Source organism: Macrotis lagotis, chromosome 4 (genome assembly GCF_037893015.1).
Source record: "Macrotis lagotis isolate mMagLag1 chromosome 4, bilby.v1.9.chrom.fasta, whole genome shotgun sequence".
Classification (NCBI taxonomy): domain Eukaryota; kingdom Metazoa; phylum Chordata; class Mammalia; order Peramelemorphia; family Peramelidae; genus Macrotis; species Macrotis lagotis.
Window position 1 is genome coordinate 155,574,364 of NC_133661.1, and position 144,179 is coordinate 155,718,542.

The following is a 144,179-nucleotide window of genomic DNA, read 5'->3' on the forward strand; positions in this document are numbered from 1 at the left end:
TAGCCTCTTGCTAATAAATGGTATTTTAAAAAACAAGAAAATGGACTTCAATAAGGTGAGAATATAGGGAGATGAACTTTAGCTCCAAAACAAAGGATTTGGGTAAGACATCAGGGAAGAGATTAGAGAGTGTAGCTAAGCATTGGGATCTGATGGTGGTATGTCAGATGAAATTCTGATAAAGTTATCACTAGAAGTAAGGAGATGGACTCTGTGATCTCCAAAGGCTCTCTCTGACTTGAGTTCTCTGAGATATATTTATTTATAACCATAATTCAGCCTCCTTATTAGACTTGAAGTTTCTCAAGGACAGGCACTGTGGCAGTTATATTTGGACAGAGAAAGTGCTTTTCAGTTAATAAATGTTTATTGAACATTGAGTTTGTTGAGAAGCAGAGCTAAGTGACCTGGGTAGATATCATCCATAGTAGAAAGCCTCTGAGAATAGAAAACCAGGTTCATCCTGGAGGTCATTACTATACCGACCAAGGAGGTTAGGCTTCAAGGTATCGAAACTTCCCTTAGGAAAATCTACCTCATTTCTAGCCCTGCCATCTTGGATATATAATGTGAGTATCTTGCAGGGTGGGGGGAGGAGAGGAAGGACTGTTTTTTTTTTTGTGTTTTTATCCCTGAACCTCAATCTATGTCTTTGCCCAAGGGCACTTAAGACATTTTTATTGGATCAGATGCCCTAATTCTGCCTGGGTTTTTTTTCCCATCCTCAATCTTCTCCCTTCCTATTTTTGTGGTCTCTCTTAACTAGTTGCCTTCCTATTTCCAGGGCTCATCTCTTCAAATAATATGCTATGTTCCCAACTCCATCCCCCTCCTGACAGGTTATTACATTTAATTCATTATCATTTTTTAAGTCTGTATAATTTTCCCTTACTTATGATGACTTATGACCTAAAAGAGCATCAATCCCAAAGAAGGCTATCATGATTATTCCCTGATGAATGTAATTAAATCATTATTATTATGGAATAATAGACTGCTAGAGTGAGCAGGGATCTTAGACATTATCAAGTCTAATTCCTTTATTTTAACAAATTGGTTTGTAAAGTTCCACTCAATTCCTTCAATAATTCACACTTCACAGGTAGTCAGTGATTTCTCCAGATTGAGGGAACTCCATAGAGATGCATTCCAAAGGATTATCTCTTGAGTCCTGACTAGTGTTTTACTTATATTCTAATCATCTAGAAGACACAATGACCTCAAGACAAAGGGATTTACTAAAATGGCATAATAAGAACAGTAGGAATATATCTTCTTTATAAACCTGAAGTGCACTTTCCCATATGTATATACATGATATCAGTGAGAAGAGTGGATCCACATGGAGTTCATTAAGAGACATACATGTAGGAATACTTGAGGCCAAGGCAGCTCATACCTCTGGCTCTACCCCTGGTCTTTTTGGGTTGTTCTTGCTTCCTTTTGCAGGATAACACATCTGTGATTCTTGATTATAATCTGTTGTCTCTACTGTTTCCAGCTCTAGACATTGCTGAAAATCTTCACTGAGTGTATTGCTATGCTCTTTTGGAAGGAATTAGAGACCATCCCTTAGAACATACAGGGGGTTTGGTTCTACGTTTGCTATGTGCCTAATCATAAAGATATGACAAATTTTTTCATTCCAGGCACCAGATTCTAGGATCTTCTTACTAACCACTACCCTGAAACACATTCTCTAAGTACCTACCTACCTTGGTTCTGCAGACCTTGACCCATGATTTTTGAATAGGAAGACCCTAGTCTCAAGTCTAAGGCCCCAGACAGCAGAGTCCTAAGTGCTGGGGATCGGGACTCGACCATTTTTCCAGTTGTGTCTGTGCCTTGCTCTCAACATTCCCTTCCCAGCTAATAGTGTCCCCCATTCCAAAACTACTTTGTATTCATTTTGCACATTTTTATCATATACTTAGAGTAGTTCATGGTGTCTCCCCCATTAGAATTTGCGCTCCTTAAAGACAGAGGCTGTTTCTCTTTTCTCTTTGGAATCCCATACTCACTGCCTGGCACATGGTAAGTGTTTAATAAATGTTTACTGATTGATTTGATTAATTTTGTGAAGATTAGTTTATCTGAATATTCACTCTTACCATAAATTCACTTAGCTTGAGATACATAGAAATCCATTGAAAGTGAAGGAATGATGAAAAAATCAGAACTAAATAGAAAATCTGATCTTTAAATACAAGACTCAAGTGAAGCATAAAAAGGTAAACAGGAAAGGCAAATCATAAGGGACTTAATGATGTTGAACTGTTTATATTCCTACAAGGGAATATGATACTGATAACTCATATGAATTTTCTCATTATCAGGGTAGTTAGAAAGAATATATATATATATATATATATATATATATATATATATATAGAGAGAGAGAGAGAGAGAGAGAGAGAGAGAAGAGAGAGAGGGGGGGGGGTCCAGGTGGGAGTTGAACATGAAGGAATGATCTTGAAAAATTAAAATTAAGGGATAGGAGAGGAATGTATTGGGAGAAAGGGAAGGGGAAGGCAGAACAGGGTAAATTATCTTAAAAGAGCCAAGAAAAAGCTTCTACAGTGGTATGGAAGAAGGGAGAGGTAAGGGGGAATAAGTGAACCTTACTCTCAACAGAATTGGCTCAAAGAGGGAATAATAAATATACTCAATTGAGTCAGGAAATCTATTTTAGGAGGAAAATAAGAGGGGAAAGGGACTAAGAAAAAGAGGGTGGGTTTTATGGAAAAGTGGGAAGATTGGGGGAGGGGCTAGTCAAAAGCAAAACAGTTTTGAGGAGGATCAGGATGAAAGGAGAGAGAAATAAAAGGGGATGGGAAATGGGGTAGATGGAAAATACAGTTAGGAATTATAACTATGAAAAAATTTTGAAGCAAGTTTTTGATTAAGGATTTATTTTTCAAATATAGAGAACTAAGACAAATTCATAAAAATGAGAACCATTCCCCCAATTGACAAATGACCAAAAGATATGACAAATTTTCAGGTGAGGTTATCACTGTTATCTATAGCCATATTTTTAAAAAAATGTTCTAACTCATTATAGTTTGGAGAAATGCAAATTAAAGCAATTCCAAGGTACCTTATACTTCTTAAATTGACTAATAGAACAGAAAATTAAAATATAAAATATTGGAAAGGATGTTGGGAAAAGGAGACATTAATACACTGTTGGTAGAGTTGTGAACTGATTTGACAATTCTGTAGAGCAATTTGGAACTATGCCCAAAGGGCTATAAAACTGTGTCTAACCATTGATGTAGCAATGCCACTACTAATCTGTATTCCAAAATAGAAGAAAAATAAAAAGTAAAAGGACTTGTATGTAGAAGGCTATTTATAGCAGCTCTTTTCTGGTGGCAAGAAATTGGAAATTGAGGGGTTGACCATCAATTGGGGAATGAATGAAAAAGTTGTAGAATGTGATTATGATGGAATAATATTCTTCTATAAGAAATGATGAGCAGTTTTCTGCTTTGTTCCTCAAGCTGGTTAAGTACCAATTTCCATACTGGTGAATGGTGCTATTTAGTAGTGGAAAAGTATAGCCATAGTGACAATTTATTAATCATAAAATAACAATAAATCTCTGGCTTTTATACTTAAAAAACAAAGAAAAAGAAATGATGAGCAATATGCTCTCAGAAAAACCTGGAAAGGTTTATATGAACTGATGCAAAGTGAAATGTACTGTATACAAAGTGATATTAATATTGCAGGATCATCAGCTGTGAATGACATAGCTTTTCTCCATATTACTATGCCCCAAGACAACTGTGAAGGACTTATGATAAAGAATGCTAACTATCCCCAGAGAAAGAGTTGGTGGTGTCTGAATACAGATTGAAGCATACTATTTATTTTACCTGTTTTTCTTGAGGTTTTTTTATGTGGGGGAGGGGGCTATGTTTCCTTTTATAACATGACTGTTATGGAAAGGTTTTGCATGACTATACTTCTATAACCTCTATCAAATTGTTTTCTCAGTGGGGTTGGGGTGGGGTGGGAGAAAATTTGGAGCTCAAAGTTATAAAAATGAATGTAAAAATTATTTTTACATGTAGATGGGGAAAATAAAGTACCAAATAAATATTATTTTTTTAAAAAAGAGAGTGAATGAATGAAATCCAACCTTAGTCTCTTGCCACTTATTAGTTGTTTGATGCTGGGCAAGTCACTTTACCTCAATTGCCTCCAAAAAAGAAAAATAGAAAGTGAATTAATACATGAGGGTGCTATTATCAACACTTCCAAGTTTTGGAACTCTGATTCTTCCCTCAGGACATCCTGTGTACCATATAACTCTCTGACATATGGTTTGAGGGCACCACTGTCAATCTGTATATTAAATGGACTAGTAAGATTAATTTTTTAGATTGGGGTAGGGATAGGGATAGGACCTGTGATTTTATTAGTATAGAGAACTCTAAGGTAGCCAAAATACTTCTACCAGTGTTTTTGACACTTTCCCTGAAACTTAAAGTCTCAGAAATTTTTGAGAAATTAAGTGATTTGCCCAGGGTCACCCAATATGTATCAGAGGCAGAATTTAAACCCAAGTCTTTCCCAGCTTCAAGACCAATTCACTATCTTCTATTCCATATTACTTCATAATAATACTGTTGTGATAAAAGATTTTAAAACTCCAATAGAAATAGCAACATTTTTTCTCTCATTCCAATGGATCATCTTATATACTTTCTGAGGGGTTATGCTTTATTTAGAACATCATCAATTTAGAACATGCATCAATCACAGCAGGCCTTTGATAAATATTTGTTGACTGATTTTAAATGACCTTTTTCCACGTAGCAGCACTGCCTTATTTGTATGTTCAAATAACTCTAGTTATTCAAACATTTTTTAATATCTACTAGATGTTCAATCCTATGCTTAGCCTTATGGTTAACAGCAAAAAAAATAATAATAACACACAGTCCATAAATCTTTAGAACAAAAGTCATTCCCTTCCCAGCTCTCCTGACATTGTGGACTTTGATATCATGCTTTGGTTGCTTCTCAACACCTGGGCTTTTCTCAGCACCTCAGGCTTCCTCATCCTAGAACTGCTCTCCTTTCTTTCATTAGTGAGTCCCTCCCACATCCATTTTGGAAAGGGGCCCAGGCTGACCAGACTTTATTCCCCTCTTGATTCTGCTTGTGACTTTTTAGTCTTTGCCACTGTGTCTCATCCTGGAATATCCATCAGCCTGTCCACCATATTCATCCCCTTCTTCTGTGAATGAGTTCACCCCCCACCCCCACCCAGGGCCTCTATTTTGGGTAGAGGCCAAGTCAGCCAACATTCTTATTCTTCCTGATACTGCTTCCTAACTTTACTTTTCTACCCTACCCCCCAACCTTGAACCCAACCCTCCTTTTCAGCTCCCCTTTGTGTCCTTCTTTCCTCATTAAAATATGTGCAAGCTCCTCAGACTCAGAATAAATTGATATATGAACTGACATAAAGTGAAGCAAAGAGAGCCTGGAGAATAATTTATACAAGAACATAATATTGTAAAGACAATACACTTTGAAAAAGTTTCTAAGTTTTTTAATTTATTTCCAAATTAATTAACACAATTCCAAAAACCTAGGATGAAATATGCTATCTGCCTTCAGATAAAGAACTGATGAACTAAAAAAGGAAGACTGAAGCATCTTTCATTTCCTTTCCTCTTCTCCTCCTCTCTTCTCCTTCCCTTCCCCTTCTTCCCCTTCCCCTTCCCTTCCTTTCATTCCTCCTTCCCTACCTTCTTTCTTTCCTTTCTCCTCTTGTTCCCTCCCTTGTTCCCTCTTTTCTTCCCTTGCTTTCTTTTTTCTCTTTCATTCTTTTACTTCTTTATTTGTTTGTTAGTTTCTTTCTCATAGTGAATTTGAAAATTTTTTTGCATGACAGATTTTACTTTTCTTGCTTTCTCAATGGGTGGGGTAGAGGAAGAAGAAAGAAAAGGAATTTGAAATAGAAAATAAAACTGAATAAGAAAATAAACAAAAACAATAAACTAAAATGTAATTTAAATGTCTCAGTGATGAGAGCACTAAGCCTAGGATCAGGAAGACTCCTATTCTTGAGTTCAAATCTGACCTCTGACACTTATTAGCTGTGTGGCCCTGGGCAAGTCACTTAACCCTGTCTGCCTCATTTTCCTCATCTGTAAAATAAGCTGGAGAAGGAAATGTCAAACCAAGCCAGTATCTTTGCCCCCAAATCAAGATAAGTCAGATACAACTGAACAATAAGTTTTTTGAGAGCAGGGACTATCTTTTTGCTTGTTTTTTGTTTTCCCAGCTTAGCTTGGTGCCTTTCACTTAATAAATGCGTCTTGCCTTGCCTAGAGAGAATTAAATTTCACATCATGATTACTTTTCTTTGAATGTTCTTCAGTTTATCAATGCCCTTTTTGAAAAATGGTGCCCATGGTTTGTACATATCCTTCTAAAATCTAATTTGGCAACTCTGCTGAACATCCTTGTCAGTTTCTTTAGAAAGAATCTATTTTTCCTCATCAGAATTGTTTCCTTTTTTGTCTTTAGAACTTCATTTTTGAGTTTTTTCATCTCTCCTTAGAAGACTTCCTCTATAGAATTTCAATTCACAAGATTGTTCCTATCCTTCTTCTGAAATCCTTGAAATCTGCTCTCTGGGGTTCCTTGTCAGACTATGCCTATATTTCATCCCCTTCTATCCCAAAAGGGGTTCCACATCTGATGTAATATACTAGTCAGAGCCTGAGGGTTCAGATAAACAATTACTTTTCTAAGCAGAGGTACAAATGACAAAAGCTTCCCTCCCATCTTCCAAATGTATCCCCATCCAAAAATAAATTCAATGACCCCCCAGGCAAAAGCAACTCCCAGGGTGGGCAAAAACTGGAAAATAATTCCATGGAGTGTCAGACGCCTCCTGCTCAATGCATAAAGGTCTCACATTAGGGTTTCAAATCAATCCTTCTGGGGATGAAGATAACACAAACACCCCAGAGTCTGTCTGTTTCATAGTGTCCTAGGTCACAACAACACTCAGGTTTGGGGACGGGATAGGGCAGAGTGTTTTCAAGCTTCCTTCAGTCTGCATTCTAGCATTCTGGTCTTTATCTCTAATCACCTACCCTGGGAAGGAGTAGCCACTCAAGATTTCTTTCATTTTCACCTCCTTTGGTGATAATCAAATCTAGAATAGCATTACAGAATTCCTTCTTGCTTGTTTCTCCATCTTTTGAAGGGTGAAATTAATAATCAAGAAGTTGTTACTCTGTTTTAAACAAAGAATTTCATTGAATCTCCATATACTAAGTCCCCCATCACTACATCATGACTCTCTGCCAGGCTTGTAATCTGTTTCCCTAAACATTTCATCTAACTCCTCTTGACCAGGTGCTGACAAAAATCATTTTTGTATATTCCACCTTTGATTTTTACCCAACTGCTCTCCATTGTACTTCCCTCTGACTCCTAGATTTTCTCTCAAGAGTATGCCTTCTTAATATATGATGCTATACTGTTTCCTGCCTACCCTAACCCATTTTACTAACTTGTTTCTTACATAAGTTATAGCCATTCAGGGATACATTTTAGCCATTAGCTACATCTCTACAAAGCCTATGAGGTCAAATTTGCCTCATTGCATTAGGAGAATCATCTTTTTTGTTGTTTTTAGCCTTCTCTTCTCCAAGTTATATATTCCTCAGATGCTTCAACTATTCCTTCAATACCATTTCGAGAATTCTCTACAGAAGGTGAAATTAAGGTTATATTGGACAAATGGAGCCCAACCTTTTGTTAATGTGGATCCTAATGAATTTATTAAGACAACAGACCATGGATGTTTTTGTTCCTTTAGACTGATAATTTATATTATACTACTATTATTTCAAAGTGTTTTAAAATGCCTATTCAAGATATCCTACAAGGTGTAGAATAAGTTGTCCAAGATACTTTTTCATCCATTATGTCAAACAACACTCATGAAACTGTGAGATAGATAAGCTATGACTTGTTTTCATTTTACAGAAAAAAAATTTGAGTCTGAGAGGAATGAGGTGACTGGTAAGTGGCTGAGTCAGGTTGAGAATCTACATCATTATCTTCCTTCTTACCCAAACTCACCCCTCTTCTCAAGTTCCTTATTTTTAACAAGAGAACATCTTGGCTCTTCCCTCTCCTTCAACTCCTATGTCTAACCACTTGCCAAATCTTGTCAATTCTATCTCCCCAAAACATTTTTAATCTGTCCAGTTCTCTCCATTTACAGGATTGTCAGCTTAACTCTGGCTATCCTCATCTCCCACCTAGTCTATGGCAATGGTCTCCTAGGCATCTCCTTGTCTCCAACTGATCCTCCACACAGCTGCCAAAGTAATATTCCTATAGTACTATCATATATCTGTTCACAAAACTCTATTGAGTTCCTATTGCTCCTAGGATAAAATATCAAATCTTCTGTTTGGCTTTCAAATCCCTTTACAACTTGGTTCCAGTTTTACTTTTCTAGACCTATTACACATTGTCCTTTATATACTCCAGCTAAATTGTCTTACTTTCTGATCCTCACATACAGTATTCCCATCACAGTGTTTTTATCCATAATAATTAATTATTGAAGGCTTATTCATTCATTTCCTACTTCCATGTCTTTACACAGGCTCTTCTCCATATCTGTAATGTGTTCCTTTTCCAACTCTGCCTCTTAGAAATCCTAACTTCTTTTAAAGATGAATTCAAGTGCCATTTTCTACATGAAGCCTTTCTATAGCTGCTAGTTCCCCCACAAAATTATCTCATATTTATTTTGCATTTTTGTATATACTTATTTGTACATATTATCTTTTAATATAGAAAAGTCATTTATTAGTGCTGGAGATACAAAGAAAGGCAAAAGATCCTAATTCATGCATGTAATTAGCCCATTTCGGTTATCCCTAGATGGGTCACAAAGAAAAACAGTAGTTCACCAGACAGAGAGATCTAAGACTATTTGTATTTGCCATCAGAACCACTGAGCAATCTTCCAGATATTTATCAACATATCAAGTGTCCAGTCATTCTTGATCCATATAATTTGGGTTTAGTGGAAGGTGGATTTAGTCTAAGGAAAGCAATGGAAATATGCTGGAGTAGCATCTTCTCCCTGGAAAACATTTTATATTTATGTAAAATGTCTCTCATAATATATTGAAAACTTGGTAAATCAGTTAGTCAATAATTTATTAAGCACCTATTACCAGGCACTTTGCCAAGTATTGGGAATACAAAAAAAGGCAAAAGACTGCACCTACTCTTAAGGAGTTTACAGTCTAATGAAGGAGATTCAGTCCAATTAAAAACATTTATTATTATTATTATTATTATTGTTGTTGTTGTTGTTATATTCTATTTGCAAGGCAATGGGGTTAAGTGACTTGCCTGAGGTCACACATCTAGGTAATTATTAAATGTCTGATCCCAGAGTTAAAACTCAGGATCCTCTTGACTCCAGGGCCAGTGACCTATCTACTGTGTCATCCAGCTACCTCCATTTATTATTTTTAAAGAAAATATTATTTCTTCCCAATTATATGTCAAGATAATTTTTAACACTCATTTTAAAAACCTTGGTGTTCCAAATTTTCTCTCTCTTTCCTTTACCTGCCCCATCCTGAGGCAGCAAGCAATTTGATATAGGTTAAACACATCAGTCATGCAAAACATGAAATAAAGATTTTTTTGAAAGTCTGCTATGCATAAATTGCTTTTCTGGGCAATAATAAGGAGATAGAATCAATTAGAAGATCAATGAATATTTATAAAGAGCCTACTCTGGACTAGCTACTATACTAAGCAATGGAGTCAATGGGAAATAAGGGAACCAGTGAGCTAACTACTGCAATAGTCTCAGCAAGACCTAATGAGGATCTGAATGAGATTGATGGTCATGGAGGTTGAGAGAAGGGGACAGATAAGATAGATGTTTTACAGATAGAATTATTTTTACTTGATAAAATGATTAGCTAAGTCCTTGAGGAGTCCAGGCTAATGTCAAGGTTGAGAACCAAGATGACTGAGAAGATGGTAATATTCTTAACAGATATTCAGAAATTTGAGAGAAGAGTAGGTTTAGGTGGGGACAAGATCATGAACTCTTGTGGGGGTATATTGAGTTTGAGATGCCTGTAGGAAGGAAGACACAGTCCCTGCCTTCATAAAGCTTACATGCTATGAAAGGGAGAAAAGTAGGACAATAGAAAAGGACACCACCAGCCAGTTTTTAATAGGAAATGAAAGAAAAAACTGCAAAGAGGATTTTATGTGGCCTTTGGAAGAGATTGGAAAACTCCACCAGTCAAAAGCACCTGCTTAATGTCAAACCATAAATTTCTCTTGGAAATAGAGCTGCAGTTTCTCTTTCTTGTATTCAACTTAAGGCAAGAAGAACAGTTTGCAATGCTCACACAGGCTCCTCTCACTGTGACGACGTCTGCAAAAACCCATCAAGCACGAAGGGCTCCCCTAGTGTTTGACAACTTAGTCCTTATGCTCACTAATTTTTCATTAAGAAGAATGACAAGAAAAGAGATCGCTGCTCAGTAATATTTCACCAGTGGTGACATACTAAGATTAAAGAGAGAGATACACATGTGGTATTATCTTTCCCTCCCCAGGCTTCCAATTTCTACTTTCTTTCAGTATACTCACATACCTCTAGAGATTCAAATACACAGATGTGCATGACACATGACACAGGATATACAGATCTATCCATATACATAAATAAAGACACATATACAGAAAATATGTTCAGATACAAAAATACAACTGTATACTTATACATATATGTGACATGCACATACATGTGTATATAATACACAGGGACATGGACAGGAAAGAAGAGAGGAAGAATGGAAGGGAGAAAGGAAGGGAGAAAGGAAGGAAGGGAAGGAAAGAGGGAGGAGAGGGAAGGAGAAAGAGAGGAGGGAGGAGGAAGGAAGAAAATAGAGAGAAGAAGGAAGGAAGGGAGGGAGGGGGAGGAAGTAAAAAGAAGAAGGAAGGGAAAGAGGAGGGAAAGAAGGAAAGAGACAAGAATTTCCCAAGTGCCTACTATGAGCTAAACACTTTACAAATATCTCCCTATTTGATCTTCAAAACAACCTTGGGAGGTGAGTTCTAGTATGATCTCTATTTTTCAGCTGAGGAAACTGGATCAGACAGCAGTTAAGTGACTTGCTGAAGGCCACTAGTGTCTGAGACTGGATCTGAGCTCAGATGTTTCTAAACCTAGTGGTAAATGGATCTGTGATCTCATTGATTCGAATGTTCTCTTCAATAACATGGAACTCACCCATTTTCATGGGTGATACTCTTTTCCCTATGCAGTATCTCCAGCAGTGATAGTCTTTTCCCTATGTTCCCATAAAGGTCCCATAATATCATGTTAGAGCACTCAACAGGTCAATCTGTTATCCCTCATTACAAGACCATCTTCTTTTTTAATCAAACCTTGCCATAATGACACCTCTACTCTAGTTCCTATTCAGAGATATTCATTGGTTTTACATTGCAGCCTGTTCCTACCCACAATGCATGTCCCTATTGTCCTCCATTGTGTGATATTCATTTTAATTCTTTGGAGACTATTGCATTCCATATTGCATAACCAAATAGCATTACAGGTAGAATATTGGTACTAAAAAAAATGTATCTTTGTTTCTGGAAAAAAGCTTGGCGTTCATTTAAAGGAGCTTTGAGATTTCCTGAAAGTGGTCCAGTCTACTTTCTTCCTGAGAACCTCATGCAGCAATTACTGGAAATAAAAGATACATATGAAACAATTTGAAAGCACAGACAAAAAGTACAAAATGAGACTTTGTGAAGGAAGGGTTCACAGGTGGTGCTCAGGTAAAAATTCTTAGAGGAAGTAAGATGGAAGCCAGACCTTGAGGGACCAGTGATAGGTTAGACAGCATAGGGGTAGAAAAGAGGAGAGAGAATTCTAGTCAAGTATTATGGGATCAATGAAAGAGATAGAAATGAACATGGCATCTTTAAGAGGCAATGAATGAGCAAAACCAGTTTTACCCTAAGATCTGGTTTATGTCTCATCTCTTGAAGAAGTCCTCCAGCGGTTCCAGCCCACACTGATCTCTCCCATGCCTTAAAGACTTATGAAGTTCCCCATGAGAGTACTGATCACACAATGCCTCCCCTTAGAAGCCTTTCCCATTCAACCCTGGGGCCAGTGGTTCTTTTATGAGCTCTTCCTAAAGTATAAAGTGCTTTTATAACTCATTTGGGGCAGTTAGGTAATATGACAGAAAAAGCAGGGTCATGCAGTCAAGACTTCATGTGGACCTGAGTGGGAAGAAGAAGGCCACTGGTGCTACTTCTCTCAGTAACAATCCTTCATTCAGGCTCTGAAGGAGATAGGGTCTGAGGCCCCTCTGAAACAGAGAGGCCTATAACTCTTCTTCTTAATGGACAATCAGGTAAAAATAGGAGCTAAGGTACCCCCCACCAATCTTTTATATGTACTACCAATTCTGGGCTTAATAAGTAATCACAAATCCATTTTTTCACCTTAAAATTAGAGGACTAGAAATAGTCATGCCTATGCATGCAATGAAGTTGACTTCATTACAAGCATAGGTAGGAGAACTCTCCATTACTATCATTACCAGTGTAGAAAAAAGAGGCTCATTAAATCTTTCCCTGTGATTTGGTAGCAGGCAGGACATGGTGCACATGACTCTATTTCCACTGACACACTTGGATTATACTATCATCCTCAGGTCCTAAAATTCTGTTCCAACTTAGGTATGATAAATGGCAGGTAGCATTTGGGCTATCAGCTATCAATTTATATAGAAGCCATGGTATTCAAGAAAGCAGTGCCTGTTATTTTAGATGAAAACCAAGCAGTGGGCTTGGATATATTCTCATATTCTTTCTTTCCTCTCTTCATGATTTTGAGGGACTATGTTTATAGGTGATATCTTTTCTCCCCTTGGGTACAGGAATCAGAATCATAGAGGATTAAAGCTGACAGGAGACCTGGAAATCATAAGATCCTAGAAAGATCGAAAGGTTACCAAAGCCAACAAAACTGAGACTGAGGGCTGTTAAATGGCTTGACCAAGTTAAACAGGTACTGAAAAATAGTGAGTTTCCCATTGCTAGAAGAATTCCAGAAAAGGATGGATGACTACTTTTTAGGGATAATGTTGAAAGTATTCTTGTTCCAATATTGTTTGGGCTAGGATAACTTCTGCAATCTGTTACAACTCTGAGATTCTGGGTTGCTATCACTCTATGATTTCACATAAATCTTTTTACACATGATGTTTGTATGTATAGGTATATAGGGTGTTCAGGAGGACTAGAATCTCTTATGTGAGGGTTTGTCAAGCTCTCTTCAAAGTTATTCAACTATTTTTGGTGTTTCTCTTTTCACCCAAAACTTACTTCAAGAAGCTGTAGCATACACAGCAGCCATATACTAGTAAACTACCTTGGCTGACAGGTCAAACCAGATTGAGAGTAAATAAATCATAAGTGAGTGAGAAGGGTTTCTGCCTCAAACATATGAAGATTTCCCTGGCAAAATGGATAGATGAGAGCAATTTATTTCAATGGCCATGATGGCTGAAGCAGGTGGTATAAAAGCACTTAGAACTTGATCAGACTTCAAAAACCTCAATGTTATCCCCTGTATCCCAGGTCATCACCAGTCATCTAGACTGTTGTCTTGCCACTGAACTTCAATGATTCTGGAAGAGAGAGTAAGGCTAGTGACTTTGAGCTATTCTGCCTCGCTTAAATCCAATTCATGCATGAGTTAAACATCACCCTGTAAGGTCATTTGTCCTCTCTGAAAATGAAGGAAAAATCATATACATATACATATATATATGTCACAGAGCTAGATAAATAAATAGATCCACAGAGATAGAAACTATTATTTTGCTTAAGAAAAAATGAATTTACTTATTTTCAAGTAGTTTTTAATGGAGGGTTCTCTTTTGAGAGTTTATCTGAAAAGTATAAACCGGGTGTGCTTGGATTTGAATTTGCTTCTTGCAAAGAGAAGGAATGACTTACAAGCTTCTGGATTCCTAAATGCTTTAGTTACTTAAATTCTTCAGAAAACTTCAATTATTCCTATTATATAAATATTTTATTTATTTTTCAATTATATACAATAGTAGTTTCTAGCTATCATTTTTTGGTAAGCTCTTCAATTTTACACTTTTTCTCCTACCCTCCTTTCCCTCCCCCCACCCCCACAGAAGGCAATCTGATAATCTTTACATTGTTTCTATGCTATGAATTGAGCAAAATTGAATGGTTGAGAGAAAAAACATATACTTGAGGAAAAAATAAAATATTAGAGATACCAAAATTTTGTAGTATATAAGACAACTTTTTTTAAAGAAATTGAAGGTAATTATCTTTGGTCTTTTTTTAAACTTCACAGTTTTCACTGTATACAGATGGTATTCTCTATTGCAGATACTCTAAAATTGTCCCTGATTATTGCACAGATGGATTAAGCAAGTCCATTAAGGTTTATCATCACCCCCATGTTGCTATTTCTTCTGGTTCTGCTCATCTCACTCAGCATCAATTCATGCAAGTCTTTCCAGGCTTCTCTGAAATCCCATCCCTCCTGACTTTTAATAGAACAATAGTATTCCATAACATACATATAACACAATTTGTTCAGCCATTCCCCAATTGATGGATATCCCCTCCATTTTCAATTTCTTGCTTCCACAAACAGAGCTGCTATGAATATTTTTGTACATGTGATGTTTTTACCCTTTTTCATGATCTTTTCAGGGTATAGACCAGTAGTGGTATTGCTGGATCAAAGGGTATAGACATTTTTCTTGCTCTTTGAACATAATTCCAAATTACTCTCCAGAAAGCTTGGATCAATTAACAGCTCCACTGACAATGCATTAGTGTCCCAGATTTCCCATTCCTTCCAACACTGATCATTTTCCTTTCTGGTCATATTGGCCAATCTGAGAGGTGTAAGGCAATATCTCAGAGATGCTTTAATTTGCATTTTTTCTAATCAGTAATGATTTAGAGCAATTAGAAAAATGTCAATTATTCCTATAATTTTGTATGTGTGGAGTTAATATGAAAAAAATCACTGGATTTAGAACTGAAAGATATAGAATTCAAGTCTTAGTTCTTCTTTTCACTTAACTATTCCAAGCCTCCATTTTCTTATCTACAAAATGGAGGTAGTAATATTCAAACTTTGTATTCATGTATTTTAATAGCTATCTTTGTGTTGAAGAGCAGCTTTGTATCATAAAAAGAAATGTATAATGTCCCAAATGAAATCTAGTCTACTTTCTTTCTCTAATTAAACTTTAGGTTCAAATTACTATCTATAGTGACTACTCCTAAATATATGTTCTGATAGATCAACTCAATAGACAGGCCCTCCATCATAGTTTGGGAAATTGGCATCTTTTGTCCTATATGGATTTTAAGGTTTTTCTCTTGAGTCATTTTGAGTCTCATTCAAGAAGCACTGCAATATTCTGGGACCTTATATAATCAACACAATGTCATCCACAAATAGGATCATCCACAGTGATCTCATTTCCATTTGACCTCTGAACAGATCTTTCTGCAAATACCTTTGGCAAGCAAATATATTCCTACTTTATTCTTTGTTTGATGGTAATAGTAACTGATGAGTTATCTCTATGGTTGAATCTTGAAGAATCTTGACTTATACCTGAGGGACTCCTTGCTGAATGAGAGTCTTTAAAGCTTTATTTTTTCCATTGAGTCAATTTTTTTTAAAAGTTATCAGACATTAATGACATGTCCTTGTCTTCTTGGAGCTTACAGTACAATTTGTATTCTATTAAATCACTAGAATGCAGATTAATTCATCAACAGGCATTATTAAGAAAGTACTTTCTTGGTCAAGTCACCTTCCCTCTACCCCAGTTTTCTCATGTTAGTACTTTCTATCATTAAAATTATGTTTCTGTAATATAATATCTGTTTTATGGAAAGATTCCTGTGAGTTCCAGGATCATGTATTGACTATCAGAATAATTGCTTTTTGGATTGGATGGGTTTGGATTTCTTTACCCTACTTGGGAAAAAAAAGCAATATTCACCTTCAGTTTCTTTTTCGTAGGAGCCTAATTCCTAAATATCATGACTGTGAGATCTGTAGCCTAGGAAACACTGCTTCACTCTCTCATCCCCCCCCCACTTTCCCATCCCATTTGGAGCCCCCTGTTTCCCCTCCTCTCATCCCTGGCCTACCTCTGCCCCATACTCAAACCCACACACATTTGTACTAAGGGAGTCAAGCTATTAGAGTAATTTACATAGTAATTAACAAGGTTCCACTTGCTTCCTCCCGCAGCCAAAAAATAAATCTGTCGGCATCCCTTAAGATTTTTCCAGTCCCCCAGGCCTTGCTTCAAAGAGTGGGAAGGGAGGGCATTTTGGGGCTCTTCCCCTTCCAAAGTCCCAGTTATGCTTCCTCAGGGCACGGGAAAACAACAAACATCTCTACAATCCCAGCTGGGAAGTATAATGAGGTTTGGGGGCAGGAGAATGCTTTGTGTGCTGTTGAGACCCTATATCCGAAGAAAGAGGGAATCATATTCTTAGGGGTGTTCAGCCTGGTCACCCAGAGCACAAAGAGGGGAAAAGATAAGGAAATGTGTTCAGCTTGCCTTCCCTAAAACCAAGGTTCCCAAGAACCTTTCTTATGGGTGGTTCTGAAGAAGGGTTGTGATATCCAAGAGGTACTATTGGCATTATCAGGATCCACCAGATTTTTGCTATTGGCTTTCCTACCCACAATTAGTGAAAAAATAAATTTGTGCCCTCTTCTCTAGGCCCTGGTCCACACTTTCCATCTTACTCTCAGCTAAAGCCTCTGTCTTGTTTTCCCCATTAGAATATGAACTTGTTCAGAGCCAAGAATGTCTCATTTTTCTAATTGTATAGCCAGCACTTAGGATAGTGCCTGTATGTAGTAAGCTCTTACTTAATAAATATTTTTTCATTCATTCTACTTGGACCTCACCCTTATGATGTGGAATTTGGCCTCTTACAAGCTCAAAAAGGAGGTTGAGAAGATGGAGAAACCACCTATCCCATCCAGTCAGTCTGTTCAAGCTTGCCTAGGGCCTTTCCCCTGTCTTCTGATTCTTCCTATGTCCAGTCTCTTGATTCTTTGGAGATGCATTCTGGTTCCTAATATATTAGGAATTTTAAAATTAGAATTTAGAATGAGAACAGGTCTCAGAGATTGCCCAGATCAACACTCTCCCAATATAGGTGAAGAAAGATATCAGGGGTGGAAGGTTAGGGTGGTGGAAAGGAGGTGACCTCTTTAAGAAAACATAGCTAATGGAATACTCTTTGTTATTATTGTTGTTCAGTTGTTTCAGTTGTGTCTGACTCTGTGACCCCATTTGGGGTTTTCTTTCTTAGTGAAGATACTGAAGTAGTTTGCCATTTTCTCCTCTGGCTCATTTTACAGATGAGGAAACTGAGGCAAACAGGGTTAAGGGACTTGCCCAGGGTCACACAGCTAGTAAGTATCTGAAGTCAGATTTGGACTCACAAAGTAGTCTTCTTAACTCCAGGTCTGGCATTCTATCCACTAAACCATCTAGCTGCCCCCAATGGGATGTTATTATACTAAAAGAAATGACAAAGGGAATGGGTTCAGAGCAACTTGGTAACCCTTGTATGAACTGATGCAAAGAGATCTGTGCAGAAACAGGAGAATAATGTATACAATGACAGCAATATAATAAAGACTAACAGCCTTGAAAGACTTAAGATATCTGATTAATGAAATGACCAGTCATAGTTTTAGAAGACAAATGATGGTAAATGTCACCAACCGAGAGAGAGAGAGAGAGAGAGAGAGAGAGAGAGAAAGAGAGGATAGCTCCAAGATTTAAAAGATTTAAATTTTTGAATCTGTTCAAACAGAAATTTGACTTGCTTATCTAACAAATTTGTTACAAGGACTTTCTTCCTTTCTTTCTTTTATGTGGGGATAGATAGATAAAAGAAAGAAAATAAATGCTTGTTAATTGGAAAATAAAATAAAATTTTAAAAAATAAGCAAGTTAGTTGAAGAACCAGGAGTAAACCCCAAGAAAATAAACAGGAGCAGCTAGGTGGAGCAGTAAATAGATAAACAGTCCTAGAGTCAGGAGGAATGAGTTCAAATTTGATCCCAGACACTTCATAATTACCTAGCTGTGTGACCTTGGCCAAGTTACTTAACCCATCGCCTTACCAAAAAAAAAAAAAAAACCCTAAAAGAAGAGAAAAGAAACAAACAAAAAATAAGATTGAACAGTTAGTTGAAGAACTAGAACTAAAGCCTACAATTCCTTACTTCTATTTTGGTATTCTTTCTTCCATGACATCATGTGATGATGGATAAAGACTGAGAGCCTCTTCTTAGGCATTCAAACTCACCCACAATTACCAACTGCTTCCCTACCCAAATTATCCAACTGTTGCCTCTACTCTCTAGTATATATTATCCCCCTGTAGTCAGACTTGTCTTTCCATTGTTTTCCATATCAATCAATCAATCAATCAATCAATAAACATTTATTAAGCAGTAACTATGTGCCAAATAAATATATTAGTGCCATTTCTATATGCTGGGAAACAGTGTGGTGTCTTGGGTAGAGTTCTGACTTTGACACTGGGTTCCAAGTTCCTTCTAACACCTGCTAGTCTATGTGAATATGGACAAGTAAGTACTTTGTGAGTATCAGTTTCCTAATCTGTAAAATAGAAATTATATTATGGAGCAGTAAATTATTTAAAGTACCAAAAGTAGATAGAGAGACAAGTAATAAAATTAAGATTTTACTGGAATAGGGAACTCCTGGAAGAGAAATTGCCATTGTAGGTCAGCAACTTCTCTACAACTTATAGTCTTAGAGAGATACCTAGAGCACTGAGAGGTTGAGTGAAATTTCCAGGATGGGACTGAGGAAGGACTTCAATCAGGGCCTCCTGATTTCAAGCCAGTTTTCCATCTAATGACACTTAAGAAGAGGTATCCTTTTAGAAAAAAGACCTGGGTTCTAGTGTGTTCTCTGACACATATTGTTATGTGATCCTGAGCAAATCACTTGACTAGTGACAGCCCTTGGAAATTCTCTAAGGCTATAAGTTATATAAAATGATGCAGTGGATAAAATGCTGATCCTGGAGTCAGAGAGATTCATTTCTGTGTGTTCAAATCTGACCTCAGCCATTTACTAGCTGGGTGACCCTGGGCAAGTCACTTAATTCTATTTGCCTCAGTTTTCTGGTCTATAAAATGAATTGGAGATGGAAATGGCAATCACTTCAGTCTCTCCCAAGAAAACCCCAAAAGAGTAGAACCTGACTGAGCAACAACAAAATAAGTTGCATTTCTATAAATGAATATGTATATATGTCTCCTTTTTCATTTTATTTTTCTTTAACTTTTGTGTGAGGCTGAGGGAAGTAGGAGAGTCCTGAATGTACAAAGGTGTTATCTTAGGAGCCTGTGGGTTAACAGTGTTAACACACATGCACTCATATCCATACACATATACACACTTGCCCAATACATACATGCATGCACAGTTCATCTATATACATATGCACAATGCATACATAATATACATACATATTTGTATGAAAATTCATGCATTGGTACATGTATTTTTTTAAAAACTTACCCAGAATACCTAACACTACATAGCATTTTAAACTTTCTACATATGATCTCATTGTATCCTTTCACTAACCTGGGGAGATAGGTGATATTATTGACCCTGTTTTGTAGATAAGGAAATGATTTATTGACTTGCACAGGTCACACAGCTAAAAAGAGGCCAGCTTTGAACTTGATTTAGATGTTCCTGACCCAAAGTCCATCATTCCCTTTACCAAGTCATCTATCTGATGGAATGGAATGTCTTATCTTCAACAGGTTATGTTCTGTCTTTTGATTTGTATGGAAGAGGATATTAGCATTCCAAGGAAAGTCCAAGTATGACCTACAGCCAGATCAGTCCATAATAGAAATATTAAAGAGGTGAGAAGATGGGCACTGCCTCTGATAGATCTAAATAGTATAATTCATCCCAACTGACATTGATTGATGACCTTCAGAATCACAAAATGTCAGGAATAGAAGACATCTTATAGATCATTTAGTCTTTAGATGGCCATGGATAGAGCACTAGGCCTGGAGTCAGGAAAATCCGAGTTCAAATATGGCCCTATATACTTTCTAATTGTGTAATCCTTGACTCTGTCTACCTCAGCACTCTCAACTGTAAAAATGGTGATAATTATAGAATTTCCCTTTCAGAATTGTTATGAAGATCAAATAAGATATTCGTAAAACTCTTAGCACAGTGTCTAGAATACAGTAGGTACTTTCCTTCTTTCCATTCCATTCCAGAGGAAGAAACTGAGTTCAAACAGGGGAAACGATTGGTCAGGGTTACATAGCCACTAGGGGACAGTTGTGCAAACCCACCTCTTCCGACTACAAGTCCTGAGTTCGTTTTACTACATCATGGGGAGCCCAAGCATCCAGAAAGTCTTTATGGAAAAGGGAAAAGAAAATAGATTGTAGAGAAGGCATTTTCTCTCCATTCCTGGGCATTTAAGCAGAATAACACACTTTTCTGCTCTCCTTCAAGCAATTCATAGAATTCCAGAGTCTAATACTTTTGAGATTAGATTTTCTAAATCAGGCATTTTGCAGGCAAAGAAACTGAGATCCAGAAAAGTATATCGAGCTGCTCCAAGTCACAAAGTTATTCACTGGGGCAGATGGGAATAGAATTCATGATCTATGACTGTCTACCCCATGCTCTTTTCACAACATGCACTGAAAGGTTACCAAGATAATGGAAGCAAAAGTGTTTTGAAAAAGAAAGAATTACCAAACCAAGGGGAATTATTATTAGAAAGGTGTAGCCACTTCTCTGGGGTCCTTAAACTGGGATTTCACTTCATCCCTTTAAATGGAATCTACATCCCCAATGTTCATGAGTCACGCTTTCCAGATCCTGCTATTTCAACATATCGCTTTGAGCCAACCTATTTTGCACACCAAACTCCATAATGACAGACTATTTTCTTCCAGCCCTCAACTTGCAAAACCAAGAAAAGTATTTTAAACACGTAGCTCAGAATTATTCACAAGCTTAAACGTGTGGTTGCTTGGCAGAGAAAGTGAATTTCTCAGCCAAGATTTGGGACTGAGATTTCTTCTGCTCTGTATTCTGCCGAGCTTTGTTAGCTGAAGTTTTCCAACAATATTAATATCCTTTAAAAAAATAATAGCTCCAAAACTCATTTCTGGGTCATGCAATTCCCCATAATTCCACTCCTTGACTATTCGAAGATGATCGTTTATCTGGCAGACTCAGTAGTATTTACACTGTGTCTCCTGCTTAGCAGGGTTCTTTCAATGCTGCCAAGAGATCACAGAGATGTGGACTTCTCAGTTAAAAGGGGCTTTCAAAGGTCATCCAGTGCACTTCCCTGCTTCCAGGAAAGTCTTTTTATAAATGGATTTTTTATTTTTATTCTGAATTTAACAAGCATCAAATAGAATGAACTTTCACACACACATAGCAAAGCAAGAAAAAGATGATTTCTACTTGAAACAGAAAGTCTCTATTGTATATAGTTTGCTTTTCTTTTCAAGTATATAAAAAAATCAGTCTTTAGCTTTCAAAACCATCATATTTGACTGGACTTTCTTTCTGGCTTTCCTTCTGTTCTTCTGTTCTCCATTTGGGGGAAAAATGATGCCTTCTTTTTCTTCCTTCCTTCCTTCCTTCCTTTCTTTTTTCCTTCCTTCCATTCTTTTTCTTTCCTATTCCATTCCAACCACCCATCACTATTCAACCACCAAAAACTCCACTAAAAAAAACACCAAAGAATGAAAGAAAAGAAAAGCAAAACAAATTCCCGCACTGGCCAGGTCCAAAAATGTTTGTCTTGTTCTGCTTCCTGAGTCCACCACATCTCTGGCAATAGTCTTCTGTGAAGATCGGGGATAAACATATTCTAAGCTAATCAGAACTGTCCCATTTTAAAATATTTTTTGCCAGAGCAGGCTATTCCTTCATCTGTCTTAGTCATCTATTTCAAAATCTCTGCAGCCCTCCCCCTTAAGAAAATGTTCCCTTTCTCAAGTGGAATTCTTCTTGCACTAACTTCAGCTCATTTTTTTCTTTTTTCCCCTCTGTAGAAACAAAGTAGTCAACCAACCTCCTTTGTATCAACTACAGCTATAGGTACAATACCCTATATACAGAATCTGGAACAACACAAGTGGCAGGCTTAATGGAAATCAGTCTAAAACAAATCAAATTTCCTCTGACTATTTTTCTTTTTATGCTATATTTTTTCAAATGTCTGCATGAAGCTGGGAATGAAGGAACCAAAAGGGATTCTGAGTGAACAATGTAATTATCTTAGAATAAGATATGATGATGATAATAATAATAATAGAATCAGACTTTGAGTGAGAAGAATTGTTTGCTCACTAACGTAATAGCTGACGTAAATATAATGCATTAAGATTAACAAAGTACTTTGCAAAGATTTACAGAGTGAGACCTCTGGGCTCACTTTCTCTTTCTTACCTTCCATTGACAGGTTAGGTACCCAAATACATATGACTACTTCTTCCTTCAGGCTTTTAGGGGTAACCCTGAGTAGTTAGAGGTGGTACTCTAATATTCTTTCCCAAGAGCCCCCATCTGGTGTGCTTCCCCACACATACACATTAATTATCAATTAGCCAGTCAGAGTTAATTAGCTTTTTGATAGGGATATTTATGGAGATGATATAGTAAGATTAGTTGGTATAAAACATTTTTCCCAAACCAGAATAATTCTCCCATGAACAAAGTCTCTGGAAAGAGTGATTTTCAAAGTTAGCATACCTGGCTCATGGATCCTGATAACCAGATAAAAGTTCTGGTGAAAGCAAAATAATATTCTAATCCTTCCCTCAACCCCCCACCCCAAGCCTATATAGACTGAGCTGTTTGTCTTTTAAAAGGTATTCAAACCATCCTCAAGATTTAATGAATTCATGGGATTAAAAATTAGAGCTATTGACATCACTTTTGGTCACTTGAGTATAAAAGCCAAATCAACTTGTGCGATCCTCAGCATAAATACTTTTCCCAACTATGCTTAAGTTAAAAAAAATGTTGCTAACTGTTGAATGACCTGGAAGTTTTACATTTCATTCTCCTGAAATATGGTTTTGTCCTTGACTCTGAAGGTAATTGCCATATATTCACTTTTTTTAACCCAAAGAGGTCATATTCCTTGAAGTTGCCTATCTAATTTGTCTTCAGACCACTGCTATTCCTGGAAGGCTGCTATCATTCCTGATGACAAATTCAAATCTTTACACCTCTTGAAATTCACAAGATTATTTTCTAATCAAAGGGAAGATGGGATAAGATTCTATCCAATTCCACTGCTGTTCTCAATATTTTGGCTTCTCTAAGTGCTGAGAAAGATTGATTAATATACTGCTCAAATTTTTTTCTCTGATACACAAAAGCTATCTAGTTCAACGCTCTCACTGGTGTTTCTCAAGACTATTTCTAATTCTTCAACTAATCCCAATATATTTCCAATATGTCATCTAATGACTCAAAAGTATTTCACTGTTCCCAAACTGATTACAGATTTGTTCATACCTAGTATACACTTCTCATTGAATGATTCAAAAGAGATGCCTAGGAATTGTTCATAGATAATTAATATCCTTGATTGTTTGATTCTGTAATTCAAAGATGTATTCTCACCTAATAAAAGTATCTAGGCATAGAGAAACTTGTTAGCTATATTAATTGTGGTTTAAGAGATAGAATACTCTGTAAACATATTGCATAAAATATATAAAATATGGCTTTAGACACTTACTAGCTATGTGACCCTGGACAAGTCTCTTAACCCTCTTTGCCTCAATTTCCTCATCTGTAAAATGAACTGGAGAAGGAAATGGCAACTTACTCTAGTATCTTTACCAAGAAAATCCCAAATGGGGAAGAGTCAAACATGACTAAAAATGACTAAACAACAATAATCCAGCTAAAGAGTAAACTCCCTGAGGACTGAAATTTTTCCCCCACTTTTTGCTTTGTATCCCCACACCTAGTATAGTGCCTGTTATATGGTTGGAATTTAATAATTGTTTGTTAAAGCCCTTTGGAAAATGTAGCTTGCTAACAAATATAAAAGATGATTAATGCTTTCATCAGATCTGTTTTAAAGTTCTGTTAAGTATATGTGAGGAATCCAAGAACAAAATTTGGTCCTTGCTGTGTGGTGAATACAAAAATGAACCATATCGACTGATATTTATATAGCATTTTAAAGCTTATAGAACATTTTATTTTTATTAACTATTATAAGTAGGTTTTAAGGTTTGTAAAATACTTTATCTAACTTAAATTACTTGACCTTCATAACAATCTTTTGAGTTAGGTATTATTATAATTCACATTTTAGAGACAAAGAAACTAGTGACAGAAAGACCAAGTGATTTATCCAAGGCCACCTATCTAGCTATCTGAGGTAGGATTTGAATTCAGCTCTAAACATCAGGTCCTGGGCTCTACCTACTGAGTCCTATACTAATTCTATCAGGTGGGTACTGGGTGTATTTTAATCCCTATTTTGAAAGTGGGGAAACGAAGGCTCATGGAGTAAAATGACTTTCCCATAACCATCAAGCAGGTATCAGAGATAGGTTTTGAATCTAGGTCTTTCCTCCCTTCAAATCTAACCCTCTATCCATCATGCCATGCTAACTCTCAAGAGGTAAGACCCACCATTAAGCCTTAAAAATTGAGGAGAGACAAGATCATTCATAAGATCATAGAGTTTAGAGTTAGAAGAGACTTTAGAGATGACCTCATAGAAAATAGATCATAGACCTAGAGCTGGCAAGGACTCCAGAACCCATCTAGTCCAACCCTCTCATTGTGCAGATATGGAAACTGAGGCTTAGCATGGTGAAATTTCTTGTTTATGGCCAGTCAGTGTCAGAGGCAAGATCTGAATTCAGATTTCCTGATTCCAAGCCTCTGTCATGCTGCTGAAAGAACTAGTTCACAACTCAAAATAATTATCCAATAAGGGGTACCCTTATTAAATGGGTTCAGGGGAGAGAGGGACCAGTGTGTTTTCTGAGCCTAGGGAGATGGCAAGGAACAAGGACACCACAACAAAGGGAAATGGGGATGGGGCCAGAGAAAACAATGTGGAAAGAATAATTGCCTTCTAGTGAGTTTGTAAAACTCTGCAAGGCTTGATTCAGTTCTCCATCCAACTGTCCCAAGCTCTGACTCTGGCTGTGCTGCCCGCTAGAGATATTCTGTTACTGAAGAGCACTAAGGAGCTTCCATTTTGATGGGGCACCCAACAAATACAAACTAAAGTATACATAAAATAAATAGTAGGAGAATAAATACAATCTACACAGAGTATGTAATTACAGAGTAAGATAATTACAAATATGTAATATATAAAATAACATATATGTATATGTGTATATATAAAACAATATATATAAAATGACTTGTCTTCTCAATGGGAGGAGAGAGGGGGAAAGAATTTGGAACTCAAAATCTGAAAATGAAGATTAAAATTTTTTACATGTAATTGGGGAACACTAAAATATTAAAAATATTAAATCTCAAATAGAGATTTTTTTTTAAAAAGTTGTTTGAGAGGAAGGGCACTAGGAGTTTGGGACAAGGCATGAAGGAGACTATTAAGAAAGATGCCTGGCTCTTAGTTTGTGCCTAATATATGTTTATTGATTTGGATTGGACTGTAGATGAGAAGGTTTAGACTCCAAGCCTGGGAGAGGATCAGGGCAAAGCCATGTAGCTATGAGCAAACTGCCAACAGCTCTTTAGCAAACATCTTCTCTGGGTTTAGTTCTATACCATCCCAAAGAAAGTCTTAGTATTATGAATGAAAATTAATGTTGCTAGCTTCCAAATAAAACCTGGGACTGAGCTAACATAATGTTTTACAGCCTGCAAAGTACTTTCTATACAATATTTCTTTTGACTCTCTGGGTTACTTGATGAACTAAGTCCTGTAAGAATTATCACCATTTTATGTTGAAGAAACTGAGGTTTGGAGATGAACTGTCTTCCACATAGTCACATCCTTCCCAAACTTCAGAGGCAAGATTTGAACCCAGGTCTTCCCAATTCCAAATATAGTGTGCTGACTCTATATCCAATTTGTTGTCTATTTCTTTTTTGATTACCAGGTTTCAAAAAGCTACCATTAAAGAAGTTTTGTTCTTCCCCAACAAGGCTCCAAAAGGCTAACTTTGTAGTCACCCATTGCACACTTCTTTTTTGCTACTTCCATCCAAAGATCTGTATCTCTCCCTCAAAACATAGCCCTATCTTGTCTCTCACAGTAAGTTATCAGAGCAATAAACATTCCCTTGTGTGTCTCTGAAAATTAGATTGCTTATTTTATTGATACAATGAGAATAGATGACACATTTTATTATAACACTTTCCTCATAATAATAAACAACCCCCCAAAAAATGGAGATAGGGAAAAAGATGGGTAAACCTGTGACATTATTGATAGAAGAAACTCCCTATGAAGAAACTTTCTCCAACAATATATAGTTAGAAAACAACAATAAAAACACTATAAATAAATTCTATATGTGTATGTATCTATACTCATATATATATGAATCATGTATATGGCAAGTATATACACTTACGTATATGTGTATGCATATATGTGTGTTTATATGCATGCATATGTGTGTACATATGTATAAATATACATATATATTACATCGTGGCCTAGAGAATACAATAATTATTGTCTCCATTTTAAAGATGTTAATACTGAAAACTTAAGTGACATCATAGTGTTGATCCTAGAGACAGGAAAACCTGAGTGACCCTAAGCAAATCACTTAACCTCTGTTCACCTCAGTTTCTTCAACTGTAAAATGAGGATGATAATAATATCACTTACTTCCCAGGGTTGTCAATAAGATAAGAATTGTAAAGCTCCTAGTGTATTATAGGCTGTAAACAAATATTATATTATTGTTCAAGGTCACACTGTTAAGAAGCATCAGAGATGATATTAAAACTCAAGTCTTTATAAAGTCTGACTTTTTGCTTCCCCTACTCATTCCAAGTAAGGAACTGTGGATATTGATGTAAGGGGTCTTTCCGGAGAACCTCCATGTTTCCATAGTGCTTTGGAGTATTGTGGAAACATGGATGTCCTTCAAAAACACTTCTGATGTAGAAAAAACTGTTGTCTAGTTAGCTTTTAAGGCTCTGATGATAGTTGTTACAGATTTCACTCAGTTTAGACACTTCTACTAGATCCCTTGAAGCCTTCCTCAAATCTGGGCTAAATTAAATTTAAGATATGTCTGCCTGCAAGTCACCAAGAAATTCCCTTTTTCAGTCTCAGTAGAGTTTATCTTGCCATACTGCTCCAAAAATCAACCCTCTTGCTAGTTCCAAACCCACACTTCTTAATTAAGATGAATGTGTCACAGGGAAAAGAGTGGTGATCCAGGTATCTGGCTTTTGTCCCAGTTGTACCACCAACTAGTTACTTGTGTGAGATAAGTATCTTCATCTCTCCTGAGATCAAGTTGAAAATGGGGCAGGTTAATAGTAATGAAAACTCATTCATTTAAAAACTCAAATTTAAAACCTTTTTTTTTCCTGAAGAGCAAGTCTGAATTGAGGAAGGGGTGCTAGACTGGGGAAAAGTCACAGAGGGGAAATGAGAAAGACTGAGGATGATGCAGCCACATGTGCAACTTCCCACAATTGTCGAAAGCTGACTTTCCTCTCTGCTAAGGTAGGAGTTCCAGGAATCTTTTTTATGCCCTGAACCTCTTGGGCAGGCAGTCTAGTGAAGCCTAGGGACCCTTTCTCAAAATAGTGTATGTAAATGCATAAAATAAAATACATAAGGTGACAAAGGCAATTGTTAATCAAAATACTGAGAAAAAACAAAACCAGTTCCCAGTTCCCAGGTTAAGAACTCCTTTATTAAGATGAGGGCTAAGTTTTAAGCACAATAGGGTTAGTGAAGATCACAGACTTCAACTTTGAAGGAACCTCGGAGGCCATCTAACCCAACCTCCTTATCTTATATCTCCAGTTGCCCTGATCTATATTTTGCCATTGAAACCAGATAGTACTGGAGGAGAATATGAGGCTGTGGCTTTGCACAGCCCTACTTCACTTAAATCCAATTCACTTGCATGTCATGGCATCACCTCCCTGGTGTCATGGTCTTCTCCAAAAGAGAAGAACAAACAGCAAATAATAGTAACTGCTCTAATGGGGGTCCCAAATGACCAATTCCAGTCAAACAAGGCAGCTCCTTCCTTCCTTCCTTCTTTCCTTCCTTCCTTCCTTCCTTCCTTCCTTCCTTCCTTCCCCCCTTTTCTCCCTCCCTCTTTATCCTCTTTCCACATTTTACAGATAAGGAAACTGAGACCCTGGACATTCAAGTGACTTAAACAAGGTCATAAAATTTGGCACTGCCCCATTCCAGGATACTCATGCCCTTGCAAGAGGTACCCCTAAGCCAAGTTATCTTCTTATGTCTAGCTTTATTTCTCGGATCCCTGATACTAATCCCTGCTTATAATCTTGGGGACTTGCACCTTCATGTACTATCCCAGGCCCTGGAAGGGGCAAGCACCTAATGTGATAACACCACAGTAGAACTCAATGAGCTGGGCAATCCTCATAGATGCCCAGTTCCTTTTATTTGGAAGGTAGAAGTCCTTCGATTGCTGGCCTTGTGCATTGTTTTCAGTCTTAATTTATATTAAATGTGAATACATCATTCAAATCATGGCCCCTTCTTCTGTTTGTGCAGGTAATGATGATATAGACTCATTTATGCAAGATTATCCTTTTATCACATTTCCAGACTCATTTATGAGGCTCATGTTTTCCCCCGAGGGCATCATCAAGCAAGTTAAGTTGTACTATTTGCCTCCTGCAGTGAACTGGCGGGAGCCTCCTCCATTGACTGATGAGGGCTGCTGCCTTCGCCAAATAGGGTCTGCGTGATGGATCTTTTACTCGTGAATATTATAGCTGGAAATTAGCATGTTTATTGAGGTAGAATGTGTTTGTTTACATTCCACTACCCATGGCATTACCTCTTATGACCTGAGTTATTTAGTTGAGGATAAGCATAAATGATCCGCATTTTGGCACACACAAAAAAATTAATGAACTACTAGATATAGAATTCAGCCTTAAGTAAACCCACTGGAGAGATGGGGCAAGGGTGGGAGCAGGGCAGGGGAAGGTCTGCTTCTGGGTGTGAGTAGATTGATTGATTCTATAGAGTGACCTTGGAGGGGTATGAAGATGGGGTCTGGCACTCATGGCAATGTGAAGGAAAGCAGAAGGGCTGGGGCCATCTCCTCTCCAGGTACATTTCTGATTGCCAAATAGTCTGTTTAAATAAGGCACATACAACCAGGCCTTTGAAACAGGAATGGAGGGGAGGGTTCACAGTAGAGTGGAATGCTTAGCATTGCAGGTGGGCCAAGACTGGAATAAGTCCATTCTGGGAAGCTTATCCAAGCCAGCTAAATCATAAACCCAAAAGCTGGAACAAGATATAGGAATTTCTCTAGTAAGACCCTGATTTTGCCAATGAGGAAAAGTGAAGCCTTGAGAAATGATTTACTTAGTGTCTCAAAGGAAGAGATAGAATCCAGGTCTCTGGACTCACAAATCCAATGATTTCTTGATTATCTTCTACTGATTCCATCCTCAGAGTCATCAGGCTCAAATTGACTCTTTTTTGCATCTTATGACTGCTGCTTTTGGTACTGTCCTCTGAGGCCAAAACTTAGGAAGATTATAGAACTTTAGTTCTAAAAGGGATGTCAGGAATTGTCTAGTCCAGTTTTGTTGTAGTTGTTGTTGAGTTGTTTCAGGCACTTCCAGTTCTTTGTGACTCCATTTGGAGTTTTCTTGGTAAAGGTAATGAAGTGGCTTGTTATTTCCTTCTCCAGATTATTTTACAGGTGAGGAAACTGAGGCAAACAGGGTGAAGTGGCTTACTCAGGCACACATAGCTAATATGTGGCTGAGGCCAGATTTGAATTCAGAATGTTGGAATCTTCCTGAATCTAGGCTAGGCACTATCTATCAGGCCACTAACTGCTCCTTTAAATTAAACTCATTTTATGAGAAATGAATTTGAAGCAACAAAGTGAATGCAAGGAGTGACTTAATTCCAATATATGAGGTCATAAGACAAAGTACTCCCTGCACCTTTAGTAGACTAGTCAATGCTCTCTATCCTATTCCTGATTTCATTCACTTCTTTTCTCAGCCTTTGACTATTCACCTTAAAAAAATAATTTGTTTTTAGGGGTAGCTAGGTGGTACAGTGGATAAAATACTGCCTGGAAGTCAGGAGGATCTGAGTTCAAATCCAGCCTCAGATACTTGATGCTTATTAGCAGTATGACCTTGGACAAGTCACTTAACCCCTTGCCTTTACCCTGAAAACATCACCCCCCAAAAAATTTCATTTCTTTAGTCTATCTGTCCTTAGATTATCTTTTCCCCCAAATTCTATTGGATTTTCCACATTTTAAATTTCCTCAATTTTTTGTTTTTTGCAAAAGGCAAATCAGAAATACACATAGTCATTCAGACAAGAGCTCTCCATGGTTTTACACTAGGAAAGGTAAATGTTCTCTGTTTGGCAGTGTTCTAGGGAGTATATAAAGCACTGGATTTTGAGTCAGCAATACCTGTGTTTGAACCCCACCTCAGACACCTAGTTATATGATTCTGAACAAGAAATCCTCTCTAGAACTCAGTTTCCTTATATGTAAAATGAGGGGGGTTGAACTTGATGATTTCTAAGGTACTTTCCAGTTCTAGGTCTACTATCCTATGAGCCTATGACAAATAGAAATCAAACCTTGGACTTGTCTATATGGTAGGAAATTCATCTCAAAGGGTTATGGCATCGTGGAATTTTAGTACTTTCAGTCAATGTTAGTCAGTGTCTCCATCATCCTGATCTACAATGAATAGCAAAGAAACCTATTTATCTACAGCACAACAAAATAGAAATCAGAGAAAATATATGGAGAAGGATATATACCCAACAGTACAGAGTAAAGGAGCTCTTCCATTGGACGTGAGATAGTTCAGCTCAAACTGGAGAGACTACTGGATTTTACCAGGGAGAAACTTTCTTTATGTCTTTGTAACAAGCTGAGGGCAGGGATAATAGACCCTGTCACCAATGTCTTCCCAGCAATGTCTTCTTCAGCAACTCAAAGTACAGTTGATCTCTTCCATCTTCTTTCTCGAAATTTGAAATCAAAAGTCCCTGAAGCAATTCAAAACTCAGACTTGAAGCTTGAGGATCAAAGGGAACTTCCTCTTAAAAAGTATTAAAGAAGACTCAACTCTTGAAGAATCCTTTGGGACAGGGTTTATATTCCTAAATGAATTTTTTTAACTAAGGAAAAATCTATTTTCTCTCCTTCTACTCCACTCTCATCCCATTGGAAAAAGAAAAACAATTTTCTTCTTTAAAAATATGCATAGAAAATCTTAAATAAAATCTTAGCAAAATGATTACAACAAGTTATCACCAGGATAATACATTATGATCAAGTAGGATTTATTCCAAGAATGCAGGGTTGGTTCAATATTAGGAAAACTGTTAGTATACTCAATTATATCAACAACAAATCTATCAGAAATCATATGATCATATCAATAAATGCTAAAAAAGCTTTTGACAAAATACAACATCCATTCCTATTAAAAAACACTAGAAAGTGTAGGAATAAATGGACTGTTCCTTAGAATAATTAGCAGTATCTATCTGAAACCATCAACAAGCATTATATTCAGTGGGGAGAGGCTAGAGGCATTCCCAATAAGATCAGGGGTGAAACAAGGGTGCCCATTATCACCACTACTATTCAATATTGTATTAGAAATGTTAGCGTCAGCAATTAGAGAAGAAAAAGAAATTGAAGAAATTAGAATTGGGAAGGAAGAGTCAAAACTCTCACTCTTTGCAGATGACATGATGGTCTACCTAGAGAATCCCAAGAAATCATCCAAAAAACTGCTGGAAACAATTAGCAATTTTAGCAAAGCTGCAGGTTATAAAATAAACCCTCATAAATCCTCAACTTTTCTATATATGTCTAGCAAGATACAGCAGGAAGAGCTAGACAGAGAAATCCCATTCAAAGTAACCTCAGACAATATAAAATACTTAGGAGTCTATTTGCCAAGGCAGACTCAGAATCTTTTTGAAAACAATTATAAAACACTTCTCACACAAATTAAATCAGGTTTAAATAACTGGGCAAATATCAACTGCTCATGGATAGGTAGAGCTAATAATATAATAAAAGTGACAATTCTACCAAAACTAAACTATCTGTTTAGTGCCCTACCAATCAAAATTCCAAAAAATTACTTTAATGAGTTAGAAAAAATTGTAAGTAAATTCATATGGAGAAATAAAAAGTCAAGAACTGCCAGGAGCTTAATGAAAAAAAGTACAAAAGAAGGTGGCTTAGCCCTACCTGATCTAAAATTATAAAGCATCAGTCATCAAAACAGTTTGGTATTGACTAAGAAATAGAGTGGTGAACCAGTGGAATAGACTAGGTGTAAAAGCAGGAGATGATTATAGTTATCTGCTGTTTGATAAACCCAAAGAGTCCAACCATAGGGATAAAAACTCCCTCTTTGATAAAAACTGCTGGGATAATTGGAAGTTAGTATGGAAGAAACTTAGATTAGACCAACACCTAACACCCTTTACTAAGATAAGATCCAAATGGTTACAGGACTTAGACATAAAAAAACAATACTATAAGCAAATTAGAAGATCAAGGACTAGTTTACCTGTCAGATCTATGGAAAGGGGAGCAGTTTAGGACTAAGGAAGAGTTGGAGAACATCACCAAAAACTAATTAGATGATTTTGATTACATTAAATTAAAAAGCTTTTGCACAGATAAAACCACTGTAACCAAGATCAAAAGAAATGTAGTAAATTGGGAAACAATCTTTACAAATAATGATTCTGACAAAGGACTCATTTCTAAAATATACAGAGAACTGAATCATATTTTTAAAACAAAAAGCCATTCCCCAATTGACAAATGGTCAAATGATATGCAAAGGCAATTTACAGATGAGGAGATCAAAGCAATTCATTGCCATATGAAAAAAATACTCTAAATAATTAATTATTAGAGAAATGCAAATTAAAGTTTCTCTGAGGTACCACCTCACACCTCTCAGATTGGCATATGACCAGAAAGGACAATGATCATTGTTGGAAGGGTTGTGGGAAATCTGGGACACTATTACACTGTTGGTGGAGCTGTGAACTCATCCAACCCTTCTGGAGAGCTATTTGGAACTACGCCCAAAGGGCAACAAAAATGTGCATACCCTTTGACCCAGCAATACCACTAATGGGTCTATATCCTGAAGAGATGAAGAAAAAGGGTAAAAACATCTCTTGTACAAAAATATTTATAGCAGCCCTGTTTGTGGTGGCAAAGAATTGGAAATCAAGTAAATGTCCTTCAACTGGGGAATGGCTTAGCAAACTGTGGTATATGTATGTCATGGAACACTATTGTTCTATTAGAAATCAGGAGGGATGGGATTTCAGGGAAGCCTGGAGGGATTTGCATGAACTGATGCTGAGTGAGATGAGCAGAACCAGAAAAACACTGTATACCCTAACAGCAACATGGGAGTGATGATCAACCTTGAAGGACTTGCTCATTCCATCAGTGCAACAGTCGGGAGCAATTTTGGGCTGTCTGCAGAGTGCCATCTGTATCCAGTTAAGGAGCAGTGGAGTTTGAACAAAGTTCAAGAACTATTCCCTTTAATTTAGAAAAAACCAGATATCTTATTGTCTGATCTTGTTACCTCTTAGAATTCTTGTCTTTTCTCTAAGGATATGATTTCTCTCTCATCACACCCAATTTGGATCAAGGTACAACATGGGAACAAAGTAAAGACTGACAGATTGCTTTCCGTGGGGGGGGGAGTAAGATTTGGGGGAAAATTGTAAAACTCAAATAATATCTTTAATAAAAATTAATAAAAAAAGAAACAACAAAAAATGGAAATAGTATTGAAGGAATTTTGGAAAGGCAAGTTCATTAATTCAGTGGTAAAGTTGTGAATTAGTATAAACATTCTGGAAAGAATGTCTACAAATAAAGTAGATGAAGTTGAGATAATAAAAAAATTAAAATATGCATAGAAAAACAACATCAATTCTCCAATGACCATATTCAAAATAAAAATGTTTCATTCTGAACCCTGAGTATACCGCCTCTTCATTGAGGTAGATAGTATGTTTTTTCATTGGTCCTTTAGTATCATGTGTGGTCAATGAGTTGATACACGTTCATACAGTTTTAAAAGTTATTTTTTAATATTGTATAAATTATCTCTATTTTGCTCATTACATTTTTCTTTTGGTCATACAAGTCTCCAAAATTTGTTCTTTTTTATATTATTGATGTTATAATATAAAGACTCTATTCACTTCACTCTACATCAGTTCATGCACATCTTTTCACCTCTCTTAGAAATCATCTATTTCCTCATTTCTTATAGCCCCATAGTATTTTACCACATTCATTTGCCATAACTTGTTCAGCCATTCCCCAACTGATTGGGCACCCTTTCACCTTTCAATTTTTTTGACCACCACTAAAAGACATGCTATCAACATTTTTGTACAAATTAGACCTTTTCTGATTTCATTGATCTCTTTTGAGTGTAAGTCTAGCAGTGTCAGAGCTGGGCATGCTCTGTTGAGTAACCTTTTTTGTATAATTCCAAATTGCTTTCCCAAATGGTTTTATGTTCCATCTGTGGGTTCTTTGCCTTGCCTGGAACACACCATCTTTATCTTCAGCTATTGCAGGAGAAAACTTAGGTTTTTTTCAAAGTTTAGCTTAAGAACCATCTCCTACAAAAGACTTTTGATGATTCTCCTTAGCACTGTCCCAAACTTTCTTTGTACGTATATGTATGTGTGTTTGTGTATTTATATTTTTGAATGTATATGTACACACACCAAATCATATGCTTATTGTTTTCTCTGATAGATTATAACCTTGTTGAGGGCAGAAACGATTTCATTTTTGATACTGCATTGCTATCATCCAGCAATGTTACAGTGTCTGCCACAGAGTAATAAATTCTTAATGAAGGTTACTATTGATTAACCCAAAAAGTAATTACTGATTACTATACCAGATACTGTGAGGAATAATAATAATAATAATAATAATAATAATAATAATAATAATGATGATGATGATGTCTGTCCTTCATTTTTAAAGAAAACCATGACATCAGGGAGGTGATGCCATGACAAACTCGTGAATCGGATTAGAGTGAGGGGGCTGTGCTAAAGTCACCAACCTCACTTTCTCCCCTAGAGTCATCTGGTCCAGTGGTCAGATATGGATCAGGATGACTGAAGATGACCCTGGATGTGAGGCAATCAGGGTTAAGTGACTTGCCCAAGAGCACACAGCTAGTAAGTGAAAAATGTCTGAGGCTGGATTTGAACTCCCATCCTTCTGAATCTAAGGTCAGTACTCCATTCACTGCACCACCTAGCTACCTTACTGTGAGGAATACAGAGATGAACAAGGTACCAAACTTTCCCATAGGAATTCAGTTCAATTCACAGGCTTCTATCAAGCACCAACAACATGTATAATGCACTGTGTTAGACATGGAAGATACAAAGACAAAACAAAAAATATGCCTGCGCTCAGGGTAAACAACATGTAATTTGGAATCTAATGGAAGAAACAAGACTCAGATATTGCAAACAGCCAGGCAATAAGGAACAGTTCAGTAACAAACAAAACAACAATTACAATGCTGCCAATAAGCAATAGATTATCAATTAAACAATGTAGGCAATAAAAGCTTTCAAAGTTTAGAGAAGGAAGAAAGAGATTGAGCACTCTGGGTTGGAGTGGTCGAGGAAATGCTTTGAGGAACAGAGAAGACATAGGCAATTTGGTGACAGAGTAGATAAGAGTACTGGACTTGAAGTCATGGAGAACTGAGCTTGAATCCAGCTTCCTTTAATCTCAACCAGTCTCAGCTTTCTCATTTGTAAAATGGATGAAATAGTACTATCTCATAGAGTCATTGTACAGATCAAATGAGAAAATAAAGGGTCAATCAATTTGCAGTCCTTAAAGCACTATAGAATTATAAATTATTATGATAATTATTAATTTACCAGATGAATAGGATTTGAATAGGTAGGATAGAATGAGGGAGAGTAGTCCAGAGGAAGATTACATCTTGGGTAAAGAGAAAAAAATAATAGTATTCCTCTTGTTCAATGAATGGTAAAGAGATTAGCATAGGTAATCTAAACTGGGGATAAATAGAATATAATCTGATTTTTAAAAAACAATGCCCATAGTCAAGTGAATGTAGAATGTGGAATAACAGTATGTGTTTTCAAATCCTGGTTCTGCTATTTACTATCTGTTTAACCTTTGACCAGTTATGTCCCTTCTCTGGGATTGAGTTTTATCATCCATAAAAAAGACAGGGTTAGATTAAATGCATTCTAAGGTCCCTTCTAACTCTGTCTGTGATCCTCTGGGTGTGTTCAATATGTCTCTATAACCTCATCTCTATAAATTCTAAAATGATGACTTTATTTATGTTAAAGGCATAAAGTTGAATTGAATGCCAGGTCTCAAGGGTAAACAGAAACTAGGCTATTTTGACATAAAGGATAACACAGATCAGTGGGAATGTATGGGGTAGAAACTGAAACACTATGAACTGGTGAGCAACAGCCTTTTAGAATCCTCTTCTCCTCATGCTCACATATCAAGAAATGGAGCTTGGGATCCAAGTCTCTTTTTGAGATGTCCCAGTGTTCCTTCACATCATAAAAAAAAGCTCCCAAGCTATTGAGCAGGGATGACCAACCAGTTCTAGGAAAGGAAGACCGGGAATGAGTTCCAGATACTTCGCTCTTAGAGAAATAAGAAGAGCAAGAATTCATAATACAATACCTCCATTGACAGAGGTATTGTGTCTCAGAGAACAACTACTGAACCTGAGGTCAGAAGAGATTGAGTTCACACTCTGACACTTACTGGCTCTGTGAATATAAGCAAGTCACTTAGCCCCTTTATGCCTCAGTATGATCATCTGTCAAATGGGAATAATGGTAGCTGTACCACCTATCTTAATAGATCATTGTGGAGAAAGTATATTGTAAACCTGAAAGTACTATTTAGAAATGTGAGCCATTCAATTGTATTATTGTTATTAAATAGGGAGGGCAAAGTTAAAATTAGGGGACAGGGAAAGAGATTATAAGCATAAATCTGCTTTTAAAACCTCATACTTATACCACTACTGGCCTGTATCCCAAAGAAATTTTTTTAAAGGGGAAAACATAGTTTTAAAAATATTTATAGCAGCTCTTTTTGTGGTAGCTAAGAATTAGAAATCAAGGGGGATGTCCATCAGTTGAGGATGTCTGAACAAGTTGTAGTATATGATTGTAATGGAATATTACTGTTATTATAAGAAATGATAAGCAGGAAGTTTTTAATAAAACCTGAAAGACTTACATGAACTGATGCAAAGTAAAGAAAACAGAACCATGAGAACATTGTACATAGTAAAATAATATTGTAAGATGATCAACTGTGAATGATTTAGCTAATCTCAGCAATATGATGATTCAAGACAATCTCAAAGAACTCATTAAAAAAATCCTACCTATCTCCAGAGAAAGAACTGATAGAACTTGAATACAGACCACAGCATTCTATTTTTCATTTTCTTTTTTTTCTTTTGAGTTTTCTTCCACAAAATGACTAATATAGAAATGTTTTACATAATTGTACATGCACAACCTATATCAAATTGCTTACCATCTCAGGGAGGGATTAGTAAGAGAGAAAGATCAAATTTGGAAATCAAAACTTTAAAAATCCCAAAAGTTAAAAATTATTTTTACATGTAATTGAGGGAAAAACAAAATATTATCTAAAGTGCAAAAAAATGTAGAAAAACAAACCTCATCCTTTTGCTCTTGCTTCCCCACTTCCTTTAAGGCCATCATTTCTCCATTCCATTTGCCCAAATCCACTCATTCTTCAGGATACAGGTCAAGTTTCACATCCCCACTTCTTTTATGAAGCCATTCCTAACTTCCCCCTGCAATCCCATCTTTCTCTCAACTTAAAGGAAGCAAAGTGGTACCATGAAAAAGCACTAGTTTTAAAGTCGGTGGAGTTGGGATCAAATCCTGCCTCTGATACTTTCTACATATGTGATTTTAGGCAAGTTGTGTAACTCTGGGTCTCAGTTTTCCCATGTATAAAATGAAGAGGTTGGACAAGATGAGCATTGAGTTCCAGGGTTAGATCTATAATCCTTGTATGTTGTACCAAACATGTTAGAAGTTTACTGTGTATTAGTTCTGCCCCTAAACTCCTTGATGATAGATTGTCCCTTCTAGTTCTTTGTATTTTGCTTCAGAGCCTAATACCGTGTTGAGCACCATTGCTCAACATGCATTAAGCATTGACAAAATAATCAAAACTTAAAACAGGTGCCTCAGTCCAAGGTTCATGATGATGATAAAGAAGGTACTAGAATTTCAGAGCTAGAAGGCACTATTCTTCTAGTCATTTATGTGAAGAGGGGCTACTTTTCATTTCCTCAAAGGGTTAATGATATAGTTTAGAAGAGAGAGGGCACTGGATTTCATATCACAGGTCCTGGGTTCAAATCTCACTTCTATCACCAGGTATGTTTCTGTGGAAAAGCCATACTCATGCCTCTCTAAACTTCTCATCTATAAAATGGGAGGTCTGTTTGATCTCTAAGCTGAAAAGTTCATCTCTAAATCTATGTGCCTACCATCATCTCACAAGGACGTTGTACTGATAGGGAAACACCTGAGACATGGGGGAGAAGGCAGCACTGCTAACTCTGCTCATCTTCCCTCAGGGATTTTTCCCAGCACAGAAGGAGAATATATTGCTGTTGTTTGTCTTTTTATTGTTTGTTTGTTTTTGTGAGGCAAGGTCACACAGCAACGTAATTAAGTGCCTGAGGATGGATCTGAACTCAGGTCCTCTTGACCTCCAGGGCCAGTGCTCTATTCACTGCACCACCTAGCTGCCCCTGTCTTTCTTGAAGAAGACCTTGACATCAGAGAGGTAATGCCATGATAAGAATGTAAATTGGATTTGAGGAAGGTGGTGCTGACCTAAGTCATCAGCCTCACTTTCTCCTCATAAGCCATCAGGGTCCAATGGCCAGATATGAATCAGGATGACTGGAGATGGAGAATATTTATGGGGAAGGGCAAAAACAATAATGGAAACTTATATGGTGTTTTATATGCACTGTCTCATTAAAGCCTTAGTAATCCTGAGAAGTAAGGTGTTATGATTTTCATTTTACAGATGAACAAACTGAGACTCAGGGGGTTTGAATGACTGGTCCATACTCAGCTAATGTCAGAGTGGAACTTGGACATGGGTTTGCCCAAGTTCAAGGCTAGCATTCTTTCTCCTGTATTACTTTGCCTTGTCATAATAGCATTATACATATACTAAGTGTAACCCTGATTCTACCCAAGCTTGGTCAGTTTTACAAATGAACAACCCTGCACCATTTAAGAAAAGGGAGACATAATTCATTACAGGCTGAAAAAAATTCTGAGCTCAGCCTTGCATACTTGCCTAAGGGACTTAATTTGGTTTCTTTCAGAAATTTTGGAGGGAGATTTCACAAATGCGTGAAAAGAAGGAATTCCAAGGAGACAGTGTGGTGAATTTTTTGAATGGTGGTCTGGAACCTTTGAAGGTATGGACATGTATGACAGCTACCAATCTTCTTGACTTTTAGGATTTACAATTCTAGAGATTTCTGAGATTTCCCTTGCTTGAGATCATTCTCTCTTAGTTTGAAGTGAGAACTTATCCCATCCCCAACTGAGAGCTCATTAATTCTTGAATATCTTTTGCTTTATTTCAATCTAGAATTTGTCTGATTTCTGTTTCCTGTGTTGTTTGGAGAAATAGACTTCGCTAATTGTGGTGGTTTTTTGTGTAACTGGTTTGAAAAAGGGGTGAAGTTGCTGTCCAGCATTAAGGGTAGAGATATGCTGTTCCCTAGCAGCTAAGGATAGGGATATGCTAGTAGATATGTAATAACCAGCTCTCTAGGGGGAAAAAAATGTACACTATACCCTTTTAAATTTAATTCTTATTATAAACATTTTCCAAATCATTTTCTTAAGCTTATATCACCAATAAAACAACACCTTTAGCCCTAATTTGAAGCATTTTCTGATTTCTGATGCTCACATTGAAAATTTAACAAACTCACTAGTAGGTACTAGTTGGTCCCAGCATACCACTGGTTAAGGGTTATTTTCCCCCTTAAAAGTGATAAGGATATGTTTAATATGATTGTACATGTAAAACCTATATCAGATTACTTGCTGTTTGGGGGAGGGTGAAAGGAAGGAAGGGAGGGAGAAAAATTTGGAATTCAAAATCTTATAATAAAGAATGTTGAAAACTATATTTATACCTAATTGAGAAAAAAAAGAAAAAAGTTGATGAGGGAAGCAGTTTTTCATCTGAAACCAGTCATGCCATCATATATGAGATATTCAAGGTAGATGTTATTCTAGCCTAGTGCCCCTCTTAGAGATAAGAGAGATCTTTGTGGTGATCCTAGACCTTGCCAGTCCTTCTCCAAATTAGGCTTTTGTCAGTGCTAGCCTAGATTTCTCATCATATTCAGAGAGATGGGGGAGACTTCAGATTATATCTAGCTATGCCATCCTCAAACCCTGTCTTTGTATTTTGACATCCCCACACATAAAATAAGTAGGTTTTGAGCTCCACTGGTAGATTCCAGTTAATGATGAGGGATTTCTGATATAGTTCAAGGCTGGTATTGTGGGATTACAACTATTTAGAGCCAGGAGACCCTGTTATGAATCTTAGTTCTACTACTCACTATGTAGATCCAAGTTTCCTCATCTATAAAATGAAAAGGTTGAGATATATAATGTCTTGGGACCCTTCCATCTCTTCTCCTATTACCATATATTGTTACAGGGGAGGATCTCCAGATCTCTTTTGTTCCTATTTTACAACTAAGGAAACAGAGACTTAATAAAATGAAATCTCTTGCTTGAATTTATATAGATTGTGATAAATCTGGAATTAGAACCCAAATAGCCTCTGTCCCTTGGAAGGGGAGGAAAAAATACCTCACCTTATCCACAACTTTTTAGACTTGTTGCCCTTAGCATCCTAATTCATCTTTAAAGATCATCTGTCTCAGTAACTGCGCCTGGTTGGGAGTACCTCACAGACACACCAAAATGGGGTGAACGAGGAGCAAAATCAACCAGTCCCCATGGGGCCTACTATGAGAGGGTGCTTTCAGTATGGCGCACCTGTACGGTCTCCCTAAGCTGTGCCGTGCCTCATTTCAGCCAATTACTCCTAATAGAGTGATATGAAATGTAACTAACTTGGGGAAATATCGTGCATACTTTAATTAAATCAGCTCGCAATTAGCCATCTGAGTAATGAGGCTAAGGTGTTTTATCTCTGTGTGAGCTAGTGAGGAGAGCCAAAGTCATAGTGTTTGGGGAAAAACAGGACAGTTGGATCAGATTAGGTAACAGAACAGGGAGGCAGGTAGAGGGGAGCTCACCACCAGGATGGGGAGGGGAGAACCGGAAGGATAAAAGATCTTGCCTTTATTCCCAGTGAACTATTAGGCACTGTGAATAAATGAAATCTGTATCTAAGGTACTGAATTTTTAATAGCTACATACACACACACAAACTTATGGAATACATGTACATAGATATATTTGAGCTTATTAAAGCTTAAAACTGCTTTTTGGGACATCTTTTACACACACACACACACACACACACACACACACACACCACAACAGAAAGAAAGAGACAGAGACAGAGAAACAGAAAGATACAGAGACACATATATAACTTATATAAATTTTAGTACACATGTATGATTTGTGGCTCAGAGAGTTCCCAGAATAGGAATTATCCACCCATTCTAGCTCTAGGGTCTCAGTTGAAAGTTATAGTCAATCATGATTGCCTGAGGCTTTGAGAGTTTAAATGACTTGCCCCCTTATCAATTAGATAGTTATTTGTCAAAGATAAGACTTAAACCCAGTTTCCTTCTATCCACTTTTAGGGATTTTGGAGTCAAGTTGTTCTGGTTTCAAATGCTGCTTGTGACTTTTATTTTATTTATGTGCCTGAGGTAATTCTGTGACTCAGTTTCCCTGTCTGCAAAATGGGATACATTTTGATAATACATATACTAATTCACAGGATTGTTGGAAAGATCTAAAGAGGTAAAGTATGGAAGGTGTTTTGCAAATTTTAAGTTGCTATATAAAAATCAATTATTAATAAATTCTTTTGAAAGAAATGTTATGAGCCTTTTCCCTGATACATAGATGAGTGAATAGAATTGTTAGCTAGAATAGCTAAATATTCCAGATACTTTCGTACATCTTTGAATGTACCCTGAAGATTACTCATCCTTTCACAAAGGCTACAGGCTTGATCCTCAGCACTGTCTACTACAACATAATACTGATATCCTTTGTTTAATTGACAGTTTTGCACTTCTTTCATGGACTTACCCAGATCCAAGAATGGTTCAGAAAAAAAGAATTGAAGTAGTTAAGAAGCACTAAGCAATAGTACAGTGGAAAACACTACCCATCTAAAAATCAGAGAAGCTGAATCCTACTCTTAGTCTTACTGATTGCTATATTAGGACAAAAGCACTGACCACTGAGTCAGGAGAAAACTAATTTCAAATCTTTCCTCTAACATTTACCTTTTGGATGATTTTAGGCAAGTCACCTAACTTCTTTGTACTTTAGCTTTCTCATTTCTAAAATGGTCATAGTATTGGTAACTTACCTCATGTGATTCTTGTGAGGATAAAATGAAAATGTATGGAAATCCCTTTGTAAACCTCAAAGCATTACATAAAAAGTCAATGCAGTTTTGAGTTTTGATAGTTTTAAGGTTTTAAAAAATTAATGTGAAAAATATTATATATTTACAGTTTTTAAAGTTTAAATTTTAAAGTTAATCTGTATCAATGTCTATCATTATTATTATTATTATTATTATTATTATTATTATTATTATTATTGACAAGTCACTACATTTTTCTCAGTTTCCTCATCAGTAAACTGAAGGGCTCATACTGAATGGTCTATTAAAGATCCTTTTAGCTTTAAAATGCTATAGTTCATTATTTTTCTCAGGTTCAATTATTCACTATTATCATTAGAGTCAATCAATATTTCTGTGACTGTGGGGAGCTCTATGAGATTTTCAGGAAAGGGTTGCCTTTACTAGGACAGGAAATAAATCAAAAGTCATTACACCATTGCTCTGGTTTCCAAAATGGAGTAGGCTTTTAAGAAAGCAAAATGAATGGATTTGGTGTACCAGATTCCATTAACTGGCTACCCGAACTAATCAACAAGAAGTCAAGCAAATTGCAAGAGTAAATTGAGAAGCCAAATTATTTGAGTATCTTGATTAAGATTGGAAGAATAATTATTTGTAGACTCCATGTAATAAGAGACAAAATGTATTCAATGGGATTGTAGGTCCTGTTTGATCATTTCTGGTCCTATTGTTAGAAATCATTTATCATGTCTTTTTACAAAATAAAATCATAAGTTGCCACAAACAAAAATCTCTCTCTCTCTCTCTCTCTCTCTCTCAACAATATTTTTCCATTGATACTCTGTGGCTGCCAATTGTGAACACTATAGTGTCCAAAGAATCAAAATTGTGGGTGATACAAAAAGTAGTGGGAAATTGTATTGTGGGAGTTAGCAGGTTGCAAGATTTTTTATGATGCAGTGAAAAAATTCTGTATTTGGAGTAAAGGGGACCTGGGTTCAAATCTTGGCTCTTCTATTTAATATCTGTGTGAACTTGGGCAAGTCAATTAACCCCTCAAGGTCTCAGTTTCCTCAATTATAAAATGAAGAAGTTGGTCTAGATGGCCTTGAAGGCTCCTTTCAAGTTCTATATTCATGATTTTATGATTCTATGAATTCTGGCTCACTTACCTTCCCTATGGGACTGTGAACAAGTAATTTTACTTCTCTGGACCTCAGTTTCCTCATCTGTAAAATGAAAGAGTTGGACTAGATGACTTCTGGGTTCCCTTCCAGCCCTGATCTGTATTTCTTCTTTTTCTTTTCTTAATTGTGCTCTTGTCTCACAGCATCAGTTAGGTTCAAATTTGGCCTCAGACACTTTCTAGTTGTGTGACCCTGGGCAAGTCACTTAAGCCTGTTTGCCTCAGTTTTTTCATTTGTAAAATGAACTGGAGAAGGAAATAGCACACCAGTCCAACCCCAAATGTGGTCACAAAGAGGCAGAGATGACTAAAATGACTGAACAACAACTTTTCTTACAAGAAGTGATATGAAAGATGTCATCCTCAGAAAGACAGACAATCAGAAAAGATGAACTATTCAAATATGAAGAATTAAGGATAACCAGTGGACAGTTTGAGTACTGCATTGGTACCCATATAAATTTAAAAGATTTAGAGAGTTTATAGGTAGACACACAAGAATTACACAGGACAAGAAGCTAAGGATGGGGCCCTGCTGGATAAATCCCTACATCCATGGGATGCATTGAGGTATTAAGCATTGAAACATTAAGGGAAGAATAGAATTTTAGTGAAGGGAGAGATTTGAGGGAATCTTTGGTCTAATTCCTCATTTTATAGATGAGAAAATTGAACCATGAGAAGCAATCCAACTTGCCTAAAAGTCACACAGTGAATTAATGTCCTGGTTTTCAACACCAGGGCTTGTTTAGCTTTATGTAAAACTAATATGTGATCTAGATTCTAGAAATCCCAGAATGACCCATTTCATGATAGATCCTATCATTCACTCTTGGAGTAGTCAAAGGAGTTATATTTCTATGCAAAACAATGTCTGCATCAATACAATAGGGATGCAATTTTTTTCCTTTCCAAAACACCTGGGGCTAAATTGACTGAGTGAGATTATCCCTTGACCTCTCCCTGCTCATCTTTATTTTGAGGTCATGAGAATATCCCTCATCCAGCTGGCAGCATCTGGATATTGGCCAAGGATAGACAAGATTATGGACAGAGCAGTCATTGGCAGAAGTGTAATTTGATTAAACCTCCAACCAGTGCTTCATGGAAGATGGGTCCTATCTGGGAATATAATGGAGATCCCTGCTACATCTTAATCTTTGGATCACAGCTGACCTTGGACAAAATGTTCTAGTAAAATCATAATTGCACTTTTCTTAAAGTAATGACAAAAAATATACTAATCATAGAACCAGAAATGGCCAATCCTTTTGTTGCCCCCCTCCTCCTCAACCATTGTTCCATTGTCACATTTCCTAGAGCTTGGCATCTAGGTATGCTCCCTACCTAAGCCTGCCTATCTCAAGCCTAGCACCCAGGGTATTAATATATCTATACTCTTTATTAATCAATCGATACATGTTTACTAAGTGCTCCAGTGTGTCCAGGCCTATACTGGGATATAGAAGGAGTTATAACAAAGTTTCCATCCTCAAAGGTCTTTCAGTAGACTTGGAAAAATCAGACAGACATAGATTAAAGATTAACAAATGTAGCCTGCTCAGGAGCGCCTTCCTGCCAGGCTGAGCATATTGCACACTGAGTTTGAATAGAAGATTCAGAACTTTGCCTAGGAGCCACCCACTGAGGGTGGAATAAGAAGACATCTCAGAGCCTATATTTAGAAAACCCCAGATGATTTAACATCAAGAAATAAGACTAGAAAACCTGGCGCCCTGTGCAAGCGTGGTTGAAGGACTGGGGTGGAGAGGAGAGACATTCTGCCACAGTTCCAGCAGAGGGGAAGATGATTTCTCATATAATTCAGCATAAGACCCTATGGTACAACCCCTAAAGAAGATAGAAGGCAGGCAACAAGTGGAGGACACAGTGAGTGAATAAAGGCAGAACCAGAGAGAAGCAATACTGTCATGGGATCTTTGGTATGTGGCAGGGATGGGGTGTGTGAAGGAAATGAAGACCAGAGGAAGCTGGGTAAGGGAGGAGGGAGAGTTAAGATAAACATGGCAGAACCATTGTTCCAAAGGAATTCTACAAGGAAGAAGTATGCTTTCCCTTTTCCCATTCTATCCCTTACCATTTCCACTCACCAACCATTTCAGCTACCTTTCATATCCTTATTCATTAAGTCATGACTTAATCATTATAGACCCATTTAATTCCACCCAGTGGCTGGGGTGTAAGTCGGGTCAACAGTTGGGATATCTGGGGGTCCTTGGACAAGCAGGTCATGGCATATTCAAGCAGGAAGTCTAAAACAAAAAAAAAACCCAACAAGAGAGAGGTTATACTCCAGAAAATGAGACTATACCCACTCTTACTCAAAGAGGAGTTTTCTTCTAGACAGGGGCAAAAGGAATGTCCTCCATCTAGAGAGTAGTGCTTCCAGGAAAAAAAAAGAGAGTAGTAACCAAGAAGCTGCCAGAAGGGAGAGACAGAGCCAGCAGATAGTAGAAAGATTTTGGCTCTGCACTTACTATTGTGTGACCATGGATAAGTCATTTAACTTTTCTGAGTCTTAGCTTGCTTAACTTAAAATTGACTAGAGTAAAAAAGACAGAAATAAACACTAATTAAATGTCTATTATATGTTAGGTACTGTGTATTTGATCTTTACCCTGAGAAATAGAAGGTATTATTATCAGCCCAATTTAACAGCTGAGGAAACTGAGGCAAACAGGTTAAATGACTTGGTCAGAGTCACAGAGCTAGTAAGAATCTAAGTCTGGATTTGAACTCAGGTCTTTCCAACTCAAGGTCTAGCTCTCTATCCACTGGGCTACCTAGTTGGCCAAGTCACTTAATGTGTTTGTCTCAGTGTTCTCAGCTGTAAAATGACCAAGATTCAAAACTATATCTTCTGACTTCAATTCTGGCCCTCTTAAATAAGTACTATTTAGGAATGGTTGTACAACCCCCAAGCATCCACTAAACTCTCCTCTCTTCCAGTCCACATTCCTTTATCTTGTCTGCAAGTTTATTTGAGAGATAACAAATGCTTTGTTGACTCTCAAGATATCAAGATGTCTCCAACCAATTCAAAGTTATACTAATATAGCAATATTTTAATCAATATATACCAACATAACAATAATAATGCCCTCACAAAAGGAAGTTTGTCATTTTTAGTGATTCCAGACTGGTTGCTAGTGATCACTATTATCTTTTTTACTTGCCTGCAAACCATTTCTTTAATAATCTAACATTTCACAGGATATCAGCAACCAACTTACTGATTCTATAGAAAGAAAAAGAAAGATCTTCCAGAGAGACAACAGCTGCATTGAAGGAAAACCACGTGGCCAGACTCCAGGAGACCCAACTTCTGCCAAAGCCTGCTACAAGGGACCAAAGAAACAAGGTCAGCAAGTGCCTGTGACAATAATAAGCCTCAAAGATTTTCAATGAGAGAAGGATGACCCAGAAAAGAGTAAGGAGTCAAAAAAGTTAGAGATATAAAGTTGTACATCCATTCCAATCTCCTCATTTCACAGATGAAGAGAATGAGACACTAGTGGTTCATTGACCTTCTCCAAGGTCATTCTGGTAGGAAGCATCAGAAATCAGATTTGAATCCAGATCCTTTAACTCCAATGCTCTTTCCATTGGACATACTGGTCAGATTTGGAGTATAGCAGAGGATGAGTTGGCCTTATTCGTTCACATTGGGATCTGAAAAGAGGGAATCAAGGAAGGTTATGGTATAAAATTTATCCTAGGGATTTTTTTGCATTTAAAATAAAAATTATTGTCTTTTGTATTTTTTAGAAGGGGTAACATATTAGACAGTCTACCCCAGATGGAGTAGCACTGGGAGGGGGCAGCCCTCTCAGCCCAGAGATTCAGGTCCAATTGGAGTAACATTCAGCCAATAATAGTTCCCAAACCCAGTAGTTCTCAGTTGGAAGTTGTTGGGGGAGGGCAGGCCTTGGGAGAGGGACACCAAAGTAATAAAAACCCTAGTAGTAGAAGACTTGTGGGAGTTCATGTTGCAGAGCACGGGACAGTGTGTCAGAGAAGAAATGTGCCCCCCCCCAAGATGTCAGCACCCTATGACAGAGGTTCAGTCAGTCTACCCTCTTTATAATCTCCATGGAAAAGATGGGTATCGATAAAGATGAAGCTGATAATAATGAACTCTATCTGAGGGATAGCCCTCACTACAACATCACATAATTTAAGGACATGGCAAAGCCCTGCAGTATATTTAGAATATGAGTTTATTTAGAGGTTATGACGTTTGTTGTTCACTTCTACAGGTTGACTTGTGTAAGGCATGCACCTCTTACAGTTTGATCAGTTCCTCTTAATCACTACATTCTTAAATCCCTCTATAGCTGTCTTAGATGACATTTGTCAGACCTGATAAAGTTTGTCTCTAATCCAGTGGCTACTAACAGAATTTAGGCATGATGCCTTTGACCCTCTAGTTTGCTTCAAGGCTCAGTTCAAACACTACCTACCACAATAAGCCTTTCCTGATTCTTTCAGTTATTATAGGTACTCCCAATAATTTTGTATTTATTTTGCAAATTTGTTGTATTTAGTCATCTGTACACCATGCTTCCCCTAGTAGAATGCAAGCCTCAAGAAGGGAGGACTGTTTCCTTCATATCCCTTGCACCTCATACAGTGTATGGTAGGCACTTTAAAAATTTTGAACATCTTGGTGTGTGGTAGATAGAGCACGAGACTGGGAGTCAGCGAGACCTAGACTTAAGTCCTATCCACACATTTATTAGCTGTGTGACTCTGAGCAAGTCATTTATATCTTTTCTATGCCTTGGTTTCCTTAGCTGTAAGTGTGCAAGGCACTATGCTAAGCTCTTTACAATTATCATCTCATTTAATTTTCATAGAAACCATGGGAGGTAGGTGACACTATTATTCCCATTTTTTATAGATGAGGAAATTGAGGAAGATAGATAAAGTGATTTACCTAGGATCACACAGCTACTATGTATCTGAGGCCAAATTCAAACTCAGGTCTTCTGAAATCCAGGTCCAGGGCTGTGACCACTGCACTTCCTAGCTGCCACAAGCAAGAATTGAGGAAGTAAAAATAGATGAACCTGACAAAATCAGGAAAATTCTTCAACCTCATTTTTTCATAGAGTACCCCTTTCTTTACTAACATGTCACAGCAAGTATCAGAAAAGTTTTCTGAGGGGAAAGTAAGTTTTAGTCAGTTTAGCAAGTTTTACTTGTGATTCTGACTTCAGAATCTGAGAATCTGGGTTCAAATACTGGATTCCTCATCTACTACCTTTGTTACCTTGGACAAACCACTTCATATCCCAGGGCCTCAAATTCCTCATTTGAAAAATAAGGGGGTTCAAGAAGAGATGACTTCTAAGAAACCTACCAGTTCTAAGACTGTGATCCTCTTAGCAGGACTTGAGAGTTTGACCAGTTAGTTCATGGTGGATTTAGAGCTAGGGCAGAGATGGCTTCCCTTTTTGTTTCTAGTTGAATATAAAGAACAGAGACAGGGGCGGCTAGGTGGTGTAGTGGATAAAGCACTGGCCCTCGAGTCAGGAGTACCTGGGTTCAAATCCGATCTCAGACACTTAAAAATTACCTAGCTGTGTGGCCTTGGGCAAGCCACTTAACCCTGTTTGCCTTGCAAAACAAAAAAAAAAAAACCTTAAAAAAAAAGAATAGAGAGACACAAGAAAGGGTTGAAAACTCCATAGGCCATGCATGTCTCAGCTTTCTTACTTTTCTTTTCCCTGCCTCCTAGGAAAGAGTTCCTCTTAAAAAGTCAGGTCAAGATGAGCAAAAGGTCATCAAAAGTGTCCCTTTTCCTCCCTCCAAGGAAATGAGCACCCAAGGACATCAGAAATGGAGTTGCTCTCTCTGGGGTCATCCTCAGATTAGGAATAGAATCACAGTTATCTACAAAAGACCTTAGAGATTTTGTAATACACATTTCTTGGAGGAAATATCTGAGAAATCTGTCCAAAGTCACATAGGTAGGATGCAATAGCCTGGATCTTTCCACTAGACTACATAAACTTTCTCAAAATGTGTCTCGAATTGCCTAGCTTCTCTTAAGGACTCATTGTTGGCTTCATCATCCACTAGATATTTCAATACAGTCATAAATATATCTAGACACCTCACTGAACCTCTCTCTATTGCCCAAACTATGTTACCGTTTTATCATTATTTTGGGTTTGTTCCCAATTTAGTGAAGTCTGACTTCCTTTTATTTTTGTCCTAATAGCTCCTTTAAGCTTACAGAAATAGATAGACAGAACAGGCAGGCAGGCAGGAAGACAGAGAAACAGACAGACAGATGGATAAATAAATGAAAAGTGAGCTATTGAGCAAATGATCATTAAGTACTTGCTATGGGCTGGGAGACAGCTAGGTGATACAGTGAATAGATTAATAGACCTAGAGTCAGGAAACTGACTTTTCCCAAGTTCAAATCCAGTCTCAGATACTTACTAGCTTCATGACCCCATTTGGAGTTTTCTTGGCAAAGGCACTGGAGTGGTTTTACCAATCTATTTTACAAATGAGGAAACTGAGGCAAACAGGTTTGTGACTTGCCCAGGGTCACACAGCTACTAAGTATCTAAAATCAGATTTGAACCCAAGTCTTCCTGACTTTAGGGCCAGCATCATCTAGCAGCCCTTGATTCAACTATTATCATTGTACAAATTCTAAAGATACATCTCAAGTCCAAGTCTCTCTTCTAAAATCCAGACATGCTTCTCCAACTACATGTTGGATATTCTGCCTGGATGTCCCATAACCAATGTTCTAGCCTATTACAGTAACCCTGGCTGCTAAACTTTCTCCTCCTCAAATCTCTTCTTTAGAGAGCTACCAAATAAATCTTCTTGCATTTTAACTTCATTCATATTTTCATATTCTTTCATGAATATTCTTTATGAAAGAAGGTCTGTGGCTTCCTATTACCTCTAAGATAAAACAGAAATTCATAATTTTAGCATTGGAAGTCCTCCACAATCTGGCTCCAAACTCTTTTTATCTTGATTTCATATACACTTTACTTTCCAACCAAATGGACTTACTTATCATTCCCCCTTATATATTAGACTGCATCTCCTGTCTCCATCTGTACTTTTGCACAAGCTGTCTCACCCCAACCCCCAGACCTGGAATGTCTCCCCCTCTGCCTCTTGGAACCCTGGGCTCCATCAGAGCTCAGCTCAAGGATCATCTCTCCCCAAGTAACCTTTCCAAATTCCCTCCATCTTTCCTACTCCTCTCCAAATCACTGTATTTTTTACTTTATTTGACTGACTTCTCTGTGAATAAGTTGTAGCCTCCATTAGAATGAAAGCTTCTAGAGAGCAGGAACTGACTCATTTTTATGTTACTATTTCTGCACTACTGGCAAAGTGTCCAGTACACAATAAAATGCTTGGTAATCGATTACTTGATTTCCAACCTTCTAATTTAATAGTCTTTGATCTAATAATAATGGTAACAATGCTCATAGTGATAGAAGCTTGCAGTTAGATAACCCTTTATGGTAAAAATGACTCTTTATATTCTTGATTCTCACAACAACCTGTGTGACTATCTTCTTTTACTATTGAGTCAACTGAAAGAGAGGCAGGGATTTGCCCAAGGTCCTTCCTCCTCTCTACCTGGACTGTGGAGTCCCAGTTATCAGTGAAATTCAGGATCCTATATTTAAAACTGCCAGGAAACTTCAGAAAGTTTTTGCATAGGATGTATCCATACTTAGATCATTCTCCTTCCTTCAAGGCCTAGCTCAGGTGGCATGTCTAACAACAAACAACCAGGTTCTCTTGGTTGAAAGTGCTTTCTTCTCGCCACCCCAACCTCATGAAAATATTCTATGGCATTAAAAAAGAAAAGAAAATATTATTAAAAGTAAGAATATATATATATATATATATATATATATATATATATATATATATATTTTTCTTCTCAGTAGAATGAAAGCTCCTTGAGGAAAGGAACTATTTTATTCTTGTTTTAATATTCTTGGTTCATAAGTGAAAAGAGGTTCCAGCAGAAAGGAACTGAGTTGAGCCTTAGGATCATAGATTTAGAGTTAGAAAGGATCTTGGTGATCATTTAGCCCACTCCATTATTTTACAAATGAGGAAACTGAGTCCCAGAGAGGTTATCTGACTTTTTCCAAGGTCACATTGATCCTTGGAGGGTCAATTGGCTCTACTCCACCTCCATTGTGTTCCATTTTCCCTCCCAAGGTACCTCTGAACAACAGAGGGAATGCCAAGTTTTGATAAATAGCTTCTACTCCTTCTCCCAGTACAACTGCTTCTGGCACTTTTGGGTCCCCAAGAGGAGAGGAGGCAGGAGGCCAGGCATGCCAACCAACCTAGATGCCCTTCCTCCTCCAGCTTTTATGAGTTCGTGTGAAAATCTTAGCGTTATTTAAACGTACAAGGGGTGTGTGTGTGTGTGTGTGTGTGTGTGTGTTAATAGTAATTTGTGATAGATGCCTTTGGGGCCCACATATTCAATAACATCACCAAAAAAAAAAAAAAAGACAGAAAGAAAAAGAAAAAAGGGGAAAAAAGAAAAGCAAAGAAAAAAGAGAAAAAGAAAAAACCAACCCACCACCCTACAAAAAAAAAAAAGGCGTTTTTATGGGAGATAACATAACTGCTTGCAATTTGGCCATTCATTGTATCTTTGGCGTTTTATGTACTGCATTAGCTGAGGCAATTTCATGCATATGGATATAATGCATTAAGTGGAGGCATTTAAATATAGTGAAACTAATTTTATGATGATTAGTTGAAGGAAAACATTGCCTTCGTATCATCTATATAGGAGCCAATTTGCATGAAAATGCCCAAAGTTGCTATGCCAACATTTTCTGTGTTGTCGGTCGGGGTCGTCTCCGTGTCAAGACTTTGTATTAAAAATCGGTCTCCAGTGCCCATGTCTTTTAATTCATTGCAAGCTGTAGGCCATTTGCTCACAAAGCTCTTGCAGTAAAACAAATGAATAGCTAAAATACTCATTTGCATGATTCCCATTTGAAAACGATTCCCCTGAAATTAAAAAAGCGTGTTACTCGGTTGTGAAGATGGATGGGCCGATGAGGCACGCAATTAATATTTTCGGCATTCTCTTTTAAAGCCCTCTGAAGACGGAGAGCAACACATGCCAGACAAATTGGGCCCCGCAACAGTTCCAGAGCTTCTACCGCAGCAGCTTGCTTTCACTGTCTCCCCTTTATTGTCTCACTTACATTATGCAGTAATTAAAACTATTTACCATTCCTACTTATCAGCCATCTGCTACCATTGAAGGTTCCTCTTCTTTAGAAAGCCTTCTTAAATAGCAACCAGGAAAGTAGCAGACTGGGGACAATCGCTTGGTGGGGAATGGGTTGGGGGCTTTCCCCTCTTTTACCCTGGCTATTCTGCCCCCTCCCTATATTACTGGGCTCCTCTAGGAGCAGGAGGATAGAGGGAATCATAATTCAGGCATCTTTCCAGGCGCTTGGTTTCAAATGGAAGGGAGTGAGCCACATTCTCCCCTGGTGAGGCAGAAGACAGGGCTTTCTTCATCATCCTGGGCTATTGAGTGCAGATGCCAGGCTTCTATGCCACATCTCATGCAGAGATGCTCCCATGGAAGGACCATGAAGAAGGTCCCTGCTCTTTGACCCCTTGGTTCAGGAGAAAGGGGGCATGCAACAGAGATGCCAACCCCATTCCCTATTCCCCCCCCCTCTCTTCTTGCTTCTCAGTGATACCTATCCAGGGCAGCTGAACTTTGCAAAGTGCCTGTGCCTTCACCCTAAGTTTAATTGCAGTTTTAAAGTGCTAAGTTCCAATATCTGATGTCCTGTGTCTGCACTGGATGTTTATCATCTCTGTTTCATAACAGTCCTGGCAGATAGCAATAAACTGTTGTATAGAGAAACCAAATGAGACACAATAGAAAGAGAAAAACTGGCTAAATGCCCCAAAACAATTCTAGGAAGAAATAAGGGCACCACCAGTAAAAGATCAGACCACAGCCATTATGAGGGCAGGGAGATATTTCTGAGTTACATAGTTCAATATATTCCATGGTATTCAGTGCAATGCTAGTGGGGTTGTTGAAGTTGTCTCATAAATACCTTAACTTGATCTATATTGCTATCATTTTATCTGCCCACCTCTTTCTTGGTTATAGTTAAATAACCTGAATATTCTTCCTATTGGCTACCATAATAATTTCCTAAAGTTTGTAGGCTCAAAGATTTAGAGCTAGAATGGATTTGAGGCCATCTATCTAGTTTGATATTCTTTAATTTGGAATTAATACTTCTGATCTATATATTTTTGATCAAAAACTAGTCTCTTAGCCTTTAACTAATAGTTATAAATTTCAGTGTGCAAAAAAATGTCGATTTGCTATGTAAGGCTTGTCTCCTACATCCCCAATGTTGTCTTGGCCTGTGTCAATGCTGCCTTGAAAACTCAATGATAGCACCAATAAATTCCTTTTATCTGATCAAAAACTTCAAGATAAGAGACATCTTGGATGAGGAGAGAGCAATCCTATTGTTCTTTGTAAACATTTACTCTCCCCCTAAGTGGGATTCTTATCAGTAGGAATTTAAGCAAATAATATAAGATATAAGAGTACAGTATTATAAAACCATGTCATCTGTGTGGTTACTTAACTCAGTTTTTATTATTCTTTGTCCTTTCTGTATAAAATTCAAGGTTGGCATTTGTAAGGATGCTATCCACCCATGGGATTTTGTTAAGATTCTAGAGAATAAAACTACATTTATAAAACTAACCTTGTTATTTCATTTTTTTAGCCTAAGAAAATTATGTTCAACATATCCTATCCAATTCCTCTTATTTTATTATATTTTATTTTATTTTTAGGTTTTTGCAAGGTGAACAGGGTTAAGTGGCTTGCCCAAGGCCACACAGCTAGGTAATTGTTAAGTGTCTGAGACCGGATTTGAACCCAGGTACTCCTGACTCCAAGGCCGGTGCTTTATCCACTATGCCACCTAGCCACCCCCAATCCCTCTTATTTTAGAGATGAAGAAACAGAAAGGAGTTGTGATTTGCCTTAGGTTACATAGCTAATAAGTATTTTAAATCAGGATTTGAACCCTCATCTTTATGATTTCAGTTCCAGTGTTGGATCCACTGCACCATCCTGCATCTTGCCCATCCCCTCCCATCCTTGGGCAGGGACAAAATCTTCATGTGATCTTTTGATCTCCTTATAAGATAATATAGCTATCTTACAGTTATATATATTCATATACATTACACATATAATATATAGTTATAATTTATTATATATTATACTTTAAATATATAATATCTAGTTTATACATATTATTACATATAAAATTAATTACATTATAGTTATTATGGTTCCTGGTATACAGTAAATACTTAATAAATGTCTGTTTCCCCACTCTTCCCCCAAGTCCATGCTCAAAACTATAGTCCACTAATCACAGGGAATATGAAAACATTAGAAAGTAAATTGTCTCTACCATGGAATCAAGCTCCACTGATGCTCTTTTGTTCATTTCTCTGACTTCCTGAATGCATCCTTACTGGGATACTTGGCGGCTGTTCTCTGCCATAACCAACTTATTCTCTTTCCTGATTAGCCCTGTGATGTCTGCCAGCTCTGTGACATCTACCTGGTCAGCTTGATTCTGGTCCTAGCTCTCCAGGCAGTCCAGTTTTGTTTCTCCCTTCCCAAGTCCTGCTTGTGCTTACCACAACAGCCAAATTGATATTCTGAAAGAGAAGTTCTGACCAGATAGTTCTCTGTTCAATGAACATCAATGGCTCCCTATTATTTCCAGGTTAAAATACAAAATTCTTTTGTTTGGTGTTCAAAGTCTTTTACCAACTGACCCAAAATTGTCTTTCCAACCTTGTTGTATATGACTCCCTTTCTTGCATCCTAGACTGCATGCAGTCTAACCAAGCTGGCCTTTTGCCCATCCTCACTCCCCATATCCTTCTCTCTGCACAGTCTCCCATTCCCAGCATGATCATCCTGCCCAACTCTGCTTCTTAGTACCCCTGGTTTCTTTCAAAGCTCAGCTCAAAGGCTATGAAGAGGGGGTGTGTGAGCTAGGTCCTTAGGCCCTTATTCTTTTCTCCCAAACTCCTCAAATTTAAAAATAATAGTAAATAATAATAATAATCTATATGGAGAGCTTTTGGGTTTGGAAAGCATTTATATAAATAAATGTTATAATTATGCTCATTTTACAGATAAGGAAACTGAGACTCAGAGCATTTAAGTCACTTGCCCATATCAAGTAGCTACTGCATTCCAAGGTCTTAATTGAGCACTGGTCTTTCTGATTGTGAGTCCGGCATTTTTGTCTTTTCACCAAACTGCTTCATTGCAGTTGAGGAATGAGACTTAAAACCAAGAAGATGGGATTTGGTTATGGTCTTGGTATTTATTAGCTATGTGACCATGGGTAAGTGACTTAAACTTTCTAAGCCTCAGTTTCTTCAAATGTAAAATAGGTATAACAGAACCTATTTAACTTCCCTTAGAAGGTTTCAATGAGATTCAAATGAGAATATATATATATATAATATGTAAATATTAAGTTATGCCTATAATAATAAGTAATGATGAGTTTTTAATATTATATATATAAATCATGTTTTTGTCAACTGTTATTATATTTAATAGGTATAATAATTATAGCCCTTGAAGGTTTACAAAGCACTTTGCAAATATTATGCTATCTGATCCTTACAACCTGCCCAGGAGGACACAACTAATAAGTGTCATGGGCTGATTGAACTCAATTCTTTCCTGAGTTCAGGCCCACTGGGTGACTTGCCTACAACCATAAAGGTAGAAAGTAACTGATGGAGCTACAAAGCAAAATCCATAATCTCTGACTCCAAACCCAGCATTCCTTCTCATAAACAATACAAGAAGATTCTCTGGGAGTCCTTCCAGTTTTAAAATTCTGGAATCTCAGTTTTCTTACCATTAAAATAGGGGTTTGGATCTGATGGACACCGAAATTCCTTTAAGTTCTAGATCTATAATTCTGTGAATCTAAGAAGGAATCGGGAAAATGTGCTACATCCATCTCAACCTTCCCATTGTGTTGCACATTATCTTGGACCATATATATTGACCTTTCTTTTCTCTTTAGTCAGTATTTTCTGTTCAGGCTTTTCTTCACACACAGAATGAATCCATTGATCCTCCTGAAGATTCTGGATTCCATATAATGACAGGAACCCAGAGAGACAAGAAACTGGATAGATTGCTGATCAGTCATTAGATAACAGAGGTGGTACCCTTTTCCTGAACCAAATTCGCATAGACTCCAGGACTCCCTGGCTTTAATTCTTCCTCCTTGATTGTAAATCATTAATTTTATTATTAAATTAAGGACTTTGTGGGGAGAGAGAGAGAGAGAGAGAGAGAGAGAGATAAACTGCACAGTCCCTGAATAAGACATTAGTAAAAGTGAACCTAGAAGGCAAAGAAATAAGGTTGAAATGCAAATTCAACCCCATAGAGACATATACTGGCTTCTCCTTCAGTGGAGTCAAGAAGCAAAGGAGGAAAAAAAACAACTAACCACCCACTAACCAAGGCTCTGAGATCTCGACTGTACCAAAATAGAATCCCCTTTAGTAAATGATCTTGCATCACAGCCCCGGAAAAAAAAGAAGAAGAAAAAGACTTAACATAGGGAAGCCATTTAAAGCAGAAAAATATTTGTATGTAAAAGGAAATATTTTAGGTGGGAGTTGAATACCAAATGATTTTGGGTCTCTGTGGGGAGTAATGAGGCGTAGCAAACACACAATTCTATATGCATGTAATATTATGCCATGCCTCAGAAAGCTTTTAAATCACATAAATGCAGTTATGGGCCATTGTACAAAATAAACATTCCGCTTTAGTTTAGACTGCTCTTAGTTCTTTGATCTAAAGCAACGCTGCTCACAGATTTTTACGGCTTCGTAAATTAAAGTAGCTCTGATTTGATTGAGCTAAATTAATAAGACTTGTGCTATGTTGCAAAATAACTATTACAGTGTATTTTGGACGTGCTGCCAATAAGAGAATTGCCTTCTTTAACAATTCTACTGAAGCTTCATGGAGGATTTCAAAACCTATTTTAATTAAAACAAAAGCCGATGTGTGGCAATAATGTTTGTGTTAAAGAGAGAAAATGCAAAATGTCTTTTTAAATCCATTTTAATATGTCTTAAGGACTGGATGATAAATGTTGTAAAAGCCAATGGCTGACATGATACTTGGAGGCTTTCCCAGTTGGGCTTCTCACACACCTCAAGTGCTCCCAGAGCTCTGGCTCCTTCTTCTGGTGAGATTCCATGCCTCCTGACTGATCATCCTCATGTGGAGATGTGACTAATTTGCAAGATGCTTTCTTTATCACTTTGATTCCTTTAAACTCTGGGTTCTTTCATCTACTCCTAGTTAGAGTAAAGTTCCACGGGACCCTGAAATCCCAGAATTCTCTCTGTTCAGAAAATCAAAGGAAGACTGGACAATCATCATTCACTTTTCCAAAGTCTCCTTTAAGGACCAACACCCCCTCTTCTGGAGGAAAACAGAATCTTCCCTGTCCAAGATTGACATGTTCATTGACGGTTATATGCATGCTGTTTCCTGGTCAATATTTCCCTTCAAAAGTTAGGTTCTATGATGGCTTGGTTTTGACATGGGGCTCTGCTCAGTAGAGAGGGAGCCATTCTGCCCTTCTTGGACCTCAGTTAGGCCCCAGAATAAAAGGTTCCCTCCTCAGCCCTAGGCTCTCACTTAAACCCAGCAAACAATCAAAGGGTCTGGGAGAATTTGGTGGCTATGGGGGGAAGAGAGAGGAAGGGAGTCTCCACAAAAAAATGGCAGAAGAAGTGAAGCAGCTATAGAAGGGTGAAGGGAGAGGAGCACAGTCAATCTCAGGAAGACTTTAGGGAGACACAGTAATTGTCTACATAGACAAAAAGGGCCAGTTATTAAGAACTTGAGACCAATTATCCTCATTAGTCAATGAAGAGAAAACAGAGGCAGGGGCAGTAGCTAAAACAGGAAGAATTACACTTAGCTTGAAGAGAGCTAAGGAGCTGGTAGTCTCCTGTTGTGGAGTCCTGTGTTCCAAGACCCTTAAATGTATGCCAAATATAAACAGGCACCTAAAATTCACTAAAGGCTGGTATCCATGCGAGTAGAAGGAGGAATTGCTGGAATGTCACACTTTGCTTCAAAGGTTCATAGATGCAGATCTGAAAGAGTCCTTAAAGCTTACCTAATCCAACCCTCTCACTTTTACAGTAAAGGAAATTGAGGCTCAGAGGGGTTAAGTGACTTGACCCCCATCTATGTATCAGAGGTCTTCCAAATTCTAGGTCAACCCTCTTCCCATGTTGCCACATTTTTCAGTCCTTTCATGATCTTTACCTCATTTAATTCTGATAAGAACCCTGTACACATTTCTATTGATTTCTATCACACAGACGGGGAAACCAGAAAAGTTATTTGGACAAGGCCACACTCCCAGTGAGCAGGAGGATCAGAACTGGGACTTCTTTCCTGATTCCTGGAGCAGGGCTTCTTCTGTTTCTTTTATTACCTCAGGTATCATCTACTTCCCTTTCCCTGAGAAAGCCCAAATTTATGTTTTACTTTCCCTAGTTTTAAGGATGAGAAGGATCATGTGAAATGTGCCGAAGAAGTGTCCCTATTGGTGAGAGAGACTGGATCCATTGAAAGATCAAATTTTCATTAATCTTATTTTTATGACCATCTTTCATTTTTATGTCATCATCAGCATTTCTGAATGTATCCTTCCTACTTCTCCACTTCTCACAATAAAAATTAAAATAGTAAGAGGGGGGAAAAACATTTCAGCAAAACCAACCAACATATCCACTGTTATCTCCAATATTCCATTCCTATAGTTTCCCACCTTTGAATTTTCTCAACTTCAAGCATCAATTCTAAGATGAATAGACTTTTGCAAGTTCATTTCCCACCAAAGCCACCACCATTCCCCCAGTTTCTCCTTGTTCAAAGGCAAAAAAGGATTACATTATATTTATATTAAATGATCTGATTAGTCATACTCCTAGATATCTCCTTAGTGTCCAGTTCTTTGCCTCCACCAAAAAAAAAAAATCAACTTATTAACAGAACTAGAAAGTGAAACTTGACACCAAGAAAGACATGGAGAGTACAGAGCTTTGGGCCTCTCTAGATCTGTCTTGATACTGGAGGCTTTGCTATTGGACAAGAAATTTCTGTTCAATCCAAAAAATATTTAATAAGCAATGTATGCTGTGAGCAGAGCCCTGGGCTAGAGATTAAGACTCAGAGTTTTTTTTCCTTTTGATTCTTTTGCCAATTGCTCCTGGTCTTTATTTGCTTCATCTATAGACTGGAAATATACCTGCTTGTCATTCATTGATTGCCCTCGAGGCTGATAATTGGGCTCTTCAAATAGAAGTTTCTTATCCAAAAACCTTTTCAAGGAATTTTCTAAAGGATTTCCCCCCTCCCCCAGTAGTCATATAAGGTTTAGTACCAATCAAATATTTATCAAGTGCCTATAGAGTGCTTGGTGAAGAAGGAACACAAAGGGCCTAAGGCATCAACCCCTTGAGGTACTTGCAGTTGAGACAAATATTGATAATGCAAAGGTAAGGCTATGGGCTATTTGCTAATTTGGAAAACATTTTCTATTATTGGTGGGTTTCAAACAAAAATGGATAACTCTTTGGTGAAGAACTTTTTAACCGGGGATCCATGTTGTTTTAAAAAATATTTTCATTATTTCAATGTAATTGATTTCATTTGTAATCTTATATATTTGTTTTAGGCATTTAAGGAAATTATTGTAAAAAGGAGCCCACAGCCTTCATCAGACTGCATAAGGGGTCTGGGACACTAAAATGGTGTAGAGTTTCTGAACCAGATTATCTTTGAGGTATCTCTCTACTCTAATATTGGATTATAGGGAGTGTAGAAATTCAGGTGTGTGTGTGTGTGTGTGTGTGTGTGTGTGTGTGAGAGAGAGAGAGAGAGAGAGAGAGAGAGAGAGAGAGAGAGAGAGAGAGAGAGAGAGAGAGAGAATTGTTAAAGCTGAGTTTGGCACATAAAAAAAGCCATATAAAATATTAGCTATTCATTATTCTTATTCTCACAGGTAGAGAGGGTTCATAGGGTCCCAAATCACTGACCCTTAGAATTCCAGAATTGGAAAGGCTCTTAACCTCTAAGGGTCTCAAAAGCCATCTCTCCTCAGAGTTGAAAGGGTTCCTAGATTTCAGAATTGTAATAGTTTAATGATCACTAGTTTTACTTTAGGGGCAGTTAGGGAGTGGCAGTGAATAGAGAGCCGACAGAGTAGGGAAGATGAATCTTCCTGAGTTCAAATTCAACCTTAGATATATACTAACTCTGTGACCCTAGGCAAATTACTTCATTCTGTTTGCCTCAGTTTCCTCATCTATAAACTGAGATGGAGAAGGAAATGGCAAACCACTCCTCTATCTCTACCAAGAAATGGGGTCATAAAGAGTTGGACACAACTGAAATGAATGAACAACAGTACCAATAAAAGGTCAACTTCTTCCTTATCATATAGCAGCTCCACTTTCAGTAGACCTTAAAGTTTCAGAAAGTTTCTACTTACAGCACACTTCGAGGGAGATAGAACAAGGATTGCTATCTTTAAGTAGATGTGACAAGAACTTTCCTTTCTGGGTCTTTGGTAGCTGTGGCTATCATACCTGCAGGAACAGTTGTATCTCCAGGGACTGAGAGACTGCATCTCCAGAGGAATTATTTCTAGTATGATGTCTGAAGTCACTGAAATGAAAGAATTCCCCTTCCTGAGGCTACTGGTTTCAGGGTCCTTGTGTCTCCACTGAAGTCTCTGGGGAGATGATGATCAAAGGGATGGTGATGGCCTGATCGCTTGAAATATTTTATACATGAGAAAAGTGAGATTAAGAGAAGGGATTATCCAACTGGTAATTGTCAGAGCTGAGCCATGAACTCACATCTCTTGACACTAGGTCCAGGGGTCTTTCCACTAGATCAATCTGAGGAAATTGAGGCCCAGAGAGATTACAAATATCTTGTCCTTGACTTTCATCCCCAGGCATGCTTCTCCATAAATTGTTTCCTTTCAGGGTCTGCTTCCTTTGGGCAAATCCATTTTGAAAGCCTTAAGTTTCAAAGACATTAACAGTAAAATCCCATCTCCATGTCTTGGTCAGATTTTGGTATTCTTCAGGGTAACATCCATGGAAATTTCTGCCCAGACTGTATAAACAGTGACACTAATAGATCCTCCAGCTGCTAGAGAGCCAGGGATCTTGTGGGAAAGGGAAAGTCTTATGTCTTTCCAGCTGTGGCAGAAAGCCTATTACCTAAACAATAAAGCAATTCAGACCTCAGACCACAAACAAAAACAACAACAAATGAATTTATGAATTTTACCTGCCTTCCTTCTTTGCAGATGGTAGATGACTAAAGATGTGAAGTCCTGTAATTATTGTGAAACTCCTTCAATGTACTGATTACTTTCTCTAAACTGCTTTTTCTCCTCTTTTTTATTTTATGTTACAAGAATGACTCAATGGGTAGGGAAGGACATGTTGGGAAATGAAGTAATCTAAAAATGAAAGATATGAATTTTTGAAAAAAATAGTCACTTATAGGGATAAGGACTGAAGAACCTTTTATTTCATCAGTATAGGGAATTCCCTGGATAAGGAAATTGGTCTTCCAATGTAGATCTTCTGCACCTTGTTTGCAATCAATAGTCTAAGAAAAAAAAAGTCAGAGCAAACCAAGGTTAAGTTTCTTGCTCAGGGTCATATAGCCAGAATATGTCAGAGGCTATAACCTGAACCTAGATCTTCCTGGTTCCAATGCCAAGCATGCATTTATAACAAGTCATATTTAAAAAGTTTGCCTTAACTTTCAAATGAAGAAATCAAAGCTAAATTTTATCAGATGAAAAATACTCCAAATCATTATTGATTAGAGATATGCAAAATAAAACAACTATGAGGTACCACCTCACCCCTATCAGGTTGGCTAAGGTGACAAAAAGGGAAAATGATAAATGTTGGAGAGATTGTGGGAGGATTAAGACATTAATACATTGTTGGTATGAACTTATCCAACCATTCTGGAGAGCAATATTGGAACTATATCCAAAGAACAATAAAACTGATCATACCCTTTGATCCAACAATGCCAATACTAGACCTATATCCAAAAGAAATCATAAAAAAAATGGGAAAAGTTCCATGTGTTCTAAAATATTTCTAGCAGCTCTTGTAGTGGCAAAGAATTGGAAATTGAGGGGATGCCCATCAATGGGGGAATGGCTGAACAAGTTATGGTAGATGAATGTTAAGGAGTACTATTGTTCTAAAAGAAAGCATGAATGGTCAGAGGCTAGAGAAGTATGGAATGAATTATAGGAACTGATGCTGAGTTAAGGGAGCAAAAGCAAGAGAACATTATATGCATTAATAACATTGTTGTTGTTGATCAACTCTAATGGATGCAGCTCCTCTCAGCAGTTCAGAGAGCTCAGACAACCCTGGGAGACATGTTATGGACAACACAATCCATATCCAGATGAAAAATATCCACAGAATCTGAATGAGCACTAAGTTCACTTTTTAAAAAATGTATCATTTTTTCCCCTTCCTATCCCAAGCTTTTCTTTCTTTTCCCCTTAGTTCTAATTCCACATACACAAAATGACTAAGATGTAAACATGTTAAACATAAATGTACATGTATATCATTCATTAGACTGTTTGCTATTGGGGGCAGGGGGTGAAGGGAGGGTGGAAAAATTGTATAACATAAATATGCAAGTAAATGAATGTTGAAAAAACTTTCATAACATGTGATTGGAAAAATAAAACAAAATAAAGTATCAATTTAAAAATATGCCTCAAGGGGAGTAGTCTGTAATCTCAGCTGGAGATTTGGCTGAATGATCTCTGGAGCTCAGCATTCTGAGCATGCCAATTGAGTTTCCACACTAATTCAGTCCTCTAGAAATGGGAGAAGAGAGGGTCATAACCAGATTGCCTAAGGAAAGGTGAACCAGTCAACAGGAAGTCATTGATAGCTTCCTTGTCGATCTGCAATGGGATCAATCTTTGAGTAGTACCTACATTCCAACCTGGGTGAGATGAGTAGAAACACTATTTTTAAAAATTATGTCTCCATTCCATCTTAGACAAATGTCAATCTTTAGCCTCAAGGCTAAACTCACAGGAATAAGCAACCATAAAGACAGACTTTTTCACCCTTCCTGTAAGGGTTAGGAAAGGTAGGTTCTTGTCAGCAGGCATCTGTTCTACTTGATTTTTTGTTTTTTTGTTTTTCCCAGGGAGTGAGGCCAGCAGTGGCACTCTGCTCAGGGACCTGGTCTCCTTGGGATGGGTTTAGTTGCTATTGTGAAGGGAATTTCACCTTCTACCTATCTTTCCCATTACTACTTCTCATAATTCGGAACTATCCAGGCATCTCAGATTTAAAAGGAAGGACAACAGCTTTTCAATTGAAGACATAAAATTCTATTCCTAGCCATTTTTTGAAGCAGGTTGGGACTCTAGTAAGGTCTTAGGTGTCTAATAAGACCATAGGAAACCCAGTTCTTCTAATACCCCAAAAGGATTCATGATTTCAGATATTCCCCATTTAGTCTAAGACATAAGATGGCACCTCCCAACCATTGTTTCTTAGAGCTCTCCACAGGTCTTTTCTTTCTCCTCAGGATCTGAGAATTCATTTATAAGAAACTTCTTATATGGAAACTCCCTTCATAAGCATTTGTCTCCTAGATTTGCCCTTGCATTATCAATATCTTGCCTCAACCCCAGGTTCCTCAATTATCAGACTATGCCCTGGTCCTTTTGAGTTCCTCTTCTACCAAGCCCACTATGGGCAGTGGGTCAATATTTGATCGGTACTAAGAAATACATTTGCAAGTAACTATAATAGTGTTAGAACAGAGATTTTTAACCTTTCCATGTCAGTCAATTAACAAACATTTATTAATAGGAGGTTCCTTGGTCAGTAAAACAACTTTGGACAGCAAGGTTGTGCAGTTGATAGAACATGGGCCCTGGAGTCAGGAGGGCCTGGGTTCATATCTGGACTCAGATACAATACATATTTAGCTATGGGATCTTAGGCAAGTCACTTAATCCCATTGCTTTGCAAAAAACAAACAAAAAAATGACAACCAAAAAAAAAAAGCAAAGCAGTTAGGTGGTGCAGTGGAAAGAGCACTGACCTTAGAGGGATGGGAATTCAAATTCAATTTCAGACACTGCACTCTTACTAGCTGTGTAACCTCAGGCAAGTCCCTTAACCCTGTCTGCCTTGCATCCAGGGCTATCTCTAGTCATCCTGATTCATCATATCTGGCCACTGGACCCAGATTGCTCTAGAGGACAAAATGAGACTGGTGACTTAGCATAGCACCAAATCCAATCCACATGCTTGTCATGGTGTCACCTGCCTGATGGTCTTCTTCGAAAATGAAGGCCAATACATTATTATTATTATAAAACAAATTATATATACCAGTCACTGTGCCTACCTTTAAAGAGCTTTCCATCAAGTGGATTCCAATTGGATTCCAGCACAGGTCTTTGTGACTCCACAGAGGGCCCTGACTCTATCTCTCCTTACCTTCTCCCCAGGTCTCAGCACCCAGAATACTGATAATAGGCTGGCACTTGTGACTTAGGCATCCTCTAAATGCTTGCACCAGGCCATTCTTTACTAGGTCTTCTCCACTACCTTTCTCCTTACACCTGTTGGGAAAGCAACAGATGGCTTAAGCCCATTATTTGAAAGTGTTCTGGGTTTCCCAAAAAGAGACAAAAGCTGCCCTGTCCCTTTCCCTCTCCTGTCCCTGTTCCCTCTCCCAATCCAGTGGTCCTAGCCAGCACAGTTCACCTATAAAACCCACAATACCACTCTCCTCCTCGCCTTGCCTCTTTTAGTTGCCTCAGCTGCAATTCCCTTCCTTATCCCCTTTACAGTTTTTCCTAAAGAGAAAGGATCTACAAACAGTAAGCCCCTGTAAGTCCATTTTGCTCTCGAGTCAGTTTCCAGGTTCCCCAAGGTCCAATTGCTAGATGATTCCATCTCAAATCCCAGGTCCTCGGTGATTCCGGGGCTAAGCACCCCACAACTAAGGCCACAAAGATGGGGGTTTTCTAAACCTGATTTTCTTATGGAGCAGAAGATCCTGTGAGGAGGGAGGGGCCGGTGTTGGAATTTAGATATCATATAACCCCCGCTGAACGCTGGCTAGGGAAGAGAGAGCTTCGGGGCCGGGGTCGGAAGGGTCACCCCGAGACAAACGAAAGACAAACAGTGGCCAATGAAAACCCCTGCTGCAATCTCCTTAACCATAATGAGCTCTGGCTGGGCACTTGGAGATGGGCCAAGCATTCACTGGCCACAAATCTTCTGTAAATGATTACATTACCTTCCCGTTCCTTCCCGTGGCACCCCCAACTGTTCCTTTCCAAAGTAAGCTCCCCGTCAGGAGGGCTGCCACTTTCCAGGAATTATTTACTCGCCCTGACCCCCAGCCTGAAGTTGGGTCCACAACAAAGGCACGGGAGGTACCAGTTCTCTCTATTGTTCACAGACCTTAACACAACAACCACAGGAGATGCAAAGACAGAGGACAAAGCAATTTTCCAAAAATATTTTATTTTCCAAAATAATCTCACTATCCTTCCCCCATGACTCTGGGTCTAGACTTCACCCACATCTCCCATGAAGAAAACAGCAAAAGGAAAACCATTGATTGGTGAGACTTTACAACATCCAAAGACAGAATCAATGAAATAGGTGGCTGTCCTACTGATAAGATTTCATAGCCTCCAAAATGTCCCCCTTTTGTCACCAAAGACTAATACACTTTGCTGATAGTCCCTTCTACCTCTAAATGGATGACTTCATGCACAAGTTATTGGGTGATCACTTTGTGCCCCACTGTAGAATTTGCAATCTATTAAAAGAGAATGGCAAATAAGAATGGGAGGGAAAAGGCTATAGTATAAAGTCTTACAGCAATAGAGTTATATTAAACCATGTAAAGTCCAGTTCAAGTTTCCAGGGGTACTAAATCCAAGATAATACAGAAAGTGAGTAACACGGAGAAGTCATTGCAATGGTCCAAAGCCAGTCAAACCCAGAATCTGGGGAAACCCTTTATTAAGGGTTTTATATTTATGCTGTATATTTTAAAAGTACATCTTTGTTGTCTCTCCTATGAATGAAATCACCTTATAAGTAGATATTGTTTTATACTTAGCACTAGCATCCTCAGTATTGAACAGAATGCTGGCACATAATAAGTATGTAAGAAATACCTAATGATCAGTTGATTGATTTTTTTTCATGGAGGAGAGGTTCTAGCTAGGTCATCACTTCTGGTCACTGCTCAGTGGTTGCCATCTGGCATGTTGGTTCTTTGAGGGACTAGTGGTAGTAGTACACACAAATGATTTCAGTTAGAAGTATATGATAAAAATCTAAATAAAAAGTCATACAAAGGAGGAGGTGACCAATTCCAGTTAGGACGATTAGGAACATTTCAGCTGAATCTTGAGAGTATGCAAAGAACCTCAATAATCTTTATATTGGCAGGGCATGGTAGGGAGGTAGGAGAGGAAAAGATTTCGAAAAGACAGACCAGTGGGGACCAATTTATCAAGGTAAGAAAATATAATGGTCTTCAGGCAACAACAAGTAACCCCAATTGACAGATAAGCAAGATACTAAAGTGGAATAATAATAGACAAGTCTGGAATGACAGATGAAGATTCAAGCCTGAAGGACTTTCAAATGCCAGACTAGAGTTTTCATTTTACTTTGTAGGCAGTAGGAAGCCACTGAAGTTTTTGGAATGAGGAAATGACTTGATTAAGGCAGCATTTCAAGAAGATTCATCTGAGGAGTGTGTAGGACATATTGGAGAATGTAAAGACTGAAGATGAGGAAGTTATTGTGCCATAAAATAAGCTGGAGCGGTAATAAGGGTCTTGACCAGGATAGGGACAATGAGAATGGAAAGGAAGTGACAATTCAGGAGACCTTTTAAACCTAGTTACCTGGGAGAATAATGGTACTTTTGGTAGATACAAGGAAGTCAACAAGGTTTACAGATATGAGAAATTTTTAGACTTGTTGACATTAATATCAAGTGGGATGTCTAAATGGAAATGTCTGGCAGGAAATTAGGAATATGGAACTAAAGTTTAGGAGAGAGGTCAGGATTGCCAAATAGCTACAAAGTCTCTTGCATAGAAGAAATAGTTGCAAATATAGAAGTGGATGATAACTGAAAGAGACAGACAGATAGAGAGGGAGGGATATAGATAAGAGAGAGATAGAGAGAGAGAGAGAGAGAGAGAAGGGGAGGAGGGAAGAGAAGAAGAAAAAAGGGAAAAAGCCAAATGAGAAGTAAAAGGTCAGAAACCAAGGCAATTATTAGTACAAAAATATAGCAGTTTTTTGTGGTGGCAAAGACTGGAAACTGAGGGGATGCCCAACCATTGAAAAATGACTGAACAAGTGTTGGAATATGATTGTGATAGAATACTATTATGCAATAAGAAATGATGACCAGTATAGCTTCAGAAAAACCTTGAAAGACATGTGAACTGATGCAAAGTAAAGTAAGCAAAACTAGAACACTATACACAGTTATAGCAATATTGTAATGATGATCAACTGTGAAAGGCTTAATTACTCTGATCAAAACAATAACCTAAGGCAATTCCAATGATGAAAAATACTATCCATCTCCAGAGAAAGAGCTGATAAACTTGCATATTTTTTTCACTTTATTTTTCTTGTGATTTGTGTATGTAGTTATTTTCTCTTTCAAGATGACTAATATGGAAATATGTTTTGCTTGACTTCATATTTCTGGTCTTCTAAAGGGGAGGGGAAGGAGAGGAAAAAATAAAACTCAAAATTAAAGAAAGTTTAATATAATTGGAAAATATTTAACAAAACAAAATATATGTATTGTGTAAATTAAGGCAAATATATATATATATATATGTATATATTTAAAAACCAAAGCAAACATTTAAATATGAAACAACACTAGGTGGTTGACAGGTGGGGTGGGGTTTACAGGGAAGAAAAGGGACAGATTTTCAAGATATTGAAAGAGAACAATTTTCATATAGTGATATAATCTGCCTACCATTTAGGGTCCTGAATCAAATATCTAAAAACTAGGTCAATGTAGTACCGAAACCAAAGGAAGGCATGACAGATTATTATCAAATCTTATGAAGGTTGAAGGCTGAAATGAAGTCACTGAACTTTGTGATTAGGAGATCATTGGTGATCACTGGTGCAGAAGCCAGTCATTCTTCAGATACAGGCTGGAGGCAGATGTTTGTGCAAGGAGTGGAGAATGATGAATTGGCAGAAATTGTATTAGTTGGATAAGACTGAAGAGATTCCCAACCCCAAGATTCCAAAAGGGATATCACTATGGTAATCTCAGAAACTTTACTTTTCTATATGCCTTACTGTCCTAGACCTGGGTGATGGGTAGGACCCCTCTTCCCTCCCACAATTAGAGACAAAGCTTTATGTGCAAATAGTCGTAGTCCTGGGAGAAGAACTCCAATGGATCTGATCCTTTTAGTAAATGAATCAACTAGAAAACATTTATTATGTGCTCTAAGCATTGCGGTAGTCACTAGCTAGGAATAAAAGTACCAATTCTTAAAATGTTTACATTCAAATAAGAATCAATGTGAATATTCACCCATTTGGTGCTGGTTCAAATGTACACATGCCTTCTCATACTCTAGTTTTTGTCTGTGTTCTCCCATTTGCTTTCCATGTGCTAAAAGCTTTCATAAGGCTATGGAGTTGGATGTGGCTCTTAGAGACCATCCCATTCAACAAAATGATTTGCCCAAAGTCATACAGAAAGAAGTCAGAACCATCATTAGAGCATAGCTCTTTTGACTCCAAAATACAACTCCCTTTCCACTGTACTATATATTCTCTTCAGTCCTCTTCTTGTAGGTTTTTAATATTTCTTATATAAGAAATGAATCATTTGGTCATTGGCTCTTGACTCTTGACTGGCCCACTTTCACTTTTTAGCATACTCTTCCCCAATAATATCCTTTATACTAGAGGTATCAAACTCACACCTACCAAAAAAAAAGTTTAACAAAATAAATACAAATACAACATAGACAATGTTAATTAGTGGTTTTCTAAGTCAATATACATCCAGCAGGGACCTATTTGATATTTCTATTACAGTCTGACACTGCCTTATAACACTTCTAGTCAATAAATCACTATTAGAAATATGTAAAATTCTGCTTATGCCCAGCATCTCTTTACTGTCTCTTGTATCCCCTACAACTACTTCAAATATTATGGTATTTTAAGATTTACAGCTTTATGTGATTGTTGTAAAAAATTTCATTAAAAATGAATTTTTGTACTGGTAAGCAGGTCTGAGCAATTTCTCAAATTCAGTCCTTTTCTTCAACAGTAGGTCCAAATATGTGCACTAATATACTAATTCAATGAACTAGATACTCAGCTATATAAGTTAGTCTAGACCAAAGGCAATTTTTTTATCTGCTCTTTTTTTCTTAGTTAGATTGTTAGGATTAGCATTTTGAATAGCTATCTTATCAAGAAAGGAGAAATAATGTTCTGTGGTTTAATGTAATTAGAATAATATCTTCTGTGAGGAGGAACATCTGGAGTACCTCTTATCTAAATAGAATGCCTCTTCCAGTTGAACCTGTTGTTAGTTACCTCTGCATTCATGTAATCTCATCTGATATAAAAGATGAAAAAAAAGGTCCTTGTTAAAGAAGAATCTTTAAATAATCAATCAGTAATCAATCAATAAACATTTATTAAGTACCTACTATGTATGCTAAGCACTGTGATAAGCCTTCAGGATACAAAAAGAGGCAAAAGACAGTTCCTACCCTCAAGGAGCTTACAATCTAATGTAGGAAATTTATGGTAATTTTTAAAGGTTATGTTTTGTTCTACTGAATCAAGTCTTTTTTCTATAAACAAATAATAAATGCAGCAATATTTTTATTCAGTTATGTGACTATAAAGATATTCACTGTGCAGAATTGTTTATAAAAACCTGTTTATTCCTTTTTCATATTTTTGGTAAACCTTTGTTAGTGGAGTTGAGAGATGCCATCTAAGAATCCACCAGCAATGACATTGTGAATTGAGGATTATGGGATTATTTCATGGAGAGTTTGGGAAGACAAAAAAATGGAAAGAGGAGAGAAAGGAGGCCTGAGTCCAGAATCTGTGCTGCCTTCTCCATCTTGGGAATCATGTAGACATATAGGATAAAGCATAAACTGGGCCAGTCTTCTGCTTCTCCTTGCCCCTGGGAGAATGGATCCTGTAGCTGTGGCTGATGGCAAGTGTTGAGAGACTGGGAAGGATTATGAAGTTGGTAAGATTCCCTCATTGCCTCTAAATCAAGAAAGACATTACTAACCTTTCTGAGAAACTATGAGGATCTCCCTCTCTCTTCCTTCTCCCCCCAAAAGGGGAAGGAATATAAGCAGAAAAGCTATTTCTGCTCTGGCAGTCAGAAATACTTTATATCCCAAGTATTATATATACCTCTGTCCTTTTGCTTTCCTATTATTTGTATGGTCTATTCCCCTTTAAGTAAAAGGGATTAATGACTACTAATCTTTGGTGCATAATCAATGCTAGCTTTGTGAATAGAGATTAGAAGTGGGTGGAGATGGTCATTCTGGGAAAATGGGAGATATGTATGGCCTTTAAAGTTGTTTCTTACCAGGAGGCAACAGAGTAATGACTTCCCCTGAGAGATCACAAAAACTTTTCAGTCACTTTAAATCATTTTCATTAACCAGCTTGAAGTTGATTTACAGAATAACATAGAGAGTTTAATAACCTGACGTAAATCAAAAAATTCCCTAGACTAAAGTAGATAAATCCTTATAGGCAGGTGTGAGCCAGCCATGGTCAAAAGGGGACAAAGGAATTGCTTTCTATGGATATATATTGGTACTCTTTGGATTTTTTGCTAGTGCTTATCTGAGGTTTCCCAGATTTCCTTTTCAAATATTTACTGGTAGGCTAGGACATTTAACAAAATTAAGGACTCCCTTCAGTCCCCTCACTCATCACCCATGGATACTCTTTTCCTCCTAATAGATGGAGACTACCTCCCAGGGAATTCTATAAGCATTCTCACTAGTGGAGACTCCTTTAATTCTCATTACATTTTCATCAGACACTCAATGTGTAGATCATTCTCATAAAAATTATATAAAAATGAGAAAGTAGACATGAATTTCTGTTTCTTGATAGTCTCCTGGCTGCTTCTTTGGGGTAAAAATATCATCCATATTTTTTTTTCTTTTTTTGGTATCTTTCCTCCTTGAGATATCTTATCAAATACCAATCTCAATGCTTGCAATACTGTGTTGCCCCCAAGCTGGATTTGCTCAATGTGCATTTCCTCTGGTCCACCTACTTTTCTCAATTTTCATCTTAAATGCTATTTCAATTTCTGCATATAACAGAAGAGGAAATGGTGATTTGTGTTTGGTGAATTTATACTCAGTTGATATACCTACAGGGTTTATTGATAATATATAAACTGATGCCATGAATTAACTGACATACTCAGGACACAGAGTATGTAGCCCGACCTCACCACTATCTACCACTTTCACCTGATTTAAGGAAATGAAACTGAACATATACCAAGCCAAAATCCAGAAGATGGTTTAGGTTCAGTCAACTAATTGATTCTGAATGGTCCACAGATGTTGGGAGGCTGAGAGATTTTATAATGAGGTAATTAGAGGGAACTGAATGCTTCAAACTAGAATGGACAAAATACTACTCCTTTTGAACATTCCAGTTATGAGTAGATCTTATGAGGCTATTTTATCAACAAAGATTGATAGATTCCTTTGACATCAGGGCCAATATTCTCTTATGTGCGTGTGTGTGTGTGTGTGTGTGTGTGTGTGTGTGTGTGTACACTAGCTGTATCCATTTGCATGCCTTTCCATTTCCTCTAAATCACTGGTATCTAACCTTTTAGCTCTTCAGGGTCACATCATCCAACAAAAACTTGTCAAGTGTTCGATATAGAATTTAATATGTATTAATAACTACAATGTAACCCATAGTAATGGTATAGTAATAAAATGTAATACTCCTACATGAATGGGCTTGGAGGGCCATAGTAGCCTATGAGCCACAGATTGGACACACCTGTTCTAAATGAAGAGGACTGATCCAAATGGACTGTGCCAAATCCAACAGGTGACATTTTTCCTGTCACTGATCATGAAAAAAAGATCATTACAGAAATTTTAACTAATTTGCCCCATTTTCTGAATTTTAGCCTCCCAGAATCATAAAACTTGAGTGAGGAGATATCTCAATGGGCAGCAAGTCTACAATAACCTGAAAAAGAAACCCTATTAATATACCTAAGTGGTCATACAACCTTTGTTTGAAGACATCTAATGAAGAACACAAAACTTCTCAAGGAAGCTCAACTGAGTTTGGGAATGGCTCTAATTGGAGGGGCAGCTAGGTGGTGCAATGGGTACAGTGCCAGACCTGAAATCAGAAAGACTCATTTTTCTGAGTTCAAATCTGGCTTCAAGCATTTACTAGCTGTGTGACTTTGGTCAAGTCACTTATTTGCCTCAGTTTCCTTATCTGTAAAATGAGCTGGAGGAGGAAATGGTAACCCCTGCCTTATCTTGGCCAAGAAAATCTCAAATGGGATCAAAGGCATAACTGAAATGACTGAAGAACAACAATTGTTAGGAAGTTTAATATGCCTGACTTCCATTTATTAATTGCTTCTTAGGGTCACACAGAAATCGGATCCCTTTTCTACAGGATGATCTTCTTATGAGCACGTGAAGACCATTGTCTTGTCCTTTGTTCTCCATCCTCCCCTATACCAAGCTTTACTTTTTCCAAACTAAGCATCCCCAGTTTTTTTTAAACTGATTCTCATATGGCAAGAACACAAAGCCCTTCATGCTCTTAGTTACCCTCCTCCATTACAAGGCTGTAAAGTCAACCCCCTCATTCAACAAATGAAGAAAAAGACCCTAGAATGGTCAAATTACTTTCCCAGGGTCAAACAATTAGCATATGAGATGGGATTCAAAGTCAGATCTTGGGGCAGCTAGGTGGCACAGTAGATAGAATACTGGCCCTGGAATCAGGAGTACCTGAGCTCAAATCGGGCCTCAGATATTTAATAATTGCCTAGCTATGTAAGTTTGGGCAAGTCACTCTAAACCTAATTGTCTTAAATAAATAAAAATGTAAATACATACATATATACATATACATATATATATATATATATAGTCTTCTTGAGACCAACTAGGGGTGTATGAGGAAATAAGTATTTATCTAGCGCATATTATATGCCCAAGGCAATGTTAAGCATTTTAAAATATTATCTTACAACAGTGTTAAATAGGTCCTACTAATATTTTCATTTTACAATTGAAGAAACTGAGGGAGACAGCATGCTTGCCCAGAGTCACATGTTCAGTCATTTTAGTCAAATCTCACTCTCCATGACTCCATTTGAGGTTTTCTTGGCAAAGATAATGGAGCAGTTTGCCATTTTCTTCTTTACCTCATTTTACAGATAAGGAAACTGAGGCAACAGAGTTAAAGGACTTATTCAGGGTCACACAGCTAGTAGGTACCTTAGGCTGGATTTGAACTCAGGTCTTCCCCACTACACACCCAGTGCCTTATCCCACTATACCATCAGTCATAATTTGCAAGCCTTGTGTTTCTTTTTTTTTCTTTCAAATTTTAGTCATATTTTCCAACAAACTTTCTGGTGATCTCTCCTATGTCTATCTTTATATTGAGATCACCAACTATCAAGATATATGCTGATTTGGTTTAGAGGATTTCATCAAATTTTTTGTAGAATTTATCTAACTACCTTTCATTCTCTGTAACAGATGTTGGTCTTTAGGCTATAATTATCTCTAGAATCTTAATTTTGTTCATGGTCAACATGAGTGATGCAAGATGAGAAAACCAAGTATTCCATGAAATGATGTTTCTTTGCCTTGGGATAAATTTTAAAACCAACTCCTTTATGAGGACCTTGTGACCTTTTTTTTTAATAATGTACCTGAAATTTTCTTTAAAGCCTTCTGTTTTTATTTTTAATGAGAATGCCAAGATTGTTGTGTTTCATTCTTCCAAAAGCATGTCACTCAGTTGGTACAAACTATAAGAGAAACTATACAACATGATAACACTTTGAATTGACATTGGCAAAGATAACACTGACACATTCACACTCAGATTTAAATGACTGATGTCAAATCCTACTCAGACAAAAGGTTTAGATAAGAAAAGGGAGCTGAGCACCAAAAGGGGGAATTGAGGGAAGGGAATCCAAGAGAAGGGATAGACATAACAAATATGATGAATTCGTTTAATTTAATTTTTTTTAAGGTTTTTGCAAGGCAAATGGGGTTAAGTGGCTTGCCCAAGGTTACACAGATAGGTAATTAAGTGTCTGAGGTCAAATTTGAACTCAAGTACTCCTGACTCCAGGGCTCAGACTATCCACTGTGCCACCTAACTGCCCCTACTGTGCCACCTAGCCACCCCTAAATATGATGAATTCAAAGATGAGTTTTATGAGTTGATTTAAAATTAAATAAGCCATGATTGAGAAGAAAAAATGTGCCCAGTGACTGCAATGAATTGATGCAAACAATTTTAGAAGACTAAGAAGTCTGATCAAAACAGTGACCAGTCATGACTTTGGGAGACTTCTCCTGCCCCTTGGCAGAAAAGTGATAGAAAGAGAGGTACAGATTTAGATACGGCCAATGTGTTCGATTGTTTTACTTGACTATATTTTTATATTTCAAGGAAGGCAGCAAATTATTGTGTGATGATAGAAATGTAAGAGACAAAATCTATAAAACCTTTTTTAAAATATACAGAAGAAAATAAAAAAGAAAAGGACAGAAACAGTAATCTTTGTTACTAATGTGTTAATTTTAAGATATACTTTAAAACTCTGGTTGTTACAGAAGTTCATGGTTTCATATACAATCCCTTTTCATTTTGAATTTAATTATTTAATTTGAATTTAATTGATATTCCACCTTCCCAGAAAGATCAAGTCCTTAACTTAAAAAAAGAAAAAAGCATTGTAAAAACAAAGTATAAAAATTTCAAACCCCTCCCTAATAATAAATACTGCACTAATATATACACATATATATGCTTAAATACTGAAGTATTCATATTTGTTGATTGTTGTTAAGTTCATAATTAAAATGAAAAATTTCAAAAGTGAAGGATATAAAAAAATGACCTTTCAGGGTAGATATGATCTAACTTCCTCCTGTAGTTTATAACATTGTTTTTTCATATTAAATAAAGGTAATAAATATTTTTTTAAAAAAAGAAAAAGTAACAAAAGGAAAATTATGGGGGCTATGGAGACAAATTTTGTCAATATCACATAGATCTGATGGTCAGAATTTTGCCCTAGGTAAAATCACCTACAGGGGACAAGGATTAGGGATTTAAGGAAGTGTTAGGTGCCTGACTTCAGGAAGGAAGAGGAGGAAGGTCAGTTGATTATAATCTTGAGAAGTAAACACTTCAACAGGAGTACAGATTGAACATTGTTATGAGGTTCAATACTGCATTAGATCCAGTATACCAAGCAAACTGAAGAGAGCAAAAGATGGTATAATTTCCCAAGTGAGAAGGGGAGAACTGAGTGTTCTCAAATTGAAGCAATGAAGAAAGAAAAAAAGATTTTTTTTTCTTTAATAGCAGGTCTTGGTAGGCTTTAATTACCCATATAATTATCTATACAGATACCCACAGTCTTAAAAAGGCACACACACACACACACACACACACACACACACACACACACACACACACACTTTCACTGACCATATATACCTGTCTCCTGCCTGTAAGACTTTTCCATGAGTCTTTGCAGAGAGTTAATGAGCTTTTTTCCCTTCTCTGGGAAAAAATCCTCTTGAACTAAACTGAAAATTCAAGCAGAGACTTTATTCAATCTATTTATTAACTTTATTTAGTCACTTTATTTAGTCAATATTTTATTGAGGCTTCCCCACAAGGACATTCAGATTGGTTCCCTCTATGTTCTTTCTCTCATTAAGGAATTCTGACTCTGGGCTTATGTAGATCATGCTCTTTCAGGAGAAGGCTGGTCTCTGAAGAGAAGGGACCAGGCTTTTTTCAAATTCCTCTATGAACTCATCCAACCTTTCTGGAGAGCAATTTGGAATTATGCCTGAAAGACAACAAAAATGTGCATACCTTTTGATCCAGCAATACCACTACTGGGTCTATACCCTGAAGAGATCATGAAAAAGGGTACATTTGTACATTTGTACAAAAATATTCATAGCGGTCCTGTTTGTGGTAGCAAAGGATTGGAAATCTAGTGAATGTCCATCAATTGGGGAATGGCTATACAAATTGTGGCATATTTACATTATGGAACACTACTATTGTTTTATTAGAAACCAAGAAGGATGGGATTTCAGAGAAGCCTGGAAAAACTTGCATGAACTGATGTTAAGTGAGATCAACAGAACCAGAGGAAACAGCAACATGGGGGTAATGATCAATCTTAATGGACTTGCTCATTCTATCAATGCAATAATCAGGGACAATTTTAGAGTACCTGTGAGGAGAATACTATCTGTATCCAGGAAAAAGAACTGACCAAATTGACCAAATAGACCAAAGTCTATTTCCTTCATTTTTTTTAAAAAGTATCTAATGTACTACATAATTTTGCTATGTCTAATATTTTATTTTTTCCTAGAGGATATGATTTCTCTCTCAATAAATTCAATTTTGAACAATGTATAGCATGGAAACAATGTAAAGATTATCAGACTGCCTTCTATGGGGGAGTGAAGGGAAGGGGGTGGAGAGAAATTCCAGAATAGAAGGCTATAGAAAATCTCTTAGATGAAAGGAATGAATGTAACATATTTAGGTCTTCCCAAAAGGGATGAAGAGGGTCCCTCCTGGAACACGTACAAAATAAATCAGATAAAGGACAGCTATCTATTTTCTCCACCACAAGAGAATAATTAAAACTCAAGCGATTCATAAATATCTATGACAAATGCTTATAAAACATGCAACAAATAACAACAAACAAAAAGCACCCCATCACGTATCAGAGTCTTCTTGAGAAGTGGATACTCGAAAGACAGGAACATATATTCAGAGCTGGTAGGGTCATAGAGACCACTGAGTTAACAGGGTCCAATTCCTTAATTTTAAAGATGAAAAATCTGAGGCCCAGAGAGGTTAAGTGATTTGCCAGAGTCACACAGCTGGTAAATTATCTGTGTGAGATTCAAACTCATCTTAATGAGTCAAAGTATGACATTCTTTCTACTATATCATGCTGCTTCTCTAAGGCAAGATATGAATTAAGTGATTTATGCTCTACTCATGAACATGCTTATCACACTGTTCATTCACAATCATGTGGTGATTTCTTAACTCATCATTCCTCCAATAATAGATTCTTGTAGTTGAAAAGTCAAGGATAGCTTCTTTTTTTTTTATCAAATGCAGTGGCAGATATTTTTCATTTCACTAGTCCATTTATTTTGTAGACTTTGACCATGAGACTTGGGGCAGCATTTTTACACCTTGCAAAGATAATCTGAGAAACTTCCAGGTCTTATCTGTCTGTGCCAGGTAGAACTGATCAGGATGAGTCCAGTCTGGAAGTTCAGTTAGGATGGTGGTAAGACAGATCATGATGAGTACTTGAAGAAGGGATCTGTGGAATCTTTGTTTTTCTAAGAAGAGTCATTCAAGTACTTGGGGATGTGGTTGGGAAGTCAGGGGAGGAGAAAAGGCTAAGGATGGAATCCTAAGCATCAGTATCCAAGGAATGGAAGTGCTGATAGGGAGGTAAGGAATAGCCCTAGTAGGTGAACATCTTTAATTCAGCAATACTATCTATGGTGTTTCTTGGCAAAAATGCTGAAGTGATTTGCCTTTTCTTAAGATGGGCTGTACTCTGCACTTTGTAGGGAACACCCATATGATGAGATTACAGATCCATCAGAATATTGAGGTATTCAAACTTTTTCTTCTCAACCTTTAGAACAGAAGGAACAAAATAAATATTTGTTTTAATAAAATAGATAAAAGCAAATAGTAGCCAACATTAATGTAGTGCTCTAAGGTTTTCAATGAAATATGCATGTGTGTATGTATATGTATATATGTATTATATATAGGCATATATAAATATATCTATATGAAATCTCATTTGATCCTTACAACAAATCTATAAAGTAGGTGCTATTATTATTATCATAAGATTAGTCTTCCTGACACTAGGCACTTTATCCACTGTACCAATTAGTTGCCCTACTGATAAGGTTCTACAGATGAAATTATAAAGTCAAGATTTTGAATCCTGGCTCTAATACTTAATAGATGCTTTATCCAGGAAAAGTCATTTCAATATCTCTGTGCCTTGGTTCCCTTAGCTGTAAAAAGAGGGGACTGGCCTCAATGGCCTCTAAGATTCCTCCTAATTTAAATTTTGCATCTTATGCTTTTTACTTGTCCTCCTTTCCCAGAGACAATATGGCAGCTCTCAGCTCCCTATGGACAGGAACAGCTTAAGTCCTGAACCGTCCTTCTGCAGGTATTGAATTATGAATGCCCATCACCTTAAAGTAATTGCAAACATTATCACCACATATGTGAGTCCTCCACAGATCCAAGGCAATAGATTCCTTGGCTACAACTCTCTAGAGTCATTATAAATTAGAGCAATCAGATTAACAGTGGGGCACAAGACGTGTTTAGAAGAAATCCTGTTCAGGGGCATTAAAGGGGCCACAGAGAACCCTGGCTCCAGTTCCTATGAAGTTTTCCTTTCATTTGATCTATTCCACACATCCCTATTAAATAACTAATTATTTAACATCTTTTAAAGCTTTGTTATATATTAGAACAGGCAAGACACAAATGAGTGCTTTTAATAATATAAAAGGCCATTAGCTTCATTTACTGTTAATGTTAAAATAAACATGAGGCAATTTAGATATACTATTCCAATTTCACGGAAACTTTGATGTTTTTCTTCTCTAGTCACATAATTAAGGGAAAAACTACTAATGATATTAAGTTTGTACAGTGTTAATGACAGAAACAGGCAGTAGCTGAAATTGCAGCCATTAATATGAAAAAATAAAATATTTAACAGGGGAGATAGATGAGAGCAATTTTAATAAACCAAAATGAAGAAAATTAATTTTAGAAAGTTCTACAGTCCTTAACATGCTGCCATTATGGGATCTGTCTAATGTATTTTTGTGGTCCAGATATCTTATTGATGGTCTGGAGAAGCATCCTGATTTTTTTTTAATATTCTTTTGTGGGTAGAGGTGTTGGATGCTAGGATTTTTGCTTTTGCTCTGCTTCCCATTCCCAAACTTAAATCTACATATTTGCAGTAGTCATTACAGTAAAGCAGTCCAATGCCTGTACAGTTGAGGAAAGGAAGAACTTGCCGGTGGAGCAAGTCAGAGCATCTGGCATTTGAAAACCCTGAATTGACTCAACCCTGAGAAACACTTAAGGAAAAAGCAATGAGTCAGTGAAGTCACTTTGGAGATGACATTAGTTCTCCCAGGCTTCTTAGGGGCCCATCAACTCAACCTAGTTTTCCTCCCTAAGACATTATTATGAAAAAAATAGACACCTTAATGTAACAAGGAGTTGCCAATCCCTGATTCAGGTTCTCAAAGCCTAGACAAAAAATAAAAATACAGAAATATATCCATCCCTACTTCGTATGAGATTGTCCACTTTTCTCAATAACCCACATTCATTCATTTAAGTGCCTATAGTAACTCAATTTAACTCAACAAACTCTCATAAACCATGAATATATTCAAATCATTCTGCTAAAAATAAAAATTACATAATATCTGATCTCATGGAGTTTATGTTCTGGTTGGGGATCCTGTATAGTGTCATGGATTTAGAACTAAAGGATGTCAGTGAAGGCTTGAAAGGTCATCTGGTCCAACATTCCCTATTTTGCAGGTACAGAGAAATTCAGTGATTTGCCTGAAGTCACAGATATTAAAATATAACAGGATAGGGATCTGAATTCAGGTCTTCTAATTCCAAATCTAGGCCCTTCTCACTATTCCACCCTGCTTCTTTCTTGATGAGAGAATGAAAAAGTATCTTTGTTCCCAAAGACTGTATCATCTCTGTTGTGACAAAACATTCCAAAAGATAAGTACGTGTCAGATAATTTGAGGAAGGAGAGAACACTAATAAAATGGACTGAAAGTTATCAAAAAAGAGAAGTAACTCCTGAGTTAAACCTGAAAGGAAGTCAATAATTCTAAGAGACAAAGATAAGGACAGGAAACGTTGCAAGTTTGGAGAAAGACTGGACGAGATCATGAAGGCTAGAGATGAAATTCTGAATCTGGAAAAAAGCAAGTATGTTGGTTAGCTGGAAAGTTGCCAAACTTTTCACTTATACATGAAAAGGGATAATGTGAAGTAAATCTGGGAATGTAGACTAGAACCTGGTTGTAAAGGACTTTAAAATGCCTAAGAAAGAAATTGATATTCTGTGCTGAAATTTAGGAAATACAGGAAAGATAAGAAATATATATAGAACTGAGTCTCTGAGAGTCTCAAAAGAGAGAATAGAAAGAAAAGAAGAGGGAAAAAAACCCTAGGACAGAGGCTCAGGAGGGGTCCACAAATAGGGGACAGAATGGGATTGTGAACCAACAAAGGAGATTGAGAAGGGATGGTTTGGAGAAAGAATGAAATCTAGGAGAGCAATTTCATAGCAGCTGAGAGAAGAGGGAATATCCAGACTGACAATGTCACAAGTTGACTAGGAGTCAAGATGAGTGAAGACTCAAAAAAATCCCAATAACTATTGGATTAAATAATTAAGGGATTATATATATAACTTTAGAAAAAGAAGGTTTAAATAAATGGTTTGGTTGGAAACCAGACTTTAAGGGGCTAAAATGGGAGTGGGAAGTGAGGAAGTATAGGCAGTGAGAGAGAAGCCAGTACATAAGAGAAACTGTGGATAGAAGAAAGAGAATTGATTAAAGGGACTAGTTCCTGGAAGTAGGTACCAAATAAATCAATATCTTCTATTCCTGCTGCTACCAATGCAAGAATTCTCTCTATAGTATCCCTGACAGGTAGTCATTGAGCCTCTGAGCATAAGAGAGGGGAAACAAGAAGCATCTGTTCTTTTGCTAAACAGGGAAGATCAGGGGGAATAAAGAATACAATGAATTTCTGATATGCATTGAAGTCATCACCATCTTTTTGTTGCCTGACAGTAGAGTCCATTCTAATAACCTCATCCCATTTATCTATCTAATATGTTTGTCTACCTTTCTGTCTGTCTAGGCACATATATACTTATACATATGTAAGCACTACATATATAAAATCTATGTGTTTTACACCCTTGTGGTTATACATTCATGTGTGTGCACATTCATACAACAGACATAGAAGTTTCAAAGGTCAGTACCAGTTTTAAATTTTTGGGACATCGTGTGTGTGTGTGTGTGTGTGTGTGTGTGTGTGTGTGTGAGAGAGAGAGAGAGAGAGAGAGAGAGAGAGAGAGAGAGAGATTGAAATTCTCTGAGGCCTGCTTGAGAAAATATCTGGATAAGAATCCACAGAAATAACTATTCAAGTTATAGTCCCTTGGGGACCAGTTAGAGCCAGGGCTAGACCTGGGGAAAATTGTGAAGTCAACCAGGTTGCCTTCTAGTAATCCAACCTCTCTATTTCATTCCAGTTTCTCTTTCTGTATCATCCCTTTTCTCTCATTAGGTATCTTATCCTTTTTTCCTCTTTCCCTTTGATTTATCAAAACCTTCTTTCAGAAAAGATTTCAATAAGCTTAGTCTACTAGGATTTTAATAAGAACCAAGGGTTAATGGATTATACTATTCTCTACCCACCCCATACCCAATTGGAGATTTCTATTCTAACAAGGGACAAAGCTTCAAACTCATAGCAATAATTCACATTTATGTAGGTTTTTAATTAATTAATTAATTTTTATTTTTGTACAAATGATGCTTTTTTATAATTACTAAACTATTCTTCTTTAAGAGTAAACCTAATACCCCCTTCCCCCAAAGGATATAGACCCTCATGAGAAATAAAGTAACAGAAAGAGAAAAAAAATATACTTCAGTCTGTGTTCCAACACCACCAGCTCTGTCTCGGGTAGATCACATTCTTTATGATAAGTCCATCACAAAAGCTAGTTCCATATATTTCCACCGCTGCCATTGCTGATCGCAACTCCCTCCATTTGTACTTCTCCACTATAATGTACTATATTTTCTCTCTCCTTTCACTCTGTCCCTCTTCTAAAATGTGCAGTTGGGTAGCTGAATGGCCCAGTGGACTGATCACCGGCCCTGGGGTCAAGAGGCCCTGAACCCACATACACCCCTAAGGCCCAGCAACCACTTGGCCCCATGGTCCCAGACAGGCCACCCAATCCCAGCCCCTTGCAAGAAGTAAAAAAGAAAATGTGTTATATCTGACCACTCTCCCCCATGATCCACCCTCTCCTCCATCACTCACATCCTCACCCTTCCCCCTGTCCCCCTTCTCTGCTTTTTACTCTAGATATTTATACCCCATTGAGTGTATATGCTGTTTCCTCTCTGAGTCACCTCTGATGAGAATGAAGGTTCCCTCCTTCCCCCTTACCTTCCCTCCTTCCATATCATTGCAATAGCTCATTGAAATTAAAAAAAAATCTTATTGTACGAAATATCTTAGCCTATTCCACCTCTCCTTTCTCTTACTACCAGTATATTTCCCTTTTAGTCACTGACTCCATTTTTACAATATATTATATCTTCAAATTCAGCTCTCTCCTGGACTTCATCTATAAAAGCTCCTTCTACCTGCTCTATTAAATGAGAATTTTTATATGAATATTATCAGTATAATTTTTCTATGCAGGAATACATGTGGTTCATCATCAAGTCCCTCATGTTTTACCCTTCTCCTCCGCTCTCTGCTTCACCTGAGTCCTGCATTTGAAGATCATACTTTCTGTTCATCTCTGGTTGTTTCAACCAGAACAATTGAAATTCCCCTGGTTCATTGAAAGTCCATCTTTTCCCCCTGGAAGAGGATGTTTAGTTTTGCTGGGTAGTTGATTCTCAGCTGCATTCCAAGATCTTTTGCCTTCCAGAATATTATATTCCAAGCCCTATGAGCCCTTAATGTAGTTGCTGCTAAGTCCTATGTGATCCTGACTTCAGCTCCACGATATTTAATTGTGTTCTTTTGGCTGCTTGTAATATTTTTTCTTTGACTTGGGAGTTGGTTTTTTTTTTTTTGGATCTCTTTCAGGGGGAGATTGGTGGATTCTCTCAAATTCTATTTTGTCCTCTACTTCTAGCATATCTAGACAATTTTCCTATAGGAATTCTTTAAAAATGAGGTCAAGGCTCTTTTCCTGATCATCACTTTCAGGTATACCAATAATTTTTATATTATCTTTCCTGAATTTGTTTTCTAGATCAGTTGTTTTTTCTTTTTATTTATTTGTTTGTTTATTTATTTAGGTTTTGCAAGGCAAATGGGGTTAAGTGGCTTGCCCAAAGCCACCCAGCTAGGTAATTATTAAATATCTGAGGCCAGATTTGAACTTAGGTACTCCTGGGCTGGTGCTCTATCCACTGCATCACCTAGCTGCCTGCAGTTGTTTTTTCAATGAGATGTTTCACATTTTCTTCTAAGTTTTCATTCTTTTGGTGTTAAAGTATTGTGTCTTGACTTCTCATAAAATCATCAGCTTCCTTTAGCTCCATTCTACATCTGAAGGATTTGTTTTCTTCGGAGAGCTTTCTTATCTCTTTTTTCCATCTGACCAATTCTGCTTTTTACAGCATTCTTCTCCTCAGTAACTTTTTGAACTGTTTTATGCATTTGACCTCTGCTGGTTTTTAACATGTTATTTTCTTCGGCATTTTTTGGTTCTCCTTGACTAAGCTACTGACTTCATTTTCATGTTTTTCCTGCATCTCTCTAATTTCGTTTCCCAATTTTTCTTCTATCTCCCTTACTTGATTTTCAAAATCTTTTTTGAGCTCTATCATAGCCTGAGCCCAATTTCTGCTTTTCTTGGAGTCTTTAGATGCAGGAGCTTGTACTTCCTGATCTTCAGATTGAGTATTTTGATCCTTCTTGGGATTATAGACAATGTATTTCTCAATGGTGTTCCTCTTTTTACTCTGTTTACTCATTTCTCCAGCCTGTGTCTGGTTTTGGGGTGCTTCCTGAGCTTTTGAGTATTATTGGGACACTCCTCCCCACAAGGATTCTGGGTCTGGGCTGCTGAGCTGACTATGCTGACTGCCTCAACTGCCCTGAGGGTCTGGGCTTTGTGTGCTTCCTCTGGCAGAGGTCCCTTTCGCTGATCCTCCAATTTGTGCCCAGTGATCCCTGGGGTATAGGTCAAGAAACTGCCCCTGTTGCCATGAGCCTCAGCTCCCAGGCATCCTGGGGCTGCCTCCAGGAGGCTGAAGTTTCTTCACTCTGGCAGCCACCCCTCTCACCCCGTGGAGCAGAGCCTTTCCACTATTTTCCAGGTTACCTTGGTCTGGAGAATTGCCTCACTGGATCTTTCTGTGGGTTCTGTCTCTCGCAAATTTAGTTAGCGTCTTAATTTAAAAATTTTTGAAATATTATGGAGGGAACACCTAGGAGAAGAGGAGAGGCTCTTCTCCTGTCACCATCTTGGCTTTGCCCCCTCTATATAGTGTTTTTTTAATGTCCCCAAAACATCCATGCAAGTATTATTCCCAGAAGAAACTGAAGGTTGGAAGGATATAAGCAACTTTTTCTTGTTTATATAAACAGTAAGGGTTAAATTTAATTTAATTTAAATACAATTTTCCGGTCTTTAAATCAACTTTTTCCATTACACAAATCAATGATAAAATCTGTAATGGTAGAAATTCATAGAACAGCAACTAGGTTGAGGAGATATTTATTTGGTAGGGCAAAAAGTCTTTCTCAATGTCATAGAAATCAATCATATGATGATTCCATATGCATATACACCCAAGCCCTGAATAATAGATTTAATCACCCTCTGAGTCAGATAACTATTCTCCCTTCTATAGACACACCTCTAGATCCCCAGTATAAACACCTATTACCGTCAGTAAGTGGAAGTGAACATCAATCTGTTCCCACTGTTGATAACAAGACTCAAAACAATGTCCTGAGTGATCATGGGACAGGAGAAACTGGAAGACATCAGTCTAAGGATTCTGGAGGCCAGAGTTTATTCTGCTTAATTATCTTCATGCCCACTAGATTCTGAGATACCATTTTCTTTCTTAGTCTAGATCTATGATTTCATCCATATAGGGAAGTTCAATCATGGAAACTCCATTAAAGCAAATAAATCAGCAGTTCTTCCACAATTTATAACCTGAGCAAGTTTTATAGGACACTGAAAGTTTGGTAACTTGCCAAAATTACAGTCAATATATATGCAAATTGTACCATAAGGAACTAATTCCTTGACTCCAAAATCAAGTTGATCCACTATATCCCACTGTCTTTCCTGAGCCCTATCACTGAAAGAAAAATAAGAATAGAGTAGGGGCTGATGCACTGGTGCTACTGGTCTGGGAATTCCCAGATTAGGACATTCTTTTGCCAGTGTAGGTCCTCACCTTTCCTGTCCAAATTACTGAGAAGCAAAGGGTCACACAGACAGTGTGTGACTGAGACAGAACTCAACACAAGTATTCCTGGCTTTGAGATCAATTTCCTATCCACTAAACCCTGATTCTTCACTTAAAAGAACAAAAGGAAAACATCACTGGGGATGCATCAAGTGGAAAAATGTTGACCTTGGAGTCATGGGACCTGTATCAAATCCTGACTGCCAATTACTCCCTATGCAACTTTGAGCAAGCCACTGTATGTCTTTGGGCCTCAGCTTCTTCATCTATAAAATGTAGGAGTTGAATTAGATAACCTCTAAGGTCCCTCTAGGTCTATGATCTTAAGATTCCCCAATGTCCTGTTCCTTCTTTCTGTCTCCATTTCCCCCTTTCTCTTTCATTTCTATTTTCCTGTCCCAGCTCTTGAACGTCCAAGGGGTCATGCTTTTAAAGAAAATACTTCTCCCTCCCCCTCTCCAAAACAATGCAATGATTTATCATCTCCTAGAGCATTTATTTACAGGAAATGATTAATTAAATAAATTATTTTCATTTCCATTAATTGCCTTTTTTGGCTTGCTTTTTGCTTTTCTTCCCTGGTAACTCAGCGAGATAATCATTGGCGCAGTGACAATCGAGAGCAATCAATTTTCCTCACCCCACTGCTGTCCATGAATCAAGTCTCTACCTGGTGAGAGAGCCACCGCTGGTGTCACTGAGGCATTTAAGCTGTAATGTATAACAGGGAGTGGATGATGCTACATCTTCAGACAGTCTGGGAGATTGATATGGAAGCCAAAGGGAAATGCATTAACCAATTTAACTGTCTGGAAATCTAGTATAATGAACATCCAAAGGTATCTTATTACTAGCTCACTGTTGCTTGCCTTTATTTATTTGTTAACATTTAAATTTTCCTTAAATTAGTTCTTGGGGAGGAAGCATCCCTGCCTATGTGGTTCTAGAAGAGGGCCTGGAAGTCTTTCACTGAGCTGAATAGGTTCCAGGGGCAGCAGAACTAGAAGGAAACTTAGGGATTATCTAGAATATACCACTCATTTTGTAGATGAGGAATCTAAGGAACAAGGAATCTAATAATAATATTATATTCAGAGAGTTTAAGTAATTTTGGAATTTAGGATTTAGGTATAGAATTTAGAATATTATATAAATATAGTATATATGTACTATATATATATATATATATACCTAAATTTATATATATATATATATATATATATATATACCTAAATTTATATATATATATATATATATATATATATATACACACATATATAAATTTAGGAAGGAATCTAACAGGTCACCTAGGTTCAATACTCTTATTTTATGTGTAATAATAATAATAATAATAATAATAATAATAATAATAATAGAATCGGGGCAGCTAGGTGGTGCAGTGGATGGAGAACTGGCCTTGGAGTCAGGAGTACCTGAGTTCAAATCTGGCCTCAGACACTTAATAATTACCTAGCTGTGTGGCCTTGGGCAAGCCACTTAACCCCATTGCCTTGCAAAAACTAAAACTAAAACTAATAATAATAATAATAATAATAATAGAATCTATCTTGGGATATTGAGCAGGAGCTCTGTATCCCACTGAGGGCCTCAACTTGGGGCTCACATATGCTGACCTAGGTTAAATCCTAAAAAGAAAATGGTATTTTAACAAAAGATATATGTTCCTTTTTCTTCTAATGTTTTGTCCAAGGTCAGAGCCACAGGTGACAACCATTTAAAGAAAGGGAAGTTTTTGCTCATGTTATAGGGTCCTCTCAAAAAGGACTATAGTGGTTGAACTATTAAATTTTCAGTGTGAGCATTTTTACCTTGGAAATCAGGACTTGATTTATTGTTTTGTTGATTGTCTATATTTAAGAAAGTGATGGTGAAATTATTAATAATGGAAATTATTTTTATATTTATTTATATTTATATATATATATATTTATATTTATTTATATTTTTACAGAGAGCTCATTGTTAAACATTTAACCAGTATATTTCTCATTCAGCCCCCACCAAAATGAAAAAATAAGGCTCAGAGGGGGAAGAGACTTTTCACACAAAGAAATAAAAAGAAGAGTTGATTTTCTTGTTCAAAGCTACTTCTCTTCCCACCACACCATGCTGCCTCCTTTCTTTTATTTAATGACAAACTAGAATTAAAAATCAAGTCTCCTGGATCCTAGATCATATAATGTTCATTTCCTAAAACATCTTTTAGGTGTGGAATACTGTGGGAGTAGGTGACTAGTGGAAAAGAGAAAAGGCCACGGTCAGTGAGATAGTCCACTACCCATAATCAGAGATCATTTATATCACCATATCTGTTTTTGAGAACAGTTTAATCTTGAAACATGAATTGTTCAGCCTAACCTTTGGGTTGAGTGTGCAAACAGCTAACTTCAATAGAGCACTAGGATAAGAAGTATTGACTCAAGGAAGGAGGAGAAACCCACCTCATAAAAACTGAATTGTAAATAATCCCCCTAAAATATAGACTGGATTTTAGTTATCAAGAGAGGAACTAGAGCCAGCTTGTGCCAGCCCGCAAGAACTAATTGTTAAATGTTTCAGTTTAGGCATTTATACCCCAGATATTGGCAAATGCTACAAGTCAGGGCTTGATTTATAGTTTTATTAACTGTCTAATCTTAAGAAAGTGATGGAGAATGTGTTAATAATGCTAATTAAATTTTAAAATGCCTTCTATGTATATTTTTTTGAAAATCTGACTATTAAGCATTTTACCAACATATCCCTGCCTACATCTTTATAGAACATTGTACTTCAGTGAAAACCACCAGTCTAAGAAGCAATGTGCTGAAATTTTATATGCAATCCACTGCCTTACAGGCTATACACCCTGGCCAGTAAAGTCTAATCTTTCTGGTTTTATCCATATATAAAATGGTGATTGAAAATCAGATGACTTATAAAATCCAAAGACCACATGCTGGTCTTCTTCCCACATCTAACCTGGAGTTCTCTACCCTCTTCACACTACCCACCTAAGTCTTATCTATCTATTCTGCAAGATCCAGCTTAAGTCTAAGTTCCTCCATGAACATTCCCTGACTATTCAAATCTACACTGATCTGTCCCTACTCTACTTCTTTATGTAACACATTACTCTGTGATACAGTACACTGTAGCACATTAGAGGTAACCTTTCATATCATAGTGCCTCATAACTCTCACGCAGTACATATCAATACTGCTCATTCTGTCAGCTAAGCAGACAAGCCCCAGCCAGCTCTTCATTCATCAAGGTGCTGTATTGACCAACCAGTCTTCTAGAAACAGAGCTTTCAGGAAAGCAACATCTTTTCCCTCCTTCTGTTTTTCCCTCTCAAACCAGAGGTGGCAGCAAAGAGCTAATAATGTTTGTCCTTCATTTTCAAGGAAGATCAACGACATCAGGGAGGTGATGCCATGACAATCACATGAATTGGTTTTGACTGAGTGGGATGCTGTGCTAAGTCACCAGCCTCACTTTCTCCTCCAGAGTCATCTGGGTCCAGTGACCAGATATATATCAGGACAACTGAAGATGGCCCTAGATGCAAAGCAGATGAGTTTAAGTGACTTGCCCAAGGTCACATAGCTAGTAAATGGCAAGTATCTCAGTCCTCCTGAATCCAAGGGCAGTGCTCTATCCACTGCACTATTATTATTAGGAATCTCATGTTGAAGTCTTTTGACAACCGATTGTTCCCCTTAGCTCCTACAGAGTCGTACTTATCTCTTCTTGTTTCTTCAGTCTTCAATATTCATTTGCCAAACTTTTCAATCTTCACCTATCACTTTCAGTGGCAATAATCAGAGTCTTCTAATACTTAGAGACTCATCTTTAACTTATAAAATTAAAAATTCACCAGTTCTGTTTTATGAAATCAGCTATCTTTGTAATCATCTCTCAGTCTCCAGTTATGGCTGTTCATATTGCGTTTCATTCTCTTACATACAAATAAGCTGAGGGCATACAATGTCTGATAGTGTGGGTCATTCTATTATCTTCTGAAAGATCAAATTCTAACATTCTTTACTGACAACTGTATTTATTTATGCCTCTACATTATCAACATTTAACAAGTTCTCTGCTGCTGCTTCTTCCATTTGTATCATCAAACTGCTAACATCCAAAAGAAGCAGAAACCTACATCTTTAATTAAATTGATTTAATTAAGTTATTAAAGTCTTTATATTTGTACCAGAGTTCATTCACTATCCTTTTTTCAACCAAATTGATTATAACTTACCTGAAAACCATTTTTATGTATGGCTTTTTAGCAGTTCTTATTAAACCAAAGTTATTTTCCTTCTCTTTTCAAACCATCCACCTTTGAAAAAGGTAATTCCCTTATATCTTTTACCAACTTAAATATTTTTCTTTATGCAAAAATAATTTTTGAACTCCTTTCAGTCCCAAACTGTTCCTTATGAAAGAATAATACCTTAAAATGATAGTTATTATTTAGTTATTTCATTAACATCCAACTCTTCATGACTCTATTTGGAATTTTCTTGTCATAGATACTATAGTGGTTTGCGTTTCCTTGTCCAGCTTATTTTACAGATGAAGAAACTAAGGCAAACAGGAGTAAGTGACTTTCCAAAGGTCACACAATTACTAGTAAGTTCCTAAAGTCAGATTTGAACCTCAGGTACTTCTAGGTTTAATGTTCTATCCACTGAGCAATCTAGATGCCCTTAGTGGGAGGAACACTGGACTTGATTTAGAATCAGAAATACTTCTACCTTAGTGATAGTCACTTCTAAAGTGACTAAATCACTTCAGCCTCTCTGGACCTGAGTTGCCTTTTCCATAAAATAAAGACTCTGGAACTTGAGAACTTCTAAATTCTAAATTCTTAATTTTATACTATTGTGTATTTGTTTCCATTTCATGTCTGTCTCTCTTAGCTCCAACTAAATTGCAAATTCTTTGAGGTCAGGGATTTGTCTCAGTTTAGGACCTAGCCAGGAATGTGTGGTAAGGGGGTGCAGCAGGTGAGGCAGGGCTGTCTCACCTCTGATTGTAAAGGGTTGAGAGCATACACCTGGTACATTCCCTCATCATACATCTCTGCAAATAAGTATGTTGTAGCATTGACATGTGGATCACATGATCACATTGATCACAGAATTTTAAGAAGCCAGAGGGGAAACTCTAAGCATCATAGGCCCATAGATTTTCAACCTAGAGAGCACCTAGATATGATCTTGGCCAACTGAGGCTCACCAAAGGGAAATGACTAGCCCAAGGTCACACAAATAGGAAATTGCAATCAATGAGTCCTTTATATGACAAAGCAACATAGCTCCAGGAGACTCCTACTCTTGTTTTACATTCTTTGTGTCTGTTTTTGCTTTGCTTTATGTATCTGAGTGTGTCTTATGGGCTAGGCTATATTATGGGCTTCTTATGGTCTAGGGATTGGGGATTTGGGGGTCACAAATCAGTAACATCTATATTCATGAGAACAACTTCTTTGCCCTTCCCTGTTTCTTCAACTGTGCTCTCAATGGTCATGGGAACTTGTCAATCTAGAGTCCAAAGGCAGCTTCATTATCTGATGAATGGAGAGATTTTTCACCAAGAATCACTGAGGAAGCTCCCAAGTTTTTATACAGTTGTCTTTGAATTTGCCTCAATCATACATCACTGAATTGCAGAGACAGAATGATTGGCAAACAGTTCTGATCCAGAACATCCTCTGAACTATTTTTTACCCTTTGATCTGGAGAGCTGACCCTGATGAGGTTACAGACAAAAGGAAAGATTTCATATATCATAAAGTATCTATAGCAGTGATAGCCAAATCAAAAACAAAAATACAAACTAAAGTGGATGACAGGAGACTGAGAAATAGCTGTTATATAACTCTAAGGAACAATAAATGTGAGGAATTCAGAGACATGGGAAGACTATAGACAATGATAACAATAATGTAAACAAAAAGAACACTAAATTGAAATCCCAAACTGCATAACTCTAATAATCAATATTGGCCTTAAATAAGAGATAATGAAATGTTCTTCCCTTCCTTTGAGAGGGTGGAGAACAAGTACAGAATATTGAAAAAACAGTAAATATGTAGGTAGGCTTTGTTTATCTGTTTCTTTTACAAGGGAAGTTTCATTGGACAAGTGGGTTTTTGCAGGTAGAAAATATATATCCAGCTATGGATATTTCTATGATATAAAAAAAGAAATCAATAAAACTAATTTTTAAAAGAAAAAAATCAACCATAATATGAGGTTTCGTGAATCAAGTTTCAAACCCTGGATTATGAAGGCAGTAAGTAGTTCCCAGGGTGGATAAAGCTATCACAAATGCAGGGCTGATTTTCCCAGAGCTGCAAGAAATGACAGTTCAATAGTGTTGAGTAAAAGGCTTAATAGAAATACGAGTCAGACTGAACCTTAGGGTTCCTCTAAGGAAAGTTCTTCAGTTTACAGATGAAGAAACTGAGCATGGAAGTAAGTTGACCAAAATCACACAACTGGTCAACTGAAACTTAACTCCCACACTAATGTCTTCTTCTTTTTTTGTTGCTACTCCATACTACTTAAATAGTTACTATTAAACATTGAGTGATAATTCATTTCTCTCATTTCTCTGTGTAAACCAAGTTCTATTCCTACCTGCCAGAGTGTTTACCCCACCCCCTTCATCTAATTAGGTGTAAAATGAAGGAATGGGAATGTGACATTTAAATTTCCTTCTAAAGATTCTATAATCATATATATGCTAATAACAAACAATTCATAAGAACTCTATGTGAGGATATCATTAAGGTTTTATTACTGGTAGAAATGCATAATAAAGGAACCATGTGCCCCCTGCTTACTTCAGTCATCTTCATTGGTATGCTAATCAGAAAGGGTCTTGAGAACTAAATGGACATCATTGCCCAGTCTCTCCAGAACTTCTCTGATGCTCTTTAGACCAAGACCCCAAAATTGATTTTAAGATAGTATCCCAAACAAGGATTTAGTAGAAATTAAAAGAAATTCCATAAACCTAAGACTTGTTATCTATGAACATGGACTTCAAATCAGCACCAGAAACAGTCAATGACAAAAATTGATCATCTTGGCTTTGGGCATTCTTCTCATTTCTGTTGGCTGCCAGGTTGACTGTCCTTGTCAGGGAGAGGCTTCTAGCCACTGAACTCCCCTAGCTGATAGTAGTATAAAGTCACAGCTGATTCTGAAAAGGCTAGAGAGCTGAAGCTCCACAGGTGAATACAGAGAGCAGCTCAGTAACCAGGAGACTAGATAAAAGCATTAATAGGACTCCTGTGAGGGAGAGTACACTGCCATCAGCAGTTCTACAGCACAAAGTATGGTGCTATCCTGGCCAAATGTGTCCTACCCTGTCCATATTATTAGTGTGCCCTCCATATACATATATATATATATATATATATATATGTCCTAATAATATGGATTCATAAGTACGATTACTCTTTACCTGTTGGTAGTTTGGTAACCGTGGAATAGTGTTTCCAATGTATTCCAATAAAGTGGAGGGATCATTTCTTGGCAATTAATATGTGCATGTATATAATTATTATTATCATTACAATTATTATTAAAAGATCTTACTTTGAACTAATGTGCCCCTTAGCTGATGAAAGTGTGTCCCTTGAAAATTGCTTCTGTCATTATTTTAGATGTTTCCAAGTCATTGAGTAGGTGCTAAGTCACAAAATCTTGAAATTGGTAGTTTTATGGAAACCTACATGTGAGAGGTACCCCAGGTGTATCAGATAGATAGATGGAAAGATAGATGGATTGCTAAAAAGACAGATAGAAAGGCAGACAGATAAATTTATCGATAGACAGACTGATAAAAAATGAGTAGACAGACACATTGACAAAAGGATAGGCAAATAGACAGATAGCCACAGATAGATAAATAGATAATAAATCTATATTAGATGGATGGATGGATGGATGGGTAGGTATAGAAATGAAGAGACTGAAGATAACATATATGTATACACACATATGTGTATATGCAGTATAAATGTGTGTATTATATAAAATAATTTCTAAGCAATTGTATCTGTTGAGTCCCATATCAAAATCTACCAGCAGCTGAGCCCAGCTTCAGTACAGTTCACACCGTACTGTGCATGTCCCTGAAAAACAAAGAGGTTCAAGTAGCCAGTCTAATAAGGAAACAAGTAGAAAACATGACTTCCTTGTCCCTTCTCTTCCATGGAGATGATAATGTTGATGATTGAGGCAATTGGTGGGGTTGAGAAAGATTCTCTCTCTCTTGTGGAAAAGAGAGTCTAACTTCACCTCAGGATCCAAACTAGAGTAAACAAGAGGCAATATATTAGAACAAGTGAGCAACTGCTCATTCAGCTATTCTGTACTAGTAATGGGTATATGGGGTGTTAAGGGAGGACTAATCTTTTTGCTGTGAGGATTGTTGAGTCCTTTTCAGAGTTGCTCATTCACCTTTGGTGTCCACCCACCATTCAACTCTCACTTATGGTTCCAAGAAACTTGTAGCATGTGAAGCAGCCACATACTGGCAAACCACTTGGACTAAACCAAGTAAAAGGTACCCAACAGGTAGGAGAACAATTTGTTCCAACAGCATGAAGGTTGGAGTTTGATCCCAGTTGCCCTAAGGATCAAGATGGTTTGAATGTCTTTTTAGCTATGTTGTTTCAGTAAGTATCCATTTTAAATAGTTAATTTTCATATAGTGCTCCAAAATTTTCAAAGTATTTTATAAATATTACCTCCTTTGGTCCTCACAACAACCTTGAAAAGTAGATAGCATTGTTATTCCCATTTTACAGATGGGCAAACTAAGTCAGTGATTTTTTTTTAGTGTGACATGCCCAGGACCACACAACTAGTAAGTGTCTGAGGCAGGATTCAAATTCAGGTCTTTCTGACTCTAAGGTCACTATATCACACAGCCACTGCTGATAGCATACCTCCTAATCCTGAATAGACCTTTCTGACTTGAAATTCTTGATCTAGCTTTTCCACTGCCATCTCAATTTTTTGTATTCCAGTATTTCCTGAGAAACCATGGTTCCCAACACATCCTTGACTCTTGTTTACTCTTGTTTAGATCCTGAGTTGGACCCAGGTCTCTTTCCGGAAGAGAGAGTCTTTCCTCAGTTTCCTCAGATCTATCAATCATCACAACCATCTCTAGACAGGAGGGAGATAAAGTCTTGTTTTCTGTAGCTTTTTCTGTAGCTTCCTTATTAGACTGACTACATGAATCTCTTTGTTTCTTCCAGATATATGCACAGCAAAGTGTGAACAGGACAAATGAATACTATTAGCTATTCAACTCTGGGCAAGTCATGTAACCTCAATCTCATCTTTCTTATCTGCAAAATGGAAATAATAATACATCTACCTCTCAGAGATGTTGTGATGATTCAATGAGATGATGTAAAATATTTTGCAAACCTTAAAGTACTATGTAAATCCTAATTATTATTATTATTATTATTTGTTTCAGACAATCTGTCTCCCAAGTGTTACATCTGTTTATAGAAGTGCCTTGGATTGCCAGCTTTCCTTGCCTTGATGAGTCATTGTGGCCATGTGGTCGGACTCCTAATTTAATTATGAGGTGGTGTTTAGAATTTAGATGATGTAAACTGAATCCAAAGAATGAAAAGGGGAGGTTTGAATGAGGACAGAAGATCTGGATTGTCAAGAGAGAAATTCCAACTTTATTTTTTTACAACATAATGGGCTTAAGTGACTTGCTCAGGATCACATAGCTAATTAGAGCCTGAGGATGAATTTGAACTCAGTTCTTCATGACTACAGGCCAATGTTCTATCTACTGTGCCATCTAGCTGCCCCAGAAATTCCAAATTTGAAAGTCAAAGTAGGAAACAGTATGAACAAAGTCCTGGAGACTAGAAAGTACATTCTGAGAACAATGAAGAGACTGCAGGAGAATGTTTAATCTAGAAAAGTAATTATAAATTGAGAACTGGAAGACATATTTGAAATTATAAGATCATAGATTTAGAGCAAATTGGCATGTTAGAAATTGGACAACCAGATGGAGAGAGCAGGTGTCAGGAAGATCTGAGTTCAAATCCAACCTCAAACTTTTACTAGCTGAGTGACCCTCGGAAAGTCACTCAACTATTTGCCTTAATTTTTCATCTCTAAAACTGGGATACATTGGAGAAGGAAATGATAAACCATTCCAACATCTTTGCCAAGAAAGCCCCAAGCCAAAGTCCATGAGATCATGAAGAGTTGAACACAACTGAACAACAACAAAAGGATGTTAGAGGTCATCTAGAATTTGAGGATTCTTAACCTGGGTTCTAAGAACTTCTTTTAAAAATTATTTTCTGATTAACTACTTAAATATCATTGTTTTCCTATAAAATACTATGTATTTTTTATGTAAATAAAAACATTATTTTGAGAAGGGATCCATAGGTGTCACCAGACTATCTAGTAGGTCCAAGACACAAAAAAGGTTAGGAGCTTCTACTTTAAACCAATCTCCCCATTTTATGAATAAGGAAACGGAGGCCCAAAGACATTATAGGATCATAGATTTGGAGCTGGGAAGAATCTCAGAGGTCATCATTTAATAGATGACGCAAGAGAAGTGAAACAATTCAAACGCAGATTCTCTGACACTGAATCCAAGATTCTTTCTGAGATAAGATTGGGGCCAAATCAGAGGTATTAAATGCCAGGCTAAAGAGCCAAGTACCACTGATATTTTGTCCATGGCTGTGAACTAGCCAGCTGGAAATAGCCAATGTGATTAATGTTGATTTCTGAGCTCCCTCGATTCATGTCAGAAGCACAGGGATTGGCCCTTGTAGAAACCTAAGTTATTGCTCACACCTCCTGTGCCATCCTGTGTTGCCTGTTTGTGGCCCTCTACACTGGATGCTTCCTTCCTCTGTATTTCCATCACTGATGCCTTCCCAACTATTTGGCACCTGCATGAGTCCCTTAGGGGAGGGGAGTAAATAAGGAGCCAACCTCCTGGATGTTTAAAGACTCTGGAGAGGATCTCTTCTTTCTAATAATTTCTCTCACACTTCCATGAGTATTTAAAAACCAGCCAGATCCATCAACTCAGTGGCGGCAGATTCTCTCACTCCCTCTCTCTACGGTGCCCTGCTGGGAGGCCTCAGCCTATAGTGTGTGTTTAATTGTGGGGATTATTATGAGAGATGAGATCCCATGGAGGACAGTGTCTGATCTCTACACTCAAAAATAAGGCTTGACTTCTTATGCTCCATCTTCAGGCTTTAGGCACTTCCAAATAGCCAGAAATGCTCTTCAGTCATCATACCTTTAAATATTTCTAAGATACATCAGTTTTCCTTGTCATTTGTTGTTCAATTATATCTGCTCCTTCTTGGTTCCTTTTTGGGGTTTTCTTGGCAAAGATGCTGCAGTAGTTTGCCAGTATCTTCTCCAGCTCATTTTACAGATGAGGAAACTGAAGTGAATAAGATGAGGTGACCTGCCTAGGGTCACACAGCTGGTGTCTGAATTTGAACTCAAATCTTTCTGACTTCATGCTCAGTACTCTGTACATTATAGCCCCACCTAGCTATTTCTTTGTTATTCTAGCCCCAAAAGGAAGAGGGATGCAATTGTGTGATTCATTTAACATCTCTGATTCTCAATTTTTTATTCTTATCCAAAGATATAGCATCTGTTCTACTTCACAAAATTGCAATAGGCAGATAAATGGTGAAGTATCTCAGAGGTCTGAATTTGGAGTGAGAAAGTCCTGAATTAAAATCCTACCTCAAATGTTTATTTGCTGTGTTGCTGAATAAGTCACCTAACTTCTCTCAACCTCAATTTCCTTATCTGTAAAATGAGGATAATATCACTTAACTCACAGAGTTGGTATAAGGATACATTAAGCTAATATATGTACAATAATGTGTAAACTTTAAATTGCTATGTAAATACTAATTATGATTATCATATTTTTGAAACAAATGTCCTATATTCAATGTAAATAATGATTTTTTTTAAAAAAATATTGTCCATATATAGTAAAGATACCAGTTAAGCAACTAGGTGGTGCAGTGACTAGACCATTGGATCTAGAATCAAGAAAAACTGAATTTAAATCAGATCTCACACAATTACTAATAACCTGAGTTTGTCTCCATTTCCTCAACTATAAAATAGAAATAGTAATAGCATCTAATTTTCAGAGTTGTAAGAATCAAGTGAGATAGTATAAAGTTACTATGTTTCTTTATGTAATAGATGCTATTTAAATGCTTGATATCAACATCATCATTATCATCATTATTATTTATTATTTCTTCAGAAGACAGAATCAAAAAATTTAAAAGTTAGAAAGAATCTCAGTTTATCATAGTATGATTGGGTGAATACTTGATCTGAGTTTAAATCCCAGTTTTTTATATTTGTTTACTATATATGTGACCTACCTAGGTTGTTTACCTTCTCTAGGTCTCAAATTCCTTATCTGTAAAATGAGAGAGAGAGAGAGAGAGAGAGAGAGAGAGAGAGAGAGAGAGAGAGAGAGAGAGAGAGAGAGAGAGAAGTGATGAGATAGATAAGAAGATGCTGAGTCCGGAGTCAGAAAGACCTGAATGTGAATCCAGTCTTAGACATTAGTTATGTGACCCTGGACAAGTAATTTAATCCTGTTGATGACCTCTATTTCCTCAAATGCAAAGTGAGCTAGAGAAAGAAATGGCAAACCACTCCAATATCTTTGCTGTGAGGAATGTAGGATGTAGTTGGTCTTCACAGGGTAGAGGCTCCCTTTGAAATCCATTACAAAGTGGGAATAGCCCCAGCCAATCACAAAACTGGGAGAGTTCTCTTCATCCCATTCCAAAAATGACAGACCCAAGATTAGTCCTTAACTGGTCAAGAGTGACCTAGAGATCTTGGCCTAATGCAACTGAGTTTTTGCAGTTAGGTAATTGAATATTATCACACACAACCCCTGTGATGACTGGGGTTCATCAACATAACATGCATGATATGATTTGGGGGGGACTCATATTAGGGACATGTCATGGGATGGGCGGATCTCTTAGACTGTAACTCAAATTCTGAGAGTTTATGAAAATCCAGGTAGGAGGGAAAGAGTTTCTAAAGACTATATAATACCTGATGTAATTACTCCACCTTGAGCCTCATGCTAGGTGAGGTACCCATATCCTGCAGGATTTGTGAAGTGTTCAATTTTCTCTCATTCCAACACATTTCTCTTATTTATAGATAACATTTGTTAAGAAAACCCTAAATGCAGTTGTGAAGAGACTGAAATGACTGAATAACAATAAAATTATAGGGTGAACTACTTGACTTTTGAGGTTCCTCTTAGTTCTAGATCTATGATTCCATGGTCCTTCCAGGCCTCAGGCTCTATGAGCTCCCAGGTCTCTCTGGGTTGGCTCTGGGAAGAAAGAAGGACACTGAAATGTCCACTTGAAAAATCCCTCAAATCCCAATGCATTCCTGAAGATAGATTATGAAAGCAGACTATCATTACATTTCATCTGAATTGTTTTCTCTTAAGGAATGAGCATTTTTTTTTGTTTCATTTTTAATCTGCAGTGGTCACTTAGTTTCTTGTAAGTTCTATCGGTTTCTAAAGTAGCTGGTGGCACAGTGAATAGAGCTCTACATCTGGAGTCAAGAATATCTGGAGTTCAAATATTGCCTCAGTCACTTACTAGCTGGGTGACCTAGGCAAGTCACTCAAATTTCCTCTACTATGGGGGCAGCTAGGTGGCACACTGGATAGAGTACTGAGCCTGGGGTCAGGAGGACTTGAGTTCAAATCCAATCTCAGACACTTAATAATTACCTAGCTGTGTGACCTTGAGCAAGTCATTTAACCCCATTGCCTTGCAAAAATCCAAAAAAGATTTCCTCTACTATCAATATGAGAACCATAAAAGCAACTATTTCACAGGGTTGTTGTGAGGAACAAATGAAATAATATTTGTAAAGGACCTAGCACATGATAGATGTGCTTGTTTTTTTTCCTTTGGTGGGGGGGGGGGGCTTCTCTTCTTTTTCAAAGTGTTGCACAAATAAAATTCAGAATTTAGTTTCTAAAAGCATTTCAAAAAGCTCCCTTTAAGCCTACTTATATTATAGAATTTTAAGCCATCAGATACTACTTATCTTTTCTGTGAAATCTTTGAAATCTATTAAGTCCAGCTTCCTCCTCCTTATCCATCATTTATAGAGAGATTGCTTCTCTGCCAGTTTTGTAATCTGCTGCTGGAAAAATACATCATCCCTACCCTTTAGTTAGATGGTCTATAACATAGTTCCATTCCTGTCTCTCAACTGATCAACCCTAAAACAATTTTTCTTTATCCCTCTTCCTCAGATTCATTAATTTTGTCATGGGGAAAATTTCCTTTTTGATATATAATCAAATGTATATTTGTATATATTTCAATACATTCAAAATATACTGAAACTGAGATCTTCAATTCTTGCTGATAATTGCTTAGTGTGTTCTTTGGGTTATGGTTTCCATTGCTTGAGACTAATGAAGGTGGATTTTTTTAAAGGGGTCTTTCCCCCCCCTTTATGGGACTTTCCTAGCTTTGCTCAAATTAGTTAGTGCTATACTTAAGTTGGGTTTGATCTACAGTTAGCAGACTTTTTTTGTTTGCTTGTTTGGATTCTTGCAAGGCATGGAGGTTAAGTGACTTGCCCAAGGTCACATGGCTAAGTAAGTATTAAGTGTCTGAGGTCAAATTTGAACCCCAGTCCTCCTGTTGTCCCAGTTAGCAGATTTTTTAATGCAAACAGTAATGACCTTCAACACTTATCTAAGAAAAATCCAATTTTCAGCAACATCGTGGATTCATTTCTTTTCCTTCTTTCCCTCTTTCCTTCTTTCCTTCCTCTTTTCTTTCTTCTTCCATTCCTTCCTTCCCCCTTCTTCCTTCTTCCCTTCTTCCCTTCTTTTCCCCCTTCCTCCTTTGTTCCTTCTTTCTTTTCATTTCTTGCCATTTTTCCTTCTCTCCTTCCCTCCTTTTTCACTTCTTTACTTCCTTCTTCTTTCCCTCAATCTTTTATTTCTCTTTCTTCCTTCTTTCCCTTTTTCTTTTCCCTTCATTTAACCACTAATCATACATCATTCATGTAGCTTCTTTGCTCTGCTACCATCATATTGACTTTTCTAACTAGGACAGCTTGTCAACATCAGTCATCGAGTTAGCGAGTTATTAATAGGCTCACAGCACTGTGCCTTGGTGTAAAGAGAGATCTATGCTAAAATAGGGTTGTCCTGCTCATAGTGAAACCTGTTTTCACCTGACCTAGGTAATGGTTATTGGTCTTAATTCACCTATCCCAAGGCAATGGAGGTAATGCCTTCTTTAGATACATTGTCATGAGAATTGTGTGGGACTGCTGGGGTCAGGGTGGAGAGACTTCTAGAGTAAACTAGTTATATAAGAAAAGAATTCAGAAAGCACTTGCCTCAAGCTACTTATATTGACAACTTTAAAAAAAATAGGATATGTAATTTCATTGAGGAAATGCCCACTACCAATTCTAGGAGCTGAGTGAGGGTCCTGACAGTTTAGGTCTCATGATCTGTCAGTCAATAAGTTTTTGTTGAGGATTTTCAATTTATCAGCAACTGAATGGAAGTACTGGGAATGTAAAGAAAAAGCAAAATAGTCTCTACCATCAAATAGCTCACATTCTAATTCAGAAAACTATATGCAAATAACAATGAAAACAAGATAAAAAAAAGTACAAATGGGAGATAATCTCAAGGAGAAGGCATCACTAACTTCTTGTAGAAGGTAAAACTTGAACCTAGTCTTGAAGAAAACTTGAAGGAAATTTCATGACTTATTCAAGGTAACATAGTTTTGTATACTTTAGAGACAAAACTTGAAGCCAGATCTGCCTAACTCCAAGACCAAATCATCTACCTACTACAACTTAGTAGACATCAATCGACACATGACTTAATTCCAATTTTGCAGATGAGGAAACTGATGTTCCAGAGGTCAGGCTATCTTGCCCACAGGTAAGTGTTGGAGCCTGAATACAAATCAAAATTTTCTGACTCCAGGTCTTCCACCCTTCTTCCCATTTCAAGCTTCCTTGCTAGGCTAAAACCCCACTCTACATGCTGCCTGCCTGCCTGAACGGATAATTAAACAGATAGCAAAATGAAATGCTTTCCCAAGTTACCTCCCGGGAATCGATTGTCAGGAGTTTATGCTTTCATTTTGTCAGAAAGCTCAGGAGAAAAAAAACAACCCATCCTGGGCCTTTGCCATTTAACAATATTGCTTTTGTAAACAAGTTGAAAGACCCAATAACTGTAAAACTTATGACACATCCTTAAGAGCCTTTCACTACATTCTCTTTCTCTCTAAGTGGAAGAGCTTTTCCGACTGAAGGTGTTCTAATTAAACACTCCCGATTCCCCAGGGGACAGGAGCTCTTTAGGAATCAGGAGATGATTGGACAGCTCTTTGAACAATGGACCAGGGATGGGGGAGGAGGGGAAGAGTCACTAGACCCCTTCCCTGACTCCATATGGGGTAGGGAGGTCCTTTAAGGGAGTTCTAGGGTCTCATTTATTGAGCAATTAATGGATTGTTGGCAATGCACTCAATGTACTAGTTGAGAGGACACTGTGGGAGATAGCAAGATGAATGAGACCCAATCCCACCTCTCAAGAGACTTAAAACCTAGTTGGGGAGACTCAATATATCTAAAATTAACTAATATAAAGTATGTGATAAGTGTCCAATGAGTCATGTAGACAAGAAGTCTACATGAATTTAGAAGAGGTCGTGGGGGGTGGGGAGGAAGGGGCTGAAAATTTTCATAAAAAAGAGTGGGAGTTGAATTGGAACCTTCTTCACAACTTCCCATATTCCGTGGAGGACTGACATTCTTTTCATCTCCTAGGTTCTCAACCTTGGAGTCACCCTTTAATTTCCCTAATGTGACATCAGTCGTTAATCAGTTAATAATCATCGTCGATTCTTTGTTGTTGTGTTATTTTTCAGTATGTACAAATCTTCATGACCTCATTTGGGTTTTTCTTGGCAAAGATACTGAAGTGGTTTGCCATTTCCTTCTCTAACTCATTTTACAGATGAGGAAACTGAGGCAAACTACACAGTTTGCTCACTGTCACACTCCTAAGAAGTGTCTGAGACTTAGATGAGCTTTCCTGATTCCATCCACTGTGTCACTTAACTGCCTCCCAAATCTCTCACATTGATCCTTTTTATCTCTCACTCAAGGGACCACCATGCTAGGTTACAATTTCCTCCCTTCTCATCTGGATTATTTCAACATCCTTCTAATTGGTCTCTTTCCTGCTCCCCAGCTCTTTCACAAAACCACCAAATGAATATCTGGTCTGATCTTACTTCCATTTCTGAGAAGCTTCAGTAGTTCTCTCCTGAATAAGACAAAATACAAATGCCCCCCCCCCCTTTAGTACTTAAAACCTTTCACAAACTTTTTTCAACCTATCTTTCCAAACACCAGACAACACTTTCTCATGCACTGGAGATTGCTGACAAACTAGTCCACTTGCCATTGAACTTCCCCTATTCAGCTAAGGTGCCAACTTCTTTTCTGACCTTTCCCTTACCTATTTACTCTTGATGTTCGTTCTCCTTGGTAGATTGTAAATTTCATGAGGTCAAGTACTGTTTCTGTATGTCAGTACTGATTATAGTCTCTGGTACATTGTAGGAGATAAATAAATATTTATCAAATGGGGAAAAAAGGATAAGATTTGAATGTATAGAGAATGAGAGATCAGGATCAGGAAGTCCACTGAAGAAATTAGATATATCTAATCCTTACAAAAGAAGACCCATAGTAGACATCATGGCCATCATTAAGAATTTGAAGAACTACAATGTAGAGAAATAATTATATTTATTTTATTGACTCTAGAAGACAGAACTGAAAGCAATGGGTAGAAGTCACAGAGATCAAGTTTCAGTGTCAGAAACAAAAGCTTCCTAAAAATTAGAGCTCTTCAAAAGTGAAATGGGTTTCTTTAAAAAGTAGTGGATTCTTCCTCTTTGTGGTCTTCCAGTAGAGGCTGACCCTCAGCCCATTTCTCATGTATTGTATGTTACAGAGAAAATTCTTTTCATGTATAGGTTGGACTGGATGGCCATTGATGTACATTTCAACTCCTAGATTCTATGATCTAGATTCAAATCCCTTTTCAGACATTTAATATACATGAAATCTTGACTAAGTCACTCAAATTCTTTAAGAGTTCATTTTAACCTGTAAAATGGGGTTAATAACCCTCTCACCATCTATCCTACAATGTTAGGGGAAAGTGGTTTGTAAGCCTCAAAGATCTATTAGATACAAATTATTATTGCTTGCTTTTAGGGAAATGACAGAGAGTTGGGGGGAAAACTGTGAAAAAATACTTCAGATCATGTTGACTGGAGACTCTCTTGGAAGAAGTCCTTGTAGAGTCATAATCTAGAAAAGTTATAAAGTAAGAAAACTTTGTCACCTTTTTCCCTCTCTTTATCTCTCTTTCCTTTCAGCTTTCTACTCTTGTCCCCAGTCCCTTCAGAGTACTGAGAATCCTGAAACTTCAGTGCTCAATTTGATCCTGCCTAAACCATATTCTAGCCTTCTCTCTTTCTTCCTTCCTTCTCTCTGCCCCACACTATGTCCATTTTTCTAGGCCCTGATGGAGGATAGCTAATTAAATTGACAAATGACTCTCTTTTAATGTGAGTATCAAAGATTATATATCAGAGGGAGAGAGAGCCATGGAGCTGAAGGATCCTGAAACTTCAGTGCTCGATTTGATCCTGGAACTTTCCAGACATCAAATGGCAATACAAAGTAAGTCATAAAGATGAGTATGCCTCCTGACCAGGTCATCCCACTGGTGGGAATGTGTGATGCAGTAGAAGAGTGTTGAATTTGGATCAAAGGACCTATATTCAAATTCTGACTCTGTCCCTTAGTAGCTGTGTGGCCCAGAGAAAAGTTATTTAACTTTTCTGACACTCACTTTCCTTATCTGTAAGATGGAGGAGTCAATACTGACTAAATGACCTCTAAGGTCCCTTCCAGTTCTTAGAATTATGATTCTATGATCCCTTTACAATATAGATTATACTTCCTTATCTTTTACAATTCATTTCAGTGTGTTTTCATAAATTCTTCTTAGATAATTCATTCATAATGCTTAAAATTTTCCTAGGGTTTTTAAAATATTTTGTGAGTATGATTACAAAAGACTGATGATGAAACATGCCACCTTCCTAACAGAGGACTGGGGATGCAAAATAAAACATACATTTTTGGATAAAGCCAATGCAGTAATTTGTTTGCTTGATTATACCTATTTCTTATAGGGATTTTGTTTTTCTTTTCTTTTCTAAATCAAGGGAAGTGAGAATATGGAGAGAAAATATATATTTTTTTGTAACTAAAAAAAATAAATTATTTGACCTCAAAAGTTTAATTAAAGTTTTACCTGCTTCTCTGGACTTAGTGATTATGACCCAACTTCCTACTAAATCTGCTACTAAATCTGTTTGTGTATATTCCTTCCTCCATTGGTAAGTTCTTCCCAGAACCTTCAACTTGGTGAAGAGTTCAAATCAACCTCTCCCTCCTGCTTTAGCTCCCTATGCCCCTGTCCTTTTATGTGCTGTCTTCCCTATTAAAACATAAGCTCCTTGTTGGTAGAGTCTATCTTTCCTTTTGCTTGTAGCTGTGTTTCATAGAGTGGCAAGCATATAGTAAGTGCTTAATATGCACTTATTGAATGACAAAAAGCATTTATTAAGCACTTACTATATGCAGGCAACTGTGCTAGATGGTGGTTATACAAAAATAAAAATGAAAGAGTCCCTGCCCATAAGAAGTTTACATTAGGATTATAAAGTGAATTAAGATAAATAAGTAGAATGATTAAATGCAAATAAATTGTATTTAATAAGGCAGTAGCAGTCGGGGATGATAAGGAAAGGGAAGCTGGTGATGATAAAGCTGCATTTTGGAACAGAGAGACTCTATGGGTTGAGGTGGGGAACGTTTATCTATTATCTCTTCCTCTTGCTATATGATATGTTCTCTTCCTACCCCAACCCCCATTTCTTCACACATAAGTCCCTAATGATGTCTTTTACATCACTGGAATTGTAGCCTAAGGGAAACATTCCAAAGTGTGTTAGTGGGGGGCAGGAAATACTTTTACAAAGATGTTTATAGCTGCACAATATAGAACAGCAGAATAACTGGAAGCTTCCCAAATGCCCAACTGTTGGGAAATGGCTGGGCAGATTGTGGTATATATTAATGAAATGGGGGAATATTATATTACCATTAAGAATGACAAATATGAAGGCTATGCAGAAATATGGAAAGAGTGAAAAGTTATACAAAGGGAAACAAGAAAGGAGTGAGCAGATTGGTGGTTGCATGTTGACAATAATAATATTTACAACTAATATATGTTTAAACTAATAAGAGCTCACTTTTCTGAAGATTTGCAAAACTCTTTCCTCAAAATAACCCCTGAAGTTAGGTAGTATGTTGTGGTTATATAAAAACGTATGTTTGTCATCTTTGAAAGATTTAAGAAATCTGTTCAACATAATGACCAAGTATAATTGAAAAGTTTTATGTTGAAACATGTGACCCACTTCTATCAAGTTGGAGAGATAGATTAGAGTACAGATTGAGACTTATGCTTTTGTTTTTGGACATGGACAATATAGTGGCATATTTTACTTGATTATACATGTATACAATGTATTTTATTTTTCTTAATTTCTCAGTATCTATGGAAATGGGAGGTGAGAGAGTATTCAAACATGAAAATAAAATAAAATTGAATTTAAGAAATAAAAAGTATATTCAAAATGACATAGAAACTTTAATGTACCCCCATTTCTAATCTAGACTTCTTTTCTCTTTAGACAGCCACTAGCCCCCAATCCCTAGGTCTCATATGAGAGCCACATTTAGTGTGAACACTTTAGCCCCACTGCAGCTCAGAACTCCTGAACACAAGCAATCCACCAGCCTGTCTCTTACCAGTAATAAGGATTACAAGTAGTCACCACCCAGTCCAACTTCAAATAGTTTTCAGACAACTTCAAAGATGTTATTTTGAGGTGTGTTTCTTTTTTTATTATAAAGTCATTCTAACTAATCTCAAAACAAGTGAATAGAGGAAAGGTCTCTGGTCAAATCTTGGTTCTGTTGTTTATTAACTACACAAGTTCTCTTGGCTTCAGTTTCTTAATAAAATAAAAATTTATTAGAAAGCTACCTTGAGATCATTCAATTCCCTTTGCCTAATTCTAAGATCACTTGACAACCTTCTGATTTACAACTTCTGGGATTTAAAAGCTGAGAGGGACCTCAGAAGCCATCTAGTCTGACTCCCTCATTTTTCAGATGAAGAAAGAAAATTAAAAGATTTGCATACTAGGCACACTAGTAGGAAGAGTCAAAGATGAGATTTGAACTTCAGTTGTCTTACTACAGACCAAGTGCTTCATCTCCTGAAATTCAGCTCAAGAAAAAGAAAATGATGTGGAGAGTCCCAGGTAGAGCTACAGAAACAGGCACAAAGGGAGGCAAGAAACTAATTGGAGAGAATGAGACCAAACCAGGACAACAAATACCTAGAGGCAAAGACAGAGAGGCAGTGATGGAAAGAGAGGAAGGTAGAACCAACAAAGAAAGGCAGAAATTTGGGGGTTAGGGATTGGATCTGTCTCTGCATATTAAAGAGTTACCCAGGGCAGAGATACTTAGCTTAATTTAACAGGACCACACATCCAGGATGTGTCAGAGGTAGGATTCAAATTCATATCTTCCTAGCAGAAACAGAAAAAGACAAAGAGAGATAGAAATAGGATAGATAGAGACAGGGAGGGAGGGTGGGAGAGAGACAGAGACAGACAGAGAAAGAGAAATGGGGAGAGACAGAGAGAGAAGAGAAGCAAAAGAAAAGGGGAGATGGAAAGAGAGAAAAGGAGAACTGGAGAAAGAGAAGAGAGGTAAAGAAAGAAACAGGAGAGAGAAGAAAAGAGAAAGAAAGGAGAGATGGAAAGAGAGAAAAAGAAAAATGGAGAGTTGGAGAGAGAGAGAAGCAAAGAGAAAACAGATGAAAAGAGAAAGAAAAGAAGTGGAGAGAGAAGAAAAAAGAGAGAAAATTAGGGAGAGACAAAGAGAGAGATACACACAGAGATAGAGAGATAGAAAAAGAGAAAGAGAGAAACAGAGGTAGAGAGAGGGACACTCATTTCAGGAATAATCTTGAATTATGGACCAGCCCACCCCAGGCACAAGATCTACCTACCTTTACCCCATCCTCCTTAGAACAGGTGAGTTGCCATCCTCAGGTCCAAGGGCTTTTCAGGTGCCCCTCAGAGTGGCCTTTGCCTCAGCTCCTTCACCTAAAGAAGTAAAACCCATTTTCTTGGGAACAGCTGTGTTTCCTTCCCAAACAAATGTTCCCTTAAAATGTTCACGACGACGAGTTGACAGTAATGAACTAACATCTGTCCAATCGGCACACTTTTTTTTTTTGGCAGTTTCGAAGCCTGCAAAGTGAATATTCCCTAATGTTCAACACATCCCCAGCACCTGCTATTCACAATCAGGCTTGTACCACTACGCCTAAATTAAGAACAGATGTGAGGACTGAGATAAAGAGAAAAAAGGGAAAAAAACCAAGCCTTTCCCCAAATACTCTATTGGCATAATGGGCATAATAGCATAGGGATAGAGGAAAGAAGAGACACACAGCCCTCCCCCAACAATATGGGTTACCAGAAAGTGTGCCTTCCCTGTTTCTTCCTCCTAAAAGTAATACTAGCTGGCATTTAGTGCTTTACAAAGCACTTTACAACATTATCTCATTTTATCGTCTGCCACAATAACAGGAAGGTGCAATTGTTATCTCCATTTTACAGAAGAGAAAACTGAACTTTTGAGGTGTGAAGTGATTGGCCAAGAGTCATATAGTTAATAAAAAGGAATGAGAATAAGGAGAATTGACTCTTTAAGTCTAGCCCACCATGGAATTCATCTCATTACTTATTGCCCCTGGAAGACAGGCTTTTCACTATTTGCTCTTCAAAACTATAACTGTATTCAAGTCCAAAGAGTCACCTCCATGCCCCTTTATTTTCTGTGTCTGAAATATTACCATTAGTGATGGCTCAAGGTTTTGATTCCAGTTCAAATGCAAGAGGAGTGGTAATAAGCAATATTATTAAATGTTATCTTCATTTACAGCTCTGTGAATTGGTTGCAAATAATTTCCTAAGAGGTTTTGATTGAGAGTGTTTAAAGGCTCTGCATTTCAAAGATATAGGGGCACCATTGAGGAAGAAAAGGGAAGACAGAAAACTGGTAGTGAGAACTCCAAAGACAAAATTATTCCAGGACCCCTTTATGACAACCAAGAATGAAAACTCTTCCACAATTATAATATAATCTCTTTGAAAAATATCAAGTTGCCTTCATTTGGGGGGAGGGAGGCTGCTTGTTTATTTTTTGGCTAGTAGAGAGCTAGCTCAGAAGCCAAGAAGACCTGGGTTCACCTGTGTCTTCCGAGAGATCTATGTGACCCTGGGTAAGTCACTTCTCAGTGCTAGCAACTATCTAAATCTATAAGTTACAGTGAAGGTGTCAATTTAAAATTCTTTCCACTATATCATGTTGACACTCTTTTAATTTTATAGGACAGAGTTAAACAATGATTGATCCCAATTATCCTTTTACATAACATGAGTCTTGGGTTCTATATGTCAATCTTTGCTCAAAACCTAAGCCTCCAAACTAGGCTGCCAAAATATTATTTATCTTATATCCAATTAGTTCATCTCTTGTTTTCAATTCAGAAGTCCTGGGAAGGATCAGCTAAATCACTCAGTGGATAGAGAACTAGTCGTGGTGTCAAGAATATGACCCTGGACAAATCACTTAACCCTGATTGTCTCAAAAAAAAAAAAAGTCCTGACCATGTCTTCAAGATGTGAAAAGAACTAACATTTCCCATCAATTGACTTTCATATGTAAATGCTTTTTATTGCCTAATCAGATATCCTAAAAATATCTCATAGACTCACAAAAATTCAGAGATAGGAAGAACCATAGAGAACATCTTGTTTTTCAGTCATGTTTAATTTTGAGTGACCCCTGGACCATACACTGATATTGTCCATGGGGTTTCTTTTCTTCTTGTCCTTGAGATTTTCTTGGCAAGGATACTGGAATGGTTTGGCATTTCTTTCTCCAGTGGATTAAGATTATTTGTGAAGGGTTACACAGCTATTAAGTGTCTAAAGACAAATTTGAACTCAGATCTTCCTGACTCCAGACTCAGCATTCTATCTACTGAGCCCCAGTTGCCTCTTTAGAAAGCATCTAGTTCAACTTATTTTATAGAGTGGGAATAAGGGGGCAGAGAGGATAAGGTCACACCTTAACCAAAGTCATATAACTAGTAAGTGATATCAATGTCCCCTGAATGATCCAATTAACCATGTGTTTTCCCAAATATATGCCTATGTTTATAGAAGCACAGAATATTAGAGATAGAAAGAAAGAGTCTTAAGATAACATCCCTTCTCCTTATTTTGCATATTGAGAATACTGTAAGTACCGCTTACATGGGGGACCCCTGACAAAGAGTTCCTATAGTGATTTCTTTTAAATAGAAACACTGAAGGAGTGGAAGAATGATACCATTTTAATAAAAAAAACTAATGAAATTAATTATACTATAACACCCCATCCTCAACCTTCCCCCATGGATAAGAAGAAAAGAAAATTCCATGGACTGTATTGGTATATGGTACACGCATCTTTTCACAACTAGAAGACATAGCCAGGAATTTTTTTAGAAGCAATCAGGGTTAAATAATTTGCCCAGGGTCATGTTCCTGACTCTAGGCCTGGTGGAAGAATCATTGCTTAACTCATTTTATAAATGAAGAAAGTGAGACATCAGGAGGTTAAGTGACTTACCCAACCACTAAGTATCCGAGGGAGGATTTGAACTCATATTGTTCTGAATCCAAGTCTAGCACTCTGCTATGATACTGAGCTGCAGCTACTTCTCCACTGCTTGTCTAGGCTCCCATCTTTTCAAATTTCAACTCTTCCATGAAGCCTTTCCCTACTATGCCAGCCCACATGAATCTTTATCTCCCCAATGTCATGGTCTTTTCAAGAATGAAGGACAAATAACAACTCCCTTTTAACTCTGAGTAGCCCTTGATATGTCTCCTTACCTGATCAGCCAGTTAATATCCCTAAAGGGTTAATTTTCTTTTTTTGAGACTAGTTGAGGAATCATATTCGATTGACCTTAAAAGAGTCAGCTTGGGAGACTAGGTGGTATAGTGAAGAGAGTGACAGACCTGGAGTCAGGAAGAATCATCTTCCTGAATTCAAATCTGATCTCAGTGATTACTAGCTGTGTCACCTTTGGCAAGTCACTTCACCCAGTTTGCCTCAGTTTCCTCATCTGTAAAAAGAATGGGAGAAGGAAATGATAAATCACTCCAGTATCTCTACCAAGAAAGCCCCAAATGGAGTAATGAAGAGTCAGACATGACTGAAAAAATGACTGACCAGCAACAACAACAACAACAACAAATGGGTATGAGAACATGATGAAACCCTGCAGTCAAGATAGAAAATGATCTGAGGAAGTATGAGTTAAAAGACATGAAAATGACTGAACAGCAGCAAGAGTCAGTCTTAATGACAGATTTTCCAAAGCAGCCAGTGGACAAGAAGAGAGGAAAAGCAGGCCGGGCTCAGATCATAAAAGACCTTGAATTTCTAGACAAAGGAGTTTAGACTTTACTGGTAGCCCATGGAAACATGACTAATTGAGAATCTTCAGCCACTTTTCCATAGCCTACTAGTGATATGCTATAAGTATTGTTTTAGGAAACTTAGTTTACTCACATTGTGCAGGGTAAATGGAAGGGTGTGTGAGAGGAAGGGAAACCTAGTAGTAAGCTAATGGAGTAATAGAATTGCCAACCATATTCACCATTTTCACAGGGCAGCCCCTGGTGGAAGGAGATCAAGACACCTTCATATTAAAAGAGAACTGGCTCCAGGATCATTTCCTTACTCTATTCTGAGCTGAACTCTTTACAACATCCCTGACCATATGCCCACCCATTGTCCACTTGAAAGACTCCCAGTGTCATGGAATTGACTGCTCCTTGATGTCATACACTCTGCTTTTGGACGGTTCTAATTGTCCATAGATTCTTCCTCACTCTGAACTGAAATCCTCTTCTGCTTTTTTTTTTACCTATTGCTCCTAGCACTGCAAAACAAGGCTAATCCATCTTCTCAGTGACAGCCAACTTACCCCTTCATGATCCCTTTGTGTCTCAGAAGAGTCTTCCTAGAGTGCTGGCTACCTCAATCTGACCATGGGCCTCGGAACTACATTCTCCAGTAACTGGTGTCACACCAGCTGTTGGGTAAATCATCCTCCAGCTGCTGAACTCCATCGCTCCCTCAACCTCCCAAATGAAAAAAGTGTATGTCTGCACTCTGGTTGACCATTTGCATTCATTCCCACAACCAAATCAGAACTGAATGACATGCTGCTCCTTCCCCCCAAGCAAGAGGGAACAGATGACCAGCAGCTGGAATGGCATTGGACTGAGTGATTCATTCCGGTTTGATCATGGCGGATTAGTTGCTACATTACCAAAATGCCCACATGGCAGCCAGATGGAACCTTTCAGTTACAGGGAATGAGCACTCTCTAAGAAGAGAAGGCCGGGAGGAATGGGGAGGGGAGGGAACAGAAAGAACTCTATATCGGGAATCAGGAGACCTGGGTTAGTCCCCTGATTCTGCTGCTAACAATTTAGATGATTCCCTTTCCTCCTCTAGGACTCAGGTTTCTAAACTCCCAAAGGAAAAGAGTAGACAAAGTGATTTTTAAGGTTCTTTCCACTTCTATTGTTCAATGTAGTTATTGTTGTAGAGTTATGTGGTCCTTCAATCAAACAACACATATTTGTTAGATTATATCATGATAAATTGAATGAATTGAAAAAAGTGATTATTATCTACTTACTGTTATCTACTGTGGTCTGGGTATACAAAGTCAAAAATGTCTTCTTGCCACCCATCTCTCACCTGTTGCTCCAAGAAACTGTAATATGCATAGAAGCCAAACCATCTCAGTAAAACCATCTCACTGTATGACCTAAACCAGGTGAAGAGTAACCAATAAGCCTCAAATCTGTCAATGAGTTGCCGGGGGTGTCTACCCCAAGGATGTGAAGATTTCCCCAGTGAAAAGGGTAGATGAAAATAATTTGTTCCAATGGCCATGACAATGACTGAAGTAGATGCTGTGGATTACTTTGAGCTTTGCCAGACACTGAAGAAGTCAAGGTCAGCTACTGCATTCTGGGTCAGTTGCCAGTTGTCCTGGCTTTGGTTTTGCCACTGGACTTCAATGACTGGAAGGGAGGGTGAAGCTGATGACTTAATTCAGCTAGGCCTCACTTAAATCCTATTCACATGAATTGAGACATTGTGCCATGATGTCATTGGTACTCTTTGAAAAATATAGGATGGATAACAACCAGGCCCCTGAAATTCCCTCTTTCCTCATCAGGATCCTATCTACTTCCCTGCCTGGTCACAGCTCTCTCATATACAGGTTGTTTTCCCTTATTATAATATGAGTTCCTTACATCCCTCAAGGGAAGGGACTGTGTGTCCCAGAATCCATTCCTTCCTCATGTCTGCCACCTGGAATGTCTGTTTTCTTCAAGACTCAGTTCAATTATTATCTCCTACATGAAGAAAAACTCTGAAGAGCTTTTAATCAGAGGAATCCATGGATGGACTTCAAGGTGGGAAGTGGAAGAGGAGAAGAAGGGCTAGTTCATAAACTTGAATGGGAAAAAAATATCTTTATTTTCTCTTACCTTTAACTAAAGGACTAAAGAACTCTGGCTCTGGAGTCAAAGGTCTTAGATTCAGATCATGTCTCTACTTTCCCATTTGTAAATGTAAAAACTGTCATTCAAGGAAATTGAGTGATAGGTAGTTGGAATAAATAAAAAAGACTTCATAAAGAAGGTAATGTTTGAGTTGATCCTTGAAAGTAAGGAGTCTAATTGACTAGATGACTTCTGAGGGCCCTTCCAGTTTTATATATCATTCTTTTGTCATTTAGTCATTTTCAGTCATGTCTCACCCTTCATGACACCATTAGGAGTTTTCTTGGCAAAGATACTAGAATTCCCTACCATTTCCTTCTCTAGCTCATTGAACAGTTGAGGAAACTGAGGCATCAGGATAAAGTGATTTGCACAGTGTCCCACAGCTAGAGTCTGAGGCTGGATTTGAATTCACAAAGTCTTCCTTACTACTCCAGGCCTGACATTCTATTTACTCTACCACCTATATCATTCTACAATGCCCCATATATCATTCTACAATCTACTGAGTCATAAATAGGTTCTCATCTACATCTGTGAAGGGAGAGAAGAATTCACATATCCATTTTAGCTATTGTGTATATTCACAGCTAACGGATAAAGCGCTGGCTCATAGTCAGACAGACATGAATTCCAAATATGACCTCAAAAACTCAAGTTGGTTAATACTGGACAAGTCACATAATCTCAGTTTCCTCAACTATAAAATACAAATAATAATAGTACCTATCTTCCAGGGTTATTGAAAGCACCTATCTTCCAGAGCCAGTGTTCTTTAGTTCTTTAGTTAAAGGCAAGTGAAAATAAAGATGTAATTTTTTCCCCATCCAAGTTTATGACATAATAATTAGAAAGTACCTGGTACATAATAAACCATATATAAATGTTAGCTATTAATTTTATTCTTAGAGTACCATGTTCTAGGTACTATATTTTTACTTTTTTGTCCATTATATTGCACAGCACAATGTTAGGCAGATTACAGATATTTAATAATTATAGGCTTATTAATGATAAACATACCTAAATTTATGAGGCAGTTAATTTTTAATTTGCTTCTTGATTTTGAGACTAAGTCTCCCCATTTCACTCTGACTGGAAGTACAGGGGCTCCTCCCTGACCTATTTCTATCATGATTGGCACCGGAAATATTGACTGACTTGGCTTTTCTGATTTTGGTCAGTTGCTCCTCCTCCTTAGACAAGTTGGGGGCCCACCTCCAATCACAGAGACTCATTGTATTAATGTTAGATTTCCTGCAGACCTATGATTGGCTTAGTCCAGTTCAGCACAGGACTCCTGAACTCATGAGATTCTTCAGCCTTCTTGGGAGCTAGGAATAGAGGTGTGCTCCACCATAACCAGGATGTAACTTTTTTAAAAATTTCTTTACCTCTACTATAGCTTTTCATATTTGGAATAATTCTGGATAATAAGGAAAAAATTGTGCTCATTTTACATGGAGAAAAGAAAGACCAATAATGAAATAGTTTGTATAAAGCCATAGAGCTAATAGGGAAACTGAGAATAGAACTGGTGGTCCCATACTCCTTTACAATTCTCCCATCAGACTTTTGGGATCTATGAAGTCTAAGAGGCCAAAGATTTTCAAACAATAACCCACAGAAGTCCAGTAAGCCTGTGGACCCAAGTGGAGATGGTGGTGAAGGGAGACATATTTCTTCTGTAGAGTTAGGCTTTTAGTATTTCAGTCAAATTGTGGAAGGGGGCAGAGGGAGGTTCACAGTTGTGTGAGTAATTTATCTCAGAATTTAGTTTCTTTTTCTTTTTTTGGCCTCAACATTTCAGTTACCCTTTTACCCTACAGAGGTGATTTTGTTTCCAAAAGTAACTAAAGACCATAGCAAAAATTGAACAACATATGTTGCTATCTAGAGAAAACATATTATATTTGTTTCTTGTGACCCAGATATAAACACATAAAAGACAGAAATCTTATAAACCCCATTCCCAACATTTACCTCCGAACCTAGTACCTTAATCTTCGATTAGTTTATTTGGGGGGGGGTTGCAAGACAAATGGGGTTAAGTGACTTGCCCAAGGCCACACAGCTAGGTAATTATTAAGTGTCTGAGACCAGATTTGAACCCAGGTACTCCTGACTCCAGGGCCAGTGCTTTATCCACTACGCCACCTAGCCACCCCCTGATTAGTTTATTTTTAAACCCCTCCCTGACAAGGATCAAAAAGTTCCATAAACTTAGACAAATCAGACTACATTTCAATATGCTTTAGAGAAAACGAAAACTTTTCTACTTGATCAAGTTCCATGAATTTTGTTAATATGAAATCTCTGTGACAGACTCTGAGTCAGTTTCTCAATATCTAATTCATTCAGTCAACCAACTGACAATCATTTCTTAAACTCAGACGTTGTGCTAATCACCAGAAGCACAAAAACACAAGTGAATAGTCCCCATCCTTAAGAGTTTACATTCAATGGATAGTCACAGACATGTGATATTGTTGTTCATTTGTTTAAGTCATGCCAGACTCTTCCTGATTCCATTTGGGGTTTTCTTGGCAAAGGTACTGAAATATCTTTTGCCATTTTCTTCTCCAATTCATTTTACAGATGTTGGAAACTGAGGCAATAAGGTTAAGTGACTTGCCCTGGGTCACACAGATAATAAATATCTCAGATCTTCCTAAAAACTGTCATTCAAGGAAACTGAGTGAGGTAGGTAGTTGGAAGAAATAAAAAAGACTTAATGAAGAAGACAATGTTTGAGTTATCTTTGAAGGTAAAGAGGGATTCCAAGATGAAGAATGGAAGCAGGAGAATACTCTGGGCCCAGGAGAACAGTGTCAGGAGATGGAGGGTCCAGGCTGACCAAACCCTGGAGTGCAGGAAGATAGAAAGTATATAATAAGACTGGAAAGACAAATCGGGGCCAGGTTGGAAAGAACTTTAAATGCTTAACAAAGGGGTTTATATTTGTTCCTAGAAGTAATGGGGAGCCAGGGTTTTAATATTAAAAGTTTAATATCTTAACCCTTCCTGGGGATTTTTTACATTTCAAAAAAAGGAGAGGAAAAAGATCAGTGGTGTAACTTAAAGGAGCTGTAGCAGATTGATGGAGGAGAAGAGAGACAGAGACAGCCAGAGACAGAGACTGAAAGACAGAGAGAGAAGCAGAGACAGACAGAAACAAAGACCGAGAGACAATCAGACAGAAAGTGACAGTGACAGAGACAGGCATAGAAAAAGAATGAGACAGAGAAACAGACAGGGACAGAATGAGATAGGCAGAGAAAGGGAGACAGAGGAGAGACAGAAACAGAGACAAGAACAGAAATTGAGGGACAAAGTGACAGAGACAGATAGAGACAAGAGCAGAAATTGAGAGACAGTGACAGAAACAGAGACTGAGAAATTGAGACAGAGATAGAAAAAGACAGAAAGACAGAGAAGGAAGGAGGAAAACAGAGAGATAGAGATAGAGAGAGAGAGAGAGAGAGAGAGAGAGAGAGAGAGAGAGAGAGAGAGAGAGAGAGAGATTGCTTCATGTAACCCCAGAGATCACACAAAGGAAAGTGACAGTCCAGTAACTTTATTTAGTTTAGCAAGCACTTGCCTCATGAGAAACCTATGTGTCTTTGGTACAGTGACAAAAAGAATGAATTTAGAGCCAGAGGACCTGAGTTCAAGTCTTTATTTCATCATCTGATATTAGAATCCAAAAAATGAAGGAATTAAGCTTAATATCCATTGAGGTACCATTTACCTCTCAACATAAATAGGTTGTAGGAACTTTTGTTTTTGTTATTTCAGTCACATTTAATTCTTTGTAAATGCATTTGGGGTTTTCTTGGCAAGGATACTAGAGGGGTGTGCCATTTCCTTCCCCCAGTTCATTTTACAGATGAAGAAATGGAGGCAACCAGGATTAAGAGACTTCCCCAGGGTCACACAGCTGGTAAATGTCCAAGGCTGAATCTGAATTTAGAAGATAAGTCTTCCTAACTCCAGGCCCAGTACTCTGCCCACTATGCCACCTAGCTACCCAACAAAAATAAAATAAATAGTTTGTAGGAGCATTATTTTCCCATTTTATAAATGAGGAAGCAGACTCAGGGAGGTTGTGGCAAGCCCAGAGTCAAACACAATCATAAAGTCAGGAGTCTAATGACTGTTTTACAATCTTGTAGATGACACTATAGTTTGGTTGGGATTAAAGTTGAAAGAGCTATTACCTTGTCCAACTCCTTCATTTTACAAATGAGGAAACTGAGATCCATAGAGGCTGTAGGCAATTAATTGCCTGTGAATCAGAGTAGACCCAATGATCATGGGAACATAAGAATGACAATTGGGACAAAGATCAAGGAAATAATCTAAGATTCTTTGCAACTCTCAAATTCCGTGGCTCCTGGAAACCTTTCCAAATACTAAATCATAGAAACATGAACTTAGAACTAAAAGAAATCTCTGAGAAAATATCATCTAACCCCCCTCATATTACAGATGGGCCTAAGCATAGTGACTTATCCAAAATGACATGGGTATTATCATAGCAACATTTGAACCCAGGGTCACTAACTCACTCCCCTCCTTGCTTCTGCCTCTCAAAAATCTCTCAACTGAAGTCTTTCCATACTCTCCAGCTCCTCATACTCTCTAGGCTTCTCCATCTCCTCAACATAACCTTCTCACCCAAGAGCTTCTCACCCTGAAATGCATTCTCCTAATGGTTAAGTCCTACTATGATGGATAGGTCTGAGAGGCTCAGACCCAGCTCACAGCACTCCTGGCACCATCCATTATTCTCCCTAGCAGTACCTTTCTCCAACACTACCCCCTTCCATCACTGGAATGGAAGATCCTTAAAAATTGTCTTATTTATTAATATTTCATTATTTTCCCAGTGCTTAGCAGTGCCTGTCACATATGAAGAGGTTAATAAATTCTTTTTCTATCTACTTGCTTTATATTGATACATTCCTTTTGTATATAATATATATATACACATATATGGACATATAATGTACATATTTCTCTCCCAGTTATTATGTAAGCTCCTTGAGGGTAGGGACCATTTCATTTTTGTCTTTGAATCCATAGTGATTAGCACACAGTGGGCATTTTATGTTTGTTGGTTGGTTTGTCTTTCAAAGAGAGGATGGGAAAAGTTTTCAACCCTCCTTAAGGAAACATATTTGGGACTTTCCCAGAAGGCAATGGCACATCTTTTTAAAGAATAACCAAAGGAAGACCTTGCCCTATTGAACTCTTTCCCAGAAAAGGAAAATGATAGCAGAATCCTGAACTCTGGACCTCCTGCTGCATGGTTTGGCCTCCTGGCTTTAGCTGGCCCTGTCTCTAGACCTTCTGGGGAATCAGTGAAGTAGGATGGGCCAGATGACCTCAGGGTCCTTTCATTTTCAATGCGCTAACTCAGAGGGCCTCCCTGACTTCTGCCGCTTTCAGAACAGTCAACTTGGTCCTCCTCAGAGAATTGCTTTTTTAATTGGCTCATTGCATATGCAACACTGGGGAGTGTCTTTGGGGCGATTTTGGATTGGAGTGAGGAACTCTGCTTTTCCATTTGATTAGAATGGTCCCCCAGTGCCTAAGTAACCACTTCTGTTGAGAAGACTCAGTGCCTCTTCCAAATGAGAGCTCTTAGAGAGAGAAAAGAAAAAGGAAAGGGGAGGGGGAGGAGGAGAGAACTAGACACTCTAAGAAATCCCTTTGTTTGTGTGGAGAGCCCTGGTCTCTGAAAATGATAGAAATGCCCTTGTAATTCTTTCTGGATAGAAAATCTTAAATCCCTCATAAATGATAACTTTTTCCTCCTCCCCCTTCCTCCTTCTCCTCCTCTTCTTCCTTTTATAGGAAAAGCCTGCAGTTCAGGGCTGTAGGTTTTTGAAAAAAAAAAAAACACTGAGCAATTTTGGAACTCAGAGCAATAAGTAGGAATCCATTTGAGTCACAAACAATAGGTATATTGTAGCACCAAGAGAAGTTTAAACAGGGGTGGAATGGTCCTTGAAGAGAGGGAGGTTCTTCTGTCAAGGAGTTTGACCATTGAGCCCAAGGAGGATAGAGAAGAATACCACAGCAGCAATACTCTGGGAATGGCGGTTCGGGTGACTGACCTAATGGTTGCCATAAGTCAAAAGTTCTTTAACTTGTATCAAAACAGCAGGTCAGGAATACCATCTTTCCAGTCTGTTATAGGGAGATTATAGTGGGGAAATAGGGAATTATGTCCTCAATACCTAAGCCTTTGAATAGCAACTCCAACACCATCTCCTTCATGAAGCCTTTCCTGACCTTTTCTTACCTCCAATTTCTAGCACCTTTTCTTTCAAATTTGACTTCAGGCCCAGTGCTGTATTCACTACACCATTAAGCCTTACAAGGCATTTCTAAAAGTGGAGGTGGAGGGGGAAAGGCACTTCATGTTTAGATTAGCATAATCAAAAACATGGAAATGTAAAATTGAAAGGTACCCAGAAGATCAGTTTGGCCAGAACAGAACATATACATTACATAGTAGGAGATTCCAACATGGTATATTTCCTACATTGTATGTATATATTTATTCACTTTATAATGTAAATTCCTCATGAGTAGGAATGGTTTCATTCTGTTCTTGAACCCCTAGTGCCTAGCACAGAGTAGGTTTGTTAATAGATAGAGCTGGTCCAGGAGGGTTGATGAACTTAACAGTTCTCCAGAGCCCTAGGTGTGACTACTGGATACACTGAAAGGTGAGAAAGAAAAACAGAAATTTCTAGTAGTTCTGCTCTAGTTCAGAAGGTGACAGAGAAAACAGGAGCTGGATTATCTTCAATTACTGGAGACAGTCTGAAAAGGATAAAAGCCTAGACAAGTACAAGAGATTGCTATTATTTTAACCCTGACTATATTTCTTCAGGGCCTTGACTGGGTAGAGTTAGATTTTTTCTTCTGGAGCGCCATTAGAAAAAAGAAGGCTTTCTCTTGGTTAGGAGCTGTATTTACCTAAATGGCATAAGATTGTTGATCTGTAGCTGGAAAGAATTGTAAAGACCATTCAGTATACTCTTTCATTTTACAGATAGGAAAATTGAGGTCCAGGGAGGTTGTGTTTGTCAAAGCTTTAATAAGTATAGCTAATAAAGTAGTAAGCATAAAGATGCCATCTGAATATGCCCTCTCTGTCTCTCACTAGCCTCCCACTTAGGATCCAAAATTCCAACAGTTGTCCCCCCAAAGTCTCCCTTTAAATGCAGAATGCTAAATTTCACAGATTATTGGAGTTGAGACTTTAGAGATCTGGTCAAATATTATTTTACAGATGAGGAAAGTGAGGACCAAGGTGGACAATATTGTCAAGAGTCATACAGTAAGTTAAAGATGGAGTTATAGATAGAAAGGACAACTGAACAGGGCAGTTCCTGGGAAGAGGAGCACAGAAACTCCCAGGATAATACCAAGGAGGAAGAAGAAGGCTTTCACACATCATACATGGTTCCAATCTTATTTCTTAATGTGTCTTCCAGAGAACAAGCCCTTAATAAAAGCTTGTTGAAATTAATTGAATTAATCAGCTTTCTTCACAATTCTTCCCCATTGGATCACATGACTTTGAGCTGTAAAGAGATCATCTAGTCCAACCCTCTCATTTTACAGAAGAGGAAATTGAGGCCCAGAGAGATGAAGTAATTTGCCCAAGGTCATACATCTCATAAATGGAAGAGTCAGGTTGCCTGACTCTATAGCCAGTGTTCTTTCTATGAAACAATGGCATTTAAGGCTTTCTTCTATCTGACCCTAACCTCCCTTCTAGACTTTATTTTCTTTCTCCTACTATGTAATATATATGTTCTGTTCTGGCCAAACTGATCTTCTGGGTACCCTTCAATTTTACATTTCCATGTTTTTGATTATGCTAATCCAAACATGAAGTGCCTTTTCCCCTCCACCTCCACTTTTAGAAATGCCTTGTAAGGCTTAATGGTGTAGTGAATACAGCACTGGGCCTGAAGTCAGGAAGACCTGAGTTCAAATGTGACCCCAGATACTTAACAGCTGTGTAATCCTAGGCAAGTCACTTAACCCTGATTGCCATTTTAAAAAATAGGCCTTATAGAAAGGATTGTAGAAAAACTTCAAGGTATAGATCCAGTCCTACCTTTGCCCTAAAAGTCTTTCCTGACCACACTTGTCCAAGCCTCTCTCTCTCTCTCTCTCTCTCTCTCTCTCTCTCTCTCTCTCTCTCTCTCTCTCTCTCTCTCGTGTAATATTGACTGTATCTAAATTTGAATATTAGTCCTTCCTAAGTAACTCTAGCATCAAATATAAGCTTCTCCACTTGGCATTTTAAGTCCTTCATAACCAGACTTATTATATACTACTCTCCTTCCAAAATTTAGCTGTTCAGTGAAACTAGCCCATGTGCCTCCATCTTCTATTTCTGTGAATTTGCACTGGTTGTCCCCCTTCCCTGGAATGTACTCCCTACTCATTTTTCTCTCCCCAGAATTCCTGGTTTCCTTCAAGGCTCAACTCAAACTACACCTTCCACATGAAGCTTTTGTTTTCCTCATCATCCCAGTTACTAATGCCTTCATTCCAAAATTATCTTGTATTTCTTTCACAAAGACATGTATGTCCAAGTTGCCTCACTCCTTAGAATGTAAGATCTTTGAGGGTAAGGAGTGTTCTATTTTTGCCATAGGTTTTGGGGATCGACTTGAATTCTTTTCCCTTTACAAATCCTACCTGGTGTTATCACCATTTTATAGATAATCATCTTATTTCCTCAGTTGTCCTATAAACTCCTAGGGTGCAGGGACTGTCTTACTTCTCTCTGGTTGATTGGTTCCCAGATCTTTCCAGATCTGGAAACTGGGACATTGCTAATGGCCATAGGGCAGAAGTTGATGCAGTTAGATACTCCCTTCATGCCACTCAGTCCCCTGTGTTTAGAGGCACAGACCTGTTCACATTCTCAGTGATTGCTACAGAACCAGTAGCATGTCAGCCCTTCCATGAGAGCCTTGGTGATCTGGGATTTCAGAACATAGAGTTTCTCTCCAATCTGGCCTTTTGGATTCAATGTGAGTACAGTTCACAAAAGGGTCATTTTAATAATAATAACAACCATAACAATAATAAACAGCTCAAATTTCTATAGCATCTTAAGACTTATAAAGCCTATAATCAAAAGTCCCCCTTAAGGTATGAAGTGTAAGAACACATGTTACCATTTTGCAGGTAAAGAAACTAAGGCTCAAAGAGATCAAAGGGCTTGTCCATGTTCACACAGTGGGAAGGTCTCAGGATTGGGATTTGAACTCTAATCCCTCTTCTGAAGCTTTCCCTAATCACTCTTGTCCAGACTGATCATTCTCTTCCAAGCTCCTATTTAAAACACTGACACTATCTACAATGGAAAACAAGAGATTTCCTACTGACTCTAGGATCAATTATGAGTTTTGACCTCTAAAGCCCTTCCAGCATCCCAGTTTCTTGACTCTAGGAACAGTATGTCTAGGACCACTATACTATACTGATTCCTGGGGCAGCTAGGTGGCACAGTGAATTGAAAACTGACCTTGGAATCAGGAGGACAGGAGTTTGAATCCATTCTCAGGCAATCAAGACTTACTAATTGTATGACCCTGGGCAAGTCACTTAACCCTGATTCCTTCTATCCAGGGTCATCTCCAGTTGTCCTGAATCATGTAGCCATGGACCCACATGGCTACAGAGGAAAAAGTGAGTCTTCATCGTCTTAGAGAATGAAAGACAAGCTACAACTTTAAAATGTAATGCTTAGGATCATAGATTTAAGTTGGAAGAGACCTTGAAAACCTTCTAGTCCAAGCTCCTCCTTTTATAGATGAGGAACCTGAAACCAAGAAAAGGTAGGATTTGCCCAAGGTCACAATGTGAATGGTGGAAGTGGTGTGTGAACCCAGGTCCTCTGAGTCAGATCATCTGAATCCAATGCTTTTTCCATTGCAACAAGCTCCAGGTTGCATTTTTATCATTTAAGATGCCAACAGCCAGTGTTTCCCCACCCCCACGCCCACCCCTGTTCCTTTCCTCCTACTTGGATCCTCCTCATCTTTCAAAATATCAGTTCGGATGAAGCCGTGGCATCTTCTTGAAGTCTTTCAAACCCTCTGTAACCCTCTGTCTTCTTACCTCCTTCTGGTTCTGACACTCACTAGCTGTGAGATCCAGGACAAGTTTTTCAGTTTCTCTGCTTCATTTGTCAAATGAGGAGAGCGAAGGGAGGGTTGAATAGATGATTCCTGAGGTCCCTTCTAGCTCTATATCTCTGGTCCCAGAGATAAATCCTCAATTGCTGACTGAACTCCTTATGGAATTTAGCCTGGGCTTCTCTGTAGTGTGAGCTACCCTTCCATGACTCTCTTAAACTTCCAACTAATTTGTGAAGTCCTTAGGAAAGGGTTCTTGTTGAGGGGATGCCCATCAATTGGGGGAATAGTTGAATAAGCTGTGGTATATGATTGTGATGGAATATTATTATGCTTTAGGGAATGACAAGCAGGATGATTTCAGAAAAACCTGGAAAGACTTATGTGAACTGATACAAAGAGAACAGAACAGAAGCAGGAGAACATTGTATGCAGTGACAGCAATATCGTACAAACTGTCTTTTATGTCCTCCTTCATCATGGCTTGCCACCTCCATGGAATTTCCCAATGCAGCAGCAGGACCAACAGGGACTTGGATCTTCCTCTTATGGATTGACCTTCAACTGTGAGTCCCCTTAATGGTCACGTGAGCACTATTCCAGGTATTAGAATCTTTATTACAGCTCTAACTAGTGCGTGCTATGTAATTATCTCACTAATTCTTCACAGTAACTCTGTGAAGTTAAGAATCATCAGACACAATTTTCTGAGGAGGAAACAGTCTCAGAGAAGTAAATTGATTTAACATTCTTGTAAAGCAACTAGAAGTTGCAATAGATTTGGAGTCAGGGAGACCTGAATTTAAATCCAACTATTTACTAGCTGTGTGACCCTGGGCAAGTCATTTAACCTCTGCTGCCTCAGTTTCTTCATCTATAATATGTAGATAATGATAGCATCTATCTTTAATAGTTGTTATTCAGAAAACTCTGATATGGAATTTTATTAAAGTGGTTTACTATTTCTTTCTCTAGTGGATTAAAGTAAACAGAGGTTAAGTGACCTGCCCAGGATCACACTACCTAAGTATTTGATCAGAACTAAGATCAAAACTAAGATCTTCCTGACTCCAGGTCCGGGGCTCTTATTCTTAACCTAGCTATCTTATAGGGTTGCTATAAGGATCATATGAGTTAACACATATAAAGTGCTTTGCAAAACTTAAGGCTCCATATACTAGCTGTCGTTATTATTACCCAAATCATATAGTTAGTGGTGGAGCCAGACCTGGGTCCTCAGTCCCAATTCTTATAGTGCAGGTACAATTAAGAGCTGGAATAGTGTATGTTAAGTCACTTAGGGAAGCTTAAGTTTACCCCAAAATACTAGAATCAGGGTCATGGATTGTCCAAGTTAATCAAATATCCCATATGCAACCATTCATTCAACAAGCATTCATTAGGACACCTACTATATATATTGAACAACTCTGTTTCAATGGAAGACAGTTTAAAATTCAAAATGAAGTATTTAGGTGACTTTTTTGATCCCCATCACAAGAGATGCTAGAGCATGGAATTACCAGCACTATGAGCTGTTTAAACAAGATAGTTGAATACCTGGGTCAGAAATTGGTGGGGGGAGTGGAGGGGAAGAAATGCCTTCCCAGTCTCTAACTACTTATTACAAGAACAGGGGAGGTGAGGAAAGTCTGAAGATGCAGGATAATAGAGGTGACACCCCTCTGTATCTCCCTCCAGTCCTTCAAATGGTTTGTATTGCAATGTCACCACAGTAACCACGAGAGGGCACTCGTACACCAACAACAGAAGAGACTTAAACAGTCACACAGATAATAGAGGCTGGGGTAACTAGTGTCCTCATCTCCCATTTTTTTGAGACACATTTAATTTTTCCTGCTTATTCTACATATATTCCCCTCTGAAAAACTCTCCTACACTATGGGAAGTATGTCAGGTCCTCCTTAGTGATAATAATTTTCAGGAAATTATACTTGATTTTTAATTGTTTTACTTTCAAAGATTTTAGAACTCTAAAATGTGTAGTGACCAACCATGATTCCACCAGGCCAGTGATAAAGCTTCTGACAGAGAGGAAAGGGACTCAGGATGCGGAATGACATACATGTTTTTGGAACATGGTCAATGCGCAATTTTTTAGTTTGACTTTTTGTTATAAGGGCTTTGTTCTTGTTTCTTTTTCAACTGGGTAGAGGGGTTTCATTCATTCAATTTTTTTAAATGACAACTGTTTTTACTTTATCTTTTTGGGAGTGGGGAGGGTAAGAGCAGATAAGGGAAGTTTAATTATGGAGGGAAGCTTTGGACATATTTAGAATAACTATGTGTGAATGCTAATTATTTTTCTGACAGATTGGGCCATGACTTAGATAGGGATGTGAGAGAACAGAGTTCAGGGTTTGGATTTAGAATATGTGTTTAAATTCCAGTCTACCATACACTGTGTGACCTTAGCCAAGTTACTTGATGATCTAAGTCTCAATTTCCTCATTATGAACCAAAGGATTGAACTCAATGGCTTCCAAGGGCCTTCCCTGCTCTCTGACTTCATAAGAAGTCTCCTTGAAAGTTGAACTTGTAGATAGAACATCTTAGAGTATTTGAAATGGACACTGAAGATTTAATCTAATCCCTATATTTTCCAGATGAGGTAAAAAAATTACCCAGAGAGAGTAAATTACTAAAGTCAGCCAAACAACTGAGCGGGGATTGGCACCTAAATCCAGAACTCTTCCCATGATTTCCTGCTACCTAGCTCACACTGACCATTTTGGATAAGTACTCTCTTCAGAATTAACCAATCTTAATAGTATGTCCCTGGTCTCCAGTCTCAGGGTAGCTAATGTTGAAATGTCCAAATTGGGATATGCAGGAAGGTGGACAGGTATGTTAACAACAGGAAATAATGCAAAAATAACAATACTAGTTAATTTTGCTAGAGCTTTTTGAAGTATGCAAACTACTTTGTATACATTACTTCATTTCAGGACAAGGACAACCCCAGTGAGGCAAATCTGAAACTTCTAGCATGGAAGGGATCTCAGGGAAGGGATCTTAACCTGAACTCCTTTAGAGAAAGAAGCAGAAACCCAGAGAGACTTGTTGAGCCTAGGTCTTTTGGTTGAATGCAGTATTCTTTCCATTCAATCACTTTGCTATTTGCCCCCAATACCTATAATATTCTATATAGGCAGGTCTGAGGGCAATGGAAATGTAGCTCATTTCTTTGGAAGTGAAGAGGGTATTCTCTGCCTTCTCTTTCTCCCCTCTCATTTGTCTCTTGGTCTCTGCCTCTGTTCCTTTGTCCTTCTGACTTTCTCCATTTCTCTGTCTTTCTCAGTTCCCCCTTTATTCTCGTTATCTATCTCTATGACTTGGTCTTTGTTTCTCTGTTTGTCTCTATCCATGTCCCTCTTAGCATTCACACACAAACACACAAAAACACACACACACACTCCTGTAAAGGAGGCTTTATTTCCAAGCAGCATCTCCTACCCTGGAAACTGAAGATGTCAAAGAATAAACATGCCTCTATACCTGTTGTTTCATGGAGCCAAGTACATCACCCCCCCCCCAATAATAGAATTTCTTTAGAACTTGAATTTAGAGATATATTTTGACCCCTTCATTTTTTAGATAAACAAAATGAGACCCATAAGAAGTGGCTTTCCCAAGGTCTCACTTGCCAATTAACAGTAGAACCAGCACAAAAATCCAGGTTAGGATTTCAAGTGGTGAATGAAGATGATTGATGATGACAGGGCCACCTCATAGTCCCAGTGACATGGGGAGCCTCCATCATGTGATCTGTCAGCTCCTATGACCCATACGCAAGCAAAGATCTTTGACATCTCTGCCTCACCCTATCTCCTGAATCCCAGTTTTCCTCGTGGAAACTATGATGGCAGCCATATTTTTGAGATGTTTTTAAAAGACTTAGGGGTAAAGCTCATTTCAGGCTTGAATGGCCACTCTAAGTGGTCTATTCACAAACATAAAGTGTGGACATTTTAGAATGGTATATATGTGACTTATAAAAAGATGAACCCTAGAGAAGTTCACACCAAGTAATTCATTCCATATTTTTACATAGAGTGGCAAAGGAGCTAAGCCTATTAGCTGAATTGAGATGTGGAGAGAAGCTCAGTTGAAGAACCAGCCCAACAGAGACACTGCCCACTGGAGAGCAGTGTGAGGACACCAAATGAGAAGTGAAGCCTTGAAGTGTCAGTGGTTTGACCACATGAATCCTATATGTTTGAATCTTGTAAACATGTTCTTCCCTCTGAGGTGGTACCTATTTGAGGGAGAATGTATCCCAGATTGATAAGGGGAAAGTTTCATTGCCTCTATGCAGGCTAGATGTTATTTCAATAAATGCATTTATTTTAAATTTATGATGTCAACTGGATTACTATTACAGTCACAGAAATTTTGAAGGTCTTTCCAGATTGTTACTTTTGTGATTGGTAAGGTAGGTCATCGTTTGTCTCAATTCTCATCTAGTCCTTAGTCATTGAACGGGCATTACCTCAGACAAACAGACCTGGGAAAGACCTTAATTTAGAAAGAGCAAGGTCATCCACTCTATCCGGGATCATCACCAATCATCTTGCTTTGATCTTGCCATTGAACTTTAATGACTATGGAGGAGAGTGGGAGGCTGATGACTTTGCACAGCTCTGCCTCACTTAAATCCAATCATTCACCAGTCAAGACAACCCTTGTGATGTCATTGGTCCTCTTCATGAACAAAGGATGAAATATTACAGGTGCCTGCACCTATGGAGATTGGGGACCTGTAATTTTAGGAGGACGAGCTACAGAATACCTTGAAATTCAAATAATCATAAGGGGAGAAAAGAGAGATCTAAGTATAAATTAAGGGAGAAACCTAAATGGAGCTCTACTAAACTTCAATGACTGGTCCAGGATATATTTTGGGTAGCAGGACTATGCATTTGCAGACAATCCTGGAAGAAATTCTAAATTCAACCTAATTGAGGAAATTGGGATCCCTTAGTGTAGCAGGAATCCCACTGGAGTAATTAACAATTTTTCCCTTTTGTTTTCAAGCTTAAGTACTGATACTGGTTGTATTACTGTCCATTGTGAATATGGCTGTTGATATGAGCTATATGTTTGCTGCATTCCTCAAATACTGATATCTAGCAATGCACCTAGAGCCAAACAGAATATTTTTAGTTAAAGGGGGGTATTTTTTGACTTAAGGGACAAAGATATTGAAAGTATTTAGTGAGATACTTTGGGGGAGATGTGAAGCACTCACTAAGCTGTATGAGAAAGACAACACTTTTGTTTTTCCTGCAAATTACTTCTAAATGGAGACCCTTCTAAATCCCTAAAATAGAAATTTCAGATAATTTTTGGAAATGAATTACTAGTGCTTTTTTGTAGCATGAGAGGGATACTACATTGAGTTAAAACTTTGCTAAGCAAGGAAGGAGTTCCTATAGATCATATAGATAGCTGAACAGACCTAAAAAGAGAAAACTAACTAAAGAAACATAAGCAGCCAGGAAGCACCTAGTTTTCTCAGTGGATAGAGTTCTGGGCCTGGAATCAGAAAGACCTAAATTCAAATTTGATTTCAGATAACTTGATAAGATATTGAAGTTTGTGGTTTCCTTCTCCAGCTCATTTTACAAATTAGAAAACTGAAGCAAACAGGGTTAAGTGACTTTCCCAGGAACACACAACTAGTGTCTGAGATCCAGATCTATGCTCTATCCACTACCACCTAGCTGTACTGCCTCAAGTTTATGAGAAGAATATTTTGTTAACAACTATTCATGTTATATGCTATTTTATAAAAAACATCCTTGCTTTGAATTTATGGTGTCAATCAGATGATTATTAAGGGTAAACACATGATGGGGGGAGAGTTCATAATGTACAATTTAGGAGCCTGGATCCACAGGATATCCCTTGGGGGACCCAATCAGCAAGTACAAACTGGGGAGATTGACATAACCTAGCATGATTGCTACACTCATTTTCATTTCAATTCACCTAGAATTTATTAAATATCTTCTGTGTATAAGACATTGTTCTAAGAGCTGGAGAGGCAAAGGGAAAAAAACCTTCCTAATTTGATATCTTTTCATAGGTAGATCTTCATGATGTGATAAACATTTCTTTCTTACTAATCTACTCCCATACCATTCAATTCCCCTTAAAATTTAGCAACTGATTTTTGTGTGTTTCTAAGGAAAGAATGAATATGTTGCATAGACTTAAATGACTTCCAGTGACCTTCCAACTCTAAATCTATGATTCTATGAGGTCAGCAAGTATTTATTAAGCACTTCTTGTTTGTCAGTCACTTATATTCTAATGGGGAGACAACAAATACAAATAAAGGTAGATACAAATAGATACAAGGTAATTTTATACAAGGTAATTTTAGATGCCACATCTCTGTCAGCTGAGAGAACAAGAAAGAGTCTTCAAAAGAAAGTGGTATTTAAACTGAGAAAATTAGGAATTCAAAGGAAATTAGGGATTCTGAGAGGCAGAGCTAAAGGGGATTAGCATTCCAGGCATGGGGGGGGGGGGGGGAATAATAAAGGCACAGAGATAAAACATAAATAATGGAGAGGAATTGAATCATAAAGCACACGATCCAGTAAACTGTGCCTAGTATAACCTTATCACCCTCTAGTCATCCACAGTCAGACCCATGACTGCATCTCCATTCACCCAGCTCCAGTTAGTTGAATTGTTTGCTATATGTATGGCATGTGTCAGGCAATGTATGAGATGGAGTGTGCCGGGGAGGAAAAAAAATAAAACTTAATAAGTAAGCCTGGTTTCACATTTCTAAATCTGCAATGTAAGTCCCCCAGATGAGGTCTTTGGGATCTCTCTATAAAGCTGGGCTCTGTTGTATCCTCAACCAGGACAGTTAGACATGGGGATCAGTGATTAGGGTAAATCAGTAGATTGAGGGAAACTCTCCAAACAAAGAATTCTTCGTCCAGAGATTCATTCAGACTGTGTACTTCTTTGGTTATAACAGTAGAAGATGAGTGAGGGTCATCTCCAGTCATCCTGATCCATATCTGGCCACAGGATCCGATGATTCAGGAGGAGAAAGTGAGGCTGGTGAGTTTGCCTAGCACCTCATCATTTAGATCCAACTCACTTGCAAGTCTTGACATCACCTCCCTGATGTCATGGTCTTCTTCAAGAATGAAGGACAAATAACAACAACAGATGAATAATTCACCCAATAGTCCAAGGTCAGCGCAGCTGAATACAGCTATTTTTCCAGCAAGAGTGGCAAGTAAGCCATGGTTGATTTAAAATAGTGGCATCATTCGTTGTTAAAATACAGCCATGTACACAGACTATCAGAAATAAACAATATACTCAGATATGTGCATGGGCACACACATCTACGTGCACAAGTTTTTGATCTTTCTTTGAACAAACCCACCCTTTTCCAATCCTGGCTTACTGCCAGCTTCCCATGGATATTCCACTAATCAATACTTAAAAGCTGACTATATAATGATGATGATGATCTCTCAAGTCCCTTCCTACTGCAAACCTATGATTCTATGATAGTTATAACAATAATAATTATTATTAATAGATAACATTTATATAGAGCCTATATTGTGATAGACTGTGCTAAGTGCTATCTTATTTGATTACTATTATATAATTACTATCTTATTTGATCCTCATAACAACCCTGGGTTGGTTCTTAGTTCTTGTCCTTCGTTATCAGAGAAGACTAAAATGACATCACTATATTTGAGATAAATTTTGAGACACAATGTGTCAGACTGTGGCTGATCAGCCCAATATGAGTTCAGAATGCTTCACCACAGGTTGGGCGCAAATAATCCTGGAGTGGGAATTCTAAACTTATGGATTCCATGTTTCCTTTTAACTGCTTCAGTTCTACCCTTCTCATAGAGGGCAGAACCCTCATTGATGAGGGCAGGCCATGCTGGGAGGTCCTGTGCCAAAGACTCCCATGCTGCACAATTAAATTCAAACTTCTTAAGACAGATCTTTAAGATGTCCAAGTATCGTGTCGTCTTACCCCCTTGTGAGTGCTTGCCCTTGTGTGAGGTAGGTATTATTATTATCACCACCCACCCCATTTTACAGTTGTGGAAACTGAAGCAATCAGAGGTTAAGTAAACAGCTCGAGATCACACAACTGGTAAGTAATGAGACCCTATTTGAACTCAAATCTTCCTGATTTCAAGCCCATTACTTGGACTGTTTACATTTCTATAGCACTTGGTTCTTTTTTTTTTAACCATTTTTATTTAAAGTTTTGATTTTCATATTCTGTTCCTCTCTCCTTTCCTACTCCTCCCCCCCAATCTGGAAAGCAATCAGATATAGGGTAGATATGTGCAAGCATATAAAACATTTCCAAAGTAGTCATTTTATAGAAGATTCAAATTTAAAAAAAAATGAGAAAAAAAGTGAAAAAAGAGGATGCTTCGATCTATATTCAGACAATATCACTTATTTCTCTGGAGATGAATCATATGCTTCATCATTAGTCCTTTGGGATGGTCTTGAAACATTGTATTGCTGAAAACTGCTAAGTCATTCATAGGTCTTCATGGAACAATATTGTTATTGCTATGTACAGTGTTCTCCTGGTTCTGTTCACTTCACTTTGCATCAATTCATGCAAGTCTTTCCAGGTTTTTTTGAAATCATTTCTGCTTGTTATTTCTTACAACACAATGATATTCCATTACAATCATATACCACAACTTGTTTTGTCATTCCTCAATTTATGGGCATCCTTTTGATTTCCAATTCTAAGCCACCACAAAAAGAGCTGTTATAAATATTTTGGGTACAAATATGTCCTTTCCCCTCTTTTGGGGATATCTTTGGGATATAGATATAGAAGTGGCATTGCTGGATCAAAATGTATGCACAATTTTGTGGGGCATAGCTTCAAATTGGCCTCCAAAAAAGTTGGATCAGTTCACAACTCCATCAATGGTTCATTAGTGTCCCAGTTTGCCCATATCCCAACATTCATCATTTTCCTTTTTTGTCATATTCATCACTTTGTTGAGTGTGAGGTACCTGAGAGTTGTTTTAATTTGCATTTCTCTGATCAATAATGATTTAGTGTTTTTTATATGACTATAGATAATTTTGATGTCTTTGTCTGAAAACTACCTACCTGTTCATATTCTTTGATCAGTTGGGGAATGGCTTGTATTCTCATAAGTTTGATTCAGTGATCTGTATATTTGAGAAATGGGGCCTTTATCAGAAATACTTGTTGCAAAATGTTTCCTCATTTTCTATTTTCCTTATAATTTGTTTCATTTGTTTTATTTGAGGTTCAAAATTGTCTTCTGCCTTTTTTTTTATTTTTATCTGCCTCCTCAGTACTGCCCTTAAGGTTCGATGAATTGGGGTGTTTAATAAGTCTTTAGTTTTGCTACCCCCACCATTCTATTCATTATTGACCATTGGGTAAGGTAAAGGAAGTAACTCAGGGGGAAGAGATGAAGATGTTATATAGGGGGCGGCTAGGTGGCACAGTGGATGGAGCACCGGCCCTGGAGTCAGAAGTACCTAAGTTTAAATCCAGCCTCAGACATTTAATAATTACCTAGCTGTGTGACCTTGGGCAAGCCACTTAACCCCACTGCCTTGCAAAAACTTAAAAAAAAAAAAGATGTTATATGGACAATTACCACATAGCAATCTCCCTTCTCAGGTAACATATTGCCCTTTTCAATTTCAGGCCGATTTTAATGGTAATTTCAACTTGATTATAGGGTTGAGAGAGAAGGTATGGAGGCCTACTGAGTCTTATTTCCCCAGGTCAAATTCTCATCTAAACTTTTCTCTGTCCTCAAAAGGCAAGAAGTGAATGAAATACTCAACTATCTATTACAAAGAAGAAAACAGTCTCGGGAAAATTTGAGTGATTGACCACATATTAAGCAGTGGCAAAAGTGGTTCAAAAACCTAACTTTAAGTTCTCCTTTGTGGGGAAATAGCTCTCCACTATGACTGTCAGCTGGAATTATATCAGTAGGAAGTGGGACTCACCATGGAAAGAATCCCACTGCTGTGATTGGAAACATGTCATGAAAACACTATCTCATTTTTCAAATTTGTAAAATAGGGGAATTATCACGAACTTTCCCTCCCTACCCTCTCCTCACCCCCACTGTTCCTTGACTCTCTGCCAGGTCTAAAGGAGAGAAACATAGAAAACTACCTTTAGAGAATTGCTTTCCTTCAGTGGGAAGACTCCATCCATCAGAGGACCAAGATTGATTATAGAAGGGATAATTTTCTTGGGTTCATTCCTGTCCTGGAGGGTAGAGAGAAAAATATGGGATGTGGACAACACTAGTGTGGGAGGCAACAGATTGAAGTTTCCTCCCCCTCCCTACACCCACGTAGACAAAAACATGAGTCATAGATGGTAGAATGTTAAAGTTGGAAACAATCTCAGAAACTATCTAATGAAGTCCAATTAAAGATTCCCAGGGAAGTGTTAATAGGCAGATGACCATATCATAAAGGAAACAGAGAATAGCCTTTCATTCCTCTTTTCAGTAGTCAGTGATCAAATAAGACTTTACCCCCCACTATGTTCAGACTTTTCAGAGCTTCCCAAACTCCTGACTTCTATTTTCTAACTTGCACATCCTTTGTCTCATTCCTTCACTGCTCTCTTCTAGTTGACAGTTAGGTAACCTCATTTTATAGTTGAAGAAACTGAGACCCAGGAAAATGACAGGACTTACTTATGGTCAAAGAGCAAATCAACTGAAGTGGTAAGACTAGAACCCAAGTTTTCATCTTCCTTCCCTCTACTACTTGCTGCCCTTGATTCCCTTCCTGGGTGCAATCCCTTCTTTTTCTGATGTCCCAAAATTTCTTAAACATTTCTCATGTTCTAAATAATATATTATTTATCCGGAGAGCTGGTATGGCAGAAGGGGTAGAAAACCTGTCTCTGAGTCAGGAAGTGCTTGGTGCAAGTCCTTGCATATGTATGCCATGCGACTTTGGTCAAGTCCCTTGTCCTCTTGTGCCTCTTTCCTACTAGGAAGTTTTCTATGAAATTATAAGATTATAGTTTCTCTTTCTTACACATAAATGTTTCATATCTTTCTATGTTTATTTAACTATATTTGCTGTTGCTGTGTTGTTTTAGTCATGTTTGACTCTTTGTGAACTCATTTGTTTTGTTTTTGCTTTTTGTCTTATTTTGTTTTCTTGGCAAAGATACCACAGCAGTATGCCGTTTCCTTCTCCAGCTCATTTTACAGATGAAGAAACTGAGGTAAACAGGGTTAAGTGACTTGCACAGGATCACATAGTAAGTGTCTGAAGTCAGATTTGAACTCAGGAAGATGAGTCTAGCTACCCTGTGTATCTATCTAGACATAGAAATATATAGCCATATATGAATACATATGTGTGTGTGTGTTTATCTCTATGTGTCACTGATCTCCCCAATTAGATTATAAGTTTCTTGAAGGCAGAATTTACCTCTTATTTATATTTATACCTCCTTTGGTCCCTAGCAGAGTACGCTGCACAAAACAGATTAATATTGTCTGATTAGTTGAATTAATGAATGAATGACTGTGTCAGAATAAAATGGAAGGACAATAGGGTAGTTAGGAGAGCAGAGCAGCCTTCCTGTTTCTAGTTAGAGAGCCAGATGCTGGATCCTAAAGCTCCTCTGTGGCACAATCACAAAAGAACCAAAGGAAGAAGTAGAGTTCTCTAGTTTCATTGTTTCACCCTCTCTTTTGCAAAGGGACCCCAGTCAAGGAACTTGCAAAACACCAATGGAAAGTAAGCCTTGGAGGCATTCAGCTTCCCCCCAGAGGAATTCTCTAACCCAATGAAAGTGGAGCCAGTGGTTAGAAAGTGAGGCAATGCACATTGCCTCACCAGAGAGTACAATTAATAATGTGTTTCACGAGCTCAAATTTAAAAAAAAAAAGCATTTGAATCCAGGGAAAACAGATGGAATCGTGAAGACAGATTATTTGGTGGTGAGTGTCTGACATCTAAATCAAAATCATTGCTGACCATAAATGGTTAATTGGATTAGAAGGGGCTGTGAGGGCCCTCTGACCTGGTAAAGGGTGTCTTGTGTATGTTAGCACATTTACCATCTTCCCTGAAAGGTATCTCTCTCTCTCTCTCTCTCTCTCTCTCTCTCTCAAATTGCTTCAGCACTGAGTGACTAAACCAGAGCCTCTGATTTCTGTTATTAATATCTCCATCTCACCATATGTTGCCAAATGCAGCCCATGTGCATCATTGAGAAGAACCACCTGGGACTAATTCTGCCTTCATTTGATGCAGTGGAAATATATGGGGCACAATCAGTGGGTTAGAAGTGGGGAAGTTTCTTTGGAAGTTTGGGAGGAAGGAAATGGTGTCACAGTGGACCTGGTGAGGACATAGGAATAGTCAAGTCATCAAGCATTTATTAAGTTCTGAGCACTATACAAAGAAGGGCAAAAGACAATCTTTGCTCTCAAGATATCTTAATGAGGGAGATGATATGAAAATAACTTTGTACAATTAATTTATATGCAGAATAAATAGATAATCAAGAGAGAAGGCATTAGCATTGTCAGGAAAGGCTTCTTACAGCCAGTGGAATTTTAACTGAAATTTGAAGGAAGCCAGTTAAAGCATGAAATAAAAATAAGGAAGGAGAGAATTGTAGATGTGGGGGAACAGCCAGAGAAATTTCCCAGATCCTAGAGATGGAGGGTTGTCATTATAGGAATAGCAAAGAGCCTGTGCCATTTGATCACAGAGTATGTGGAGGAGTTGGTTGGTGTAAGATATATGAAGATTGAAAAGACAAAAGGAGGTCAGTTTATATGGATCTTTAATATCAGGGTTTCATATCTACAGATTTAAAGAGGGCACAGTGGATGGATCACAGCAATTTGAATCAGCAAGAATCATCTTCCTGAGTTCAATTCTGGCCTCAGATATTTATTAGCTGCATGACCCTGGGCAAGTCACTGAACCCTGTTTGTCTCAGTTTCTTCATCTGTAAAATGAGCTGGAGAAGAAAATGGTAAACCACTCCAGTGGTTTTGCCAAGGAAAACCCCAAATGTAACCTCAAAAAGTCAGATATGACTGAAATGATACAACACTACAGATAAAAACAGAATTTTAATATCCCTGGATCTAGAAGTAGCTAGAAGTAGCCACTGGAGTTTATTGACTAGGTGGTGAAATAGTCAGAGTGATGCTTTAGGAAGATCAATTTGATAGAAATGGGGAGAGGACAACTAACGAATAATCTAGTAATTAAGGTGTGAGGAAAAAAGGGTCTAGAAGTATATACATGAGATTTACAAAGGTAAAAATAGACAGGACTTGGCAACAGACAGAATTTGGGGGATGAAGAAGACTAAGTCATTGAGCATCTTATGTGACCTTAAAATAAGAGCTTAGGTTAGGAGAAGCATGGCAGTTCCCTCCATAGTAAGAGGAATGTTAGGAAGAAGGGAGACCTTAGGGAAAAGTTGAGTTCAATTTGGGGCCCTATTATGTTTAAGTTTAAGATGTCTGTGGGATGGCTATATTGATGCTTCCAATAAACAGACAGTTGAAGATTCAAGTCAGATTTGGATAATTAGATCTGAGAATCCCAGAAGAATAATGTCCTCTACCAAACAGGATGGTACCTTCTAGTTTTAAAGAGTTTGCTAGAGTACAGAGAAGTCAAGTAACTTGCCCAGTGTTAGCCAGCCTGTGTCAGAGGCAGAAATTAAAACCTGGTCTTCTTGGTTTCAGGGCTAGCTCTCTGAGCTATTACACCACACTGCCTCTCTGAGGTAATCATAATAAATCATCTCTTGGCTCAACATCTTGCTTTACAGCTTCACACTACTTCATCTGAGTCTCACAACAGTCTCCTGAGGTAGAAAAGTCTGGTTACCTATACTACAGATGAGAAAACCGAACTTAAGTAATGCAGCCTGAGGCTGCATGACTCATAGGTCATTGTTTAACAACATTTCTTTACCAGAGGGTAGAGTTTTTTATTCCCTAATCAGAAACCAGGTTTCTAGTGACTTTGGGGGAACCATGGAACTGGAATTGGAGGATCTATATCTGAACTTCAACTCAAGGAAGTTAGATGTAGTTAAATGTTTATACAGATAGTTAGATAGATATATAGAGAGCCTATTTCTAATATATATATATATATCATATCTAATAATAATATATATAGCCTAATTTCTATAGCAATGCTTTTGTATTAGCAAAAATCTGGAAACAAACTACATACTGACTGAATAGGGACTGACTAAACAATTCTGACAGAAGCATAATAGTCTGTTACTAGGTCATAAGAAATAAGGAATATGAAGAATACAGAAAAGCATAGAAGACTTTTATGAACCACTGCAAATAGAAATGAACCTAGCCAGGAAAACAGTGACTATAATCATTGCAACAATGTAAGTGGAAAAACAAAATAAAACATAAAAACATTATGGAATTTCATAATGACCCATCCTGGCCCTGAATAGAGAAAAGAAATGCCCTTTCCCTAATTTTCAGATTTGGGGGATTATGGTAAGGAATAATGCATTTATTGCTAGACTGTTTTGGTTAATTTTGCCAACTTGTACTCTCTCTTATGAAGAATGTCTTTCTTGGTAGGAGAAGGGAAGAGATGATTTGGAAATAAGATGATTTTTAAAAAAGGCATCCATAATTTCTTAAATACACTGACTTGACAAGCCATAAATCACATCCGATTATAACTTCTGGGAGAAGGAACATAATGACTTAAAATTTATGCTCCAAACCCAGACAGGACCCAGGTACCCTGATGTCTAGCCCTGGCATCTTTCTATTCCACCATGCTCATGGTTAAGGCAGCTTTTCACTTCTCCCCCATACCAATCTGGATGGGTTTTTAATGTGACAAGACCTGATCATAGAAGAGGAAGGCGTGTTTACAACCATAAATTTCACAATTTTTATGATGCAGAAAAACTGTCTCTGAGTCTGTTTACTTCTGGTAAATTAGGCAATATTGTTACGAGATAGGAGGAGTTTATTTGTAGCAAATTTTATGGACAGGATAGATTGTTGTGAGTTTATTCATTCTGATAGGGTTCAAGTACAAATCCAACCCTAGTCCTCCCTCCCAGATCTCCCTCCCTCTGACTCAGCTCAGAATATTCAAATATTCCCTCTTTCTATGTTTGAGGAGGAAGAAAGCAGGGAAAGAGGAGATATAAGTCACCAATCCAGGATCATTTTCACTCAAAACCTGATCTCATTGCATTGTCTGTTAAAGTAAATTAAATCAACCAAGTCATATTCCAGGATTCCTGAAATTATGTCTTCACCCTTGATTCCCAGCACATAGCACATGTGAACACACATACAAACACATACACACGTGTTATTGGATAGTTACATGCATATTCACTAGAGCAGGTTAAAACCAAACACTCTGATTTCCTTCAGGTTCTCTGCCCAGGGACCAGTGCTTCCCACCCACTTCCCATCTCCTACCAAGTGCTTTCTTGGGTCCTCTCAGCCTGTCCCTTATCTCTGCTTCTAAGGATTGACCAATAACTTAAAGAATTATAACTGTAGAGCTGGAAAGATTTTCTAATTCAATCTTTACAAATGAGGAAACTGAGGCCTAGAGAGATTTGCCAAAGGTCAGACAAGTGGCAGATCCAACATCTTCTGTCTCCCAATCTTGAATTTGGGATGCTGGTCTCACTTGTTTTACAATAAGAAAATTGAGACTTAGAGCCATGGCTTTAAGTAGCAGAGCTAGAATTTGTTGCTCTGTGGCTACTACTCCCTCTCAGAGTCTCGCCCACAGCATTCCTCCACTCTTCACTCTTTGCTCAAAGTTCTGCTTCATTCATTCATTAATTCATTCGATTCAACAAGTATTTATTGGTGAGTGGTCCATCCTATGCTATCTTCCATGGGAATATAGAAATAAAAAACATGGTCCCTGCCCTCTAGGATCTTATAGTCAAGGTAGCAAGATCAGATATTTGCATTCTAGACAATTAACAATACAAGGCAGTATGTGCTGAGTGCCCAATTGGAATGAGTTTAAAGAATCTTAAGATCTTAGTTCTGGAAACTGGAAGAAACCTTAGATGCTAACCAACCCCCTTATTTAACAAGAAACTGAATCCCAGGAAAGCTAAGTGACTAGCCCAAAGGGCTATGAAAGGGTCAGAAACAGTTCTTGAACCCACATCTTCTGACTCCAGAGCCAGGAGAGGAAACTTTGATGACTGTGAGCTCCTTGAGGGTAGGGACTGGCACATAGTCGCTACTTAAATGTTTATTGACAGGCTAAGGATGATCAGAGAAAGGTGGGGCATAAAAGAGGAAAACTGAGAACTATTGTGGATTTTGAATGATCATTATGACTTAGACAGGAAGGGAGGAAGGGAAAGGTCATTCCTGGCAGGGTAAATGGGTGAGTAAAAGTGAAAAGTCAAGACTGAAAGAGATGAATCTAAGAAATAAGCACAAGACCAGGGTGTGATTAGATTTCCACATTCTCTTTTTCCCCAAGGCACTGATGTATCACCTTCCTCCCTAATCTGGGCAGAAACCAAAGGTGGTGGAAGCTAAGATCCCCACCTAATGAAAGTCTCTAGTTGAGTGAATTTTCATTACTATAAATACTGGATCACAGAATCTTGGGGAGATCTTAGAGATGGCACAGAGGAGGAAATTGAGGCTTAACAAGTAAAGTTTCACACAAATAGCTAAGCAGGAGAATCAAGTTTTGAACCCAGGCACTCACAGCAAGGACTGTGTTCTCTCCTTTACAACGTGGTACTAGGGAATGTCAGAGTTGATGCTTCATTAAATTAGCCAGAGCTATTCTAGAATCCAGCTTTTCTGACCTAGTCTAAGGATTTTCCCCACAATACCACTAAGTGTCTTCTGTTTCTCAAAAGTTCTATGTTATTTGGAGACTCTGACACCCACCCACATCACCACCATTTGTCTCTAGAAATCTGTTTCTTTTTCCCTACCCCAGGGGAATACACTTCTCTCTAGGAGGCACTGGGTGGAGAGGAAGTCTTTGACAGGTTGTCAGAAAGCAGTTTAGAAGTGATGAATTTCTAGGATCACTTATTGCAAATTCCATCCCTCTGTAGGATTCTGCTTCCAGAGTTTGGAAAGGAGGAAGTAGTTTTCTCATCGATTGTTCCATTCAATTTCTTTTTTTTTATTATTTTTAAATTTTTAAAATTTATTTTGTTTTACAATTTTTCCCCTAATCTTATTTCCCTCCTCCCACCCCCAACAAAAGGCAATTTGCCACTCTTTACATTGTTTCCATGGTATACATTGATCCAAATGGAATGTGATGAGAGAAACCATATCCTTAAGGAAGAAAAATAAAGTATAAGAGATAGCAAGATTACATAATAAGATATCAGGTTTTTTCCCCTAAATTAAAGGTAATAATAGTCCTTGGTCTTTGTTCAAACTCCACAATTCTTTCTCTAGATACAGATGGTATTCTCCATCGCAGACAGCCCCAAATTGTCCTGGATTGTTGCACTAATGGAATGAGCAAGTCCATCAACATTGATCATCACCCCCATGTTGCTGTTAGGGTGTACAATGTTTTTCTGGTTCTGCTCATCTCTCTCAACATCAGTTCATGCAAATCCCTCCAGGCTTCCCTGGATTCCCATCCCTCCTGGCTTCTAATAGAACAATAATGTTCCATGACATACATATACCACAGTTTGCTAAACCATTCCCTCATTGAAGGACATTTACTTGATTTCCAGTTCTTTGCCGCCACAAACGGGCTGCTATGAATATTTTTGTACAAGTGATGCTTTTACCCTTTTTCATAATCTCTTCTGGGCATAGAGCCAGTAGTGGTATTGCTGGATCAAAGGGTATGCATATTTTTGTTGTTTTTTGGGGAAAATTCCAAATTGCTCTCCAGGAAGGTTGGATGAGTTCACAGCTCCACCAACAATGTCCCAGATTTCTCACAACCCTTCCAACAGTGATCATTGTCCTTTCTGGTCATATTGGCCAGTCTGAGAGGTGTGAGGTGGTACCTCAGAGATACTTTAATGTGCTTTAATTTTTAATAAGTAATGATTTAGAGCAATTTTTCATGACTATCCATTCTATTTCTTAAAAAAACCTATGGGTAAGACTGAGAATTCTGTGACATAAATTGTAGCTATGAAACTGGAAGGGATCTCAGTTACTTTATACAACCCCTTCATTTTATAGAGAAGGATACCCAAGGCCCAGGGAAGTTTAGAATCTTGGTCTTACAGGAAATAAGCATGAAAATCAGGATTTAAGCCCAGGTTCTCTGACACAGTGCATAGAGGGCTGGGGCTGAAGTCAGAAAGACCTTAGTTCAAATGTAGCTTCAGACATTTACTAACTGTGTGACCCCGGACAAGTCACTTCACTCCATTTGGGTCAGTTTCCTCATCTGGAAAATGACCTGAAGCAGGAAATGACAAACCACACCAGTATCTTTATCCAAAAAAGCCCCAAATGGGGTCATGAAGAAATAATAGTC